This window comes from Glycine soja, chromosome 7 (assembly GCF_004193775.1).
Source record: "Glycine soja cultivar W05 chromosome 7, ASM419377v2, whole genome shotgun sequence".
Classification (NCBI taxonomy): Eukaryota; Viridiplantae; Streptophyta; class Magnoliopsida; order Fabales; family Fabaceae; genus Glycine; species Glycine soja.
In genome coordinates, this window is record NC_041008.1 from 15,333,822 (window position 1) to 15,473,300 (window position 139,479).

The window sequence follows — 139,479 nt, forward strand, 5'->3', positions numbered from 1 at the left end:
ACTCATATTTGCAAAGCAGACCCTGAACCAACCTGGTTCAGAACAATGGCAAGAAGAGCCTGGAGAGATATTTAGCTTCAGTTCATGCAGAATAGCATTCCAAAGCTCCAATTCACCACCTAGTTCCCTTGATCCTTTGGCCTTATAATTCCCCAAAAGTGGACTTAGATTCATCCAGCAAAACAACCCTGCATTCCCCTTCAAGCACTCGATCCCCGCACTTCTCAACCCTTCAATGATCATTTGGTACCTCTTCCTCAGCCTCTCCCTGTTGGTCCTGATATAGTTCTCGGTGAACTTCTTATCCGACAACATAGAAGCCAACAAGTGCTGTGTCTGAGAAGATATTAAGGTGAAACTCGACATTCTCCTCGCTGTGGTCACAACCTTGTCGTTGTATGAGTAAATGGTGCCAACTCTGAAGCCAGGAAGGCCAAGGTCTTTGGACAGGCTATAAACAATGTGAACTCTTTCCGCGTCTTTGTATTGGCGAGCCTCGAGGATTTCTGCCACGCTTGTGAACTCGGAGGAAGAGAAAACCGAGCCTGAGTAGATTTCGTCTGAGACCAGATGGATGTTCTTGCGAGTCACGAAGTCAAGAATCTCCTCAAGAACCGAACGTGGAATTGTTACACCTAATGGGTTTGAAGGGTTTGTGATTAGAACTCCCCTCACTTTGGAGTTCATGGCTTCTGCGTCTTTGTATGCGGCCTCTAAGGCTTCGGGAGTAATCTGGAAGTTGTTTGAGCTGTCACAGTGGATGGGAACTATGTTTACCCCAGTTCTCCACCTTAAATCTCTATCAAATCTGTAAAAATAAACACAATCCAAATTGTAAGTTTTTAGTATAACTTATCATCGTATACATACCAATGAATGTCATTTTATTTTTACTATAAAGTAAATGAAGATGACACTTTCTCTCTCACACTTTTTATGATTTATTAAAAATCAATTTTAATAGATTTCATTTCTCATTTAATATATATAAGAAGTGAGAATTATTAGATGAGAAACAACAAAATCTAAAAAAAATGGTGATTTCCGATAAATTACAATCAATATTGAAAGTGTCAGTTAGTATTTCTAATTAAATGAAAGAGCTTGTTGTTAATTACTTACCCAGGATAGTAAGGGGTTGGAACGAGTAAAGCATCTCCTGGGTTAGCGAGGATGAAGGTTAAGAGTTCGTTGGCTGCAGTTGCACCTGCAGTGAGGACAAGTCTTTGAGGGTCAAATTTTGCTCTCCCACCTCTCACTTGTTCCATGAAGCTTGCCATTGCTGTTCTGAAGGTTTTAAGCCCATGATAGTCTTGAAACAAAGCATTCTCTCTGAACCCAGGAGCTCCTTTTCCCCATGTGGAAGCCTCTGAATGCTCTTCCAAGTACTTTTCAAGCAAATCAAATGAAACCTGCGTCCACCACAAATTAAAGGATCAATCAATTAATCAGTTAATAATTCTAAAGTGTGGATATATGTTTTTCTTGTGTTGACTTCTAAGTTCTAATTCTATATGTATATGTACACAGTACACTTACTTGATTTTCTGCCAACCCCATTTGTATAACTCCTGAGGGATTGGTTAATTCATCATAGGGGTTCTCATCATAGGCTTTCCACCCAGCAAAATAAGGAGAATCTTCCCCATGAGTTTCAGAAACTGCAACTTTTGAAAGCTCCACACAAGGTTGCTCCATCTCAATACCCATAGCTAGCTAGCTTCCTTGCAAAAGAGTTAATTACTCAATTACAGAAAGCAGAAAGCTGCTGTGAGTATAAGAGAGAGAACTATGATGAGAGCGTTGAATGAAACGTTTGTGTAAACGCCCTCTATATATAGGCTTTGAACATTAAGACTGAAAAAAATAAATATCAAAAAATAAAAGGGTTCTATGTTCAAGTTGGCTGGCTATGAAAAAAATTATAAATTATTGATTCTCAAATGTAAGCAAATCGGAGCTTCACCTTTTAGACTTTTACAATATAGTTTATCTGTTGCGACTTGTGACAACTGTTACGGATCCACACAGAAAATATACGGTGGTTGTTTGGAGGGGGATTTTTTGCCATTATAGTTCTCCTTTGCTTAAAGATGTTGCCACATATATATCGATTTAATGGAGCAGATAGATTATAATACTTTGATTGGGTGGGTTATTTAATTAATATGGTTTCATTTTTGTTTATTAAATTAAAAAGTGGTTGAGTTTCTTGAAAACTAGCTTCTACTATTCTCAACCTATGACTAATCAAATCCCCCCCTTGCCAAACAAACTCCAAAAATTCCTTTCCAGAAACCAAATAATACATTAAGATCTGAATAGGTTTTAACACACTAGAACTTGGGGAAGTTTTGGGAGTAGTTATGTTTTGATGACCTGACAAAGATACCAAGTAACCCAAAAGGTCGATTAAGATTCTGATTTTGCAAGTAGCTGGGACAAAGGAGAAGCTCTTGGGGTGATCTTCTGACCCCACACTTGCATCAATAACAAACAACAGAATTTAATGACTTTTGTAAGTTTAAAGTAAACATGTTCCTATCTTTCCATTCAAAGGTTTGACATTTAAGTGCATATTAATTAGTAACCTAATTATGTAATCAACACCCTGCTTAAGAGTTATAGCATTATTTAAGTTGCAATGTTGCATTGACCATTTAGACAATTTTTTATTGATCAGGAAAACATTTTATTGTAATCATTTTTTTTTCTTTTTCATTTTCATTCCTATTATAAAATGTCATATGGCTGGAGAAAGATGAAAGACAGATAATAAAAAATAATTTACTCCTAATCCTAAAACAATTATCGTCATAAGTGTCCTAAGTTATTTTATACAGATAAAAAAATAAAAAAAATAAAAAAAATAATTTTATAAAATTAATCTTATATTATCATTAATTTATTTATAATTTTTTTATTGAATTTTATTGATTTTATTGTTCACCTTTAACATTATAACAAATATATAAGTGAAAATAATAATTAATATTATATTAAAAAGTTAAAATCATAATTATTATGGGATAATTTTTTTCTTATAAAATAATTATAATAAGATGGATGAAGTATATAATGAGTAAAAGTGTAAGAATAGATAGTGCGAAAGTATTACGATTATTCTTTATTTATAATTATAACAATAACTGATAGCATTGCACCTTATCTTGATAAATTAGTCATTCACTTGTTATTTCTCAATTAAATTTATATGCATGGATACCAGATTTAGTTAATGGATCGAGCGGAGAAATTGTATCTCGTGCAAGTGAATACGAACTATAATGAATAAACAACAAAAGAAAATAAAAAATCAGACTAAGGGTGAAGGATTTGAAAACTTGGTGTCTGAGTTGTGCGTGTGCGTCTAACTCCTCTAAATGTCTCGTACTTTTCTCTATTGATCGAATTATCCACATAAAATGATAATCTGGTGAAAAATTGTGAAATTAATTAGAACCTAAAACATAAATTATCTTTGTATCGTTTAATGATGAAATGGACTATTAGTTAAAAATTAAAATACTCTTCTAAGAAATGCTATTAGTTAAGTATCCATGTAAAATAAAATTTATATTGGTTTTGTATATAAATTAATATTTTTTAAAATACTTTAAGTATGCTAAAATTTATTTTTGTTTTTCAACTTTTAAAATATTGAATTTAATTCAAATGCATTGACAATCATTTAACTATAAATTATCATTTATATATATATATAAAGGGTGTTGACTTTTATAACAATAATTTTAAAAATATATTTATTTATTTTAATTAGTTGGTAATATAAAAATATGTATAACGCATAAAAATTAAACCCTAAAATCTTAGCTATAGATGTTGGAAGTAGGCATGGCACCAACACGGGGCGGAGAGTAATTTTGTCCTGTACCCGTTCCCCGGCTCTCCGCGGGGACTTGCAACTCCGTTTTACATTAAAAAATATAAAAAATTATAAAAAAAATACAATTTTTTTGTTTTATCTCAATTTTTTAACAATAATAAATTTAAGGTTTAATTCTAAGTTTAAAACATGACTAAAAATACCAAAATAAATAAATAAAACAGAGAAAGAACATACAACAGAGGAAGAACAATTCGAAGTTACGAAACCTAAAAATTCACGGTGCGACTCGAAGAAGAAAAAGGTGCAACGAAGGCTTCCACGAGTTTACGACTGAAACGAACAGTGAAGAAGGAACGGTGAAACGAATAGTGAAGGAACGAAGAAGTAAAGAGGGTGAAGACAGTGTGAAACGATGAAACGAATGGTGAAGAAGTGAAGAAGGAACAAAGGTGAAACAGTGAAGAAGAAACAAAAGTGAAGAAGGAAGTCAAGGAACGAAGTCTGAATGTTTGATGCAACGTTTTAGGATTTGAGTAATGTTTGTGTCTTTGTGACTTCTGAGATATTATTTATATATAATAATTTTATTTTATATTTTTTTTACTAGTAAAATACTATATTAACCCTTATATTTATGTTATACATATTATAAGTTATAAAAATATATAAGTAAAATTCTATATACCCGGGGATACGGGGACCCTGCGGGGCGGGGAGCAAAGTCTCCGTCCCCGAATTAGTTACAGGGTGTTTTTCATCCCCATCCCTGTTCCCGCGGAAAATTTTTCCCCGACCGCAGGCCTCCGAATGAGACAGTCCCCGCAAGGATCCCTGAGTTGCGGGGAGAATTGCCATGCCTAGTTGGAAGGATTCTTTGATCGGTACAAAATCAAAATGAAGACCAAAATTTTGGAAAACATGCCCACTTAATTATTTTTTCATGTATGTAATTCCTTCTGACTATAAGAAAAAAAATAATATATTTGATATATATTAAGAAAATTAGTTAATTTCATTAAATTGTGTCATTTTTAATTAAAAATATTTTTTTGAACTATCTTTCATTGAAACTTGATATCAAATCTAAAAAAATATTTAATTTTATTAAATAAAGAATATTTTAATGATATATAATCTCATTAAATAAGACTTCATTAGTTTAAAGTTGTTTATAGTTGAGATCATAAAATAAGATAATTTTATTGTTTATATTTGAGACCCAAAAAATACATTATATGTAAGTTTTGATCAAATCCAATATGCTAATGATTGAAATACCAAATTAGAAAAACAGACTGCACATAATTGTAATTAATTTGAATCTAAGACTAGTTATTAGTCGACCGAAAAGCTTAATTAGGAACTTGGTATACGAACACCAACCCACGTATAGACCATACATATATATCTCGCTTGGATATGATTGTATCATATTTTTCATGAGATAATATTTATTTGGAGAAGTAATTTTGCGATGTATATATGCATGCGTAACAGCGTTAAGGAGTTTGGAATTTAAGATACTTGTCGGGGATTGTGTTGGTGTCGATTTCAACTAACTCGATCGATCACTTTGAATTGTTAAGCATGGATGGATATATGCATACATAACACATACATAGAAATTAAAAGAAGGATGATGTGGAAAATAATAAGAATAGCAATGATGAGGAGAATAATAATGTGGCAAAAAAATAAAAGCTAATTAGGAATTGTGTGTGTATAACAATAACAAGGACGGGGGGTTCCAAATGATGAATATCCATGTGCTAGAGAAGATCAGCTCTAGATCTGCAGTTAATATGGTGAATCTTAATGCATAATAGAGAACGTGACATATGACGACTGTGCGGCGACTTCGGCCTGTAGGGTTGAGACAAGTATCAAACAAAGGTCTCACCAGATATGGAACCCTTTTTTTATATATTAATTAATGGAGTCGTAGTTGTGGACTTCTTACTAGCTACACACCCTTTTTCTACCCTGATAAATTCCAACATGATTGGCTGGATAGCATCCAAATTGATCTCCTTGTTCAATAAAAATAATACTCATGCTCCATAAGTCTTCGGTTTGGAAAAATCTCCCTGCTGTATCTGCATCTGCAGATGACAAAATTAAAGCATTATCTCTAGCTACTAGAGCAGAAAGAATAAGGGCTACCTATATAGCTAAGCTCGTGTCTTTTACTTAATATAATTGCACTTTGAATATATATATATATATAGAGAGAGAGAGAGGTTGATGGTTAAGAGAGAAAAAAATGCAGTAGGTTTCATCTTTTCTACTGATAAAATTAACATTTTGAATATATAAAAGTAAGATTTTAAATATAAACTATTGAATGAAAAAAATGTAATTAAAATGAAAGATTCTTGATAAAAAGATGGTCGATCAAACATATTTTTTTAAAAAAATCATCAATAAATTAAATCAATGAATATTTTATACCTATAAATAAAAAAAATTAAGTAAATATCATAATATAGAAGTGTTAGAGTTGGTGTCCCGAATTCTTGATCTAGCATGAAAGTTCATTGTGCAACCCACTTGATAAAGAAATAATTTGAGAGAAAATTTGGGGTCAATTGTAGTGCGGGAGAGGTATCAACCTTTATTATCAACTCATGGACTAGGGTTACTTATATACATAAATATATTGTGTTTCGGGGAGTTTGCATCATTAGATGCATTTCTTATTTTCTCTTGCACCATTCTTTGATATGGTGAATTAATTCCCAGGTCCTTCCTCATAACTTTTTGTAATTTGATTTTTTTACATAAATCTTGGTGTATTCTTTTTTTAAATTATTATTAGCAATTATTTTCTAACAATAGGTAAGTTATTCCCTTCTTATGTGTACATAAAAATGTATCTATCTGATATTCACCAAATGTATCTAATGATAAAACTACTTTTATATAAGAATTTAACTCCTCTTATTGTCTCTTTCACGATATATGCAGCAAAGAAAAAAGAAGTCTAACTCACATAAATGTTATAAGTTGCTGCTTTCTCTCTATACATATACTACATACTAGTATATATTTTAAAATGTACGTCTTACTTTCTTACTTTTATGTTACTTTCGTAGGACCCAAACTTGCGTTTCCATCGGGGCTAATTGACTATGAATTATATATTCAGTAAAATTAATGTGTGTTAGGTGGAACAAAAAGGAGGCATATTTTTATAGAGTACGTAAATGTTGGGAATGAAGCTCTTAATTGCCTAGAAAGTGTTAGTAATAGTATGAATTGGAGTCCAACGGAGTCCCAGCATGAAAGGAAGCAGCCATGAAATAATCTGCAGGCGTTGTGAAAATGACTAATGGTCCATTGTCTACGAGGAAGTTTACAATGACACTGCTAATAAATTAGTTGATTTGGACCTCCCTCCGACACGAAATTTGTTTTCTAAACCAGGGAATCTAGTAATTAATCTACTAATACGTGAGATAGGGGATATGTGTATGCTCTTCAAATTGTTAACAGCTAGCTAAGTGTGTCCACTCAAAGTGATCGAAACTAGTGAAGGGCCAAGACAATTGTCACTTGATCACGACTTTGTAAAATAAATCACTTGAATAACAATATATAATCAAAACAAAATAAATCTAAAATATATAGAATCATGGATATTGGTTACTTCAGTTTGCATGTTATTTATTTTTCTGCATAGTTTTTTTATAAGTTGACTACTCCAGCTAATAACACTGTCCAAATAAAAAGGCAAAGATAATAAGGGTAAACAATCACAACTTACAGAATTTTTTAACACATTCTAAGGGATAATTACACCAATATATATGAAAAAAGTACGAGATATGCACTGTTTTTGCACAAAACCAAGACTGTGTTTTCACTAAATCCAAAAGGCATTTCAAAAACATAGGCGATTATTGTTTGTCGGTAAAATCATAAAAAAATAAAGAATATAGACGAATAATTTTAAATTCTATTGTAAGTCTTCTTAATATTTTATAAAAAAACAGTAAATGAAAACTAAATATATTTAATTAATGCATTCTTTTGGTACAGTTTTTAATTAATTAATAAATAAATCCTATTAACTATATATGTATGGTTTAAAATCATAAAATACTTTTAATACTTTCTACATTAAGAATTTTTATAGTAACATATATTGTAAGAAGATAGAATTATTCTATAACAATTACAAATTTAATTGTATTTGGTTAACCATTAAAACGTGGGTTGACCTTGATTATTTGTGTCCTTGAATACTGTAATTATCTTTGAATTAGGGCTAACCATCACATTATCCATTTGGAGAAAAAATTAGTCCAAAGCCCTTGAAAAACGTAAGGAGATCAGTTGACAATGTTAAATTAAAAGAGGATAACTCTTGCATAGGGGTTGGAAATAAACCAAGATAAAATGGAATTTGCAATAGTTTTGTATCCCAATTAGAGGGGCATGAATCTTCTCAGAAGATATATGACCAATGATGACATGCCACGTGGTAGTTTTGTTCTAGTCATGCTAGGATTATGTCAAGAGATGTATATAATATTAAGTAGGTCGGATTAGACTAGGCATATTAATATTTGAAGATTCTGTTTCCCCCTCATCCTTCTACTTTTCCAATTTCTTTCATTTTTATATCCTTGTAATATTCCAGAAATATATATATATATATATATATATATATTGGAAGTGTCGTAGTCTCACTTTTATATCCATTATATATGCTTAACTTACATGCATGACCGATTCCTACCGTGTTCGTACACACGTTTCTGTTAACAAATACAAATCGGAAATACCCTTCATCAGAAAGTCCAAGTAGGGTTTCCAATCTGCACAAGCATGCCAGCCAATTGTCTCTGACTATGCATGCAATAATTTTGAATAGGTTTATCACAACACAAACACCCAAACACACTCACGCACACAAAGTGACAAAATTCGTTGTTAATGTCTTAATGCTTACTGTAATTGAAAAGCCAAAAAATGTACGTGGCCCAACAGTGTCCACATGCTATAACTCTTTGGTGCTTAATGATACATGTTCCAAGCTAGGTTTTTAAGATCACCACCTTAGTGCAATAAAATGATCAAAGTTTGTTTCTAGCTCCACTTGCCTTTGTATTCAGATCTTCGTAACTATGCGCTTGTCTATTTTCTTTTTTTTTTTATATATGTCGCTATAGCCTACAAAAGTTGCCTTTTTGTGTGGAAATTTCTAGGTCTCAATCATGTGTTCCTCTTCTTCACCCCCTCCCTCGATCCCAGCAAATAATTGCACACAAATGGCGTAACTTTATCCCTACTATACTGATAACGGGATCTGTGACCAACGCACATGTACGATAGATTAAAAAATGGTTATTGCATTCCCTATGTTGCATGTGTGAACCTGAAAACTCCTCAAAGGCTATGAATATGATGGACATAATAAGTTGTTTTATCCACCAATATCAGAAAACACATATGATAAAATCTATCACGCCTTTAATATTCTCTATATATGTATTCTCGCAATTGTACTTAGAACTTTTAAATTTGTTTACTATTCTTTCTTTCAATTGGTTTGTTTTCATGTTATATATTCCTCTTCTTCCTTTAAAATAACATAAGTCCAGCTCCATGCCAACCAGGCAATCTCGATCACAAACTTAGCAATAAGCGTTCCACAGTCATAATTCTACATTGGAACTCATCAAAGAATTAGTTACTTCATTACCATCATGTTACAGTAGTATGGTGTGCATAGATTTTGCTTTTTAAAATTGAAGGTTGAAATCCACTTGCAGTTATTGAGATATGAATATTAAAGAAGTCAATTGATTATATATATATATATATATATATATATATATAATCAATGATATATGACCCAATGAGTATTTTTAATTGACAATATACATTGAATTTATGAAAGATGATTTGATTTCAATTTTCATAAAATATATTCTTAAAAAGAGATAAATTAAATAACTTTAATTATGACTAAATTCCGAATAATGATTAGTTTTATAATTAATATGAAGGATTGAAGTTTGTAAAAATACTCAGTAGAGAATCAATTACAATAATTACAAAAAAGATTTAAATATATCTTTGGTCCGTAAGTTCATTTTTTTTTAATTTTTAGTCTACATAAGTTGATGTTTTTTTAACTTTAATTTCTATAAGTTTTATTGTAAATTTTTAGTGTGCATAAATTTGTGTTTTTTCAATTTTAATTTTTTTTATATTTTAATTTTTTTATAATCTTCGTAAATTTACACGCTTACACTTACGTGAATCAAAATTTTAAAAAATATAAATTTATAAGAACTAAAAATAAATAAAATATCATACAATGACAACAGTTGCAAAAGTGTCAACTTACAACTAAAATTAAAAAAAATAATTAAAAAAGATTAAAAATATATTTAAGATTATAAATAATAATAATAATAATAATAATAATATATGAATTGTTATGCAGTCAATACACCTAAATGACATTCTTCTTTTTTTTTTATCTCATTTCTTTTTATCATATCATAATTACTCGTTATAAATACTCTTTTTTTGGTATTGTATGAAAATAAAACAACAACTACAACCTAACAAAGGAAGTTCCTACTACATCACCATTAAAAGAAACTAAAAGAAAGCTTGTACACGAGTCCAAAATCACTAGACAGTCATTAGAGGAAGCTCCTCTCTTGGCCAGACCATCAGCACAATTATTCGCCTCCCTATAGGTATGCTAAAAGGTAATCACCCACGGTAAGTACAATTACTCTTCTCTCCCTTTTTCTTTATAGACGTAAATTAACTTTTAGTGTTCATAAATCATTTTTTGTCGATGATATGGGACATCACTAATGAAACATGCACCACGCCGCTGTATTATAACTTTATCAATTCCTTTCGTACCTTTTAAATAGGTTTATACAACAAGTAGAATTGTTAGTTCTATATTCCTGTTGTACGTACTCCCAATTTTGGAGAGTTTAATTAATTAGAGTAACTTTTAAGTAATTTATTCGGATTAGAAATGAAATGGAGAGGAAAGAAATAGAAATGATCCCATGTTACATGTATAGTAATAATGAAGGTGTGTGTTTTGTAAATGAGGTTTGAACAAAATTTACTGTTATTTTTTTAAGCTCCTATTTTTTTCTCTTTCTTAAAAATTAATTAATCATTAATTCAATCAATTTTTTTTTTGTTTTTGGTACAACTCATTTTTTATACAATTCAATCAAATAGTTCGTCTCTTAATATAAAAATTCTCATTAAATTTAATTAGTCCACAAAAATGTTGTTATTAGTTTTAAAAGGACTTCGTTTTACAATTGATTTTAAATCTAAAAATATGTCTGAATCCAACTAGAGAACAACCGTTGTTAAATGTCAGCAAATAAAGTTTGCATAACTTTTATACATTATGATATATTTTGTTGTTATTGTTTTTCATATATTTAACCTCGTCATCATATAACTAAACAGTTTTAGTTTAAGGGACTAAAACGAGTCTATTCTCAAAGGCTTTTCCTTTGGTGAGAGTTCTGTGTTCAGGGGGGCATTTGTGAGCATTGGGACGTGCACCAAACCATTGAAGTCACATGGACTTAGTCTCCGCATCATGCTTGAGCGTCATGAACTTTGAGTCTGTGAGTGACAACAATTGTTTTAGGAGGGGGGCAACATTGGAATTTTAAACATAAAATCATTATAGTATTGGGAGGGCATTATGGTAACTATATTATTTGGTAGAGTGTTGTGCTTGAGTTAGGGTTTTATCCGACACTACAATGATAGATGAAGCTCTATTGCATTTTCCGGCTTGTTTATCATCTGCGATCGCCGTAAGCGTAGAAGCTCCGTTCAGACGCGTTGAAGCGTAGAAGTAGTGTGCTTTCTCCAGGGGGCTTTTGCAGTCGCGTAAGTTGCTTTTTTCATTTATTGGTTTAGTTTGTTGAAGTATTTTGTACAATGAATTAGATGTTGGTATGGCATTATTCGAAGCGGATATCTTAGAGTTTCCTTTTTTTCGACTGAAATGTTACTCCTTCAGAATGATTGATGCACTTGGTAATAATATTTTGTTTTGGGTTTAGGGTTTGAACTAGTTTTGAAGGGTTTGTAGATGGAGTGATTTGTTCCTCAATTGGTTTAAGTTTTGTGTTGTTTTGTAATGTTAGAATTAAAACAAAATAAAGTAATGTAGAAACGTTTACAGGCTTTCCAGGAGGAAAAAAATGAATTGGTAATAAGAAAATGAGAATATGAATTTTTTTTTCAAAGCCTTATCCAATCGAATCCCTAATTTTAGTCATGACAAATTTTGGAGTACTAATATTTCCTTGCCTTTTTTATATTATTTAGCTGCAAATTTTACACTTTTTCTTGTATGTTGTTAATGCTAGCTGATGCACATAAACATTCACATCATGTGGTCATCTTCATATAAAATAACCAAGTATTTAAATTTAGTGGTGTTAAATGACATTTTTTAAAAAAAAATAGAAGCAGACACTCATGCATTTTTGTATTCTTCTACTTACATTTGTACTGTACCAAATTTTGTTGATGATCTTTTCACATGGAGTTTCCAAGATATAACATCTAGTAAGGATTTATTATGGTTAGAATGAAGACAATCCATGGGTCCATTGATTTCATAATCAACATATTATATTTTAACCTGTCTATATTATGTGTATTATGTCAACTGACCTTACATGTAGGAGGAATTTGATGAATTTTTTGTATTCTAGTTTCACTTTATCTGTTTTAGTTTAGAGTCTAGGATCTATGACCAAAGTTGACTACTTGGGAAGTGTAAGCTCGGTCTCTTGTTTTCGAGTTGGTGTACAGAGCCTGTTGGGTGTATTAGTTCTTAGAAGGTTCTCCGCTTCTGTGGATTTTTATTGGATTTGATCTGTTTTGGATAGGCTTCTTGGTTTACTGTACATGTTTAGTTGTAAAATATGTTTTATTAAATAAATAAAAATTGCAATTGTATGTGTTTGTTTTTTATTTAATAGTGTTAAAACCTCAATGCAAAATTAAATGTGTTTTTTTACTGTATCATTCATTTAATCCTATTGTTACAGGTTACTAAATGAAGAATTCTAGCTCTTCCGAGTCTAGCAATGTGACAGTGTCAATGAAAATGAATCACATATTGTGTTTATGCATGTGGCGTTTCATGCAAGCTTCATACATCAAAGAACCTCGGAAGGAAGTTTCTTAGTTGTGACTGATATGATGGGAGCACTAAGTTCTGCCGGTATTTTGCGTGGTGTGAATTGGGTGATGATGTTGATGACATGGACATATTGATAGCAATAGTTGGATCGCAATTGGCTTACATTATGGAATTACAAGATAGAAATGTGGAATTGAATGATGAATTAAATGAAGCAAGTAAGATGCTTGAAATGGTGAATGAATTGTTGGCGGTAGTGAGTAATCGAGTTGAAGATAATGTGGCTGAATGCAAGAAAATCAAGTTACTTGTGTTGTTCAAGGCGTGTATCTTGGTTGCAAAGAGTCCTTTATTTATTTTAAAGTTTTTATTATGGTGTTATGTCTTGTAATTCAGATTCGGGTTGATGTAGTTATTATGTTTGTGTATGAATGTTGTTATTTGTTGTTTTTGAGTTTGACTTGTTGTATATACATTTCTCTGTTGTTGTCAAAATTAAATTATACATTGTAGATTGGTAACAAGAAAAAAAGAAAATGCACGGAAAGAAAATTGTACAATGGTTTTTTACCGTATTGTTAGTCGTAAAATTTGTGTTTATTTTCGTTAACAAACATAATCCGATAAGTATATTTAAGAAATTAAACAATTCCTCCTTTAGAGACCTTTTATTCTCTTGATAGGCCTTTCCCCATGGACCTATGTGTTAAACTTCTATTAGTATCAAAGATCAATCACGAGAATAAATTATAAACAAAAGAGTGATAAGTTTCAATAATATTGACTATAATGATAATTCTAATATTATTTTGATAATAGTTCTAATAGAAATTTCGATGATAATTTTGATAGTAATTTCAATAATAATAAGAAATAAGGATTGTAATAGTAAAAGTTTTGAGAAGAAATGAGATTTAAAAAAGTAAGGTTAGAAATTGAAAAAAGTAAAAGGATGTAGAGGAAAATAAAATCTAGAATTGAAATGTTGGTTGAAAATATTATCCTAACTTGTCAATCCGTAAATATCGTGTGAACTTATGAGCTTCGCGTGAACTTAAGAGGATATAAGGGTGTTACATGCTCCAACTCTTATTGCAATGGTACAAACTAGTACTTAACGATAATTTCTAACTACTCATAACTTCCTAAATAACTTTCAGTCGTCATCTTCATCGTTGATGACTTTTTATCTTCAATCTTCATCCTAGATAACTTATATCTTCAATCTCCATCGTTGATATCTTTTAGTGTCTTGATGTTTTTTAAATCTTCATCCTTGGCCAACATGTTATATTTGAAGCAAAAATTGTACACCTTCAAGATGTCAACATGGAGATCATTGGAGGATCACTTGAATGATTTCAATAAGATCATTCTTGATCTAGAGAATATTGAAATCAAGATTGATGTTGAAGATCAGGCATTGCTTCTACTCAGGTCACTACTAAGTGAATTTGATAATCTTTCAGACACATTCATCTATGGCAAAGATACATTGTCATTGGAGGAGGTCCAAGTTGCTTTTTCTATGAAGGAATTAAAGAAAATGTGTAAAGGAAGAAGAGATCAAGTGGGTAAAGGATTGTACATAGAGGGCATGTCACAAAAAAGGCATTCTAAGATCAAGAAAGGATCAAGATCTAAGTCAAGAGATGGAAACAAGAGAATGTGTTTCATTTGTGGGAGTGAGGATCATATCAAGAAAGAGTGCCCTGAATACAAAAAGAAAAAGAAGAGTAGGGAACAAAAGAATCAAAGTGGTGATGCAGATGTGGTTTCAGAAGGCTATGAAAGTGTTGAAGTTATGTGTGTTTCAGTAGAAAAGACTCATCATGAATGGGTTCTTGACTTTGGATGTTCATTCCACATATGTCCTAATAAGGACTGGTTTGTCTCTTACACTAAAAACCATGGAGGACAAGTGTTGTTGGGGAATAATAAAGCATGTAAGGTGGTTAGAATTAGTTCCATAAAAATGAAACTTGTATATAGGGTAACTAGGATATCTTGCAAGGGGTAAGACATGTACTTGAATTGAAGAAAAATTTGACTTTTCTTAGAATGCTTGATGCAAAAGACTACGAGTATAAGGTAGGAGGTGGAGTTTTGAAAGTCAAAATGGGTTCCATGGTGATTATGAAGGGAAACTTGGTACATAGGTTGTATTTGCTCCAAGGAAATACTCTAGTGGGTATAGTTGCTACAGTTTCTGAAGAAAATCAATCCCAAGCAAGCCTTTGGCACAAAAGGCTTGGCCATATTAGCGAAGGAGGTTTAAGGGAGTTGAGCAAGCAGAAGCTATTGTAAAAGACAACATTAAAGCATTGGAGGTTTGTTAACACTACATCTTTGGGAAAGCAAAAAGGCTGAAATTTGCTATTGTTATTCATCATACAAAAGGTACCCTTGATTACATTCATAGTGACTTGTGGGGGTCATCAAGAGTTCCTTCACATAGTGGAGCAAAGGACCTCTTATCTTTCATTGATGATTTCTCTATAAAGGTATGAAGTGAAAAAAATACCAAGAAGGGGGGTTGAATTGGTTTTTGAAAAGCTTTTAATTACTTTTGAAAAAGAAGAAAGAGACTTCTAGTGAATTTTTAAATAGAACAATTTTAGCTTAAAGGCAATCTTGAACTTAGATTAGAAATGCAAATTAATTAAGATGAAAAAAAAATAGTTCTTGAAAAAACAATTCTTTTATGGACCAACGCGTTTATTTCAAAGATCAGATTAAAATGAGAACACTTTTTGTCAAAAACCAATTTGTTTATGTTAGTTAAGATGTACAATAACAATTTAAGTGTTTTTTAGTTAAAACCTAATTTCAAATCTATGCCAAAGCAAACTAAAAGAGATAGGGGAAAATAATGCTCACATAATTTTATATTACTTCACCCAAACCTTTGAGATACATCTAGTCCTCAACCTTCATGAAGAGATTTCCACTAACATAACTAGTTCACAACTTGACTAGCAACCATTGGATTTCATAATCTTGCCAGTTCCCCATTAGACATCAAACCTAACCTCTCTTAGGCAACCTACACCATTAGATTTCACTCTTACTAGATACTTTTGGGTTTTACAAAAATAGGGTCTGCAATTTTTCTGCTCAAAGAACATATATTTCTCCTCACAAGAGGGATTTCACTCAGGAATGTGGTTCCATATTTCTAACTAAGGTTATTATAAGTTATAGAGCTCAATACAAAAGTGGGTAACTCTCATAAAGAGGGTTGAAGCTATAACATGAATTTCTCACACATAGATTTTGTTCAAGATATTGATGAGATAAAGGGCTTCAACTTGGTTCTTCATAGCCTTTGAAAGTGCCTTAAAAAGATGTCAAACATACCATTGAAGAGGGTTCCACACAATTGTCATACTTCTGGAACAAGCAATATCACTTTCAAACTGTAATGATGTGACAACTGTCAAAACCATTATGAGGAACCATTCTGAAGAATCTTTCTGATGGGTATTATGAGGAACCATCATAATAGCCATTCTGATGTTTAATTAGAATGAACCAATGCTTGATAAATTCCTTTGATGAAGTTCAGATTGATGTTCCATTCTGATGTAGTGTGACTTCATCACTTTTAACACTTCTTCATAACTTTAAGCAATCTAAACTTGATTACTTCAAAAAGGCTGAGTAGAAATACAGTTGCTAGTGTGTTAGTGTTTTGTCCATGGTCAAGTTGATTGGTTTTCTTCAATCATTCTTCCCATCAGTGCTTCTTATGGACAACTTTATCATTCAACAGTCTTGCATATTTTTATGCAAACATTTGTTCCCTTCTGATGTGCCTTCAATGATTGTGGCGACATATGGAAAAGGAAGAACTATGAGATTTCAGTCTTCTCATGTTGTTTAAATAATTCATTCTGAGTCTTTCGGAACTATTCTGATGTTCAGGAACTCAATGTCTTGGTCTTCATTATTCTGATGTTGACTTTGCACAAATTCATTTTCAACCATGATGCTCTTCATGTAGCCTTAAATGATCTTTCTATGTAAGGCCTTGTTGTTTAGTATTTTGCAAAGAAAAAAGTACTCAAAGTGAAACAGACTTCATTATTATAGTGGGATTCTTGAATTCTACTAAGTTCTCAACTCTAATAATAGTTCACTAAACGTTTCTGAGCATCATTTTGAGTACCTTAGAATGAAATACCATCTCTTCTTCTCAAAGTAATAAACACTTAAGCAGAATGTTAGTCATCACTTAACTCCATTATTCTTTCAATTTGCATTGTTAATGGTTTATCATAATTAAAACCAGGGATGTGGATTCCAACAAGGTATGAGTTTATATTCGTAAGAGCAAGGATGAGTCATTTGCAAAATTTAAGGAATGGAAGAGTCTAATATAAACCCAAATTGGTAGAAAAATCAAGAGACTTAGAACTCATAATGGGTTGAAATTTTGATCTGAAGAGTTTGATAAATTTTGCAAGGAAAATGGGATTACTAGGCACAAGACAGTTAGAGGAATTCCTCAACAAAATGGGCTTACTGAAATGATGAATAGGATAATCATGGAGAGAGTTAGGTTCTTGTTTTCTAATGCTAACTATGCATAACATTTTTGGGTTGAAACAATAATGACAATTGCTTATTTGATCAATAAAAACCCCTTTATTGCTATTGGGATGAAGACAATTGAGGAAATGTGGTCTGTTCATCCTCCAAGCATGGAAAATCTGAGACTATTTGGGTGTGTGGTCTATGCTCATGTAAATCACGGAAAGCCTTAACCAAAGGCTCTAAAATGCATGTTTTTGGGATACCCTCAAAGTGTAAAATGGTTCAAATTGTGTTGCATGGAAAAGGGGCAACCCAAGGTACTGATAAGTAGGGATGTTGTGTTTAGGGAATAAAAAATGCATTACTCCAATGAGGACTCAAGTCATCAACATCAAAAGTTGGTAGGTGATTGATGTGCCATCATTTTCTTCTATTTTCTAAACCCTTTTTGCACCATTTTAATTATTGATTGGTCTTAATTGTCAATTAATTAGGCAGTTTTATTATTTGGGCCCATTCAGCCAATTTGATGTTTTTAATCTAATTTCAGGAATTAATGAAGCATTGGGCTTGAATCTAGCATTGGGCTTGAATCTAGAATTGGGCTTGGACTTGAAGAGGGCAGACTAATTTATTCTATAAAATTAGATCTTATCTTATCTAGATATTATTTAGATTTGATCTCATCTAGATATTATTTCATCTAGATCTTATCTTATCTTATCTTATCTAGATTTGATTTGATTTTACTTATGGGCTTGGATTTAAAACATATTTGTAAGCTTTGGGGCTGAAAAAAAACTATATAACAGCACCAAGGTTCTAGTTTAGGGAGCCCCCTCTCTCCCTCGCGGGAGACTCTCTCTCTCTCCTCTCTCTCTTCTATTTCTTCGTTTTTAGTTTTAGTCTCTCTTCTCTTTCTCTTTTATTTTCGTTTTTTTTCAATTCCAGTTCAGACTTTTAGTTTTATCAATAAAATTTCATTCTCTATTTGATTAATGGAAGGCTAAGTCCGCAGCGTTTTTTTCCCTTGAGGATCAAGCACAGTTCTCTTTGAGGTTCTATTATTACTGTTAAATTCTGTTTAGTTTTTCCTCTTCACTAATTACTGTGAATTTGTTGCTTTTAATTCATGCATGCTTAGTGCTTGATTAATTGTCTCTGCGCTTAATTTACGTTCATGCTTAATGATCGTTTATGAGTAATTGGTGTATGTGATGCTTAATCACATAATGAATGCCTTATGTTGAATTTCGCTTAGTAATTTAATTTAGGATTGGATTAAGTGGTTAAACTGATAAAGGATAAACTCTCGTAACCTAGGATAAGAGACTTGCTTGTGAATCAAGGGGAAGCAACGTGTTTTAATTCTGATATTTTCTAATTCACATATATTCGCTGTTTAATTTACAAAAGCAAACAACCCCCCCCCCCCCATCGTTACTGTTACTGTTACTGCTAGTATATTATGAACATTTGGCTTGTCACTGCTCGTTGGGAAACGACCTAGGATCACTTCCTAGTTACTACATTTTAATGTTTATTTGATTCGGGTACGGCCTCGATCAGTGATGAAAGGGTTCAGTTGAAGGTGGAGCCTTTGCAAAAATTCACAGTCTAAGAGACTAGTACAAAATTTGAAATTGATCAATAAAAGCATATTGAAGATCTTACTTGGGATCAACGAGACTGTCTCTTGGCTCGAGATAGAGACCAAAGAACCATTAAAGCACCAAATAGATTTGGATATGCTAATATGGTTGCCTTTTCTCTTATTGCAACATAGGAACTTGAAGGAGACCAGTTTGAAAGCTATGATGAAGTTGTAAATAACAAAAAATCTCAAAATTGGATTGCAACCATGAATGATGAATTGAGTTCTTTATATAAGAATGTATATTCAAGCTTAAGGAAGGAATTCCAGGGGTGGAACAAGCTAGATTCAAAGAAAGATTGATGCCAAGAGGTTTCACACGGCATGAGAGAATCGACTACAATTAAGGTTTTGTCAAAAAAGGTGAAGAAGGCAATGTTTTCTTGCTAAAAAGGTCCCTTTATGGCCTTAAGCAATCACCTCTTCAGTGGTACAAAAGGTTTGGTACTTTCATTTTAAAAAATTGCTTTAAAAGGCATGAGTATGATGGTTGTGTTTACTTGGAGAAAACTGAGTGTGATGCTATTGTCTACTTACTCCTCTATGTAGATGATATGCTACTTGCTTGCAACAACAAGGAAGAAATTAAAAGGTAAAGGTGATGCTTGAGAGTGAATTCGAAATGAAGGATACAAGGGTTGCTAGTAAGATTCTAGGCATGTAGATCTTAAGGGACAAGTCCAAAGGAACCTTATTCATCACTCAGAAAAACTATATAGCTAAGATTTTGAAAAGGTTCAACATGGATATGTTTTAGGCAATGTTGACTCCTATGAATTAGCATTTTAAGCTCTCCTATCAGGATTCACCAAAGACTGAAGACGAGGTTTCTTGTATGAAAAAAGTTACATATACAAATGCAATAGGAAGCCTCATGTATGAAATGGTTTGTACTCGCCCATATTTGGGATATGCCATGAGTAAGGGTGGAAATAGGCAGGATTTCCCATCAGGGGCCTATGACTTGGCTTGTTTAAGGCCTGACTTAGGTCATCTCATTTAACAAAATAAGACTAAGCTCAAACTTTTTAAAAAGCCTATTTAGTTAAATAGGTTAGATCACAGGCCTTAAAAAAGCCTATTAAGTCTGACAGTCCAACCCATTTAGTAATAATATTTATAATAAAAATATTATTATCAATATGATAGATTTATATTATAATTATTTCATTTAAATTACAAAATTATTGTAGTAGTTTGATGATTTGAATAATTTTAATTAATGTTTGAAATAGGTTAATTCGTATAAGCATACATGGAAAACAAGAATATGAACTCTTCTCTTTTGGTGAGAGTTAAAAGACTTTGGTAGCATGTCACATATAATATTTGTAGGTAAATTTTGCCTATATCTTGTGGTTTAAATTTGTCTTATTGTTTTGATGAAAATCTTTGGTTTTGTTTAAAAAATAATATTTTCTCCACTTATTAATATGAAACATGCCTTCTCTTTTGGTTAAAAGACTTTGGTTTTGTTTTAATGAGTTAACGGGCCTAATAGACTTATACAAAGGCCATGCTAAGGCCTAAAATAGGCTCGTGAAGGGTAATAGGCTTAAGCTTGGACTATAAAAATATAAAACAACCTAAATCAGACTTAGGTAGGGTCTGGTCCATCCCAGCCCAACCCATTTTCATCCCTAGTCATGAGTTTGGTCAACGGTACATGGGAAAACCAGGAAAACTACTTTGGGAAGTTGTGAAGTGGATTTTCATATAATTGAAAGGAATATCTAAAATTGGCTTATTGTATTTAAGGCATGGAGGCAATTCAAGTGTCTGGGTTTGTTGATTCAAATTGTGGTAGTTGTTTGGACACTAGAAGGTCTTTAACATGATATGTTTTTAAGTTTTATGTTAACATTGTGAGCTGAAAGTGTAATCTCAAACATGTGGTATCCTTATCCACTACAAAAGCTAAATTTATTGTTGTTATCGAAGCAATTAAGGAGGCAATATGGATGAAAGGAATGACCATGAGTTTGAGAGGAAAGCATATACCCTAAGGTGTTTTCTAACAATCAAAGTGGTATACACTTAGCCAGAAATCAAGTGTACCATAAAAGAAAAAAACATATAGATGATATAAGCTCAATTTCGTGAGGGAAATTATGACAAAAAGGGAGATAAATTTGAAGATTAGCACTAAAGACAATCCAACTGACATAACCAAAGCACTACCAATGCCTAAGTTCAAACATTATTTGAAAATTCTGGAGGTTGTGGAAGATAATTAAAGTCAATCCAAGGTGAAGAAATTTTTAATAGTCGGCTTAGGACTTTATGTCTTAGGGTGTTAGCTTAGTGAAGTTTCTGTTATATCCTTATAACCTAATGTAACTAAATTAGTTGGCATATTAGATAAGTTATTAAAGCTCTATAAAGCTTGTATTTGTTCTAATTGAATTTCTTGTGGTTTCCATAATCATTTTTGTTTTGTTTTGCAGAGATCTAATTCTATAATAGTTACAATATTTGTATTTTAACTTTTACATCAATAATTGTTTTTTATCCATTCCTTGTTAATTATTAGCATTGGAGTTTAGACTTCGACTATTTAACAATCAAGGTAAATATTAAGACCTTAGTCCATGAGCGTTTTCCTGACCTAAACCCGTGAAAATCAAACCTAGGTTCAACTACCTTAATGGGATGAGATCAAAATTGATAGCTTAACAAACATCTGAGGATAAAATAAATGGATTTTTCTACAATTGCTTAATAATGGGGCAGGTGTTAGTAACAAGATACTTGTGTACCCATAGGAAACTGTAATAATTGGTTCAGTATAACATTAGTTATCATGACTACTAGCATCCCTTAGCCGTTGAGCGTACCATTGTTTCTCCCAAAACAAAGAAAGGAAAAGAAAAAAAAATTGTGCACGGCAGGATTTTAATAGTATCCCATAAAAATAAGCCCCGCTTAAGTAACAAAAAAAGCTCCTCTAGATAGCTTTTTTAAATGTTATTTAAATTTTATTTTTCTACTTGTTAAATAGGATATTTACTTATATTTTTAAGAGCTTTTATATAGGAAGACTATTTAGCACAGGATACCTCAATGCTGAGGAGAATTACAGGTACACAACCCACTTAAGAGGCGTTTAAGACTTGAAGTGCATGGGAAAATGAGTTTGTTTGTAAGTAAATTTTAAAATAGTTTTATATACATTTTTAAAATTAAGAAAAAAAATTTGTAAATTTAATTTTTTAATTTAGAAAATACTTCGTTGTTTCTATCGCCACCACCCCTACATCATCACTCTATTAGTATTATTGTCGTCACCACCACTACCTTTACCATTATTGTTGTCGTCAATATAATTATTATTATTATTATCATCATTAATATTGTATATCTTTATTATTGTTATTGTGATATTTGTTTGTGTTATTTTTTTAAAAATATATAATTTTGTTGTACAAATTTATATTTTTTCAAAAGTTTTTAATATTCTTATTACTATTTTTTAGCATGTTAATTCTTTTTTGCTTTTAATTATTTTTATGTGTCAATAGATTTTTATATTAATTAAAACTAGTTTTATACAAATGAAAAACCACCTCCTTGAAGGGGGCCTAAGTTTTTATACATCTTCAACTTACAGTCATAAATAAAAGTTTGATTAGTCAAGATTTTTAAACTTTTTAGATATTCGACTTTTAATTCCTAAAAGAAATTTGAACCCAATTATTTTATTTATTTAATGGGTTTCAGGAAATAAAAATCAAAATTTTAAAAGGCTTAAGGACCTTAAGCCATCAAAATTTTGTTCAAAACTAAAAATCAAATTTTAAAAAATTTTAAAAATTAAAAACATAATTAATCCTAAATTTTTACATTTCTTAAATTAATTTTTGAAATATATGAAATGATTTTCATAAATTTAATTTATTTTCAGGATGCTTTCAATATATTTTGGATATTAAATTTAAAAATTCTTCAATTATAACTAAAAATATTATTTGAAAATTATTTTTCAGAATGTACTTAATTTATTCTAGAGATTAATTTCTGGAAAACCTCTAAATTCCTAAAAGTATTTTTCAAACATGCATTAATTTTCGAAACGTATGGTTATACATTCCAGAACATGATAAGTTCTTATAATATTCGTTGTTTGATTGTTGGTCAAAATAATATAATATAAGAATTACTTCATGTTCTTATATTATTCATTTTTTTATGCACACTAGATAATTCTTACGTAATATATATGATATTGTTTTTTTTTTTAAAGGAGATCAAATATTACCCGGATATGACACACACTTTATTTTCTAAATCATAAAAGGTAACTAAAAAATTGATGACACAATCAAATATTACATCATAAATTATAATATTATTAACATAAGATGTCTCAAATAGTATATATAATTTTTAGAATAAAAAAAATTATTTCCTGAAAGTAAGAGTGCTGAAAATTTGGTACTAAAAAATAAAAAATCAAATTTAGTTTTTAATAATATAATAAATTAGTCATATAAATAATTTAATGATAAATTTATCCTTAAATTTTATAATTTAATTATCAAATTTATCATAAAAATATAACTTATTATCATATTAGTCCTTAAATATTATAATTTATTATTTACTTTTTATAATTTATGGACTAAATTTATACTTTTAATCTTTTAAGGATCAATTTATCATCACATTACACTTTTGGGGAAAATTTAACTATTTACAATATAATTTTTATAAACTTTTCACAATATAATATCTACCAATTCTTTGAAACATTTTCTAAATGTTAGTTTTCTTAAATATTTTATAAAAAAATATAAAAACATGAAGATTTTTTTTAAAAAAAAATCAATTTTAGATATAATTATTATAAATAAAAATGTTTTTTTAAGTGTATAATATAATTAAATACTCAAAACTCAAATTCAAAATTATAACGTGAATTCATTCAATTTTGATATAATTTTTTTAATACATATTTCCTGAGTTCAACTATAGCTTTGGGCACGCATTTTTAAGGGATAGCTATTCTCACCTCTCAATTACTATTCTCGCCTCCTTGTTGTCATTGTATTTTATATTCTTAAAATATCCTTACACAACCAAATCATATTTTTATTTATTATTTTTTTAGTCACCACTAATCACAATATAAATATGATTCTGTTTACTACTATACAATAAAATTATAATTATATTTCTATTGTGTAATATACAACTAAAAAATGATTGTCATACAACGTTAAATGAAATCAAATTTGCATTGTGATATTTTAAAATTATTTTATTTTTAGTATATTAGTTTAAATTTTTTGTTTTTAAAGTTATTTTTTTTAATGAAAATAATTGTTAAATGTTTTATATTTTAATAAATATAAACCGTTAATGCATATGAATCGATCCAATGCATTATTGATTATTTTTATAGCAAACCTGAACCGTTTCTTTTTCTTTTCCAACCAGGACAACTATTTTAATTATGACATGACGTGTTTACATATAAAAAATATTTTATGAACACAAATAATTAGAAATAAGATTTTATAGATAAAAGTTAGATATATAAATACTATAATAATAATTTAATATCATAATTTACTCATAATTAATTAGTGTATTTATTAATTCTTTAATTAGTTATTAAAAAATATAAAAATATATGAAAAAACTAATTTTCATTTTCAACGGAAAAAAGTTATTAGATTTTTTTAATTAGTACATCACACTTTTCAATAAATAATAAATAAATATCTAACAGCATCATATCTTATCTGTGAACCACTTTTGCCTTCCAAATAAAATATCTTATCTCTAAACCATTAAGATGACCTAATTGTGAGAATTTGCAGTAAGATGCATGAAATCCTAAATTCAATTCTCAATGCAAACATATACATAAAAAAAAAAAAAAAAACACATCTTATCTCTTTTTTTGTCAAAAAAATCTTATCTCTATTTACCCAAAAAAATAAAATAAAAAGTATAATATAATTAAATTTCACTTAATGATAAAAATATATCAGTATTTATGAAAGCATAATTGCTTAATATAAATAAAATCAACGACAAAAAGGTGGAAAGCAGTGACATTGCTAAACCTTAAACCCTAATTTTGCAATCAGAGAGTGAAGAGAAGAGAAGAGGTTGATGGGTCGGCGAAAGAACAACAGCAACAACAATCAGTGCTCCTCAAGCAAGGAAGACGCTGACATGAATAGCAACCACCTTCGGTTTGAAGAAGCTGACGAGGCTGTCGACGAGAGTTCCAACCTCGACCAATCCATGTGCGACATCGAAGAATCCGATGATAAAACCAGCGCCGACTATTACTTCGATTCCTACTCTCATTTTGGTATGTTCCCAATTACATAAAGTTTTTACTTTTTCATCCGGGTATCTTTCTGTCACACTTTGTGTTGCTGTTTTGTTCTTAAATAAACTCATTTACTTTTTCTGTTTGTGTTTGTGCCTGTAGGAATTCACGAAGTAAGTGTGCTCAACTGAGATGCAGCATGGTGTTTCGTTTCAAGTTTTTTTTTTCCTTCGATTTGCTACTTGTCTAAGCAATTCTGTGAATAACAATAAAAAAACAAATTTCAAATATTCAATTTTTTTTCACACTTAATAGAAAGGTACTATGTCATAACTTGTTTCTATGTTGCAGGAAATGTTGAAGGACAGTGTGAGAACCAAGACATATCAAAATGTTATTTATCAGAACAAATTTTTATTCAAGAATAAAGTAGTTCTTGATGTTGGTGCTGGGACTGGGATTTTATCACTATTTTGTGCCAAAGCAGGGGCAGAACACGTCTATGCGGTAAGTATCTGACTTTCCTTTTAGCCTGTTATTGTTTTCAATCACAATAATATCTGGGGTTATAAATTGTTATTGAATTTTTTTAAAATTTGTGAACTCAGGTTGAGTGCTCCCATATGGCTGACATGGCGAAGGAGATTGTTGAAGCTAACGGTTACTCTAATGGTGATGCCATTTAATATGTTGCATCTAATTTATTTTCAGTATATGTGGTTTAGTTGCAGAAGCTATTCATCATAATTAATGTAATGTTGTTTTTGTTTCTACAGTTGTAACAGTTTTGAAGGGGAAGATTGAAGAAATTGAACTTCCAGTTGCTAAAGTTGATATAATTATTTCAGAATGGATGGGATATTTCTTGTTGTTTGAGAATATGTTAAATTCTGTGCTCTATGCTCGTGACAAATGGCTTGTAAGTTGTGTGATCCTTGCTCTGGTAGATATTTAGTTTACTAGTTTATACTTGATTATACTAGATTGGTGTGCTCATTATTTTTGAAACTTTCTCCTTTTTGCCTAGGTGGATGGTGGAGTTGTGCTACCAGACAAAGCATCCCTACATCTCACTGCTATTGAAGATGCTGACTATAAAGAAGATAAAATTGAGTGTGAGCTATTGTCCTTCTTGTAAATGGGAGTATACGAGTCTATTATACATGCAATTAACTAGACATCCAAACTGGTGCTTATTTGCTACTCTAACCGGCATGCAACTTGATAATTTTTTTCCTTGTATTCTTTTTTGCATTTGAAAAAAATTAAAGAATTGATGCCAATTGCTGCTATGGGATGGTGTTGACTAAGCTTGGAATTTCTAACTCTATATGAAAAAAAGAAATGACATTCAGTTTATTGAGTGTATTTACTTATACTGCATTTTCATTTTTTATATCAGTTTGGAACAATGTATATGGATTTGACATGAGCTGCATCAAGAAGCAAGCCATAATGGAGCCTCTTGTTGACACAGTTGACCAGAATCAGATTGCTACAAACTGCCAGCTACTCAAGGTGGGTTGATAAATCTCTGATTTTTCGTATATATGTTGTACCATGCACTGGATATTTCTTATCTTAACAGTAAATTCTTCATTCTGATTTGGCCGAAGAATTTCTTGTTTTGCTTGGAAGATATGCACTGATTGGTTCATCTTTGTTTAGACAATGGATATCTCAAAGATGGCTCCTGGAGATGCTTCATTTGCAGCACCTTTTAAGCTTGTAGCTGAACGCGACGACTATATTCACGCTCTTGTTGCATATTTTGATGTATCATTTACAAAGTGTCATAAATTGATGGGATTCTCTACAGGTTAATTCCTTTCTACTTCCTAAGTTCTCTTTATTTGAGCCTTTGGTTTTGTGTATTACATGTTTTAGAGATGCAAGTAAAGTTCCTCTTGCTGTGAAGTTATCTGTTAAATTGGCAAAAATATATTTTATTCACTAAATGCTACTTCCTGATAAAATTAAATCTATTAACTTCTTGAAATAGAGAAAGGGGAGAATAAAATTAGAAAGGATGAAGAATAAGTTGGCTCAATGGTGTTTTAGAATTTGCATGTAGAAGTTTCATCAAACTTCAACATTTGTTCTGAACTAAACTGAATAGAATTGACGTTTGGCTTGAAACTATGCTGGATTTATTTTCTCCAAAAAATGGTTGCCAAAACTTGTGTGGAAGTGTTCTTCCACGAATTTTATTGTTTTTCATGACACGATGTCTTTGTTGTATACTTGTCAGGGAGGGAAATCCATTTGAGTGGGGTTGTGCCATGTTTGTTAAACCACTCACCTTGAACATTTTTGCAGGGCCAAGATCACGAGCTACACATTGGAAACAAACAGTCCTATACCTAGAAGATGTCTTGACCGTTTGTGAGGGGGAGGCAATTGTGGGGAGCATGACTGTTGCTCCAAATAAAAAAAATCCTCGGGATGTTGATATAATGCTCAAGTATTCATTGAATGGAAGGCGATGCAATGTTTCAAGGGTTCAGTACTACAAGATGCGTTGAACCTGGTTTTTATTGGCTCTTGTTTTCCTATTGTTCTCCAATTTGTAAGATTGACATTTGCTGCTTCTATTTTAAGATAGAGGTTGCCTTTTGATGGATGTAACTTGTTTGCTATTTTATTTGAATTCTTTCTCATCATTGCTCAATTATGTTATCGATGTAATGATAAAATTTGAAATCTATTTATTGTTTACAATTTTTTTTGTTTCCCTCTTACCCCGAGGATGACATTGATATGTCACCAAGAAATACATGCATGCAGCCTTGCTTGGGAAGTATCTGAATCTGCTGTACTGATAAGTGTCCATTGTACTAAATGAAAACTGCAACACACTTTGGTGTAATCCTAATACCACGTGATTACTAGCAAATTGCAATCATTATACGAGCCGAGTCCCCTAGCCTTTTTAAAAAAGGCTTAGAAATATATTCTTCACTGCTAAGCATTACTATGTTTATGATAATTTGATAATATCAATGTCTCAATCATGACTATCAGGATGCATTTGCTTCTTAAATTATGAGATGGGTAATGCTGTGTGTTCATAATGTTATTCTGACATCCTTCAACATAAACTATTAAATGAAAATGTACTATTTAATCTCAGAAATAAGTAAAGCATTTTTAGAATAATTAAGTAGATTATTGGGATAGCATTAGATTTTGAGTAATATTTTAAAGATGAAATTGTTTATTCAAAATATGTTGCTATCCAATAATCAAATCTATTGTTTTAGTTTTTAAATCTTTTGAAGTTACTATTTTGATAAACAAATACAAGGACCTGCATAAAAAGTATTATTTGAATGAGTAAAATCAAGGCAAGCTTCCGGAATATATAGTTTGTTATTTACAAACCTTTTTTATTAATTATTAATTTATTTGACTAATTTATAAACTTGTTTAGCTAAAATAAAAACGTATAAAAATTTATTTTACAAACTTATTTATTTAGACGCTGTTAAAATAGTCTTTTGAACATATCACTTCCAACTTATTTTCATTTTTACCCTTTGTAAATAATTGTCAATTATTGTATCCTTTAATACTGATTTATTTCAATTATTACATATAATTTTTAGTTTATAATAAAAAACTATGTTTGGACAAATATTAATAATTCAATAGTTAATTAAAAATACATTTTCTCCTACAAAATAAAAAATTACATAAAATAATATAAACATTAACATAAACATGTTTTTACGTTTATCATCAAATTTAATAGCTAATTTTTAAATACATTTAATTCAATACGCTTTTGAACTTTTACTTAGTTTTTTAGTTTTAAACTAATTTGTTATTTTTGCTAAATATTACCACCGAGGACATAATACATTTCCAAAACTTGTCTAAAAGATATCCATGATTAAATCTCAAAAAAGTGTAGCCTCTATCCACTGAAAAGGTTAGCGAGTATACATCCACCCTCACATCATCAGACATCAATTGACTCACCAAAATACATTAGATAGCAAATCCTGGACTGGGAAACGAATCATCCAAGTGGTGAATGTGAAGTTCTCATTTGATTCCCTTCTAAATTTCTGTCCATCTTTGGTGTAGTACCATGGCATACCAATAACCCAATGTGGTGGAAATGTTGTGCAATTGTTCAACTATCAAGAGATACATTATCAGCACTAAAGTTCTGTCTTCCCTCCTTTTTTTGAATTGGTTATCTTCTTTCCCCTCCACCACTGGCGTATATGATTAGAAACTTTGTTTGCATGTTTCTTCAGTGTCATGCTTGTGTCCTCAATTCCCTTTTTTATCACTTGTTTCCAATCTCTTTTTTCACTTTCTTTCGCTCTCAAAACTTTTCCCTACATTATCCAGTTTTCTCTAACCGTCAGTTTCCATCAAGACATTTCAATCAATATAAATGAAAGGGACAGTTAGTACCAATTTGGATGGGAAGCTCGCCTCCTCATTGTCATCCTCATCTTCATCATCGCCATCTTCATCACCAAAATTCTTCATGTTCATTAAATCATCCCTTGAGTACATTTTCATGCCGGGTGCTCCTGGCATGCCCTGAACCAGAATTAAATACAGTATGATCATCATGTATAACCAGAAGCATAAAAGTAAGTGTTTAAAAGACATGCACTGTCAGTATAGAAGTTTTTACACTGTCAACTAATAAAAAGTACTATAAAACAAGAAGGAAAGCAAAAAGTAAAATACCTCCATAGATTTAAGTAGCTTTTCCATTTCAGCCTCCTTGGAAGACTTTGCAACGAATGGTTCACCAGGAGCCCTGTCCTGCAACATACAAATAGATCCCCTCATGATGAAATTAACAAGATCTTTCAATAAGAACTCAAGTACATAATGGTAAGTGAATACAAAATTAGATACCATCATTGCAGAAACAACATTCTAGTTTCTAAACTACATAATCCAAAGAAGGGAAAAGTAAAATCAGTGAAGTACATTGAATTTGCATCCAGAAATACATGGTTGTGGTATTGATAGATCAATCAATGTTTAGAATTTTATAAAATAGAAGTACATGAATATTGTAAATAGTATTTTAATCCTAATGTGCTCGCAACACATGTATCAGGATCAGAATATAAGAGAAATAAATGATCAGAAATTAAAGGGAAGAGAAATGTAGAGAGACGCAACATTCCTGGTCAAAGACCGTTTTTGGACTATATACAAGTCTAATGTATACCTGTACTGAAAATAGGTAATTGGTAACAAGCACTGGCTCAGGAATCAACACTAACACTTGTTGATGCTAAAAAATATTTCATGATTGTATAAGTGCCTGTCGTGGTATTAGAAAAAATAAATTTCCAAATAAAAAAAAAGAAATTTATAAAAGTAAACTACGATTGTTTTTGTTACCTAGGCCACCATTGGTAACATTGCACATACTCAACTTTCTTGTTTTTCATTTTGTTTTCTTTTTCCATGATTGACAATAAATCCCACAAACTCAAGTTGAATACTTCACAAAATTCATGAATTATGAGACAAATCATGAGAACCATCACACCAACGATGATCACAAAACTTATTCCATAAACAACAAAAATCACAAACTTGATACCAAAGAAATAGAAGATTGATTATTTATGACAATCAATATCGATGCATTGATCATAGTTCACAAGAAAGCTGTATGCTAAACATATTAATTAAATAGAAGCATCAATTTCAAACTATAGTTACCTTAGGGACAGGAGGTGGCTTGGTACTGCATGCATTAGTAAGGTCTTTGCAGAGATAATTGCGCAATGAATCAATATCAGGCTTGGAACTATATAAATATTCAGCAACATCGGTATCAGAATATCCTATGACCTGCAAATTCCACATTACCAGTTTGGCAACAGCAAATATCCCAGCATAAAGATATATAATGTACCACCTTTAAATGTGGATATTTGAATTTGAAATATACAACAAATACATAACCAGCACAGAAAGCTCAATTCAGATGATGATCAGCGCAACAACATCAACATAGTGTTCTTAATTGATTGAGAATGGGCATTAAGTGAAACTTGTTCCTCTTTTCTACTCTCTCACATTAAGTAGTCATTGCAATTTTGTCAGCATTATGTTTCCCTGCTTTGCTTATTTAGTTCAGGAAGGCTCTAACAAGTTTTTCTTGCAGTTGCACTGGAACTTTCTTAAGCTGCTAAACTTTTTTGTATTATATTATGATAGCAAGGTGTGATATTGAGGCTGAAATTTCGAATGCACAGTTCACAAATTGGAAGTCAATAGGCTGAAATTTCTTGTTCACATTCCCTTTGCTTTTGCCCTTTGGTAATTTGGATATACAAGTAACTTCAAATGAATCTGCATAAGTGAAGAAGGCAATTTTGCATTCTATGAAAAAGATTTTTTTTTTAAATATTTTGTGAAAGGTTAAATTTTGTTGTTGTTGTGGTGCGGTAGGGAAGAAAAATTTATAGAATCTTGCAAACTAAATCATTAGCCATTAATCGATTTAGTGGCAGTAGGACTCCAACTCTTAACTGTTCCGGGCATAAAGATTTATAGGATCCCACCATGAAATGTGAATATTTGAAATATACAACAAATACATAACCAACCCAGAAAAGTACAATTCAGATGATGAACAGTGCAACAACATCAACATAGTGTTCTCAATCGATTTAGAATAGACATTAGATGAAACTTGTTCCATTTTTTTTCTACTCTCACATTATTTAGTCATTTTCAGAACCAAACGAGAAGATGTAACTAACTAATGACAAACAAAAGCACTGAGAGAAAATGTAATTTGAATTCAAAATATACACATACCTCCTGACAGGCTCGTTCAATTGTCTTGCATTCAGAATTGCATTGTCCTTCAGAGTCTTGTTCCACCAGCTGATAAGTAAGAAAGGAAGTTGGAAAAGCAACATCCAAGTATTACTACAAAGACAATATAACCAACATCCAAAGAAAGCACGTGCAAAGGTGCGAAAATAGCATAACAATGTGAAACTGAAAACAAAAATTCCACGAGCCATTCATCAAACAAGTTGAGTCCTCTAACCTCTAACCTATCTTCTTTCTCCACAATATCTATGCGCAATATCCAATCCGCTTCAGCCTTTTTTAGATTACAAACATTCTCCGCTATCTCAATGATTTGGTACTCCGAGATCTAACACACATAAAAATCATTCAATATAATATATACCACCAAAGCAGCACAAGGAAGCAATTAACAAAAAGAAAAGAAAATAACCTTTTTGGGAGCGATCTCAGCTTGCTTGTTTTGAACCTGCTGATACAATTCTTTAGCAAGTTTCTCACACACTTGACACTTGATGTATTGAATGTCCTCCTTTCTAGCCACCCCCACTGGTTTCTTTGAACAGTGTGAGAAGGGCATCCATGCTGCAACCACCATAGATACAACTACAACCCACAACACCCCCTTCATCTTCTCAACACACACACGCTGTTCCGCACGAAAGATCAATTTTTTCACACAATTTGGTGGGTACGTGAGGTTAGTAACGCCAAATAAATAAACCCTTGTTATATACCCTTAAAATAAAGCTAAATTCTTGGTTTTGTTACATTCTTAAAAAACACATTTTTACTTTTTTAGCTCATGTGATTGGTCCAGTAAGCAAAAAAATGCTAGGTCCCACATTCTCCACCAATAAGATCCAAGATAACACGTAGTACTCTCTTAATTTTAAGATTCAGATTTCATTTTTCCTGTAAAAAAAAATTCATTTTTCTCTATGGTACGTTTGATAAGAGAGAGCTTTTAGTTTAATGTGAATATTAAGTTCAGAATCTTATCGCGTCTCTATTTTTTAAAAATAACATATAAATGATGTTTTTTGAAATATTTTATGACTAATTTTTCACGAAATTCTTTTTATTAAAGGTGAGGATGTTACTTTTCTAGATTAATTTTCCTTTTAGTATAATAAAAAATATTATGTTACTTTTATTAATAAAAATATCATTTAAATTTTAATTCCAAAAAGAAATTTATTTAAATATTCTCATCCACACAAAACGTATTTTCTATAAAATGCCCCCCTATATTATAGTCCACGCTGGAGTCAATTCAAAGCAAAACTAGACCTAGAAACCGGTTCGAACCGGGCCCAAATCATACTAAAACCCTTCTCTCATAAACCCTAAAAATCAGACTTGGTTCCGTTGAACACCGATTAAGCATTTTCTATAATTCTGCTCTTAATGGAGATCACTGGTTTGTTCCCTCTCGTGAGTGAGAACTACTCCCTCAAGTTGAAACGTTCAATGCAAGACCTTTTGGCTGAGATCCCCAAAGAATTCCCAAATTTTACTCCTTTCGTCGATGCGTTTTACGAATTGATGCAAGCGAAGGTTGATCCACCCTTCGAGGTGACATGGGTCTACGCTGCAATTAACTTTCGTGGTCGTAACTCGGAGAAAAAAGGCGATGCCTTGGATAGAATATTGGCCGCAAAAGACTTGTTTCAGTTGCTATCTGCATGTTCAGCTTCTGTTCGTGCTTCAAAGAGCATCGCTTTGATGGCTCCTGTTGTTTTCGCGGTGAACGGAGTGATTCAGGAGCTGTTTGGGAGGGAATTGAGATTGAAGAGAGAGAAGAAAGCAATGAGGGAGGTGAAGTCTTTGGTGGATGTAGTTCTTGGGTATATAAGCATTTGCTGTGATAATAATAAGGTTTATGAGGAAGAACCTGATTCTGTGAATTTGATTTTTCCTTTTACTGATTTGGCTCGTGTTTGGGTGGACATGAATGATGATGAAGGGTTTAAATCTTTGTTGCCTCTTGTGAGCGGTGATGTCTGTGGCTGGATTCGTTCTAGAGATTTTCATGGGGGTTACTTGGGTGGTGCTGTCATCATGGAAGCGTTTTTCATGAAACTTTGCCTTTCTTTTCATTTGGCAACGTCAAAGGATGAATTGGAAATGAATCTCAAGAGTTGGGCTGTTGGCTCAATATCTAGCTTTCAAAACATATACTTTTTGGGTCAGTAAGGTTTTTGTTTTGGTTTTGATTTTGATTTTATATTTCAGTTTCCTACTACTTTCCTTATCCGTGTCAGTGTGACTTTAACTGTGCAAGTTTCTTGCCATTAGGCATAGACTTATAGTAGCTCATGAAATTGAGTGTGGCAATAAAGTTATAGCTCTGCACTATAATGTCCACTCTGAAATGCTTGAACTTCTATGGACCAAGTTTACTTATATCTCTGTGTGGTACATTTTTGTACATAAATTTGTTTTTAACCTTTTCACTGTGGAACTTAGCTGGCTCATGGAAGAATTTCAATTAGAAGAATTTGATCATTTAATTTAACTTTTCTCTTACTTGGATTCCCATTTTTCTAGTTCCTAGTTTAATGTGGATTTGTCTTTTGTGCAACCAGAGATCCTTATGAGGACCATTTTAGAGACAGCTTTGCCTCTGATCTCAATACTGGTTAGTATTTCATCCTTGTACATATTTGCCATAAGTTTATCGTTTCTTTCATATCTGCAATAAGTAATCACAGCAGACACCTGTTCCCATTTTCATTGCACATAAGTCCAACACCATAATTTTATGAACTAGGGCTATCACTTGTACAATCCAATCCAGCTCTTTGTTTACTCTTGCCCTTGTTTATTTCCTGAGTCCATATATCTGAATGTTGAGATTCTAAGTAGTGCTTCCTTCTATTGCTGTCTGTGCAGAAACCTGAAGGTGAAATTCTATCAAGGAAAATTCTATTTGATGCTGTACTATTGGTGGACTACCCTTTTCTCTATCTAAATGCCAAGTACATAAAAAACCTTATCTTGACCAGATTGATTGTTACTCTCAAGGCTGTGGAGTATTTTAGGTATGATACTACAATGAATTAATTATTGTATTATGCATATATAGTTCTCTCATTGTGCTTGCATAGCATAATTTCTAATTCTGGCTTAATGTAGGGGGCTTGGTGATCAGAATAGAGCTATCTCTTATATTAAGGCATTTTCTGCTTCTCGATTGCCATTGCAAATCATTAAATGGGTTACAAGCCAGAATGGTTTGGAGGAAAAAACTGGCAGAGCAAATGGATCCTCCCCCAGAGCTCTTATAAGTAAGTTGATCTGGCTCTTATATTTTGGATTGGAGAATATTGTGCTCAATGCATTATACACCTGACATATTTGATCAATTCCTTGTGTTTAATATACTTAATAGATTGGCTGCTGAGCCTTGAGAATCGAGGGATCAGAGTTTTTGAAGATGATATTTTAAAAAGCCATGCTACATCAGGTCATGATATTTCCCAATCTGAGCACCCAGCTGGTAACTTGGAGGGCAAGGTAGCAGATGATGACCTTTTTTATGTGGATAATATCGGGGAAGAGGGAAATACAGGTGACAATGATAAGCAAAACAAATTGGTTAGTGATGCGTTTGTAGCTGCTGCCCAAACTATGAAGTTATCCGATGATGGAGCTCGAAAACGAAAAGGAAAACACAGTGAAAAGAAAATTAAATTTGTCAAATATGACCTCCATCAAAACTCTGAGCCAGTCAAAGCAAGGACTTCAGCCGCAGATGATAGTTCAAGTGGTGAGAGTGAAGTTGAGGATCCTGTTTCAGATACAGATGCATAAAGCGAGAATAACGAACTGTTTTCTGTGTAATGATGTTATTTAAACCTACTACAACTAGATGCCACAGTCCCATGTTATTATGTAGTGCATTGGAGGGATCCTTTACATGATGAAAGGTCTCAAGAGGTGGTGAGAAGTTGCTTGCTGCCTCATCAGTTTTGTAAGCATTATGTCCCCTGGTTTGCGAATTCAATTCAGCCTGGCTCCAACAAGTTTGTAGTGCAGTCACATTGCAGTTGCAACGGCACTTTCTTAAGATGTTGAGTATTTTATTTGTATTATATGATGTTAGTAAATTGTGATATACTAAAGGCTGAAATTTCTTATCCACAATCCACAAATTGGACGTGGACAGGTCTTTTCCTTTTCTTCCCTTCTCTCTGGTTCACTTTTTTTATGCTTTTGACTTTCGACAGTTTGGATATCAGGATATGCTAGTAACTCCGAATGAATCTGCATAAAGGAAGATAAATTTATAGAATCTTAGATTCTATTCAAATATTTAACCAACTCTTGATTGAACTGTTTTCAGCATAGTTAAATATGTAAGTGTCGCTTAATTTAATTTATTAGAAATTGCAACATTTTTATAACTAAACTGGTTTTTCTTTTTATTTGCCAATTAGATAGATGCACGGTAAATATGTAACTGTCTTATAATTTAATTTGTTAGAAAGGTTTGGAGAAGAATTTTCTTTCGATGAACTGAATTGTCATGCTTAATTTAGTAAGTTATCCTATGGTCTCCACCTTCTAACAATATTTGTACTAAAAATAAAAATAAAATCCTATTTTCTATCACAACCCAACACTTACTATTGCTTTGTTAGCCCATTGAAATGAATAGTCTTGACATTGAAGAGTTTAGTAACAGAAGATAAGTTGGTTAGGTCAGAACAAATGTTAGGCGTTGAAAATTCAAGAGATGAGAAGGAAATTGATGTGGTAACTCTTCATCCCGTGCTTTAAAAGCAATTTTGTCTAAAGCATATATAAAAAAAACTTCCATTATTAGAAGAATTCAAACCTTAATTTATCGTATTATGAAATATTATTCTATTTTTTTATCCATAAGAATCAAAGATAAATATAAAATACACACTTTACTAGCGCAAAGAACAAAAATAAAATAAGAGAGAAACAAAATGGAAGTTGCGTGTCTCAAAGTGAGAAATAGAAGAGATTTATAACTGGGAAGGATGTGTAAAAAATCAGGGAGTCTCTGGGTTATTAATTGCTCGTCACCATAAATAAAACTTGAAGTTCATATGGAAAGTACATATACAGCTCAGTGATTTCCTTCCTTCCTTTATGACTGACTACAAATGAATGAACACATACAAATATACCTATATTTATGTATTCCCACGGATTCTATCTACAACCCGCCATCTCCTCTCATACAACAAAAAACTAAGAAAAATCCATAGAAGACGAAAGGCTGCTTTAAGTTACATATGTAAATGGCCCTTCCCTTTATCAAACTCACAGCAAAACACGTGTCTTTATAGGCTTGAGCTTCAATCCCATGCTCTCTGGAGAAAGAAGCTCAGGAGAGATGCAAGATGGACTAAGCGGGCTTCTTGGGCTGTCACTGAAATGGCATGGCCTATACAAGCCATATCCCATTAAAAAGTACTCCATAGGGACCAGCATTGCATGTGGCTGTTCCTCTGTAACCATTGATCCGCAACCCTGAACTTCAACCAATGCAGTGTATCTCCTATCAAGTTTTGAAGTCATATGAAGAGCCTCCGAATGGAAAGGAGAACTGTCCCCGACAAAAATAAGCGTACGACATTTTAATCTCTTCAATCCTTCCGTTATGTCAGGTCTCCTACAAGTTCGCAAGTGCACGTAAATATGATAACTCAGTTAAGTATAGGCGTGTGCGTGTTTTGATAAACTTTTCCACAAGCATTTATAGGAGAAGCAAATAAATATGGTGAAGCAAGTGACAACTATGTAGCAGCTCTTACTCATTGATAGCCTGAAGAAACCGAAAGACATTGATGCCCTTTCTCTCATCTAGTAGCTGGAAACAAAACAAGAGAAAGAACCAGCAAAGTGAGGTAAATGCAGAAGATATAAGAACAAAGGGTAAGGAAATCAAATTCATATTTCAGCTATTAGGCAGCAGCACAAGGGGAGGAAATAAATTAGCTTAGCACTAACTTTTCTGCAAGCTTGAACTATCTCTGATTCTGGAAATTCAGCATTACCACGAACTTCCTGTTACCAGGAAAACTCGTAAATACTGAGTAAACTAGGAAATACAAGAGAGGTAAGATCCTTGCATTACAATACCTTGCTGAAGTACCGCTGGAGCAAACACTCTTTCAACAAGCCACACACACCATAGAAGTATAGCAAATTTGACATCACCTAAAATTAGAAGCAGTCTTAGTTTAGTAAAGCTATCAAACTAGAGAACTCATGAATGCATATTGTCTGCAGGCATTTGAAAGGAACCTTGTTATAAAACCATTCAGTCCAAGAAGGAGATTTGCATAAGGGAGATACAAGTATTAAACCAAGAACACGCTCCCTATATTTCGTCTGCATCAAAATTACATAAAATAAGATTGATTTCATATCAAAATTTATTACCCATAACTAAGTTTTTAAATAAAAAAAAAAAGACTACTAAGAATTGGTTAAACAGGCTCCTCCCCCCTCTCTTCAAAGTCAAATCAGGTACATACTGCAAATAGCGAAAGGATATAAGCACCAGACGATACTCCCATACACATCACTGCACCAAGCCTGAACAAGAAAATAGTTCATGCAATCAGTAAATATATCACATATATTAGATTTTCCCACATTATATGCAATATTCTCTTGGTCCCTTTTAATTTCAGGCATAACTATGAAAAGAACCACAAAAGATAGATCACTTTCTATGTTGGATCTGTTCTCAAATACATGGAACAATTTCAAAAAATGAAAGCTAACAATACAAAAAAAGAGAGAAATTGTATTGTAGTTACCGAAAATAATTGAGAACCTCAATTATTTGATCTGCTAAGTCTTCAGCAGAAGGGACTGGATCATCAGAACAAATTGCAGCAGCTCCCAACTACAAGAACTCTTGTGGAATTTCCAGATAAACTATGTAAATAAAAATATTCAGTTTTAAATGCAATAAAAAGTGCATTCAAGTAGATAAACTTACAAACCTCATGCCCAGGAGGACTGATATGATAGATGCAGAAGTTGTGAAGAAGCAAAGAAGTTGCCTCTGGACAGAAAAATAATCCTTGGAAACATGACATATCTGCCTCAATACATAGAAACAAAATAATGCCTCAGGTTTTCATATTAAGTTAAGAGGATAGAATCAAACATACACATACAATCATTAACATGTCCAGAAAAAACTAAGCAATAAATTTTAGAACAGCAGGGAAAAATTATGATTCTTAACATTTTAAACAGAAGTAATTGGCAGCAAGGAAAATGAAATGACTCCACTTACAATTTAGCGCTATATCTGGATAAGTGATCAGAGCTGGTTTTTCTTGATCCCCACAGACTATTACAGATACAGAACCACAGCCAGTTTGAATATGATGTTCCTGAAATAATATTCTTATATAAGCTTATGAGAAAAATAAAGGGGGGAAAAAAGAAAGTGGGGGCAAAGAAGCACAAAAATTGAAGCAAACTTTTGGAGTGAAAAAAGAACATCCCTCTAAAGCAAGGATATCCTTTATTTTGTATGTACTCCATCCGAGTAACGAACAGAAAAAATGTCCAAATTATTTAATTCCTAGCATTGCTGCCCATGTGCCCTTACCCGTTTTTTGGATGACCCCAACTAACAAGCAATAGGCCAATAGCATATTAACAAGAGTTTGAAAAAAGATAGATGAAATAAGTACTGCCAGATTCCAATCATTGTATGTTCAATACAAAACAAGGTAAAGCTAGTGAAATGAGGACATTATCTTAAAATGTTTTATAAAAAAACGACTTTACCTAATCCAATAAATAACCGATACATATATAAATTATAAAGCATCAGCCAAAATTGGTTCAAGTTCAATAATGATCAAAAGGCTAAGAAAGGCATAGCTATGATTCTTATAGACTGTAATGCACTTAGAAAGAACCGATAAGACAGAAAACCAAAGCAAAAAAGATCCAATTCATTCAAAGCGATGAACATCATACAGGAGGTTAAAGAAAAAAACCCTGACCCCACCTAAAAAAACAAAAAGAAGAATAAAATTAAAAGGAAAACAACAAACTGTGTGTAAGAAAATAATAACAAAGTTTCCCATATCATCTAAATCGCACCAAATACGGCAAATGCAGAGGTGAAATCCATTTCTTCCAAAAATCACTAAATTAATCCATATTTGCACACGTCTTAAAAGTACCGAGCTGTAAGATTAGACAATACTACTCAGTAGTATAGGAAGCCTGATATTAAAATAAAATATAAAAAAACTGAAATTAAAAACCAAGGACCAAATGAAAAAAATTCAAGAGGATCAAATATAGAAATAGCTCAATGTAATAAAAGGACAATCACAATTCACAAAACTATGAGGCATGTATAATATATGGAATGGGAAGATCAGCCACCACCTGACATATTAAAATCTCCATAATCCCAATGGATTGGGGTTGTAAAACATACACCTTTCAAAGGAAGAACACAATGAAATGAAAATAGGAGAAGAAAACAAAACATCCCCTTGATGAATTGATAAACTAAAATAACCCCAATTGTGTAAAAGTGCTAAGGGTGCTTCAGGAAAAAGTTTCCACAGCAAAAAGAACCCATTTGGAGAAAGTTTGGAACTTGAAAGAGAAAGGAAGAAAAGAAGAAACCTTTCCGCCGAGAAAGATCATCTCCATGTCCACTGAAACGGATTCAGCCATGGGTGGTGTTGGCTGCAGCTCTGCCCTGTATTCTTCTACTACTTTCCTCTCTTCTTCTTCTTCTTCTTTTTTGATATTGGTTTATGTCATCAATGGGTTATGTGATGCAAAACATATATAGAAAGAGAGAGAAAGAGAGCAAAGAAGCAAAGCGGTTGTTCGTTTGTTTCTCTCTCTATGTGGCTTTTGCGTTGAAACATAACATTAACCTACGGTTAACCACCACCGACGCATCTCTGTGACTCATGTCAATTTTTAACCGTCACTTCATACTTCGTCCTATATAAAAAATAAAAAATAAAGAAAAGTTATCCTTTCAGCTAGCAACAACAATGTCCTCCTGTGAGAAAAAAACAACAGTAATGGCATAATTTAAACTATAAAAAAATAATGTCATAGTTGAATTATGGGTATTTTTTTAGTCGGACATAACGATATCCTTTAACCCACCAGATCAAATCTTGTTTGTGTTTTTCATTATCATTGATCCAAATTTTTTTACACATAATAAAATTAAATATAATTTTTTTTCTAAATATATTATGTTAAAAATCAGGATGCAAACATATCTTTATGATTTTTTTAACAGTACTAACATTTTTCTACACAAGTTTTTTAGTTTATTTCTTAAATCAATGTCTTATAATCAGTTATTAATATTTTCTTTAATTATTAACCCCTTATTAAGCAATTTGTGTATATATTTAACAAAGTTTCACCTCAAAAGATCCTTGAAAAATCATTTTTCCTTTCAATCTTGATTGTAGCGTCATTAAGAGTATAATTGGGAATTAATAAATACTTTGCAACACACAAGATTTTATTTAAAAAAAAAAGATTTGTAGAGATCAAAACTTGAGGAATTAAGGATTAATCTAATCGAATTACTAATGGAGATTGTTTCATTTTCTTATCTTCTCTCTCCCTCGCTGGCTTCCTCTATTCTTGTACATGTATCACTAAATCCCTAAATTCTATAAATGTTATTACATTACATTAAAATCTGATATAAGGAAATTTGCTCCTCTTAATGATTCTACTTTTGGGTGAATTAAATCCAAAAAGTAATTTAATTATTTATATATTTATTTTATTTTTTATCTTACTTTTAGAGCTTTTATCAAAATACAAAATTCGACCAAGTTATTGTTGAACCTTTTTTTATTAGTATCAAAAGTTATGGTTGTACATAAATTATAGGTTTAAATAGATAAACATAAAATACTGCTGTGTAAAAAGTAGTTGCTTATTGCTGATCCAATCATGGCATGTTTTATCTTTTGTCGGTGCCATTTGTCTTCATTCAGGTAAATTCTTTGCTTTTTTTGTTTTTGTTTTTTGAAGGACAGGTAAATTCTTTGTTAACCTGCATACCATTCTACAAATGCTATAATAACTCACTTGAGTGCAATCCAGATTCTTGTCATTTTACTCAGCTGCTTTCTAATACTGAGACAATTCTTAAAGTCATATGAGATCAAGTTATAACTTTCACACTTTTACACATAATATAATACAAACTATCATTTATAAAAATGCATCCCGTATGTAACTTCACACTAACTTTTAATCGAATGATATAAAAGAACCTCTAATGCTGTTTGTTAGATACGGTACATTCAGCGACTAGTGCTTACGCAAATGTTTCAAGTTTTCAACATAGTTATAACGAACATCCAGATTAAAGAAATAAAAAAAAAATCTTATTAATAGAATATTTGCTATATTAAAAACATAAACATTATTTGATAGGAGCTCAATTTTCATGCATGGTTATTTTTAAAATGTTAACTAATCAGAATTTATCCTAAGTTTGACATTTAAAGTAAGAACCTTAATATAAAAACTCATATTTAAGGCAAATATTTTTAATACTATCCACACCTTATAATTAAATTCATTTAATAATTATTTTTGACATTTACTATTTCTTAACCTATTTGTAATAAAAGGTATGTTGTTAACTTTCCCCATTTTATAATAGAAGTGTAGAGCATGAGGAAAAGGGTGGGGAGACTTTTGGTCTGAGTTGGAGGCTAATGGTTGGATGTTCGAAACATACATAAACGACACTTGTTCAATTCCATTCAACAACCAAGTATTCACGCAATTCAAGAATTGAATTCGTTAATATTTTTTCTTCTCTTTTATCTGAATGGCGAAGCAGAGGCAAGAAGACGGGAAGAAGGGCGTGGTCGATCTCATGCCTCTTTTCGCCAAGGAACTCCTCGCCGGTGGCGTCGCCGGCGGCTTTGCCAAGACCGTCGTCGCTCCTCTCGAACGTGTCAAGATTCTCTTTCAGGTGCCTCAAGATTCTTACTTTACTTCATACTCCTTTTATTCCTTTTCCTCTTTTGGTGGTAGAGGATGAAGTGAGAGATAAGTTGTGAGTTCGAATCACCAGCTAACATTTGTCTATAAAAAAAAAAAAATGAAATCTTATTTTCTTTCATATTCAAAATTTTCTTTATTGCAGACGCGAAGGACGGAGTTTCAGAGCACAGGGTTGATTGGATCAGCTGTTAGAATTGCGAAAACGGAAGGCCTTTTGGGTTTCTACAGGTTTTTCTGACTTAAGTTGAAACTGTGATCATGATGACCATCATTATAAGTTGCAATTGAATTAACCATCTTTCTTGATGAGTTGCAGAGGAAATGGAGCAAGTGTTGCAAGGATTATTCCTTACGCAGCTATTCATTATATGTCCTATGAGGAATACCGCAGATGGATTATACAAACTTTTCCTCATGTTTGGAAAGGCCCTACCCTTGACCTTGTGGCAGGCTCACTCTCTGGAGGCACAGCTGTACTTTTCACTTATCCACTTGACTTGACTCGAACCAAGTTAGCTTATCAGGTAAGATGAACACCCAATATGCTTATGGACACCTAGTGAGAGAGATAAAAGTGAAAAAAAAAAATGTTTTATAGGTAATGTGATTTGAGAAATGAAAGGTGTTTGTTAAGTGTATACAAAACATGAGTGTCCATGTATGATCACTCATCAAGTAAAGTGTCTTATCATCACTTTACTGGGGTCTGGGGGGTGTTAGGAACTGGAAGGAAAGGTTTTACCTTGCGCATTCATTTATACCAATTATTTGCATTTGAAACTACAGATTGTTAGTCCAAAAAAGTTGAATGCTTCGGGGATGGTTAATAATGAACAAGTTTACAGAGGGATCCTTGATTGTCTTGCAAAGACTTATAAAGAGGGTGGCATCAGGGGTCTCTATCGTGGAGTGGGTATGACTTCAAACCACCTTATATCGTTTGTATCATACTATATCACTCTTGCATTGGTAATGCAAAACTCTTCATTTTGTTCATGGCAACAGCTCCAACTCTTGTTGGAATATTCCCATATGCGGGTTTGAAATTCTACTTCTATGAGGAAATGAAGCGCCATGTCCCTGAGGAGTACAATAAAAGCATCATGGCCAAACTCACGTGTGGATCTGTGGCAGGGTTATTGGGTCAGACCATTACATATCCTCTTGAAGTGGTTAGGAGGCAAATGCAGGTAAATTTACTTCATCCGATCATCCAGATAATGATTGGTAGATATCAAATTAACTACCATTGTACAAAGTTGACAACCGTCTGGCCAGGTTCAAAAACTCCTGCCATCGGATAATGCGGAATTGAAGGGGACTCTTAAATCTGTTGTTTTTATTGCCCAAAAGCAAGGCTGGAAGCAACTGTTTTCAGGGCTGAGCATCAATTACATAAAGGTGAGAAAAAATCATAGCTTATTAATGTAACCGACACTAAAATCATTCTGTGTAGCTAAGTGTTGATTTTTGTAATTCAGGTTGTTCCATCTGTTGCCATCGGCTTTACAGTTTATGATAGTATGAAATCATACCTGAGAGTTCCATCAAGAGATGAAGCTGCAGTTGAAAATTGAAATGGTAACCAACAAAGGAATAAGATGGACATCCTCGCCGGAATAATATAAAATGATCCCCTTCCCATTTCAGCCTGCTAACACCCCCTAGACTTCAAACTGGCTTCTTAGTCTCTGTCGATTTGACTGTTATTTATACATAATGGTAGTGCATTCTTTCAAGTTGTACAGCGAGATGGAGCTTATATTCCATCTTCAAATAGGATACTACATATACTTCTGTACACCTTACCAAGGAATGACCCCTTTAGATTCGGGTCTCATTCATTTCATCATTTGAGGAAACATCATGTCTGTTGTTTAGATAGGACAAACCATGTACTTATAAATAAAAGATAAATTGACCATTTTGAATGTGCAAGTAGAGAATCATTTAGAAATGTTGATATTAAATATCCCTTCACTGCATTTGGTTTATTCTAAGCACTCGCCAGATTTCTATTACCTTGCAGTTTTCGTGGGCTATTGTTGTTCTCAATTTAATACGCAATGATAAATAAGACATCTACAAATTACTTAGGGCACAAAATGTCTTGTATATACTTCAGGATTCAACATCACAATATACTCGTGTTTGTGTGGGAAGGAAAGGTTGATCTTGCAAGTGTTACTATTTAAATAATGGGGACAAAAAAGAAAACTCTCCATATTCCATCTATAGGATGTAGATGGTATCTAAATTGTAGGCTACCAGAAGCACATTCGTAAGAATGCATTATAGTATATTCCAGGAGCCAACATAAAAAAATATGCAGCATCCCAATTATTGTTAGATGGAAATTTAGCACACTATCAGCCGCACAACCTTTACTAACAAACATATACAACAGAGAGAAAGACACTACACAGGTCAATTCATAGATGGAACAAAAATTTCTTTGATCTGCCCGACTATGGATTTGAACTTTACATTTTTGGCAGCAAATAAGAAACAATCTAGCAGTACAGCATCAATCAATAGTATGTACAGTTGAGTACTTTTACCAACACTACCAATAATCTCCACAGGAGCATTTTCCATCTTTGAAATGATGGAATCGCTTGTTATCCCTAACAATTAGCTCCCTTCCAACAATATTTGACATAATTTTGATTGCATTGTGGCAGTCCCCACAGATACGTAGGTTCTTGATGATTCTAAGTGTAGTCCTTGGTGGTGTACTGATGAGACCATAAGCAATTGCCAAACGTTCGCTATGATATTGCAAGGCCTTCTCTTTTTCCTCCTCATCAATGTCATGGAGGACATATCTTGTATCCGGCACATAACCTGCTTCCCTCATCTGCCCACTCAAACCTCCCAATTTCTCATGATCCTCTTCTTTATATGGTATAGAATACCGATACTCAGTCGCCCTATTCTTCTCCTCTAGCATGTTAACATCAGACTGCTTCTTTCTTGGAGGTGTTGGAAGTTTATCAGCAACGGCTTTTGAAGGATCAAAACGCGTTAACAACTCCTCCGCACAATCTTCAAGATCTAAATCTCCATGAATTCGTGCAAATTTTCGAAGAGACTCCCAAGCCTCAACTCCAAACTCAATTGGTATATTCTCAATGAACTCCTCAGCTTCCTTCAATTGACCAGCATTCCCCATAATGTTAATAACCTCCAAGTAATGCTCCATGCTAGGAACAATTCCATACTCCTTCATGGACTCAAAGTGTAAAAACCCTTCTTCCACAGCTTCTGCCTGTGCACATGCAGCCAAAACCAATTCAAAAGTTTCCCCATCAGGTGGCACCCCTGCTTGCTTCATCTGCTGGAAAACCAATAAACCATCACACCCTAAACCATTACTCGTGTACCCACCAATCATCAAATGCCATGTAGCCATGTTTCTGTCCAGCATTTGATCAAACACTCGGCGTGCATTCTTCACACTGCCACATTTGCAGTACATCCCAATCAATCTGTTGCTCAATTCAACGTCCCCACGAAAGGCCGATCTTCTCAGAATTTCATGGACCCTTTTCCCCGATTCAAGCGACCTCGTATGCTCACACAAATTCAAGAGCGCGAGATAAACGCGATAATCAGCCACAGCACCTTGACCCATGAGTTCCAATACTTGATCGAGGTTACCCTCTTCACAGAGGGCCACCAAGTCCACATTCAAGGGGTTTTGGTTTTGATGGTCGAGCTTCAATTTCTGTTCATTGGGATGTTTCTCCTTACGCAAAGGAGTGATTTTGTGAGTGGAACGACTGCCGGTGTTGCCGTTTCGACGCCTGCTAGCGTCGGGAACCGTGTAGGTACAGAAAGGAACGAAGGAAGAGGAATTGGTGAAGACTGCGCGTGGAATGGAAGCCATTGATGCGCGGAGTTTGAGCTCCATGCTTTCTGCTCTGCTAGTGTTCCAGCAGGTATCGCTAACAAAATATCTGGTTTATGGCTTCCGACACCATCAATCGTGAAAAAAATTATCAAAATTACTTCATTTTTTTTTTTGGACAAAATTCAAGATAAACTTGTCATGTTCTTTTAATTCAAATTACGTTTTTAACCATTTCATATTACAAGTGATCAAAACTTTAAACGATTGTGTATATATGTATACGTATTATACTTAGAATGTTTATAAAATGAATTATATATATAGTTCTCCAAAAATTGTCACGATTCAGTTTTTTTAATTTTAAAGATTTATATGATTTTTTTAAGAAAACTAATGTCATTTGTACTTTTAAATCTTAACCATTAATAATAAAATTTAATCATTAATATTTATTTCATATAAAATTTTATATTATATTTCGATTAGTGGTAAATAATGAATTGAAAGACATTCTTTATTTTTTCATTCCATTTTTTTTTAATTGAATATTCAATTCACAATTCCAGATGAAACAGAAGAAGGATTTTATTTTTTAATTCCTATCAAAATTTATGTAATAGCAAAACAATTTTAGATATAAAATATTAGTTATTTTATATAATATATATGGATATTTTATATATATATATATATATATATATATATATATATATATATATATATATATATATATATATATAACTAATTTACATAAAACATTTGATCACATATAGGTGGGTTTCTTCTATCTGTAAACCAATTATTTTTGTGTTTTAGATTCAATTGAATTGAAAAATCAGGTAACAAAATGAAAAGAAATAAAAATGTGAATTCATTAATTAGATATTTTATAATGAATGAAACATAGACTCCAATCAATTGTTTGGAAAAAAATGAAACAAAATATTATCAAATCTCAATTCTTATATCATTCTTATTTTAAAAACATTTTATATATTATTTATTTAATTTTCTTAGTTTATACCTACAAAGGTAAGTTTGACACAATTATACGCTTCTCTCGTTTATATATTTCCACGTCAATGGTGGATGATGAGAAATTCAGGTGAAGTGTGAAGCACACATTCGATTGATGGCTTAAATGTTTGAATATTTATATTTTTTTTAGAACTAATTGAGTTAATTGGGCCGTTTAAATAAAAATGAAAAGAAGGTAATTTTAATTAAAAAGAATTTTTGAAATTGAAATAGAGCAAAAATGTGAAATACTAAAAAAAAAAACACAACAAATGTACACATTCTCTTACCATAACAACCTATGGAATCGGTACTCGTTATGATGATAAACAATCATTGTTCATTACTTGTACAGTACAGATAAAACAACTACCAGATTTAATGGGTACAACAACAATATAGGAAGAGAAATTCCCTCAATACAAACAAACATATTTCATTTCATCCTCCAGCATTTTTTTTATTACCTACAACTGTTTGGTTGCCTTTTGCATAGAGTTCAGCTGTTAAGTTATGCTACTCTAATTGTAATGCAAGAGCTTGCCTTGCCACCCTCATCCCTTTATGCTGCTACTCGCACCATAACCCATCATCTAGCAGGTCATCAGGGCACTCGATATGCAGAATTTGTGTAGTGCCAGTTATTTTTTATTTGCTATATGAAAAGATGCACGAATTCTCCTCCCTTTGTGCTCATGGCACCTTTTTCTTCCTTTAACTGGATGTCTTGTACAAGTGGAGCCATCATTTAATATGATTCCACATATATTGGTGTTTGTGATACTCTCATCAACAAGTGTTTGTGGAGGGTCTTCCACATCATTGCTGACATTATTTTGGTATTTGTATCCATTGTCCTTTGTTTGAATAGATGCTGCACGAATTCTCCTCCCTTTGTGCTCATGGCACCTTTTCCTTCCTTTAACTGGTTGTCTTGTACAGGTGGAGCCATCACTTAAGAGGATTCCACATATATAATCTGTGTTTGTGAGACTTTCATCAACCACTGTTTGAGGAGGGTCTTCTAAATCATGGCTCTCTGACATGGGTGCCCCTATTATTGCTTTGGCAGTGGACACATTTGTTCTCATTCCTTTGTGTTCAGGACACCTCATTCGTTTTTCAGCTGGTGGCCTTGTACAAATTGAACCATCACCCAGCGCCACTCCACAAATTTTACCATTCTCTTGTTCCTGAATGGCACCAGTGATATCTTGAACTAACCTAGGACGAGATCTGTTAAAGCTGAATAGTCGAGATAGGAGATTGTTATAGCTGCTGCCATTGTCTGCTTCATCTAACTTGATTGATTTAATTTGGATGCCCACTTGCTTCTGAGTGAAAGGCAGAAGAGCTCTGGCAATATCTGAAAGTGTTCTAGTGCCTGAAGCAATTTGATGGAGCTTTTGAAGAATATCATCAGGCCTCCGGACACAATTACTTCTTGTGTTCCATGCATAATCAAATGTACTGAGCAGCTCAGTTTCTGTTCGCAGGGCATCTTCCTTGTTTTGCATCTGTTGAACACAAAAGTATTGTTTGCTCATGAAAAATTTGCATTTCTTATTCAGTAAGATGCATATGTGCATTCCTTCAATCTTGTGAGCAAAATTTCACAAAATGCAACAATCCACATCAAGTGTATCATTTTGTTAACAGTATTTTCTAGAGGTTAAATTAATTTTTTAGTATTTTAATTTGTTTTTTAGATTCAATTTGATCTTCTAATTTTTAAAATCAATTCAATTTGATTTTACTGTCTAAATAACAAGATCAATAACAAGATCAAATTGAACTGATTTTAAAAATTAGAGGATTAAATTAAACCTAAAAAAAATCAAAGTAAACCTAAATAATAAATTAAAGGAGAAAAAAAAACTAATTTAACATTTTTTCAAATAATAATTCTCATCACTTCATTCACCAGAGGTACCGAGCATAGACATAACTAGGATTTCTCAAATAGATCCTATTTTACCAATTTAGCTTTGGCCCTTCATGCAGATAAAATTATGCCAGTAGACAAAAAAATTACAAATGATGAGCACTATACATGTGTAATTTGAAAAGACTTACAGGAGCCCATCTATAAAGGATTGAGAATCCTTGTGAAAAGACTTGCTGAAACAAGTGGAGAGAAGAATCCTCCAAGTGGTCCCCATTTCCGCCATAACGCCGGAGTCGTTCTCTCACATTTTCAGTTTGTCCGAGGTAAACAACCACTATGCGGTGACGGTGAGGGACAAGCTTGTAAATTTTACGCTCTGACACTGATGCCGCAGCAGCTATTCCAAGCTCATAGACTCCTGGACCCGATTGTTGTGGGAGGTTATGAATCCTGTACTTTGAACACCCTTCCTTTCCTTTCGAATGGTCTTCCCAATCACGAGGGCCAATCAGAATCTGAAACCAAAACCAGTTTTTTCAAAGCTCCATTCACATAATTAATTAACTAAGACACATACAATACCTTCCAATGGGAGAAGCTAGAATCATGTTTTGTGCGGTTGCATTGCTCCCTCTTGAACCTGCTCATGCCCAACGCCATGTTGAACAGATGCCCGTTGATAACAATAACATAACGCTCTCTGTGTTGAGAACCATTTAAAGCTTCCAAGTCCAATATTCACACCATCGTCATTTACCAAAATGCCCTTCTTCCCATTCCAACTTTATTTCAAACCCATTAATTATTATTATCATGACAAATGTTAACTAATGTTTTCAAGATATTAGTTAATAAACTAAAAATAAATTTTTTTTATTGGAATGAATAAAATTATTTTATTTTTTTTATGTTTTCTTATGATTTTCATACTAGATATTTTTTTTTATTTCAGTTTCTTTGTTATTATTTTCATCATGATGAGAATATTAAATAGTTTAAAAGAAAATTTGACTAATAATTAATTTTTCACTGTTATAATATATTAAAAGTATTAGAATAAATGAATTAAAATTTCACAATACTAATTAACAAATTGACTTTTTTTATTAGAATAAATTTTAAATATATGTGATTATGAAAACTATAATTCATTCTTTTCAAAATTCTACCTTTTTATCATAAGATCATTTTTATGTATAAAATAAAATAATTACCGTTTATTTAAAGAAATAAAACTATACATGTTTATTAGTAATGGAGGGTGTGCTTCAGCAACAAACAAAAAATAGTAATGGAGGGTGTAACGGACCTTTTGACTTGAATTCTATTTTTACTTAAAATAATTAGATTTAACCTTAAGGAGTACTTAAAAGGAATTTTCTTTTGGGTTCACTAAAAAGAGAAATTTAATTTTAAGAAACATCAAAGGTTTTAAGAAAGATAATATAAGATTTAGTTGAAAAGGATCATTAGATTATTTTAGTGCATGAAAATACTCTTTAATCTTTTGGAAAATAATATTGCTGTTTTTTTAGTGGCACGGAATATAGGATTCTAAAAATATTAGAACTATCATTAATATTAAATATTTAGACCTCGCAATCGGACTTAATTTTTTTTTCAGAGTTGTAAAAATAAATTGAATAATTTTTATTCTTTCAAGCTTCCGGAGCTTATCTTTATTTTGATCAAAGGACAAATGTTTTCTTTAATTTTTTTCATTATATTCCATTGTTCCCGTCGACTAATTAATAAATTAAACCCAATTTTTAATGTAAAGATCATGAATAAATGTTCATTTTGAATGTAGTGAAATCGGAAACAAAATGTTTGTTTTAATTTTATTTTGTTATTATGATATTAGTATGAAGTAATCCTTTTGAAAGTTATAATTAATTTTCATTTGTTGAGAATTATAAACAATAGATATTTTTATTCTAATATGATTTATTACATATTTTAAATCAGAATTCAAATTCTCAAACACTTAGTTAGGAAAGATAAACAACTATCACTCATCTTAATAATTTTTGGCCATTTTAATCCTTGATATTATATATGTACTAACATTTTTAACCGTTCTCTTTATTAAAATTTTACTTTAGTCCTCAATTTAAAAATAAAAAGTAAAACTCACAGCCTAAATTGCATTTTCTAAAGTATGATACTTTAGTCCTCAATTTAAATAGAAATAGCACTAATTTAAAAATTAAAACTTTTATTTTTATAGTCATTTGATCTTTTTCACTTTCTTACGTTTAATTTTTAAAATAATAATTAATATTTAAAATATACTGTAAAATTTTATTTACTTTTATTATGATTGATTTTTTTTTTACTTTTTTTAGAAATTTAAATTCAATTTAGAATTTTAAAACAAGACTCAAGTCTAGTCGATTTATATGGATGTTTACAAGCTAAATCTACTGAAAAAAAGCTCATATTTAATTTGTGATAAAAATTTAAAATTAAAATCCTATGTTTCACTGAGTGAGTTTAGGTTGGGTGAGTTGACCCACTCATTTTGCGATACATAACGAAATTTGATTGAGATTTGGAGAAGGTTGAGTGAGAGGTGGAGAAAGATGAACGAAGGTATAGAAATAGATACAATATTTTCTAAAAACTTAAAGAAAGAAGTATATATTTTTGGGTAAATAGTCATTTTGGTCCCTAAAGTGTAACTCGCTGTCAATTTGGTCCCTGAATCGAGATAAATTGCAAAATAGTCTCTGAAAGTGCAATCTGTTAGTCACGTTAGTCCCTGCCGTGAATGAAGTAGTTAACGTCGTCAGTTTTCACTGATGTGGCACGTTTAGTACCACACAGACATGCCACGTAATGAGGGACCAAAGTGACATTAAACATTTATTTATTTAAATAATGTTTTTTTAATTAAAAAACAATCAAAAGTCACGTTTTAGGTTTTTTTATCAAAAACTTTTCAACTCTCTCAGTAAACAACAAAAACACTCCCACTCTCTCACCTTTTCAACTGTCAGGGACCACAACCCATTTCAACTCTTTGGAGAAGACAAAACCACCATCAACCCTCAACCATCAACCTTCTTCTTCCTCGACTATCATCATCCATCGTCGTTGATCACTTCTCGTCATCGTTTGTCCTCGGCTTCCATCGTTGATCGTTCGAAAACGAGGTTTAAGGTATGTTTCGCCTTCTCTGTTTCTGAAAATTTCCATAATCTTCATTGTTTTTTCTTCTCCATTTTCATCGTTGAGCTTCATTGTTGATTGTTTTTTCTTCCATTTTGATTTTTCTTCTACAGTTTCATAGTTCTAGGGTTTACAGAAATACCCATTTCAAATATAGATGCAAGTTAATCTTTTAGCACTTCATTGTTGTTAGTTTCGTATTGCATTGATATTGGAACTTTATTAGTTAGTTTGATTCTATTTATGTTTCAGATAGGTTTTTAGGGTTACAAATTAGGAAAAATTTGGGGCTTTTATCATTTGGAGCCTTTCATTGTTGTTATTTATGTTTCACTGATATGTTCATTAGAAATATGAATAGTTGCATGCATTGCCTTGAAGAAAAGTGTTGTTCTCTGTTTCAGTTAAGCTTGTATTACTTGGTTTAATTTTCTTCTTCTACTGAGACAGTGGGTTATATGAAGCTGAATATTAGATTTAAAAGTTATTATGGAATTGTTAATGCTTGTGATTTTGACTTATAGTTACTGCATATATGTGTTTATGTTATTGTAGAATGGTTGATATTGAAGTTCAAACTCAATCACAAGTGATACAAGCTGATAGTGAGGGTGAGGCTGATCCTACTTATTCACCTTCATATTTAAGTGGGGATGACGATATATACTTGGATGATGAGACTCTAGCATCGTTTATGTCTAAAAAAAAAAAGCAAAGGCAAGTGTGCAACCTCCAAGTGATGAAGGTAATGAGCAGTCAGACAAAGATTCGTGGCACTCAGAGGAGTTGAAGAGCCCAATTAGTACAGATGATGAGGATGATGAGAAGGCTGTTTTCCCAATTTTTAATCCAAATTCAACCTTTGGTCAAGTTCACCTAGAGTTGGGGATGGAATTTGAAAACCTTGACTTGTTTAAGGATGCGCTTAGAGACTACACAATTCACCTAGGAAGGGAATTTGTTTGGAAGAAGAATGATCGTGAAAGGGTTAGAGCGAAGTGTAAGGAACAAGAGTGTAAGTGGGAGATTTTTTGTTCTTGGAACAAAGGTGAAAAATGTTTCCAAGTCAAAACTTTCAATAGTGAACACTCATGCGCTAGAGTTTTCAAAAACAAAACAGCAAAGAAAAAGTGGATCTCTAAGAAGCTTGAGGCAAAGATTAGGCAGCAGCCAACAATCACATATATACAAGACTTTGATTACTTAAAGGAGGAATTTGGAGTGCAAATTAACGACACCAAGCTATTTAGGTCATTAAAAGAAGCAAGACAGTTGGTGGAAGGTGATGTTAACCAACAATACGCAAAGATTTGGGACTATGCTCATGAGTTACTTAGGAGTAACCCGGGGTCAACAACTAAGATTGATTGTATTCCTATTCCCAATGCTCCACCTCAGTTTCAACGTTTCTATGTATGTCTAGAAGCTTGTAAGTTAGGTTTCAAGGCTGGGTGTAGACCATTCATTGGTCTAGATGGTTGTTTTTTAAAGGGTTATTATGGGGGACAACTACTAGCTGCAGTTGGACAAGATGCAAACAACCATAACTACTGTATTGCTTATGCAATTGTGGATGCTGAGAATAAAGACAACTGGAGATGATTTCTCACACTACTGAGGCAAGATTTGGGAGATTGTAGGCAGCATGGGTGGAATTTTATGAGTGACATGCAGAAGGTACGTGTTTTAGTTTATTGTACTATTATGATTTTTTATATGTTCTTTGAAGGACCAAACTGACAGTAAGTGAAATCTTTCAGGGACTAATTGTTGTTGTTCATGAAGTATTCCCAAATGCACCTCATAGGTACTGTGCTATGCATTTGTGGAGGAATTTCATTAAGCAATACAAAGACTTGGAATTGAGGGGTGTAGTGTGGAAATGTGCAAGGGCAACCACACCTGCTCAATTCAATGCTGTGATGGAGAGGTTAAAGGTGAAAAATGAGAAGGCTTGGCGTTATTTAGGTAAGTGGCCTAAGGAGGCTTGGACCAAAGCATATTTTAGCACTGAGTGCAAGACCGATAACATTACCAACAATGTGTGTGAAGGATTTAATGCAAGCATCTTGAAGTATAGGGTGAAGCCCATTTTGTCATTGGCGGAGGAGATTATATGTTACATCATGAGGACAATGTCTAGTAACAAATTGAAGTTATTGAATAGACAAGGTCCACTATGCCCAATCCAACACTCTAGGTTGGACAAGTTGAAGATTGAAAGTAACAAATGGACACCACACTAAACGGGAGATGGGAAATATGAAGTACATTGCAACTGGAGGTCGCATGTAAAGGTTGACGTGGAGGCACAAACATGCACCTGTAGATTCTGGGAGCTTACATGTTAATATTATGCTAATATTCTTACTTTGGATGAATTAGGAATATTATATCACTTGTGTCTACTATCTTGGAATTATTCTATATACAATAATTATTTTTTGCCTACTGTCTTAGGAATATTATATCACTATATACAATAATTATATCACAATAATTTTATATACATAAACAATAATTATTTTGAAGCTCCAAATACTTAGTTTTCATAATCTCAATTATTTTGCTCCAAATAATTATTTTGCCTACTGGAGAACAACAAAAACAATGCATTGAGTGTTAAGTCTGCACAACTACCCTTAATGGTAGCCTTTCATTTTGTATACAGGAACTTGCCTACCCTTAATGCATTGCTTATTTTTACCTGTTCAGAGAATAGAACTTGTTTAATATTCTGTTTTTGACACATAAAAGATTCTGCCCTTCCCTTGTTTTTGACATTAGGTATGCCATGTGAACATGCCATTGCATGCATTGCACATCAGGTAAGAAAACCTGAGGATTTTTGTCATGGGTAGCTGACAATGGGATCATACAATGCCACATATGAGCATTTCATCAAACCAACACAAGGTGAGGAATATTGGGAACCAACTTCATATGATAGACCAACACCTGCACCAATTAAGAGGCGCCCAGGGAGACCTAAGAAACAGAGAAGGAAGGACACTACTGAGAACCCTTCACAAACTACAAAGTTAAAGAGATCATACCCAATCATAACTTGCTAGAGATGTGGTCATCAAGGTCACAACACAAATGGATGTTGCTATCCAGGTGTTTCACGCAGACCACCCAATTGGATTCCACCACCACCCGATGAGGATGTTACACCACTTATGGTTTCGTGTCCCATGCCAAGTAGTCAGCTTGTGATGATGACATTCATGCCAACTCCTAGACTTCCCCCAAGCAGACATGGTCAGAATCAAGGTTGAAGAAATTTGAAGACTAGTTATGAAGTTGTAATAGAGTAATTAGGATATGTTTTGAACCACTTATGCAATTATGCATATCTTTTGAAGACTAGTTATGAAGTTGTAATAGAGTAATTATGATATGTTTTGAACCACTTATGCAATTATGCATATCTTTTGAACAAATTATGAAGTTGTAATAGAGTAATTAGGATATGTTTTGAACCACTTATGCAATTATCCATATGTTTTGAACAATTTATGTATTGAAATATTCTGGTTAAATTTCTGGTAAAATTTTGGTTAAACTGCAGGGACTATATTTCCTGGTTAAGTTTCTGGTGAGGTTGGTAAAATTCTGGTTAAATTGCAGGAACTATTTTGATTTCACGTGTAACTTTCAGGGACTAAGTTGACAGTAAGTGACAACTTACAGGGACTAAAACAATATAAACGTATATCTTTCAGGGACTAAAATGACAGTTACACATTGATTTTCTGGAACCAATTATACAGTTATGCAGCATTGTTTTTTGACAGATTATGCCCTTATGCAGAACTGAATCTTATGCAATTTTGCAACAAAATGAACATACTAAGACAACAAAATAACATTCCTTAGATTAGCATTACATCAAATTGATTAAAAGCATTCAAGTAGATAACAACATGAACACACTAAGACTCAAATTACATCATTACACTTAATATATATATTCCTAGTACTTGTGAATACATACAAACACCACCATTGACAACAATTGGATTAAGAATATTCCATAGACAATTGTTCTAAACATCTTCATTTCAATCCCCATACAATCAAGCTTTGAGTTAACTTGAGCCTTCCACATTGTCTTATCTTCCTCTCTTCCAAATTGTCTTCTTTGTTCCATGGAAAATGTCCCAAGTGAATCATCAACTCCAAGTGCTTCAATCAATTGATTAACCCAAATAAAGTACCCACAATATCCAACTTCATCCTGAAAAGCCCCAAATAGAAACCCTAAATCAAAACCCCCAATGTGAAATCAAAACCCTAAATCAATAAATGTGAAATAGACATACCTTATTAATTGAACAAGTGAAAAACGCCCTTTCTCTGTTAATATTTGTTCCAGCAACACGCCTAACAGCCCTTCTACCACAACCACAAAAAAGAACAACTTGTGATGAAACTCTTGTTCGAGATGATGATGCATTGCTCCTCTGCGACATTGTTGATAGTAAGAGAGAACGAAATGGTGCGATTTTTGAGGTCTATTGAGATGATTAGAAGTGCAAATATGGAGGAGGAGGAGAAGAGGGCATAAGTTCTATTTAAGGGTTATGTTAAGGAAGAAGAAGAATAGGAGGAGGATATATGAGGGTTTTTTACTTTCGTTTTGGTCCCTCATTTCATTAAAATAAACGAAATTAGAAATTAAAAATCCATATAATCATGTCTGTGTGGCACTTAACGAGCCACATCAGCGATAACTGACGGCGTTAACTACTCCATTCACGGCAGAGACTAACGTGACTAATAGATTACACTTTCAAGGACTATTTTGCAATTTATCTCGATTCAGGGACCAAATTGACAGCGAGTTACACTTTCAGGAACCAAAACGACTATTTACCCTATATTTTTTTTCTTCTATTTTGAAAGATGAGTTAAAATAATTTTAAAGTTCATTTAAGAATCATTTTAACCCTTTGTATCAAAATAGATTTTGTATTCAAATTTAAGTTTGAAAATTTTAAGAAATATTGTTAGAATAATTTTAAAATAATAATAATAATAATAATAATAATAATAGCTTAATGTTCAGTATAATTTTTAAGATATTTAATTTAAAAAAACAATAAAGTTTTCCATATATTTTCTCAAATAAATATAGAATTTGGGCTATGTCTGATGGTGAAAAGCAAAGCAAAAATGTGGTGTCTCAGGAAAGTAGGAACTCGCAGCCACTTCTCCCTTTCTTCTGCGCTCCATCAGTCTCAGCCACGCTCCTTCTCTTGTATATTCAAATATCTCGCTACTTGTATCAAATGCTAAAAATCTCTCTCTTAATCTTTTATTTGTTTATATATTTTTGGGTTTATGCTTTGACTGTGATGGCAGATGTTGCAGACGGGGAGAGGTTTGACAGTTGCATCCACCCCACTGCCGTTGTTCATCCCAATGCCGTCATTGGCCAGGTAAGGTTTACTCTTTCTCTTGCTTGAACCAAAGTTTGATCCTTTTGCTCTTAATTGTTATTCCTTTCGAATTGGGTATCTCGGTTAGTTTTTATGTGAGAAAGTGAAAACATAGGTATCCATGTTGTGCCCTATTATTTGTTAGCCCCCGACTTTGTCCCTCCTTGTGGTAATGGTCCTATGCCTAAGTTTAGAGGTTCATTGACCAGTAATATTTGCGTTGACCAATGGTCTGCATATATATTTGTCAATTTCTTGCAATTTCAAGGATTGCAACAATCATGAGCACAATTTAAAACTTTGGTGTTGACCAAAAGAAAGTAAAGTAGCTTCTGTTTTGAAGCATGTAGAGCTTGGTGTCTGTTCTCTACACTTAATGTGTATTTCTAGTATGTATTACTCTAAGATGCAGTCTTCAGCTAAATATCAATTCAAATTGTCAAGTGGAGCTAATAATGTTCTACATTCATCAACCATATTTTCACTACTTAATGTCTCCTGCTTTTATGATTAGGGTGTTTCGATTGGTCCTTTTTGTTCTGTTAGCTCCTCTGCAAAGCTGGGGAATGGTTGTCAACTACATCCTGGAAGCCATGTTTTTGGAAGTACAGAGTTAGGGGACAATTGCATGTTGATGACGTGAGTTCTGAGTTCAGACTTAAGATCACTGTTTTCTCATAAGGTTCTGCTCTGCTGAATTGTATTTGTTTTGAAAAGTGGTGCTGTTGTTGGTGATGATTATCCTGGATGTACTGTCATTGGAAGCAATAACACGATAGGATATCATGCTGTGATTGGTGTCAAATGTCAAGACATGAAATACAAGGTATGCTTCACATTAACTGGTTGAGGTTTTTAATATTTTTAATATCATGGTTTTTGCATTGGCATTGCTAACTCTGTTGTCAACGTCAGTGTCATTAAATGGCAGCGTTATGGCCGCCATGACGGAATGATGTGGCGGTTTTTTTGCTAGTTGCCGTAGGCAATTTGTGAAGGGAGGCTCGCTATGGTCCACGTACACAGTTGTTCCATAGACTGATTAATGAATTAGGAATCATGCTGTCATTGTTTATTGTATTATAGGTATAAGTATTAACATTTCCTTTAGTCAGGAAGAAAAAATATTGGGGCAAAGAGAGGGTGTGTGTGTGTGTTAAAGTTAATTGATCAATCAACTTGACTATATTTTAAATATGTATTGCAGAAATATTGACAGTTAAGTAGGTTCTTTTCTTCCCTTAATTGACAGAGTGCATGTTAAGGAACTAATCATAGTAAAAGCTTAATGTTAAAAAAATATAATCTTTTAATTGTGCTAATCATGTAGCCAGAGGATGAATGTTACCTGGAAGTTGGACACAATAATGATATTAGGGAACATACTTCAATCCACCGATCTTCAAAATCAACCGATAGGACGGTAAGAAGTTGGCTTCAGTAACTTTTTTACAGAAAAAAAAACCTCAGAATTTTTAGACTCAAAAACATATATACCTTTTCATATTCTCACCATGATCATATGATCAGGTTATTGGTAATGCCAATTTTATAATGGGATCTTGTCATATTGCCCATGATTGCAAGATTGGTAACAACAATATTTTTGCGAACAATACTCTCCTAGCTGGGCATGTCGAAGTGGAAGTAAGTTCTAAAAAATTAAAGTCACTTTTCTTTTATGATAAATTCGGTTTTATTAATTTCTTATGTTTTAAGCATAGAATTAGAAAATTAATTAAAACTCTTCATATGTAGGACTACGTTCACACTGCAGGTGCGACTGTTGTTCATCAATTCTGTCATCTTGGCTCTTTCTCTTTTCTTGGTGGTGGTTCTGTGGTAGGTTTATCTTTTTATCTTCATGGTCTTGAATCAATCTGTTTGATAACAAGGGAAATGATTGTTATGCAATTGTGGAAACATGCAACTGTCAAAATCATAGGCAGTCAGCACTCAGCAGAAGTTTTCTAGTAGGTCGTACTAAACTTATAATGGATGTGAATGGTGAGGAGTATGTGAAGAATATGCAACCTATAAAAATCTGTCCAACACAATTAAGATCACTTCATATCCTTTAGATTTGGGCAAATTTGATAGGGACTTAAATTTCTGAGCGGGACCAACAGTATCAATTACTGTAAATAACAGTACTTATGTAATAGTGGATCTGTTCTCAACTTTGGCATCAGTAATCAATGTAAATTTATTTTTCATGAGATGATTTCAACAAAAAGTTTATTTAAAAATGGATTCTAGCACATAAGGGCTGCTATCTTTGGAATGTATTACATCAAATTGCCCTTATTGAAGAACTTGTTAAAACAAATACTTTTACAATGCCAAATTGATTTACATCTACTCAGGTGCGCAACTACATTGTCATGTTCTTACATAAATGAAGGTTTCACAAGATGTCCCAAAGTACATGATGGTAGCCGGAGAAAGAGCTGAGCTTCGTGGTCTAAATGTAGTGGGCCTTACTCGATGTGGATTCAGCATTGCAGAGGTTTATGCTCACAATTTTCAAATTTAGTTGTCCTCAATTATATTTCATCACAACTAAACAATTTGCTCGGGTAATGTTTCAGATCAAGAGCATGAGAACTGCTTATCGAAAGATATTCATGTGTGTTGATGCAAATGCTGGGTCTTTAGAAGAAAGGCTTGCAGAAGTGGTATTGTTTGTGTTCGTCTATTTCTTTGAGGTAGTTGGTGATTTATCTAGTGTCTTCCTTGGGGTGGATCTAATCTTATGGGAAACTTATTCTGCAGGAGCAGCATGAGGAATTGGTTCATGTTCCTGCTGTGCGTGCTATGTTGCAGTCTATTCGCAACTCATTTGCTGAAAATCGTCGTGGAATATGCAGGTTTAGACAATGGAATGCCTCTTGAAGCATGCTGAGGTTATGAGGTCAGTTAATATATATTTTCTGTGCTTGCCATGCTTACTAGATGCTAAAAGATGTATGTTTTTAACATCAATTTACAATTAAGAAACAGAAGTAAACCAGTACTTAATTTTAGTAAAATAATTATAAAAATTTGTAATTTTGCAGATGTCATGCAGTTCTTTTCTCTCCATCATGAAGCCTATGGGAGACCATTTAAAGTGTAGTTGGTTTACGATGGAGCAGTTCTTTTCCTTGTTATAATCTGTGTAAGAAGAGTTTGTTGTATTATTAAGCGATCGTAGGAAGCGAGAAATGGTCGTGAATCTCAAATTTTGTATAGGTACAGATTTGTATGCTGAACTCAGGAGTCAGGAATCTCTACCCTCTACTCATTCTCCACATAATAGACTAATCTTGCGTAAATTGTCACTTTTCTCTCCATCAAGTTAATATTTAGCCTGAAAAGCATAAAATTTCACAGTAGATGATTTCTCGGTAACTAATTTCTTGCATAGAGCTAAAACTGCAACAGAAAAAAGAAATAGAATTGCAAAGCAAGCTAAAATATCAACAATGGATTGTACCCACAAACTGAATGCAGGACTGACAACATTCTATACATCATTCCCACAACAAAAAAATCAAATTATGTATTTATCTATTTTATCGAGCAGTGGGAAATGTTCCATAACTGCAGGCTGATGGATGAAATCTCACACATCAAGTCTCAGTAGCATTTGAAAAGTACATCGATACTACATTAAATATGTGCTCTGATACTAACAGGTACACACCAGCAGCAAGAAAAAGGTATATCCTCAGATGGTGCATCTTTTGCGCCCTAAATGAGTTATGCATCAACCACCTGAAAACCTGAAATGGACAAAAAACTAATGAACCCTTTCCAACATAACAAAATGATGCACTTGACACCTTCACATGCAACCGAAATCAGGATGGAACCTGTCATAGATTTACAACAACAACAACAACAACGCCTTATCCCACTAGGTGGGGTCGGCTACATGGATCAACTTCCGCCATAATGTTCTATCAAGTGTCATAGATTTACTCATCATTTTTTCAAAACATGGATAGAACTGAGACAATTGGTAATCATAGCATGTGCAATGAAGGATCTTGCATGAAAAACAGAATATTGTAGGATGTTTCTAAGGAAATCGGAGCATGAAGGTCTCACTGAATCTGCACCCACCCTTAATGAACTTGGGCTGATGTTCAACAATCTATAAACATTTATTACAATGACAATGAAATTATGCTGTATCATACCTAACGCAACTTTTTTACACGTTTGGAGGGTCGTGCTGTCTCCTTTTTTGATTCCTCTGGAGTTTTTAAGTCAATAAATGGCTGAAACATTTGAGACATAGGTAAAGCATCATCAATTAAATCGAAGCACTAATCTAACCTATTATCACTTCATATTTGTATTTTAAGTAAAGGCATCTCTCCAAGGTTGAAACTACTGTTGCCAACTAATGATTCATCATTGAAACAGATTGTATTCCCCTAAATATATTTGCATTCCCAAAATCAAGAAGCTATAAGCCCTTGTCCTCTTTTGTCTCACAGAATTAAGGCTTCATATTTGTAATTTGTAAATTATATTCCGCTATATGTTTGATCCATTTTCATTACCAATACCATATGTTTCTGTTTGATGAAATAGAGACTAGTTACAAAAATTCGTAGAATGATCTAACTGGACTAGATTAAAATTATGAAGTAGCTTAAAAACTTCTTACTTGGCTTCTCTCAAGTGCGTTGGTACACTTTAGAAGAGATAACGCATAGTAAAACCACTGATTAGAATATTAAGGCAGTTTTAACAATGTTTATTTAATCATGTAGATGTATTTTGTTACAATCTTAACGATTTTTCAATCAACAGTTATCCCCTTGTTTCTAAAATAAGTACTTATAGAAGAAGAAAATAAGGTAAAATATAATTGAGCTTTTTCCATAAGTTAAAATAAACTCATGGTTTTGGATGAGAGGAGCTTCTGTAAAAGCCAGTGCATAAGTTAATTTTAACTTAATTTATTTTGCTTTCTTATTTTTAAGATAAGTTTATCCAAACAGTTTCTTGACACTTTTTTCTCCAAATGCACAGTCCTCACGTTCAATAATTCAATTTTACGTGTAGTCAGGTGAATTCTTTTTGCCAATGCTAAACAAACAGTCAGAATTCGGATTGTGTTTCTTCATTTGAGGTAAAGTAACTGACTACTAACTAGTCTAGGTAATCTGTACCAAGCATTATCCTACTAAAATGTTATGAAATTCTAAAGTTAATCACAGCAATAGTATGAAAGTAGAAGAAAAAAAAAATTGAATTTGAATTTACCTCTTCCCATTTAGTTTGAAGTTCCAAAAGCTCTTGACAGTATGCAAGGCATTCAGCATGGTATACCGCAGCTAAGTCTTTGATCAAGGCCTTCCTCTTGATGATACCAATCACTTCAACAAAAATTGAAAATTAGAATTATCAACTCACAATCCATAATCATAAAATCAACTCACAACCTATAATCACAAAATCAATCAATGCAATGCACTCCTTGAAGCCCTAAACTCAAAAATTCAAAGCGCGAGAAAATTGAATAAAGAAAAACAGAAATCGTAAGAAGATGTAACGTAACGATGAGAGGGATACTCACTCCGACTAGGATCAAACGGTAACGGAGGATCAGAAGGTGGTGGAACTTTCGGTTCTTCCGCCATAGCTTGCTGCTCATCAACTCAACCTGCTGCGCTAGCTTCATATAGAGTGGGCTAAATCTTTTCGGCTAATGGGCCTTCCCAAAACTTGGTGGCTTTTACTTCCTGCACCCCTAATATTTAGTGATTGGACAAAATTGTCCTCCATGGGTTATGACCAACTTAGGCCGTGCCTCACACCCAACGTGGTTAAAAAAAGAGAGCACATTATTCTACAATATAGTCCTCTTGCACTTGAATTATCTTCATAACTAAATTCATGAAAAGTGGTATATGAGTATTGAAAAATAAAGGATTCCTAGAAATATTTGAGTATAGTCCTTAGCCACTAAGCAAGCTTTGAACCCATCAACATTCCCTTTATTTTTTCATAAAGTAGCCATGGCCTAGTAGTACACTCTTGACATATCAAAGAATGTGCATGACAACATCCCAAAGACTATCAAAAGGGGCATTGAGAAATTGGCTTACCACACTCACAACAAAGGTGATGTCTGCCCTAATGACAGTGAGATAAGTGAGTCTACCAACAAGTCTGTGATATCTTCTCGGGTCTTTCAATGGCTCTCCCTAACCTAGAAGAAGCTTTACATTGGGGTCCATATGAGCATTATTGGGACAACAATCAAGCATACCAGTCCCATTAAGAATATCTAAAGCATATTTTCTCTAGGAAATGACCATGCAAAGGTGGATTGAGCAACCTTAATGCCTAGAACATATTTCGGCAAATACAGGTCTTTCATCTGAAACTAACTTTGAAGATGGGATTTTATCCAACATATACCAGCAAAGTCATTACCATTCATGACAATGTCATCAACATATATAGATCACCAAATAGATGCACAAGTCAAATGATGAGTGAAAGGAAAATACAAAGTGATAAGCCTCAAAACAAGTGATAACAAATCGAAATAAGGCAGAACTAAAGAGGTCAAACTAAGCATGGGGAGATTGCTTCAAGCCATACAAAGAACATCGAAGGCAACAAACAAGATGAAGGTCATTAGAAGTAGTAAAACAAGGAGGCTGATCCATGTAAACCTCTACCTACAACTCACCATGCAAGAATGCATTTTTAATATGTAGCTGGTGAAGCAGCTCATAGTTTAGTTAGGATAGAATTTCTTGCACCATTTCTTTGTTTTGTTATTGTCTCTTCCTATAGATGGACATAATATGCTCAAAAAAATTTCTTTCTTAAACTTGAAAATCTTGTTATTGTTAGTTTTGTATGTTTCAAAGGAATCATAATTTGATTTATTGATGTGTCAACAGTAATGATAGATGTTTGTACATTTTTTTTAAATGTAATTTTTCAATAAATTTTGAAACCAAAATTATTAGGATCCTATGCTTCATTCGTTTTGCTTGATTACTGTTTTGTTCTCTATATACTAATAAGAGGTGACTCGGAAGATGGATACTCTTGTAAACAAGTTCTCTATATACTAATAAGAGATGACTTTAGAAGATGACACTCTTGAAAAATAGTTCATTTTTACTGTTTTTTTTCCTCCAAACTTTTGTTGCCATGCATAACTAGGTGCAGGGCAAAAAAGGATTCTATGATTAACCAATCATTGTAAATTTCATTAGAAACAATATAACTATTTTTCTCCAACATATTTTTTTCCTACCTAGGTCAAAAACTCAGTGAGTCAGAAAATAATTTTTTGTGTGGTGTGTCATTGTCGTTGATCTAAAATTTTTTTATATATGATAAGAATCAAACATAAATTTTTTCATTAAATAGATCATTCTCCACATATGAACACAACAAAACCTTACATCATTATATCAATCCTATGAAAAATCAAGAATATCAAACATTTATTAGGTTCTTCTTACAACCATGTGAATGATAGTTTAGTCTGTTTTAGACAAAATCTAAGGTGCGCAATTAATTTTTTTTATAAAATAGTTTTGCCTTAATGAATTGATATGAAAAAATCGTGTGGTACTCACAGTTAAGATTTTTTATAACAGAAAAAAATTATAATACTTAAAAATATATAAATTTTGATGGATCATTTGAAGGCGGCATGTTGGTATAAATATTAATGTGCAACACTCATCAATTCTTAACTTTTTTTATTACAAAATCAATAGTAATATTTTAAAAAAAGTATTATATCAATATTATATTTTATCAAATTTTAGTTATTATATAATAAGTTTTTATCTCCTAACCTATTTAAATTATAAAAGTAATAGTAATTTTATTTTTGGGGGGTTTTTGGTATTTGGTATTTTTGGATAGGGGTGTTCATGGGTACGTGTTACTCATGAACCAAAATTGATCCAAACCGATCCAAACAGGTTGGATTGGGTCATTTATGTATTTGGGTCAAAATCGAACAGAACCAATCAAAATCGTTTATGTACAGTTTGGATAATGGATTTAAATTTATAAATCCGATTAAAACCAAACTGAACCGATCAAAATTTGTAGAGTTGTTTGGTTTGACTTTAAATATTACTAATATTGGAACTCTAAGTGTTGAAACTTCTTAAGGTATTACTTTCAAGTACATTGTTATTTGTTTCACCTTTTTTCATATTTATTTTTTTTCGTCATGTTTATAATATTAATGGATCATATTTTGTTCATTTGTTTCAGCAAATCTAGTTGCAACAAAGCTTACTGCAAAAATTAGCTTATAGGAAATAGTTGTGATTCAGACTATTATAGTAAACCTCATTGAATGATATTTTGTTTTAATTTGTATTAGTCTATTTTAGAATATTATGTTAATGGTATTAAATAAATTAATTTTATTACTTTTAGACATTTAATAATATTGTAGTAATTATATTGGATATTTGGATAAATCATGATATTAAATAGTAGTTCTAAGAAAAAAAGATAAAATTTAAATGAGTAACTCATTGGCTCGAAGTGAATCAAATCGTTCATGAATGCTTGATTGAGTTAGGTTTCAAAAAAAAAATGTAAAAATCAAACCTAACCAAACTCATCAAATTTGATTGAGTTGAATCTTAAATTTGACAAAAAACAATCTACAAACATCCCTATTTTTGGGGTTATTGCAATTGTTTAGTAAGTATGAATGGTGTTTCTCATAGTCTACATGAGACACAATTTATATGTAATTTTTGACAAAATTTCATACATTTTATTTGTATATTGGTCCTCTTTAATAAACTTGTTTTGCCATTATAATTTTTAATTTTTTCTAAAAGATTTCGAAGTTCTCTCAAATCTTTTAGATTTGTAAAATAAATTAAATATTTTAAATTCTAACTATATAAATCTGTAAAAATCTAAACTGTAAAATCTTAATGACAATTTAAAAAAATATTGAATAATACATAATATTTTTAATTAATTTTTAAAATTCACAAACATAACTTTTTAAAAATTTACAAAGTTTTATTTATATAAAAATAATCTTTTAAAATTTGAAAGATACTTCTCAAAAATTGGAAAACCTTACATTACACCTTAAAAGCTCCTTCAACCGAGGAAAAGAGTTTAATATAGGCATTAAAAGATACACGTCAAAAAGATGAAACAACCATTGAGAAACGCCATGGAGATAATTAAAGACGAATGAGTTTGGGCACTTCGACGTCATTTCGGATGATTCAGAATTTCAGATTTCAAATAATGGAAAATGCTTCAATGATTCAAAAAAGTCTATAAAACCATGTGAGAGAGTGGAAAGTCTACAAAGTTTTCAATGGAATGAAATTTCAAATTAGCAACAATTTTGTTTTTACTGCAATTAGCAACAATTTTGTTTTTACTGCAATTAGCAACAAACTTAATACAGTATAGCCACTAACTCTATCTACTAATAAGTAACTGAGAATAAATCAAACAGTCCAAATCCTAATGTAATAAAGCAGAAAATAATCTTTTTTTTTTTTATCTGTAACGATCCAACACAGACATGCATAAAAAATCCCCGTATGCAAAATATATAAAAATTATTCACATCTTATAAATAAAATGAACAATAATTAAATTTTATACTCTCACTTTTAAAAAATGCATGTATCCATACTCATAGCTTGCAAATTGTGTCCTTTTATACACATACCTGTATCATTTACCTGCATTTTAATTAACATGAAAAATTGATAAATAAATAATAGTAATTATAAAAATTGATATTAATTCAATTAACATCACATTCAAAGATATACGAGAGGACATATTATATGATATATGAGAATGAAAGGATTAATTCTGAATCGCATAATCAAACATTAACGATCAAGATTTATTGTTATGTGACCACTTAAAAAATCATGTGATTTGTTTATATTGAATCTCAACCCTTTTATGTATAATTATACCACTTAGATTTAATCATATCACTCTCATAAGATGTTTTATCTCTCTCATATATATATTCGTGTGCTAATTAGTTACAAAGAGATCAAATTAAACTATATTTAAAATAAATATATATGTTTTTATTAACATTGATATTTTGTTATAAATAGATCATTTCTATATTTGTGAAGTTACAAATCTTATGTAAGAGTTATTTTTAGTATATAATAATATCACTAAGGAATTTTAAGTGTAATTAAATTTTGATTGAAGATTAGTTTTATATTTGGTTCTTGCATAGATATCTTAAAATATTATTATGAGGTCTAATGTCTTAATTAGGATAATACCAAATAAAAAAATAATAGGTTTTCGTAATTACGATAATGTCTTAATTTTACCTTCAATCACTACAATAGGTTTTCGTAATGGAATAATTGCCATTTTAGATACTTAGGAACAAAGGATAGCTGCAAGTGCAATTCTTCTTACAATCATCTCATGGAGACCTTATCTAGACTTGCGTGAGATACAAGAATTCATTGTATGTCTACGTTTGAATGTTCATGCACGAAAAGACGTGCTCAAATCATATAGCAGAGTCAGCAGCGTTTGCTTAGGGGCTATAAATGGTGGTTGGCCAGATAAAGTAAAGTTTGGGTAGCATCAACTCGATCTGGCTATTGAAACATGAAAACCCGGTTTCACATACTATGTGCGGTTGGTATAAACTAATGAGTAATGATTGATCCTGTTTCATCCAGTTACAGTTACAGTTGTGTTGATCACAAATAAATAGTCAATAAAATATCAGTGAAGGATTCATCATGTCACAACACCATCCAACCAAAACCAAAACCAAAACCAAAATCGCCCACTGGTTGATTAACTCGATTTGCATTTTGGCTTCAATGCAACCTTTTATTTTTCTATGCCAGTGCCCCTGGTTTTTGTATCATATACTGGATCAACGAGTGTCCCATCCACAGTGGCTTTTAGACAGTTGAACCCAAAATAAAGCCACTTCAAGTTCAAAGTATTTGTGTACAACAACAATTACGTGGACCTTGGACTAGTCCAAACGTGGTGGAGAAGCATGATGAAGACTTGGTTTACAAGGAAAAATCTGATTCCCCATCTAAATGAAATAATTAAAAAATACACCGGATCACATGATAACTACGAAATGAACTTGGACTTGCCATTCTCAAGGTACTCTCTAACTAATTGTCTAATCATTTTAAGTCTATGCTTCATATAAACTTATCAAACTATATTATACCATCTAGTAGTTTGTTTAGTGTTAAAGCGGTTTTAAATCTTTTGTAGCCCTATATATACCCCATCCAGTAATGTATCTTCAGCAAACAAACACTTAGCACATAGATGGCTATTCCTGTGATAGATTTCAGCACTCTCAATGGAGACAAAAGGGGTGAAACCATGGCGCTTTTGGATGAAGCTTGTCAGAAATGGGGTTTCTTTCTGGTAAAGAGAATTAGATTTGCGTTAATTCCTCCTTTTAATCAATTGTTAGTTTAGTTGGCTTTGTTGTTTAATACATTACATGTGCAGATTGAGAACCATGAAATTGACAAAAACCTGATGGAAAAGGTGAAGGAGCTAATTAATATTCACTATGAGGAGAACCTGAAGGAAGGTTTCTACCAGTCCGAGATAGCAAAGACCTTGGAGAAAAAACAGAACACCTCTGATATAGATTGGGAAAGTGCCTTCTTCATTTGGCACCGTCCCACTTCCAACATTAAGAAAATCCCAAACATCTCACAGGAGCTTTGGTTAGTCAACTCAACCTGGGTGACTTCTAATGTAGAGAAATGCTGGCAATATATTTTCTGACTTTTTTAAACACACAGTTTACTATAGGTTAAAATTATTGAAAATCATAAAATTTTCGGAATCTTACTTTATTATTTAATAAATCTCATTTATAGTTTTATAATTTTTAATAAATTTTAACTAATAATAAAAATATATTAAAAAAATTGTGTTAGAAAATGTGTTTGATAACACTTTTTTTCCTCCTAATGAATAACACTAGATCTGCCCTATGAAGCACGGGCATTCCAGTCCTTTGTCGTGTTCAGTGTCCGACACGCGTCCGTGTCAGTGTTCGACACCGACACGACACCCGTATTACGTTCTATATTTTAGACATTATAGGTGTCCACGTGTCAATATCTATGTCGTGTCCAGTGTCCGTGTCGATGTCAGTGCTTTATAGTATCTGCTCCCTTCTTTGGAAACACACACAAACACTTTGTCTTAAAAATGCACAATCTGATACCAATTTTATATGTAAATGCAGCCAAACAATGGATCAGTATATTGACCAACTCGTTACGCTGGCAGAGAAGTTATCTGAGCTTATGAGTGAAAATCTTGGTTTGGAGAAAAACTACATTAAGGAGGCATTTTCTGGAACAAATGGACCTGCTATGGGAACAAAAGTGGCCAAGTACCCTCAATGTCCACACCCTGAACTGGTTAGAGGACTTAGAGAACACACAGATGCTGGTGGCATCATCCTATTGCTCCAAGATGACCAAGTGCCTGGCCTAGAATTCTTCAAAGATGGCAAGTGGGTGGAGATTCCACCCTCCAAGAACAATGCCATTTTTGTGAACACAGGTGACCAAGTAGAAGTGTTGAGCAATGGCTTTTATAAAAGTGTTGTGCACAGGGTCATGCCTGACAAAAACGGAAGTAGACTCTCCATAGCCAGCTTTTATAACCCAGTTGGTGAAGCCATTATTTCCCCTGCTAACAAACTCTTATATCCAAGTAATTATCGTTATGGAGACTATTTGGAGCTATATGGCAACACCAAGTTCGGTGAAAAGGGTCCCAGATTTGAATCTATCAAGAATATGACCAACGGGCACTGCAATCTTAAACCTTGAATAAAGATCAAACATATACCCTTCATTCTAGTTAATTTTACAAGTCATGTTTTTCGCGTTCTCCTTAAAAGTAGTCAAGAAAGAAATACGTAACATAAGTTTTTTTTTTTTTTTTTTATGGTTTTAATATCAATAATAACAAAGAAGAAAACACAAGTTTTTTCTTTATCTATATCCATCCCTTTCTTTCTGTACTTTTTATAAACTTTCAGTTATTCTACATACTAGTTTTTATGAACATAACACGTGTATTACTCTAATAAGCAATAAAAATCTGCCTCCTAATGTGATGCACTAACTAGGAGCAACTCAGATAAGACAAAAGTACATAACAAATAAACCGGTAATTATTTACCCAAATAAATTAATTATTTATACAAAGAATACAAGCCAAATATTATTTACACAAATAATATATTTCATTGCATTGCATGGTGAGTAACCGATTCTTCTAGCACAACTTTTTTTTAATATTTTTTTTATTTCCGTGTTAGTTGAGATTTCTTAACTAATGTTTTTTTTAGATACGTTGAAAGAACCCATTTTTCAACGTGGATTTCTTTTATTTTTTAAAACTTAGTTTTTATTTTTTTTAAATGTTTTAGAAATTTTTTTAATTGTTTTAATTTTTTTATTAATTTATATATAAATTTTATTATATAAGAATAAAATTTTAATTTTCATATGTTGTTAATTTTATTTTGTTTAAAATTATTTTTAAATCATTCTATTGTGTTGTGAATTCTACACAACATTCCACAAAGATTAATTTTATTTAATTTATTTTAAAGAAAACATTTGTAATTCATTTTTATCAAATAGTATTTTTTTTAAAAAATAATTAATCCTTAAATGAAATATTTAGAATAGGTGACATAATTTAAAAGCTTCTATTGAAGAAAATGAAAAAAATAAATAAAGAAAACTTAGATAAATAATTGAAGGATTAACCTGATTGAAGTACATAAAAAAGTAGTTAGAACAATTAGTTTGAACAATGACTGCACAAATTCATCACACATCAAAACAATAATCTCATTAGTAGTTCTTGGTTTGTGCAACAGGGCAATGATTTCATATCATTTGGAGAACGCTCAAAAGTTGCATTCAACTCAATCAAATCTTTGGTACTAAATTCTAAATAGATGAAAAATATTTTTTTCCACATCATCGTCACATTTGAGCTTTATACAGTCATATTCAACGCAACCATCACCTACGTAAATTGATTAACGGTAAAAAATTATTTTCCTTAAGGCATAAAGTGACATGTCCTCACTTATTGTGATGACTTTAGGATCACTAAGACATTCAAACATTATTTATTCATATGATGGAATTATGTCACCATCGCAATACATAAGAGCGGACACACTTTTCATGTTTTAAGCAATATGGTGAATATATATCAGACAAAGGTATTGAGTTGCATCTAACCCCTACTGCTATTTATATTAGGTGTAACTTGTTCTCCTGTAACTCATACAACAGTTGAGATCGCACCAACAATGTAAACGATTTAGATTGCGTCTTAATTTATTACTGTTGGTTTGCGTAATTTGAAAAAAAACAATGTTCAGTGAAATCATCTTGTAAAAAACCTTGTTCAGTCACATCGTCTCGAAACAAGCAATGAGGTCAAATCGTCAAGGAAAAAACAATGTGGGGTCAAATCGTCTCGAAAGAAACAATGTCTAGTCAATTCTTCTCTAAAAAATGTTGTGCTCATTCATTAAATGCAATGTTCAAACAATTAACAAGGAAAAACTAGCATTCATAGTACACACTAATTTAACTAAGGCAATTAATGTCGTCTATGTCCACCAGTTTCACATTTAGGAGGTTGTCTGTTTCTTACCAACTGTCGACATACTCATCCATGTTCTTGCAGTTGAAGTTGTTCATCAAGAACAATATGTTGCTCTTCATAGATGAAGTCATTAATATTTGGTTGATTGGTTGAAGAATTGCCAGCAATAGTTTTGTAAAAGGATGCAAACAAAGGTATGGACATGCTTTGCATGTACGCATAAGAAGATTCTGATGTTCGAAGATCTGTACCTATGAGATTGTCTTTAAAGTCTTCTCCGCTAGCATTGAAGAACTGTGGATTGTACCCATAATTTTGATGATGATGTTATTGTGGCGTGTATTCATATGATTAAGGAAGTGGTTGTAGTCCTTCATCATGCATGTTGGCAACAAGTGGTGAGCTTTGTGGTGGAGGATGTTGTTAAGTTTTCATCTTTGGATTTGAAGGAGATGTGGCAGCAATGTTTGAATGAGTTGCAAACCATGTTAGATAAACTTTTGAATTTGCTCATACCAGTTCATGTAATAACTCATATGTTCAAGATGTCTTTGAATAAGTTGTTCGATTAACACATTTTGGCATTTTTCCTTCCAAATTGCAATCCACTCATGATGCTCTTCTGCCCAATTTGTGTTAGTGTGTCTTTTCCTGTCAGTTTGATGGAATTTATCAAGATTATGAGGTGAATTTGATGTCTTGACAAAGTCCAAATTAGAGCATGATCTTGTCAATTTGCTACCATACTACCACTGGGAAACAACTTAAAGCGACACAAACACTTCATATTTTGAAATCCTTTTATGCATATTTTGGCAAAAATAACTCAAACCCTCTGTAAGGCATCTAATGGAATTGAAAAAGCAATATGCGTTAATAATTTATAAAATAATGTAATTGACATTTGAATAAATAAAATAAAAATACATGGTTCATCCTCCTCATTATGCATGTTATCGAATCTTGATCTATGGCCTATAACATTGTTGCGTGAGACTGTAGAAAATTGTAACCCTCTATCACTCCATCTAGTTAAATGTAATATGTTAATGTCTAATATTTCACCAAAATTGGTATTTGTTTGAGTGAACAAATTTTATTTACCTAGTTACAAGTGGATATGAGGTTGGCTCTCGACCTTTGGTTGAATGAATGACATGCAACACAATGTCTAAGACTGCAATAACATTGTACATCCTCCCATTTTTTAGATGATGTATAAATTGTCTTACACATTTCTATATACAAATGTGTTAAACATGTCGAACCCTAGTTGTATCATCCAGCTCGTTCAAGATCTGCTAACATAGCTAGATACATCAGGTGAACTCTATTTTTTGACTTGTCTGACATTAAGACTCCACCAATCAGTCCTAAAATGTATGCTCTACAATGAACTGTTAATTATTGTGGGAGAGTCAACATGTTTTCTTTTAATCATTTTAATTTTAGTGTTAATCTCACTAGTGCATTCTTTAGGGGAACAACACCTATATATTATGTGCACATTTGTTCTCAATCATAATATGTTGGGCTAGTAACTGGTTTTCCATCAACACGTAAACCCAGTTAAAGAGTAACATCTTCCAAAGTGATTGTGCACTCACCAACTGAAAGATAAAACATGTGTGATTCAGGTTTTCACATTTCAACCAAAGTAGTCATTAAAACATCGTCAATTTTAATTTGTCTAAGCTTTGCAACATCTAAAAACCCAGCTTGAACAAACAAAGATTAAATTTTGTGATTTGGAGAAGGCATATCTTGAGCATATGACTAGATTACATTATTCGTTACTTGCAGAAATCAAAATAATAATAACATGAATATTTGTAAGTTATAACATAATTAACATTGAAAAATACAAAATTTATTACATACTTTTCCATAATATGAAGGTGTTGTTTCCAAAGAAGAGGAACAGTTGTAGCTTCCATGGTTTAGGCTTTGCTACTAACGTCATGAAGAAGTTAAAGAGGGATATACGAGAACGAGAGAAAATGAGTCTATGTTTGTATATGATGACAAACATTTATTGTATTTATAGAAAAATTTAACAGCAACACAATTTATTCGGTGTGATCTTGGTCATTGATTTTATCGGTAGAATCTTGGTTATTCAACGTATGTTGCTCCAATTGGTGTTATCTAAGTCATTGATTTTGTCAATGAGATCTTGGTCATTCATCATGTGTTGCTCCAATCAGTGTTATCTAAGGGGTGTTACACCTTGTGGCCTCAATAATCTTAAGAGGGATAGGCTTAGAATGCAGAAGAAGCAACAACAATCAATTTAATAATGTTCTATAAACATGCAAGGCAAAATTGATTGCAATAACATAAATGAGATAAGGGAAGAGAGAATGCAAACACAGTTTTATACTGGTTCGGCCATAACCCGTGCCTACGTCCAGTACTCAAGCAACCCACTTGAGATTTCCACTATCTTTGTAAAATCCATTACAAAGTCTGAACCACACAGGGACAACCCATCCCTTGTGTTCAGGAATCCTTTACAACAAGAGACTCACAATCTCTTAACCAATCTCATTGAATAAGAAGAATGGAAGAAGAATTCTCTCTTCAAGAGAAGAATATTACAATGAAGATCATGTAAGAATCCTTATAGATTTTGCAAGTGTTTGATCAAGGATTTCTTGAGAGAGCATTTGACAATGAAGTTCTTTTGGAATCTCTCTCATTGTCTTTTGAGAGGATAAGACATTTTTGCCAAGCAAAACTCTCTGCCTAAAATTCGTGCCCAAGTCACCTATTTATAGGCCTTTGATGGCCATTCACAAATCTAATGAAAAGATGTGACTGTTGGCAGATTTTTTGAAAACTTTCCACTGGTAATCGATTATAATGTTTGTGTAATCGATTACACAGTTATAATTTGAAGGGTTATGACTTTTGAATTTGAATTTCCAAAGTTTCGTTGCTGGTAATCGATTACAGACATATGGTAATCGATTACATGTTGAAAATTCAAATTCAAAACATTTTTCAACAGCTATTTCTCAACCCTGTCTTCTGGTAATCGATTACACTTCCTGGTAATCGATTACCAGAGCCTTGAATGTCTTGAAAACACTTTGTTTTAAGGCAATGCTTGGTCTTTAATGAATCTTGAAACATGGCTTTGCTTGTTGAAGCACTCTTGAATTATTCTTGAAGCAAATGCTTATCATTTGAAGCAGCCTTGTTTGATTCTTCTTTGACATCATCAAAATCATGTATACATACATTCACAAGGGGTTCATTTTGTTGGTGGGATCTTGGTTGTTCAACATCCGTTGCTCCAATCAATGTTATCTAAGTCGTTCATTTTGTCGGTGGGATCTTAACTGTTCATCATGTGTTACTCCAATTGGTGTTATCTAAGCCATTCATTTTGTCAATGAGATCTTGGTCATTCTTTTTGAAGTGCATGTTACAAGTCATTAAACATTATAAATATAATTTGTTCACCTTAATCAAAAGCCTTACTACTACCCTAAACCTAAACCATGACTTCATTATTAGTCACTACGATTGTGTATTACAATGACGTCATCAAAATAACTAAATATGATTCAACGTTTGTAAGTGATTCACCAAAGATCGTTCAACTTGACATTAGAATGTCACTTGATGCCTTGAAACAAGCAATTATGAACAAGATTAGTCTACCAAATGGTAAAATGGTCATGGATACACATTTTTGATGTCCTGTATCACTTGTTGGTGATTGTTTTCAGTACAATGCATCCATACCGCAAGATGATGAGGACATAATTACTATGTTTTCTATATTCGGGAAACTCTCCAACCTCACATGCCTTGAATTATATCTTACCACCGCAGACACACCTACACAAACATGTGCACAACCACCACCAATTTCTGCAAGCTCTTTGAATTTGGGGGATTTGGATGAATACCTTGATTAAGCAATGAACCTTGAATCGAGTTTTGAAGAACCCCCTCCCTCACAAATTATTTGATTGCTATTTTATTATTTAATGATTTATAGTCATCATGTGTGTTGTTCATTGTTGTATTACTAAGTGTTTTCTTTGTAATAAAAATATTCATCATGTGTGTTGTTTATTGTTGTATTACTTTTTATAATAAAAATATTCTTCATGTGTGTTTTAAGGCCAAAAGTTTGAAGTATGGAATGAAATCTTGAAGTTTCAATGATTTTTTCTTGTTTTTGGCCACTTCATTAATGCATTTTAGGGTCGAATGAAGACTTGAAAGTTATCTTACTAGGTTAATTGACATGAAAACTACGGGATTGTAACATTATTTTAACCAAAATAACTAATACATATGACAATCTAGGTCCCAAAAGTTGCAATCATGGATTGATTTTTAGAAGTTTCAATGATTTTTTCTTGATTTTGGCCACGTCGTTAATGTATTTTAAGGTTGAATCGAGACCTGAAAGTTACCTTATTGGCTTCATTAACATGAAAAATATGGGAATGTAATATTATTTTAACCAAAATAATTGATGCACATAACAATCTAGGTACTAAAAGTTGCCTTCATGGATTGATTTTTTGAAGTTTTAGTGATTTTTTCCCTATTTTTGGTCATTCCATTAATGTGTTTTAAGGTCAAATCAAAACCCAAAAGTTGCCTTATTGGTTTCATTGACATGAAAAATATGGGAATGTAATATTATTTTAACCAAAATCACTGATACACATAACAATCTAGGTGTCAAAAGTTTCCCTCATGGATTGATTTTTTTATATAAATAAAAGTGTTTTTTCTTGTTATAAAAAATGCACATTTTTACTAGCCTAAACCCTAATTATGAAATCTAACCTAAAACATAACCCTTAACCTAACCCTAACCATAATTATGGATCCCGAATCCTAAGTCTACACCATAACACTAACCTTAAACCTAGGTCAAAGACACTTTTGATTTACGTCGGTGCGTTAGAGACATTTTTGTTTTATGTTAGTGTGTTAGGAAATCCAATGTTTTACATTACCGTGTTAGAGACACTTTTGTTTTACGTCGGTGGGTCACAAACACTTTTACTTTATGTTAGAAAATCCAATGCTTCAAACCCTAACCCTTAAGTCATAAATCTTGAACCCTGATCCTTGTATATAGAAGTCATATTCACCTTCATTTAACTCTTATGCACAACACTTTCTTTCTTTATTACTTTCTTCCAACTTTGCAAACATAATACACAACATGTCTTCCTCATTTGTCAATTGGTTAATGCAACTTGTTGATGACCAAGACGTCAAAAGTATGATTTTTGTTGTTTGTCAACATGAGGTTCTTACATGCATTGAATTGTATGCAAACATTAAGCTAAATACACTTCCCACCCCAAATCCTCAACCAATATCTCATGAACCTCAATATTATTCAAATCCCAAGTCCCATGTTTCACACACATCTAATGCACACATCTTCTTTTACTTAACTTCTTTCTGCACCATTTTCTACCAATTTGTTTTTATTCACAAACATTTGGTGTTATTGAGGATCAACCTCACCCACTATCATTTGTGATAACGATGGTTGTGCTTGAACATACAGGGCAACATACATCCTTGCAAGTAAGAAGTGGGAAATAAGAAAGCTTCATGAAGCTCATACATGTTCAAACTAAAGAATACACTGCCACACATACTGAAAACATGGTTGGCAAAGCAAAATGTCATTGAAAACTATTAGATTTCAACTTAAAACCAATTGGCACTAAGTGAAGTTGTCCAACAGATATATATAAGCTGCACCCCAAGATTTGTGGCAGACGATGTGAGACTTCCTAACATCCTCCCTCCACATATGTCTGTCAATACAGGCAAGTCTACTAGAATAGGCAAGAACTAAGATGGACTATATGCTTTGATAACATACTTGATTTCAACTTAAAATCAATTGATACTAAGTGAAGTTGTCCAACAGATATATAATCTTTAGTCAAATTTTATTTATCTTTATTTTAAATTAGTCAGAATTCATTTTTAAGTGAAAAAAAAAAAAGAGAATATCATCTTCATATATGCGGTGTCAAGTGGAGTTGAGTATACAAAAATACTTATTCCAAACTAGAAAAGCAAATTAAGCAAGCAAAACATCCGATCCGATGGGGGTAGGCAACAACATGAGTGCAGTGTTGAACTTCATAGCCCTGTTGGCCTCAATACCCATAATAAGTGCTGGTGTGTGGCTAGCCTCCAAACCAGACAACGAGTGCATCCACAACTTCCGCTGGCACGTCCTCGTACTTGGCCTCCTCGTACTCCTCATCTCTCTTGCAGGCTTTGTGGGTGCTTACTGGAACAAGCAGGGGCTCTTGGCCTTTTACCTTTGCTGCATGGCCATCCTCATTTCTCTTCTCCTTTTCCTTCTTGTCTTCTCTTTCGTCGTCACTAGACCCGATGGAACCTATCATGTCCCTGGAAGAGGCTTCAAGGAGTCCATGCTCGTTGGCTTCTCCCCCTGGCTCAGGAACCATGTCTTCACCGCTTCTTCTACCACTAGTTGGAACAAGATAACCACTTGTTTGGCTCATTCTTATGTCTGCATTAAACTCACCCAGGACTACGCTTCTGCTGATCACTTCTTCAACTCTAGTAATATCTCTCCTTTACAGGTCTCTCATTTAATTTGTTTATATACCTACCTTGTTATTTATAGGTTAAGCATGAGAGTTGTTGAACTCCGTAAATCGTTTTAATGATTCACACACATGTTGAAGTATACTTCAATTGTTTTGATCTTGAAAAATATTAAAAACTCACATTATATATAAATTAAGGATATGAATAGGCTTTGATTTCATGGGTTTTAAACTGCTTGATTGGAATTTCCATATGATTCTAAAAAAAGAATAAGATTTCTTAGGTTCGTTGAGGCTCAGTGAAACATGATATCCTTAATTCTAGTTACTCTAGCTAGGCTAGCATAATGGGAGTTAGGAAAGAAGAGTGAAGTGTGTGGGACCTAGTTTTCTATCTTTGCCCAACATATATGACATGGATCAATTTGCTTTTTAAATTAGAGGTTAGTAGGCATCCCTTCCTAATGCTGTGACCTAACTGCAGATAACAACGGTCCATCTAAATCTCACCACTTACAACTTTACTAAAAACCGTATCTTGAGTCAGCATGACTTGGGAATGCATAATCAGTATAAAACATTACATTCCATCCGCATGGACTAGGATTGAAAGGATGATTTTGCCCCTATAAAGATCTACATGCCAGCTGAAAAATCTACTCACTGATTTACTAAAGTAGAGAAATTAAGAAATTTTGCTTGTCTTTATTGCACGTGATAATAAAGTCATGTTATGGTTGCCAGCTTTTGGGCTGCATATCACGGGGTTGTTTTCTTTATGATAAAATATGTTCTAGGTTTACTCTTTTTTAAGTCAAAATTAGTCTTAATTGTTATACTTTAAAATTAATGATTTTAAAAATCATATATACGTTTTTATAACCGGTAGTTTTTGTCTCCATGAAATTGGAATACTAAAATGAGAGACGAACAGCTTGTTAAAAAGTAGGACCAAGATTAAAATCATCATTTTTAAAGTATAAGACTAAGATAAACGTTAATCATAATCTACGGGACACAAATCACATTTTATCCTTTTCTTTAACTTTCTTCTTTGTAATAGTTTTTTTCATCCATGGGAATAAAAGACGGTGTTAGAAAACTTACAATAACTCACACACCCTTGTTGAATCAACTAAGCTGGATTCCTTTAATCCCTTCTTTATGCTAATCAACTAGTCTTATATTACAGTCAGGATGTTGTAAACCTCCAACTTCTTGCGGATACAATTATGTGAATCCTATACTGTGGATAAATCCTGTGAATCCAATGGTAGACCCAGATTGCTACTTGTGGAGCAATGACCAGAGCCAGCTCTGCTACAACTGCAATGCATGCAAGGCAGGTCTACTAGGAAACCTCAGAGAAGAGTGGAGGAAAGCCAATATCATTTTGACGGTGGCAGTTGTTGTACTCATCTGGGTCTATCTCATTGCATGCAGTGCCTTCAAAAATGCTCAAACAGAAGACCTCTTCCGCCGTTACAAAAGGGGTTGGGTTTGATCCTCTTTCCTTCATTCAAGTTTTTCTTTTTTCTCTTTTAAAATTGATCTTTCATATTTTCTTATTCCTGTAAGAACATTTTTCACTAATGTGTATATTACTTATTGGTTTTCTCTGTGACATGAAAAGTTATCGGAAGTGATAAAGGAAGAAATCTTCCAACATCAAACTAGTCAGAATAGAATCCTGATTCTAGCTTTCCTCAGAGTATATAATAATTCTTATATGCCAAATTGTCCACGGCTTCTTGTATATATATTTTAAAATAATCTTGGTACTTAGATGCTGCCATGCTGGTATCCACAATCTTGACATCAATAGTCTTGAATTCAAACCTTCAATATACAACTGTCTTAAATACTTTAAGGAGAGTTCCCATAATAACTTTTACTTGACTGCTCCAGTGAAACGTATACTTGTGATCTCTACCTAAACAAAATTTTAAATGCCTGATCAAGCAAAAGGAAAAGGCAACTGCCACTACCGACCATAAAGAAACAAGTGCTTTTGAATTTTAATGTTTCACAGATCTCCAATGAACCGAAAGGTAGATCTTCCCAAAGTAGCAATTTTTTATGCATGATTGTAGAGTACAAGAAACAAAGAGCTAGGAATTCAGTTTGTGTGTTCAATGCTTGTGGTAACAATCACTAACACCAATAGATTAGTTATCTACTGCATATACTGATATGCCACGAGAGACAATAAAAATAATTTAATTGGAGATATTGTGTACATTCCCATGAAGGGCCTTGGTCACAAGAAACATTACTATAAAAAAGATTAAGATACAATATGATTATATGAACGGATTTCTCCCGTCAGATTCACTACTGATAAGTGATAAGTAAATACTATATTGGTACGAACTCTCATTTCATATTTCTCTCAAGCAGTAGAGAGCTTCCTAGAGTACACAATGTACATAGGATCTGAGCGTCCAGGATTAGGAGATATATCCACAGCCTACAGAAAAATGCAAACGGCATTAAGCCTTGAATTGACCTCAGCAATAACACTTCCATAGTAATTATATGAAACATTGCAGAGAGTTATCATAATTATTTTATGAGCCTAGTAGAGTTTAAAATTTCTGATTTATATATAGAGACGAGCAGTGGTGAAAGAAAGTACCCTTCAGCATTAGATGAAACATACTATAGTATGTTAATAAACCGATCCTAGAAATTAGAATTTAGAAAGTAGTTTAAGATTCATGCTACTTGAATCTTGTCCCCATAAAATGTGTCAGTCTACTACTAAATGGAAAATTTAATTATGACCGTGCAGATAGCTGAATGTCCTTCACGTAAGCATTGAAAAAAATATCAGTTATGGAATTACCTGAGGAGGTTCAAATCCTCCAGCATAATGGAAATATGACCCAACAATCATAACATGATCAGCATCCCCAGTTGATGTCCATATAGAAATGGCTTTTGTCCAGAAGCATCGGTTTGAAAAGCTAAAATCATCAATGAAGACATCATGAGTTGCATAGCACATACGAGTACAAGATCAATAAAAGATGAAACATCATCCAACAGAAAACAGGCATTGCTGTAAAGATTAAATGCTTGTTTATATGCAATATGAAATAAAGGAACAGTTGTGTGCATTCTGACAATTTGGCAATGAATTTTAGTGGTCGAGGGGTAACAGATCTTGGATATGATTCAAACATGAGCAGAACTGTTAAAAAGTTCATTGACTGTATAAACTGGCATCTCAAAAATAATTAAAAGTGTCACTTTTAAGAAAATTAATGGTGTAAAGTTATTAAGCACAATTGAAGTTGCATCTTCCTTAGTATGAAATTTCTTGCAGATTGCTTTTAAACTTTAATGCTAGGTTCATTGGTTTTAAACATTTAGGTTAGTATAAAATATATCGTTATATCCATGTCAGGCACTTTGGCTAGCTTGTTTAGCCTTCTTTTGCATCGTCTTTCCCCTTTTTCTAGATGCATTGGGGAATTTCTAAACATAATTCTTAATCTGAAATATTCATTCTAGATACCAGATGGTTAGAAGGGTCCAGAAAATTTCTGAGTACAGATTATTTAGCTGTGTTCAGATTATTAAATATCCAAGAAATTGTTTGATTTTATATGGAAGTGGTTTGTGGAAAATCTTCTTTCAATTATCAGATTTTACAAAACTGTTAATATGAAGTAATTCCGAAATGGTTGACAAGATTATCACCTCATTATGGCCAGTCCACCTGGTTTAAGTATCCTGCACATCTCCTTGAAAACATCAAGAGGCTTTGTAAGGTAATCAACACTCACCTGCAGGGCATATTCAATTTTTAAGCTTTAAATGGCTTATATATATATGCTAATCAAGAATTCAGACACAGTTTTAGCCCCAAAAGATTTTAAATGAGGAGAGGGAAGGATCCGGAGTAACTGCTGCAAAAATATGCATCATACATAGAAAATAGCATGCACCACTTGAAATATTTTCAAGCATCGAAGTTAAGATATATGGGAAAGTATTTTTACCACATTAGTGATGATGTCAAAAGAGTTATCCGCAAATGGGAGTTTTGTGTTCACATTTAAGTCTTGCACAGCATACTCTGTGAGAACCTACAACATCAACAATTTCTATTAGTAGGTCCACGCTTCTCTATCAAAATTAAAATGTTGAGAATCTTGAGATATAGCTGTCACTACTTTTTAGTTGAATTGAATTCAGTACTGGCTAAATTATTGAATACAGGCTGTAGGATCGCAAATGGATATGAAAAAAATATATCTAAAAGAGGCACCTTAAGAATACCAAATTCAGTTTCAGTCCCAAAATTAAAGGTCAATGATCATCACATAACTCAGAAAGAGTATTGTCTTACTGGGTTCCCCTTCAGCTCTTCTTCATTCATGCCTAATCCCACCACTAGTTCTTGCTTGTATCCTGATGGAAAATGGCTGACCTAATGCAAAGTGGAGAATTATGACAATATGTATATGCAATGCAACACCAAAGAGACTGACTTATAGTACTAAAACTCTTACCCAACTGCTACACATATCCAAAATGCTTACTCCAGGAGTGTTGCTAGGTGGGAAAACTTTGGAGTAATACTTAGTCAGAGCAGCAATTGCAGGATCATCAATGTGTGTCACAAATCGAGGAGCTTCATAGAACAAGGAATCCGGTGTCCTAAGGAGAAAAATTTATTGGCATTATACACAAAGGCTAACAAATAGAAAATAGAGAGGGTAGGAATCATTTGAAACAAAAGGCACAAGTCAAAAGACTCAACAAAAATTTGAACACCACAGCCAATGCATTAGTCATATTAAAAAGAAAACATTTACACACGTTATAGCCTTGCTTTGTAAACTAAAAAATGTCAATATTCTTTACACAAGCAAATATGAAACAAAATGCAGAAAGCAAATAGGGGAGAAATTTACTCATCGAAGCGCTGGAAATCCTCCTCCTTAAAGGGGAACTGGTCGGGCCATTCGACATTCTTCAGTATCTGTAAAATGGGAATGTGGCACAAAGAATTAGAGAAACAAATACAAATAAATTTGCACTCAATTTCAAAACACAAGACCTGAGCCGTGGAACACTAGACAAAATAACTCTTTTAAATTGGTTGAATTATTGTGCACATCAATACAATAGAATACCATGACATATTCATTATTCGGCTAGCCTATCAAGGCATCAGCAATGTGCATCCATAGAGCATGAAACATGAAAGAAAGATTATGGAATGATGACCTCATCCACAGAGGGACCAGCCGTTATCCTAGCCAAGGCAATGAAGGATTTGCTACCAGCCATAGACAAGAAGGAAACCCCAAGGCCCAATAGCATACGACGAGGACCCTTAACTCTCCAATTCCACTTCTTTAATACTGCTCTTGACAGAGTAGTGGAAGTGGCAGTGGCAGAAACATCACCCAACACTGGCAATGGCAACCTCGTGTGCAACCTTAGTCCAACAAAATTGGTCATCCTTTCACACTTCACTCAACAACACATGTCATCCTCATCCAAATGGAACTACCACTTCACTTCTCCGCTGCCTGGATTATCCTCAAACATCATTGACAAGTGATACATACCCACCTTACGTGGCTGCCTTCTAGCCCACTACCATAACTATAAAATTTTACTTTCAGATAAATAAATCATTTTGGACTACACAACTTCAGGAATGTCTCGCATCATAATTCACATCATATAAATTATAATACAAGAGAAGAGAAAGTTTATGCAATTTCCATTTTATTTGTTTTATTAACATTGACATTTTTTTTTACTAAAAACGTAAATGTATGAAAATTGTATATGCATAAATTTTGTTAAGCGATGGGTTTTTTTTTTTGTAGTTCAAGATATATTAGTAGTAATTTCAAATCAGCAAAAAGAAAAAAGTAGTGATTTCATTTATTATTTTACTTATAAATGTAGATGTAACAAAAAAAAAAAGGATTTCTCCTACGGGAACGGTAATATTCTATAGCCCAAATACCAACCTAAGAGCTCATTTGAACAAGAAAATTAGCATTAGTACAAAAATTTTATACAATTAAAAGTCATATATATATAATAAGATTACTAATATATAATATAATTTTTTGAAAAACAATATTATAAGTTGATCTTTTTTATATAAATAATATAAGTCTTTGATTTTAGCACTGCCCAACGCTAAACCCCTAGTTGTGACTCTCTCTTTTTTGTTTGTTTTTCTAGTGACTTTGGAACAGTGATGTATCAGTTTGGTGAATAATACCAATAAAAAAAAATTAAATTAACCTAACATGGCCAGACTTGACTTCAAGGCCCACATTGAGAAGCTTGCATGAAATTGCTAGAGATTTGACTAAATGGCCCAGTTCATGAACGTAGCCATAAAAAAAAAAAAAAAGCAAGCCTCTCTCGTGACATGGCACCGCACCGCAGAAGAATTTATTGTAGAAAAACAACAAAACAGTTCACACAAAGCTGTTAACATCTTCTAGAAAATAATAGAGAAATAAGAAACTATACATTATATTATAGCTTAAAAAACTTGAGACCAATTTAACATGAAAACAATATAGAATTATTGTTACAACAACTTGCGTTGTTCAACTTCTGTAGAATTGCTAAGAAACAACTCGCCATGCTAGCTAGTATTCAATACAAGGAACTTGAATTTATACCTAAACGTCACTACCTCTTATTAAAAAAATAGAGATCAAACACAACTTTTGCATGTTAACTTTTTAAAACAAAAAATTTGACAGCGTCAATAACTCTTGCTTTCGTTGTCATTGTGATAAAATTGTCTGATCTTTTGTTTCTAATGAATAGAGTTGTCTCTTTTCATGGGATGTCAATCCAAAACTAAGAGCTCAAAAGAGAAAACAAGTTTCAGAATTATGATACCACAAACGAAAACCAAAACGAGTTCCACCCGTTTTTAATTAACTAAAAGATAAATAGAAAAACAAGAGGGTTGAGAGAACTACCATCAAATATAACTAAACTAAATGTACTGTCTTTGTGGGTGATTAGGAAAGGCTGGCCTACCAAAGACGTAACATTTCATTTTGGGGGATTGTGGGCAATCAAGTAACAAGTTTAAATGCAAAAAATGTCACAAACTACATGAAACACAATACTACCAGTGTATAATATAATATTGCCTTCTAGCTAGCAGCAATTATTCTCAGGAAAAATAAAAAAATAAAAAGCTTGCAGCAACTATATTATATACAGTACGTACTTGCAAGCATAAATAAATATATAAATTGCAGATTATTTACTATAGAAAACACCAGCTGTTACGAAATCCTAAAGTCAAAGAGGGATTCAAAAAACTTAGTGAGCCATTGCTGATGTGCAAACTAATTTATATTGTAGTGCTCTAATGATTGGGAGTGTTTGTGAGAATGGCTATTTTTTTTTGTGTAAAATGAAGATAATGGATATCTTATAATAATTTATACATCATATTTAATCAACTAAATTAATTTTTTTTATAATATACATGTTATTACAGCATAAAAATTTGATAGTCTAATAACAATATACTGATTATCTTTAAATTAATTTTCATATTTTGTTAGTATTTGATGTTTTATTTACTTGTTTAATTACGATTAAGAGTCTAGAATAGTTGAATACAAATAAAGATATATATATATATATATATATATATATTGTCTTTAATTTAAATCACATTTAACGTTTCATATCATGTCAAATCAATATTAATTTTAAAACATTTAATCTTTGTTATCTCATTTTCCTTCCTTAATACATTAATTCATATAATTTCAACTTGTTATATTGTAATTAAACATAGTTTTATACATTATAACTTGACGATAAAGATTTATATCGGAGATCTATAATATTTCACATCGGTAAATAAAGACAAGTTAAAGATACAAGTGTAGAGGTATTAAATTTAATTGGTTTAAATCTTGTAGATGATACATTTCCTATGCTAATTGATACACAAAAAGAAGTAGAAGCAACCTAGGCAATAAAAAGACAAATAAAGAAAATTAAACAATACTATGAGATGAGAAAGCTTTTAAAAAAAAATGCATTTGTTTCCATTAATCATGTTGTATATGGTTTTGATGAGACCTTTTCCTTCTTTAATTCCATTTGCTTTTTACAATATTGTAACACGCAACTTGAGATAACCACCAATACCAAAAACTAAATAAGCAATTATTGTATTAAACAAAGTTGATAACGGCAAGCTATATGTCACTTTTAATTCTTCGTATATGGTTAACAAATTTGACAATTACTTTCCTATGAATTTTTCAAGGAAACTTTGCTGTTGAATTTTCTTTCTTTTTCACCTATTTATCTTTTGTCATAGACCAGCACGCCACACAGTTCAGTCAAGTTTCATGGGATGTTCAAATTCATTAATATTGTGTTAAATTGAATCAAGTTTATTAGGTTTTGTTTAAGTAGTCTAATTACGTAAAACAACTTAATTAAGTTGGACTGTTAATAAGCAAGAATTCATATTATACACTCTTACATACACATAAGGAGAGATTAAATTATATCATTATAAAATATAACTACTACACTAGTATTTTACAAATTTTTTCATTTGTTAAATAATTTTATCTCAAACATTGTCATTAGATTCAATAGATTGAAATTCCATTATTATACATCAAAATTGATACAATGTATACCGTTAAAATGTATAAAATAAGAACTCTTCAATTATATACCAATAATTATTTTGTTTTAGTAAAATTTAATACAAACAATCAAAATAATAATTATAATTTAATAATTTGATTGGTTATAATCATATTTTATATAAATCAAACTATTGATGGTATAATAGTTTGTATAATATATATCAATATATAATTTGATTTCTCATCTCTCTCTATATATATATATAGTTTGGTGTAATTTATTTTAAAAAAAGTAATTTCTCTTGAAAGTTAAAATAAAATGTTGTACTGATTTATAATAATAGAGAATAAAAATGATAAGAAAAAAGATGATATCAAATAAGATAAAATTCAAATAATAAAAAAAATGAGGAAATTCATTTCAAGTTGAAAAGTCTAAAAGCATACACCTTTAAGATCCAATCTGATGTCAAGTTATATATATATATATATATATATATATATATATATATATATATATATATATATATATATATATATATATTATTTGAATATTCAAAAAATTTATTCAAGTCAAGTGAAATTAATCAAATTTATGTCCAGAAATATTATGACCTCGCTCTCTGTTTCTCATTTCTTTGTTGATTCTACTAAATGATATTAATATCACTATCATTATTATTATTATTATTATTATTATTATTATTATTATTATTATACATTTTTGTGTCTTGTTCTCTCAACATAATAAGGAATAGGGGTGGTCACCGGCATAGGTCACCTCAAACCCGAATTGATCCAAACTAATCCGAATAATTTAGGTTGAGTCATTTATGTATTTGGATCAAAATCCAATTGAACCGAACAAAATTGTTCATGTACGAGTTGGATGATGGGATTAGATTTATAGATTTGATCAAAATCGAACCGAGTCAATCAAAATTTTTAGAGTTGTTTGATTTGATTTTAAATACTGCTAATACTAAGACTCAAGTGTTGAGATTACTAATGTTGAAATTTTTCAAGGCATCACTTTCAAGTACATTATTATTTATTTCACCTTTTTTCATTTTTTTTGCTGTCAAGTTTATAATATTAATAGATCATATTTTGTTCATTTGTTGCAACAAATGTGGTTGTAGCAAATCTGATTACAACAACACTTATTGTAAGAAATTAGTTTATATGGAATAGTTGTGATTCTTTAATTTGTATTAGTCCATTTTATAATATTATGTTGATGTATTAAATGAATCAATTTTAATACTTTCATACATTTAATAATATTGTATTAATTATATTGAATATTTGAATGAACCATGACATAAATAGTTTTAAAAAAAGAAAAAGATCAAATTTAAATGGATAACCGAATCAAACCGTTCATAAATGAGTTGGATTGAGTTTTAAAAAAAATTATAAAAATCAAATTAAACTGATCAAATTTGATTGAACTTGATCTTAAATTTAATAAAAAATTGATCTAAATCGACCTATAAATACCCTAGTAAGACAGTATTAGAATGATGCATTCCATAAGGAAGACTAAGACTTTTGCAAGGGTTTCATGTGAACTACAGTAATTTGTTTGTTGGAAAAGTAATATGCATTACATTTTCAAGGGAGTGGAGAATTGCCAAACACATCTTTGAGATATTTTTCTATTATTGAGGTTAGGATGTGTCCCACGAAGTTTAGTTTATGCATTCACTCGACATACCTTTTTGTCTTGTGTGAGAAAAAAATTAAAGTAGGATGCTACATTAAATTGATTAGATGCATAATCATAAACATTTACTTCACAAAAAAAAATAGTCATGAACATTTGTAAGTAGTTGCAAAGTACCAAACACAAAAACGTAGATCCCAAGCGCACAAAACACAAGGACATTCCCACTTTGAGATTAATTATACTGGTGATACGTAATAGTTGTCATTAATTTTAAAAAAATTGATATAAAAAATTGATTGTAAATTATTTTATTAAATAACTTATTTTTTACATATATATATGTGATAACATCTTACACATTCCATCAATTCTATGAATTATATTATTTTTATAGATAATAATCAAATTTTTCGAAAGAGAGATTTTGATAAATAAATTTTTCAACAGAAATTAATTATTAACAAAATTAATAAATATTTTATAATAAAAATAACATGAGTCCAAAAAAACCCATGACCATATCATGATGCAAAATTACTTAATAATTTTTCTCTCGTTAGAGTCATAGCATGTTGGTGAAGAAATCTTTTTTTTACAAAGACACTTGACATCTACGATTGAATCAATGGTTAAAAAAAAAAAATAAACAACATTTTTCAACTTTAGCTTTCGTAAAAAAATGTGATACTAAAATTACTTATTAAAAAACAATTGAGTTACAATAAAACGTATTCACATATACAATAAATTAATAACTATAATTCAAAATTTATTTCGGCTAAAATATGCCTTCCACTAAAAAAAATAAAAAAAAAATGGATCCACCATTGATAAGAGAGGGTCACTTAACTCCCAAACAAGTGGATCTAATGAGAGAGAAAATAAAAATAAAAAGTATGAATTATTGATATTAATAAAGGTGTCCAAGGAAAAAAGAAAATGAATGCAAAATACTAATGAGGAATTATTGGTATAGAAAAAGGTTTGGTACTTAGCTGGCACATAGCAATGAAGGAATCCTCTCTGAGTATAAATAAAGAGTGAGGAGCGCCATATTCCTTCCCCTCTCTCTTCCTTGTTTGTGGGAACATTATGGAGCCCAGATTCGTAATCTCCGCATCGGAGGCCGAATCCCAATCAATCTCCAAACTCCTCCCTTCCCTCGTTTCCTCTTCTCAGTCCCTCGCCCGTCCTTCCATCTCCAACTTTCCCGTCGCCGCCGTCGGACTCGCCGCCTCCGGCCGCATCTTCGTGGGCGTGAACGTGGAGTTCCCCGGCCTCCCCTTCCACCACACCATCCACGCCGAACAGTTCCTCCTCACCAACATGGCCAACAACGCCGAGACCCGCCTCGACTCCTTCGCCGTCTCCGCCGCCCCCTGCGGCCATTGCCGCCAGTTCCTTCAAGAACTCCGCGACGCCCCCGACATCCAAATCCTCATCACCTCCCACAAAAACCCTCACTTCAGCCCTCTCTCCCACTTCCTCTCCCACCACTTCGGCCCCCACGACCTTCTCCCCAAAACCGTCCCTCTCCTCTTGGAGCCTCGTCACAACGCTCTCTCTCTTCCCCAAAACGATCATTTCAACGCTCTTGCGATTGCGGCGTTGGAGGCCGCCAATAACTCTCACGCGCCCTACAGCGCGTCCCCCTCCGGCGTCGCGCTTCTCGATTCCAAGGGGAATGTTTTTAAAGGCTCTTACATTGAGTCCGCTGCTTATAACCCCAGCTTGGGACCGCTTCAGGCCGCCATCGTCGCCTTCATCGCCGGCGGCGGTGGGGATTATGAAGAGATTGTTGCGGCGGTGTTGGTGGAGAAGGAAGGGGCGGTCATCAAACAGGATCACACTGCAAGGTTGCTGCTCCATTCCATAGCGCCACGCTGCCACTTCAACAATTTTCTTGCTTCTCAATCTCCTTCAACTTGAACATTGTTTTTTTTTCTCTCTACCCTAAATTAATAATATATATATATACTATTTGAGAGTGGATTTGGATGCACCCTTACCTGACCTCACCCTGTAATAATGTGATTGTCACGGATAGACATGGTGATGGTCTATAATAATCCCCTTCCTATTTATGCCTATGTGGTTCTAATATTTTAAGACAAGCTTTTTCTTTTTGTATATTGTTACATCTAATGAAGAATATTGTCCTGTCTCTCTCGCACTTCTGAAGGCTATTTTGTATTTTAGACTTCATACTTCAAACTAACAATGTCTTGAACAGATTAATCCTTTCAATGAGTGTGGGAAACCAAAGAACTCAAGGGTTGCCACAGGCCAATTGGTCAGGGTTCAAGCCTTCAATAAATTTATATTGAATAATGATTTCTTAAAATCCCATCAATGGATTTTAGTTTCCTTTCACATAAATTTTTTTTATATATATAATTTTATATTAATTTAAAATTATTTGTTATTTCATTCATACATATTAAAATATAAATTATTTAATTATCTTCTTATTGTTCTTTAATTTTGATAAAATTTAACATAAATAATCTTAACAATATATAAATATAATTTAACAGTTAAATCGATAAAAATTATATTTAGATTAAATTATAAAATAATATAATAATTAATATATATATATTTGCAACCCTTGCATTTTGAAGAGTTTTGGTACTCTTATTGGCATGGACCAATATATTGAAGACATTTCATTTAATGAAATCCTGAAATCATGTCAGGATTTGCTAAAAGAAAATTACAATTTAGTCATTTCTCTTTTAAATTAATTATAACTAAATTGTACATCATGCATCCAACAAAATACTTTTCTCGTTCTCTATATAGTCTATATTCTATAATATATGAAAACGCACTGCCGTCAACTTGTTATGGTCAATCAACAAAAGCATGCTCTCACACAGAATCATGGTCAGTTTGACAAGAATCGAATTTTAGAAGTTGAGCCCATTTGCTTGATCACTTTACCACAGCTTCTGCAGCTTTCTTGCACATCATTGGATCCTACAAGCTACAAGTTTACAACTACTCATTATTCTCTTGTTACAATCCTTGGTTTTCATTGCCCCCTGCCGAGAGTGGAAAGGTAGACTTGGTACCAAAAGTTCAGGGTATAACAGGAAGTTCCACCTTGTCAAAGGAAAAGAAACTGACCCTTCCCTCTGTGACCAGGCAGATTTTCAAAGGGATGCCACCACATTGTTTCTCAAGGGCTTCAATCTCTGCTCTAGATGGTGGATTTTGAACCCTAACAGGAGATACATGATATAACTGATTTAATACATTTCCATAACCAGATAGCAAAAAGAAGGGAGAAAAAAGGAAATTAGAGCCAAGGAAATTTTTGCATAGATATTAATTATTAAGGACCAAATAATCAGTGGGGTTCTTTTTCAGTTCAATTTTTAAAAATAAATAACCATACTCTGTGCCTAAGTGGTCCTAATCTAATAGATAAATACCTACAACAACTAGTTGCTCATTCACACTTGCTCCCCCAGGAATTAGAACTATTCCTCCAAGTCCCAAATGGCTATCACCTTCTCATGGATATATTGAAGCACATTTAACTAACAACAGATATCTTTAGATATAAAATTTCATTTTCATATTACCATTACCTTTAAATCCTATCAGAGAACAGACAGGTACAACGCCTTTATCAATTCTAAGTATTCTACTTTGAGAAATAACATAGCCACATTGCCTCCCACCTGCACCTTAGAAGATCCCACCCCAACCACACACATGTCACACAATGAAGTAGCATGTCTGCCACCATGAATTCCTATGATACAATAGAGTGAGTGCAAAAAGTTAAGGCATGATATGCTTGAATTACTCTTAGTGGTGTTGCCGATTACTCCATTGGATAACAATATAAAGATCACTAGCCAATTAAATTTCTGAATCTAAATTAATCTTACTGATGCAATGAGAGATGCAGTATTTACCTAGATAAGTACAGTAGAAAACTTGGATCACCGGGAGAAGACTTTCTAAACCTGCTGTTTGGAAGATAAACATCAAAGTCTGGCCTCAAATCATTTACCTGCAACTCTCCAAATAACTTATGGCATGTGCTAACTAGTGCCTGTACCGCATTGGCTAGAAAACTAAAAGGAGAAATGTTTTTATTGGAATGCACAAAATTGCATTGTTCATGACTTTTTTTACGCTCTCCTATGATTTCTACATAAATACTTTCTCCTTTTAGTTTCTTAACCAATGTCCTAAGAGCACTGGTTAGCAAGACCCATAACTTATTGATGGAAAGCTCTGATTTAGAATCAGTGTCTTCTAGTTGTTTGCTTTCTTCTGTGACTTCAACAGCAGCAGCTTTATGGGAACTTTTAATACTCTTCAAACTCCAAGCAACACCATGCCGGCCAATAATGTAGCCAAGAGACTTGAGGTGCCTGTAAACCTCAAACAGCTCCCAACAACATCCACTCTTCCCGCTAGCAACCTTTTCATACATTTCTGTTAAAGATAAGCTTCTACCATCATTATCTACGATATCTAAGGCTCCTAGTTCCATAAGATACCTGCCAAATCAGCCTTTACATAAGCTCAAGTTATTATGAAATTTCAATATAATCTTTTTTTTTTCTCATGCAAACAAGTGTATTGCCTAGTTACATAGTTTCTTATTACAGAAAGCTAAGGCTTTAAGAATTGCGCGACTCTTCTCTACTTCTGAATGTCACATCTAAACAAAGGGGTATATATATATAAAGATGGCATGTCACCTACAAAGTCTCTTCAATTGAAGAATAAATCTTGCCACTGCGAACAATTCCAGTTGTTATCCACATTTTGCCATTCTTCTCAATGACTTCTCCCATTCCCATTTCTTCATTCCAACAGCCTTTGGATTTCACGTTCCTGGTAAATGAAATGCAAAATGTTCACTTTGAAAATCTAACTTTAGCATGGGAAACACAGATATCTTCATCGGTGAGTACTAATTTACAATGTAAATATGCTTGACCTGAACTGCAACTTGGGCATAGAACCAGATGAAGAGCCAAGCTCCTCTTCATCACTTGCATTTTGCAAATAGATCTCACCATCACTATCTTCACTTGAAGAACAACCCCTTGTCTTGCCTTCCATTGATCAAGGCTGTAATTTAAAATATCAACCAATTGACAGCGGGGACCAAAATCAAAAAACAGTTATCAGGATTGTTGGCAGCAACGTTGTTAAACTTGAAATTTTATAGAATTAGGAGGGGGGGGGGGGGGGGGGGGGGTGAAAACTCATAACTCGGGAAATATAAAAAGATCCTACATTCCTACCTAAAATGCAAAAATTATACTTATATATAGTAATATGCATTAAAAAAACAGCATAGATAAAGAAGATAACCTCTTAGTCACATCATTAAACAAACTTAAATTGAAAAATCATAATCATAATAAGGAATAAGATCCAGATAGACAAATACAATACATAACAATCCAACAGACCTGTGAGAACAAACCGATTGAAGAGAACAAAGAACAAACCACTAACACACAAAAGAGCTGCAAGACAAATGAACAATGAAAATCATAGATGAGAGAAGATAAACAAATGAACAGAATAGAGAAACCTTGGGAATAAGGAGGAGTGCAGTTCAGTACGCAAAACAGAGGCGCAATCGGCGACGGCGGCGTACAGCAGCAGCGGTGGTGCAGCGTGAACGTCCGGCGGTTGCAAACGGGTCAGAAGCAATGTGCGAAGGAGGAGAAAGAGAGAACTGAGAAGTGTCTTACGAAAGGGAAGAAATACTTTAAGGGCTTTTGAAACTGGGTCAAAGCCTCAAAGGGACGACGACGGCGGCCTGCCGCAATGCCTTCGACGGCTCCGGTGGGGACCTGCGATGTTCGACGCGGTCTAGAGCGGCGTTCGACGGGGCCTGGTGGTCCTGCGACTCTGCGACGGCGGTGCGACCTCACTGGGTTTTACACATTCATGAACAAAATAGTCATTTACACTGTGCCCAATTTGACAAAGTGGCACCAAGAAGTAACAAGGCAAGTTTTGCAATTTTGAACGTACAACCTTCTGGTCCTTCTGGTTAATTTCAATTTAATATCTTTCTCTAAATGATTTACGTTCAAATTTCTTGTGCCAAAAAAAAAATTTAGACATTAGTTTAGACCTTAAATAATATATAGTTTGAAGAACTCGTCCAAAGGAAAAAAAAATCTTGATCTGGTAACTACACTAATTATTTTTATACCTCTTTTATTTTTGGGCCAACGATGATATTGCACTTCAAGTAGATAAATTAGAATGGACAGGTTGAGTTTATCCTCTTTTGTCGGGATAATTGATATATATTACTAAAATTACAGACTAATGGGATTAATGTGATCGCAATTACAATTATATTAAATTTAAAATGACACAACAATAAACTGGATATATCTCGCCGCTAGAGAAAATAAAAAATCTTTCTAATACAAGAAGACCTATATTACTAAAATAAATACAACAGATGCGTTTGTCTATACATAATAAACTTAATATTACTAATAACCTCTATTATAGAAAATTGATAATTTTCAATACACTTATGACCCCAAAAAGCTTTATATTGGAACTGAAATCCCAATCGTAAATTGTTTTTTCAAATCTTAGTGATGATATGCAAACACTTTTATATCAATTATTATTTTTTATTTTTTTCTTATCGTATCATATCATCATTTATCATCATACACTTTTTTCTCTTTTCCTCTGCAGTATTGAATAGAATTTGGTGTCCACCAAACTTTTCCCTTATCTGCTAAGTAGATTGAGTCATCGACCCCAAGTGCAAAAAAAAAAAAAGGCTATAAAGGAAGAAACGAAATTAATAAATTTTTATCTAGATATGAATGAGGTTGTCAATCAAAGCAGCTTTTTTCTTATCCCACTCATCCAAGCAACTCATGTGTGTCATAAGCCTTGTTGGCTTATTCGACTAGACTATATGTGCTTTGCATGCAAATTGAATAGTGGGGTGGTAGTTGGAACGGACTGAATTATCATTTGAAACCATTTGTGCAAGTTGCTATATATCGGCAGAGTATGATACCAAACTTGCTCGAGTCTTGACTATTTGCAAGCTTGCGTTTCTTTAACCATCTAAACTCCAAGTAAATATGTGAAAATTGCAATGGAAATTGGCAAGGAAATGTTTCAATTAGTACGCAACTGTTACTTTTGAGCTATATGCAGCCAATCATTGACTTAGCTGGGTCAAGGCAATTAAGTGAATGCCCGCAATAAAGGCAAATAATATTCTCAATTGACCACTCTCAAAACATGTGACAAGAAACTAACATTATTGGCTTCAAAGAAATGACAAGAAAGAGAATGCAATTTGGATGAAAAATATATTGGATAATTAGGAATCAATAATCAAGTAGGGAAATCACAAGAAATATAAACATCTTAATTGATTCTAATTAAATTTGCTTCTAAGGCAAAGTAAAAGAAGAGGAACCAGGTTGTCTAAGAGGGACTTTGACAACATCTCTAAAACCTTTTACAACCCCTACATCTTCATCCATGGTAAACAGATCCTCCGTTTCCCTCATGATAGCATGGACCAACACAACCACTAAGGCAACACACATACCAACTATCACATTGTAGGTTACATTTGTAAGTACAAGCAAACCAATGGTGATCAACAACAAAGAGATAACCACCAATCGCTCATCCATCTCAAACCTCAAAATCACCAAAGGGGTATCTCGTAGGAAATATAAGTACAGCCATGCAATCATCATAACAACTAATATGATCAAAGAAATGGGGTGTCCTAGTAAGCTAAGGAAAAGCACAAGCAGTATGATAATCACGTAGTTTGCTCGAAAATGTTTGGCATTTGTGTTGATTCTTTGGATTGCACCGAAGAAGGAAGATGGAAGTTTGAGATGACAAGTTTGGAGCATTTCACTCCATGGTCTTGTTGTGCCTAGACCGTCTTCAATGCGCTCTTTGGCCTGTGAAACGAAAACTGAGTTTGAATTTGATGAAGCCTCTTCTGAGATTGTTCCATATGTGGTCATTTTTTTTTTCTGTATATTGAGAGAAAGGTGGAGAAGGAATGAGAGTGAAGGCAATTTGGCGGATCTTAGGAAAGGAAATGATTGCTGTTTGAACTAATGAATCAAACTGCAACATAACAAACCCACACATGTTTTGTGGATCTCTTCTTCGCCTTTCTAGGACAAGCTCTCACAAAACATGATACACTCAACACTATTTTTTCTTTTTTGTAAATGGAAATTCATTAAACAAAAACTAAAATTAAACTAAATTCAATAAGAAATTCCAAGAACCAACAAGGCTTTGTTGGTCCGAATGATCCTTAACTCCGTCCCCTTAAGGTTTAAGATTTGAGCCTTGTGGATGAAAAAAAAATAATTAGAAGAAGAGACCCACTAAAACCAACTAGGATTTGTCATATTGAATAACCCGTCATAAATATTTTAAATTATGATATAATATTTTTTTATTTTAAGAAAATTAATTTAGAAATAAAAATGAAAGAGTAAATTAAAAGGAAAAAGTGGTTAAAAATATCATGTTTAATCAAATTCAGTATAAAATGTTTTTGTGTGTTAGATTATTGAAATTCAACATTAATAAAAAAAAATATTGAGAAGAATAAGTTAAACAAAACTTACTCATTTTTTGAAGATTGGTTGTTCACCCACATGGTCGTCGATTGTGAAGGCTGCTAGTTTCCTAGATCGTCCCTTTAAGTATCGTGTAGGCAATGACGAAATTTCTGTGTTCTACGATAATTGGCTGGGTGATGGTCCAATTTGTGATTGCATGGACTACGTGCATATTAGTGATACGCAGCTTCTCATCCGAGATGTTTTGGTTAACGGCCAATGGAGTTGGGGGAAGTTTTATTCTATTATTCCTGACGAAGTCAAGAATAAAATGACGAGCTTGGTTATGGATGATAATAGCTATGATATAATCATATGGGGGCAATTAAAATCAGGAATTTTCACTGCCAAATCTGCCTATGAGTGGTGGATTCATGAGCCTGCCAATCATAGTAATTTTCCAGGGGACTGGAACTGGGTCTGGAAGCTTCAAACACCTGAAAATATTAAACACTTCACTTGGCTGATTCTGCAAAACAGCCTCCCTACTAACTTTTTCCGTACTAAGCGTCATATCTCTTTTGATCCCTTTTGTTGCAGGTGTGGGCTAGAAGACGAGAGTATTATTCATTTGCTTAGAGATTGCAGTGAGGCGAGAGAAATTTGGAGTCACATAAATATGTATGCTGATACTGATTTCTTTGCAATGAATGGAGATACATGGTTCGTAACTCAGCTCAAGTGACACGGTGTTAATTTTGCTTGTGTTTGTTGGTTCATTTGGAAAGCAGGGAACGTTGAAGTGTTTGAAGATCAGGTGTGGTCTGCTTGGTATACTCTAGCACTTCTTCAAGGTTCAACAAAGGTCAACAATACTCCTTCTCACCGTCTGGTTGCTTGGACACCACCTGTAGCAGATTTTGTTAAGGTTAATGTTGATGGTAGCTCCTAGGGAAATCCGAGAATGTCTGGCATTGGTGGGATTCTACGGGACTCTAATGGTAAATGGCTTACGGGTTTTAGTAGTTGTGGCGGTATCACTACCAATATGACAGCAGAACTATTGGCGATCCTGCATGGCTTGCGTGTTGCTTGGAATTCTGGCTTCAAACGGGTCATTTGCGAAACTGACTTATGACTTGGAATCTGATCCAAGAAACTCTCTCTGGCACCCTCAAGCTTCTATCCTCAATCAGCTAATGAATGGCCAAGAATGAAAAAGAACAAACAATTCTGCTCGGAATTCTTCTAATACGAAAAAAAAAATATAAAAATAGTAAATATACAGAGTACATATATCCTTTACATCATAAGTTTCTCTGGAGTACAGCCTTCTTTGGGGTTTCCCTTTGTGAGACAACTTATAATACAAAAGCGAGAACATAAGTACTACTATGGTTACACAGATTCTGCTGGTCTATCCTTGGCAACTGAAGAAGGTTCAGCAAGCAGATCGCCAATGCTCACAGGTGGACCGATGCTGCATCGAGCTGTGTTATGTATCTCGATGGCATCCTTTATTTTTTGAAACTGAAATTTTCAAATGAACCATTAGCTGATTGTGAAATTACAAGATTTGGCTCCCAGCATTCTATATAATTAAGTTCAATCCATTATTGTAAGCTTATTTTTTATATCCATCATCGTATATTTGCTTTGCTATTAGGCATTTCACTTTCCCAGCAAGTTTGTAGGCAAGTCTTGTCCTTAGTGAGAAACATAGATAAGTGAACATGTGTTTCTATGCACTTGATTATCCCCTATACTAAATTCAATCTAGCCCAAGGGTCTTTATGCAAATGATGCAGGATGCTAAAAGAGAAAATGCCTAAGCATCATCAATATTAAAAATCATTATGCATCAGTTTTATGCAATATTGCATTTCTTTCCTCTAAGTTATATAGTATATAATAATGCTTGGCAAGGCGAGAAGATAAGAGTGTTTTCAGTTTATAAAATATTTTTTATTTCCATTTCATAAATAATTACAGAAAAGTAAATCTTGTTTTTACTTTGTTTCTTGTTTTCAAATATTTACACAGGAAATAGCTAGTGAAAATAATAAGGATTCTATTTTCATTGTTTCCTGTATAAATCTTTGAAAACAGGAAATGAAGTAAATATAAGATAGCATTTTTGCAATTATTTATTTACCAACACACAAAATAGCAACAAAATATTTTTAAAACCAAACTGGCCCTAAGTTTCAGTATAGACATTCTTGGACAGTGCCAATCAGCAACTGCTGCATATTCGCTTACAGTAAAGCCAGAAATGCTAACATAACCAGAAATAAATAGAAAAAATTACCTTGGCAAGTGAACATGAAAATGATTCAAGCTGCCCCTCAGTCCCACGATAAAAGTGGAAGTAAGGAAGTACTTTAACATTCAGTCTTTTACACATTGGCTTATTCTCATCAAAATTTACTTTGAGGAAAACAATTTCAGGGTGTTCTTCAGCTGTTCTGCATAGCTGCCAAATCCACATCAAGACTCAGGACATCTGTGATATAATTTCAGCAGCATGCAAACAAAATTGTAAAATAATTTTACAAATATGACCTAACTTAAATTTGTTCGGGCTGTAAAGATGATAAAACAGAACACAAACACACAAACTACTACTGGAGTGCTTCTTTATTTATGGATATCGAGGTAGGCTCCCAACTAACAGTCAATTACTCCCTTTGCTCCTATTTATAAGACCCAAGTTTGAATTGGTGCTTGTTCATTTTTATAAGACTCAATCTATAACATTTCTTGCATTAATTATTTTTAGACTAGAAATACCCCTCATTAAAAGATGAGAGAGAATGTATGGACAAACAATTAGAAGAGACAGAAGTATTAATGACAAGGATAGTTTTGGAAAAATTTATAAATTTAAGACAAATTTATTATCATCAACTAAATTAACTACTTTTCTTAATCCTATTGAATTAGGTAATTGGGTCTTATATATAGGAATAGAGGGAGTACTTTTTTATTTTTAGAGGAAAAATACAGGCAGTAGAACAGAAGAAAATGGGAGAAAGGTGTCTCTCAATTTACAGAACTTAACCCAAGTCACAGGGCCAAAATTTATCTAAAAAGTCCCCCCCACCTCTCCCCCTCTCTCACTCTCCCTCTCTATAACTAATTTCTCTCCAGCTCTACTCTTTGTCTCTCTCTTCTAAATCAGTAACTAACTCCCCTCCTCTTCCTACACCAAGTGTCCCTTTTTCTTCATAGGACATACTCTCCAAATCTTAGGCCCAAGACTCATTTGATCTAACAATGGGCCCATTTTCTCACTTTGGTCCCTATTAAAAAAGAACTTTTTTATTCAGGTATAATTAATTTTTCCCTCTCCCCTTCATTGTTGTTTACAGTAAGCACCAAAGCGGATCAAGGATTCTTCAACAAGAATTAGACAACCAAGATCCTCATATAGTAGTAGCCTCTAATCAAGAGTAACAATTGGGAGATGAAAGAGGGGGACAGGCCATAGACTTCTAAAGCAAGTCAATCAATGGCCATGAAAGCATTTATTCAGTAAGTGTCCAATGCAATAGAAACTTCAAAGGTTTTATTTGTCAGAGACAGAAAAAAAAATAATATAGACTTGCAAATTAGTATCACTCCTTGAACCAAGACATAACATGTTGCCCATGTTAACCCCATATGACATATAACCCAGCCATTTGCATAACTGTTATTAATCCTTTTTTGGGAGTTTTTTTTTAAAAAAGGAAAATGCTCTAAAAATGTGGCCACAGGCAATATCTGATTCAAATTGAGAAATATGTTTTGAAGATATGGGTGCAGACAGTATCTCAAACACAGCCTCTTTCAAATCAGTGTGACCTCAAGATCCTATTCTAATTCATTTAAGAGTACCAGGACCAGCATGGAATAGAATGGAATGCCAAGCATCCAGATCAGTACATTCATAACAATGGAGACCAAAGTCACTATCCTCTAATTAAGACACCAGCCAACATTCAGTATAGTTTTTAGATGACCATGAATATTAGATCAGTGATGATTTTAGGACTTATTTAATTTTGAACATGTAATCAACAACGTACAATTGAGACCGACCATATGTTTTTGTGACAAATAAAAAATCCTCTGAAAAGTATAATAGTGAAAGGGTGAAATTCAAGAAGTAAGGGGAACCTTGGGGAATAATGCTCGGCAAGAAGCACACCAAGTTCCATAAAATTCAACAATAACTAGTCTATCCCCAGCTTGACTCATAGCACTCAGAAATTCTTGCGTGGAGTGAATGTCAATCATATTTGGTGCATTCTTTTCCCACCATTTTGGCTGACCTGTTTCAGCAACAGTTGCAGATACCTGAAGTGAAGTGAGTAAAATCAAACAAAAGCTGTGAGAAAAACACATTATACTTTAGTAACCCATAGAATTGACTATTAATCAAGAAATATGGTAAAAAAAAACAAAGTGTAGTCATTTTTTTACTATAGGCAAGAGTTCCTTCTGCACTATTTTTGAAAATAATTAACTTATTCACATATATACTCTTGATCAATAAAAACCAAAGGTAAAAAACAACCTAGCATTGATTTGTGTGAGTAAATGAATCATTCCAAATATTTATAAGCCCTCTCAGATGGTCTAGAGAGAACATTTGAATAGCATCAAACGGACCAAACTCAAAGTTGCAATGGAAAGAGATAATTCCAATACAAATAGCATTAGCACTATTCATTATATTTTAATTCGTTCAGAGATAAAATTAGAATCAATGCCAAGAAGAAGCTACTTCTAAAGATAAGGTTAGGGGTAGTCACAGAGTCTTAATAAATATCACTTAATTGCATGTGCAAGCTCAATAAAATAGCAACTAAGGGTATGTTTGGGTAAGCTTCTCTAGAAGCTCTTATAGGAAAAGAAAAAAATGAAATGAGCTTCTCCATAAACTAAAGAGAGCTCTCCATTAGCTAATTTGTAGATGTCCTCTCATCTTTTAGAGAAGCTATATGACAAAACTTCTAAAAATTAGCTAATGGATAGCTCATTTTAGCTTATGGAAAAGCTCATCTCATCTTTTTCTTCGTATTTTCTTCTCTTAGAAGTGCTCCTAAAAAAGTTTACCCAAACAGGCCCTAATGCAGTTTAGATCATCTAAGTACACAATTCATTGGTGATCACCACAAACTAAAAGCATCACGTTAATAGAAGGGGAATACTAAAACAGCATACAACAGAGCTGGGAGCCTTCTTTCTCGACCTGTTACTATTCTGTACAAAAAGGGAATGCTACATAGCACTGATCCGTTTTTCATTCATGTGAGAATGCATAGTACTAAGCCCCAAATATTGAATTACAGACACGTGATTCCAATTCTTATAGCCTGGCAACAAATATCTGGTTTGTTATTGCTTCTAGCTAGTCCTCACATTCTATTCACAAGGAATGATGGATGATGACCAAGAGATGAAAAATTCTACTCCAACAATAAAAAAGAACTGAAAATTTGGTTAATATTGTCATTCATTTCATGATCGTGAATTTTAGCATCCAACCCAAGCATGTTTCGAAAATGGGCCATAAGGCAACAAAGATAGCAAGTATCTTTACAGTTGGCTATCCCTAGAAACCAGCAAGCAATAACAATGTCAACAGTATACCATAGTAGCATGAAAAAAAAAATGTGCAAGAGCTAAGCCGTTTTGGTATCAGCAAACTATGACGAAAAGTAACAGAGTAAGTAATCAAATTACTCTTTAATCGTGTGGTCAGGGATTGAAACCCTAGACCTGTGTTTGGAAGATATTAGCTTCTTAAATGAACTTGAGTACCTAATGAAATTACTTTTTGAAAGAGTTGTGCGGTAATTTCCAACCTATAATCAGAAACCAGAGCAACACAATAACATATCTTGCTATACTTCTATGGTTGACTAGAAAAGAAACAAGGAATGGAAGCGTAAACAAGTTAGTTAATTGAGAATGCATTAGAATAAGGAGGGAGAGAGAAGTGACCTTGAAAGAAAGCAAATGCTTTCTGGGGGGGAAAGCAAGAGTAGCTGGTGGCGCTGGCCTAGAAGAAGAATAGGCGAGAGGAGAGAATAGGATCTTAGCAGAGAGCGGTGAGGGGGTGAAGAAAGAGGAAGAGGAGAACCGAAAGGGCTGAAACTGTAATCGAATAACATCAACATGTGCCATTTACACAGCAAGGAGTAATAGCGCTACAAATACAAGCAAGGTAGAATTAGACACATGAGGATGTGTTGGTGTCTGAATGAGTGAGATAGATATAGATTGTGTTGAGCAAAGAGAAGAGAAGCAGATAGATAAATGAATCGTGCGAACCAAATGAAATGGAATGGCGTTCCCCAAACTATAATTGATATTTTTCCTTTTGCTTTTGGGCTCCCCTTACCCCTCCTAGGACCTTACCCACCCCCAATCCAATAGCTCCTCTTTTTTTTTTATACCCATTAATCATTTCGTATTCAAAAATATTCCTAATCCACTTTCTCACACTTTTTTTTAACATATTTCTCTCTTATTAGTTGAAATTAAGATTTGCTAAAAAAAACACACAAAATTTGATTATTTAATGGATCTCATTCATTTTTAAAAAATTATTAATAAAAATGTTAAAAGAGTGTACGGCTAACATTCCTTTTTTAAAATTTTGTATTTATTCAAATAAAAAATTACTTCTGTCTTATTTTTAATTTAACTAAATTTGTTAATAAATTTGAATTACTAATAATTAAGAACTTGTAAAAAATATTAAAAAAGTATATTGTAAGCGTTTAATCTAATGGTTTGATACTCTCTTTTTATTTCTACACTTGGGAAGTCCTTATTGGAGGTTTTTTTTTCACATGAGAGATGTGAAAAGAGAACAGGTGACAAATTCAAACTCTAATTCCATGATCACACTTTAGTTTTAAAGTGTAAATTTGGATAAAATATATTATATAAAAATTCCATCTAAGTGAAGACTCTCATAACTTTTAATATTATTAATTTCATATATATAAATTTAATAAAACACCAAAATTTAATTTTAATATTAAGAAAAACAATATATTTAGATTGAATTTAATATTTTTAAATAATATAAAATATTTTTACATGAATTTTATTTCTGTCTACTCTCTTTTTTATTCATCTAAATAAGTTGGGAAAAAAATCCACTTTCTTTTATTTTTCATTTTATTTTCCTCTCATTTCTTTACTTCTTATTTCGCTACTTATCTAAACTGATTTCATCGTAGTGATATGTAGAAGTGAAAGAATATTATGTATAAAAAAAAATATAAAAATAGTGAAAGAATACTGGGCAAATAGTATTATTTCAGGAATTGATATTTATGTGGAAGCATTTGACATGTAACAACAGCATCTTTAATAGGTAAAATTTAAGTAAATTATTTTGAATCCTTTATCATATGTTAATTCGTCACTACAATGTTATAAAATAGTTAAACAACTCATATTTTACAACCGTTATTTATATAAGGAACCAAGGCTTAATTTTTTAAAAAAACAATATGACATGTAAATCATCTTCAATGACAAAAATAAATAAATAATTATGTTTAAAAATAAGCAATTCATTAAACAACCAGCATTAACGATACTCTATGTAGTCCGGAAAATAAAAAATATTACTATTGAACCAAAGACTAACACCCTCCAAGTATAGAGTGGGTATACAAGTGAGACGCCAGAAATAATGATGTGTTTGATAGAAAGGGAAAAAATAATTTTGGAAAGGAATTTGTACTTTTTTTGTGGGATCATATTTTTTCTATTTTACTTTAATTCAAAAATTTGTTTTTTATTTTCATCCTCTAAATCAATCACATCCAAAAATATTTTCCATCTAAACTAGAAGTATATTATTAGTGGTATGCCGGAAGAGGAACAAACAACTCAGGGAAATGCCAAAGTTAATAAGGGAATCTATATATGGAAGAATCACATATTGTGAGAGACGAGTTGCCTTGCTTTTGGTATTTGGGAGACAAGGAGACACTAACACATAAGTTATCATTGCTAAAAAATGAAAGGCAGAATCATGTGGCAAACTCTGTCAGCAAAAGAGTAGAGAGTAAGAGATGATGGTGTTGATTAATCTTATAGAACCCAACATCAGCTAAAAGGAAAATATCGCATGTGGATCCCGGTCAACACTCAACAACCATTCATAGAAGTACCTAATATAGTAATATACTTGTGCTATTTGCGTGCTTTCTTTCTTAACAGACACACAGGTGGAATAATGCCTATTCCTACGAGGCCTGCCCAATAACAGAAGCTGAAAACATGAAACTTATGCGAGCAGTATCCAATTGAAATTGAATAATAAAGCTCATATGGAAAACAATAGCAAATGTGTCAGTGAAATTATGAACTAAGTAAGGATATGAAAAACTACAGTAATTCAAACTAAAATTAATTTAAGCCAAGGAAATTACACGTTATACACCTATTCCTTCTACTGCATCTCATCATGTTCATATTCAGAGCATCTCTCCTAAAACTAGAAATTTCACTACCATCTCATGCAGCTTGCTTGACCATCTATCTACCAGAGTTTTATTTAGGAATTGGGACAAAGTTCCATAGGTGCTTTTGGTGCTGTTTTTCAATCAGAAATGAAGTTTCATCTCAACAATTCGCGTAATAAAAGTTTGCATTAAAAGATCATCAAGGATTACTGAAATAGAACTCCTGTTTTAATAATAAAAAATAAAATACACCAAAAATCCCTACATAACAACAACTACATCTCCTTTTATTATTCATGCAGGAGGCAGAAGAACAGAATCCGGAAACGAGTCAGAGCCATTATTAGGCGCACCCTTGATGTCAAGAATGGAAGTAACCAAATTATAAATCTGAACATTCTCAAAGGAGGGTATCTTCTTCCCTCTTGCAAACCTAGGACCATGTCCAATAAATATAGTCCTCATTGAGAAAAAGGCGTTGTCATAACCATGTGCACCGCCACATTCCTTCTTACCAGTTCTGTTCTGCTCAACCTTAAAACCCTCATCCGCCAAACCAATTATGGGCGGAATCCGATCACTGTCCGAGTAATGAAGCCTCTCAGGCAAATCCTCCTTCAAATAAACCTTCAATTTGGCCCCATTCTCAACTTTTCCCGAATTCAACCCTTCATTCATCTTAGCAACAACATGTGCCGGATCAACAGAAGGAGGAGGACGAATAGAGAGTATTGGAGTAAAATACTGGACCCAATCTCGTGGAATCTGGATCCAAGGCGCCAAATCATCCAAAAAGACAAGCTTTGTATCGCAGGTACCAACCATGCCATGGTCACCAACCATGATAATATGAACATCCTGAAAAACCCCTCTTTGTTCCAAACCCTGAATGAGGCTCCCTATAATGGCATCAATTCTGGCAACGGATTGAGTGATTTCAGAATCATCAGGACCAACCCGGTGACCCTGATGGTCAGGGTCCTCAAAATAGAGAGTAATAAAAGAAGGAATTTGATGAGAGGGTAAATCGAAATAGTTGAGAACAGTGTCTACTCTGTCCTGAAAGGGGACAGATCCGTTGTAGGGTTGACAAAAGGCTGTAGGGCAAGTCCAGGGGCCTTTGTGAACCTCGGAGCCAGGCCAGAAGTAGGTGGCGGCGGAGAGGTTGTTGAGGAGGACGGTCTCCCAGAGGGGTTGGGCGAGCCACCACTTGGGCTCGTGGCTTTGCATGGTGAATTGTTGGCCGGTGAGGGGGTCGAAGAAGACGTTGTTGACGATGCCGTGGTGGGGAGGGTAGAGGCCGGTGACGATGGAGTAGTGGTTGGGGAAGGTGAGGGTGGGGAAGACAGGGATGAGGCCGCTCTCGGCCTCGGTGCCGTCTTGGATCAGACGGCGGATGTTCGGAGTGGGGGCCTTGAACTGGTACCCGAAACGGAAGCCGTCGGAGGAAATGAGGATCACCACGGGGTGGTGGAGCTTGGCGGTTTCTGAGGAGGAGAAGTAGACGGCGAGGAGGAACATGGAAGCGATCAAGAGGAGAATGCAATAAGTGAATGTGGAAGAAGAACGCTTGCTGCGGGATAGGAGGAGAGCTGATTCTTCTTCTTCTCCCATCAATCTGCCCTTTCTTCTTCTTCTTCTTCTTCTTCTTCTTCTTCTTCTACTACTCTACTCAGATCTCAATCACAAGAAACCCTAACTTTTATATCTTCTTCCTCACCACCTCAGCAACAAAAACAAATAACACAAATAATAACGATTTATATTTTTTAATTAATAACAAACTGTTTTTAACTTCAAGTCAGAAGAAGGTTGCATGCGTCATCAAACTGATTTGATGCAGTTGTGGTCTTCTGGATGGATTTAATTTGTTTGTGGGTTTAGAAATTTGTTTTGACTTAATTATGTGATTTGTTGTTATTTTGACTTAATTGTATTATAGTTATATGGATTTTTTAATATTTTTTTGGTTTTCACATTATTTTTTGTGATAATATCATATCATTTATTGCTTAAAATTCTACTTTAATGTAAGAAATTTAAATATTAGAATTTTTTATATAAAAAATTATTCTTAATAATGAAGAAATGTAATTTATTACATTACTATGCTCCAAGACAAAAGAATCCATAAAAAATCGTTTTTTAACCCAACAACTTATTAATTGTGTTCCCTAAATACAGTTGTACACATAATTATGTTTTGTCATATAACATTGTTTGAAAGCGTCGATTTGAGATTTCATTGGTGTCCTTTGGATGAAAATGGTGCATTAGCATAACTCTTTGATCCTTTGGATGCATTAGCATTTTAACTAGTGAGTGCTACAGTTATTTCGATTCTCGAATACTTATTTAATTGTTATTATAGAGGAGTCCAAAAATAATTAGATTTTAAATCCGTATATATTAAATTATATATTTATATTCAACATTTATAATATATATATATATATATACATATATATTATTAAAATTTATTTTCAAAAATTTTTTAGAGAATTTTTTTTCAAACTACATCAAATCGAGGAAGTTAATCAAATATAATTATATTAAAATTGAGGAAGATAACTAAACATAATTTCAATGGAGGAATTGTTGTCTTGAAAATGATTAAGCATAATGAAATTTATTTTTATTTTTATTTTCTAATTAATAATAATTTTATAATATCTATATGAAATGTATAAATTAAAAATTCTAATATGTAAATTTACTAATATTTAAATTTAAGTATTAATTTTTGTTATTATGAATATTATGTTTATATTTTCTTGAATTTTGTGTGTTGATAATTACAATCTTTAAATGTTTTAATGCAAAAATTAAAATTTTATTTTTAAAAGATATTTTAATCATGTTGAAAATATTAATTTTAATTATGTGATATAATCACGTAGTTTTTGAATCAGTTTTTGAATATTGTACGTCTATCAATGCAAGAACTGTAATTTTTATATCTTCTTCCTAGCCACTTCAGCCTGCTTATAACAAGAAACTGCTAGATAAAAATGTAATATTTTTTTGCTAATCTTGCTTTAAATTAAAAATAAAAATTATTTATTATAAAATCATAAAAAGTACAAAACAAATTTTAGTGCATAAATTATATGTGTAATAAATAAAACTCATGAATAATTTAATTAATCAGTAAATTGAATTATTTTATAATTTTGTGCATGAATCTAATTTTAAAAAATATTTTTAATTTGTGTATAAATTATGTGATAAATAATAATAATATCATTAATTAAATTTTCTAGATGTTAAATATGATTAAATAAAATTAATTTTTGTTTTTTTTTACAGAAAATAAATGGATGTTGCACGTGTAAATTATTAATAAATATATGCATATTTTTGTCATAAATGAAATTTTACTCTACTATTAATTAAATAATTATTAGTTTTAAAATTAATCGTAAGAAAATAAAAGTAAATAATTATTTTTAAATATAATTTTAATTTTTAAAATAATACTTAATTATTTTTTAAAATTTCTTTATTTGGGGGTATATTTTTTTAATCCCTAGAATTTAAAATGTTTTTTTGTCCTTCAATTTTGATAAATTATTTTTTTAAATATCTGGCATAATAAATTGACACTTTATGAAGATTTGTAACATTTTTGTGATAGGTTTTTTTAGTACTATGTCAAATTTAAAATGCAAATTTTAGTAACTAAAAAATTAAAAAAATAATAAGTTAACCTAAAAATTGTCACAAAATATCAATTTATTATGTGAGTGACTAAAAATAATTTGTCAAAATTCAAGAACTAAAATAAACAATTTTAAATTTTAGGGACTAAAAAAAGCATGCGCTTCAAATTTAAGGACTAAAATAGCAATTAAGTCTTAAATTAATATTATATTAACTTTTATTTTATTATTTTTCTCTATTTCTTTTTTATTTTTAAATTAATACTATATTATTTCTTATTTTATTATATTTTTTGTATTTATATTTAATAAAAAAAATTCAGTACATGTAAAAAAAATAATTATTTTAAAAATTAATAATCTTTTAGACAATGTCAAATCATATTAAATTATATCAAAGACTACTCTAAATTCAAAGTTTTGATGTGATGCTTCTAAAAGATTCAAGGGAAGGTCACATAATTAAATCAAATCAACACTCATTATAAAATTAAAATTTTGATTTTAAAGCTTTTAAAACTTCAAATGAAGTTTACAAACACACATATATTAAAATATTAATTTTAACTTTAATAATACATTATTACTTATCTTATTAATGTTGTCTAGATTTGAAAGTGCTCAAAATATTTTAATATGACTGACTCAAAATGTTAAAGTGAAAACAAAATTAAATAAACGATTATTTCAAAGTTAAAGTTTTGATTATGGAACTCTCAATGATTTAGGTAACAAAGAGAAATGAGTTAAATTATAAAAAAAAGTTTAATTACTGATTTCATCCTTATAATTTTTAAACTTAACATTTTTAGTCCTATAGTTGATAAATAGATTTTTTATTGCCTGGAGTTTATTTTTTAATTTTTCAAAAATTTTTGCTGTTAAAATTCGTTGACACCATTAAATAATGTTCGTCACATTGACCACCGGTCCCGATATGCTTTTAGGTTTTTTTTTTACCCATTTTCTCCTTAACCAATTGCGAATCACTCATAATATGAGACGCCATTGCTGGAAGTGTGATTTGCTTCAACCAAGCATGATGAAGGAGTTTTATTTGGCCTAAGCCATGCATTGTTGCACCATGAAGACAGTTCATTAGATAGTATGAGGAGTCCATCAAGGTTGATTTATTGTGGATGTGGAAAGAGATTAAGGTTGTTTACTTAACAAACTTAAAGGAATTTTGGACGTAGATTCTTCACATGTCCAAATTACAGGGTATTTTCTTTTCAATTTTAACTTTATTTAATGTATAGGGTTCTATTTTGGATTTTTGTAATTAGTATGAGCTGTGTTTTACAAGAGAGTTAGAGTTGTGGTTATTTCCGATGAATGGCTGAGGTAAGGTCTTCCGATGGATGGTTGAGGTAAGGTCTGAAACATGAACAAGTTACCGTGGACTTGAAGAAAAACTAGTATGGGAGCAGTTTCATATGAGAAGTTGGGAAAGTAAAAGAGTAAGGAAAATGCGAAATTAATAAGAGGAAGAGAGAATAAAAGGTAAGTTACTTAGTTTGCCGACTTACAATTTATTAACGGTAAGTCATTAATAAAATTTAACGCAAGTTTTGTGATATAGAGTCATTAACATCTTTAAAAATAAAAGTCATTCATCAATGAATTTAACAGTAAGTTTTGTGAAATTATTTTCATTTTATTTATTTTTAAAAATCATAAAAAAATTATTTTTCTTAAAAAAATCATCTTATTTATTTTGTGGCAAAAATGATGGAATATCACATTTTAAAAAAATATTATTCAAAGTAACAATGCAGGAGGTAAAATCTAAATTATTACGAAATGAAAATAATTTATGTATGCATAAATTATTAATTTACATATTTTAAATTTAGTATATCAATTTTTTTTAAAAGTAAATAATTATTTTAAAACAAAATTTTAAAATTAATATTACGTTATTAGTTTTCTCTAGATTTTTAATAATAATAATAATAATAATAGATGAGATGTAAAATATATACAAAATAATATATAAAATTATTAATATATGATCAATTGTTGAAAAAAATACAAATGCTAAAATAATACTTAATAATTGTTTTAAAATATTAACAATATTAAATATGATAAGATTCAATCAACCCTGTTGTTAATTATAACTTTCAATCGATGGCCGATATTAATTTGAAGTGAAGTTAACATAATGAACGATTATTATATGGCTTTTGATCAATGGGGGATTGTTATCCATCCTTATAGTTACAAGCCACATTCAATTTAATTCCATCCAAGTGTTTTTTATTTATTATTATTAACAACCGGATGAGTTAGGTGTAATTAAACATGAATGTACTAGTATATCACGAATAAATGATTCCTTTTATCATCCTACCATAATGTGGATATTTGATGATGATTCAAATATATATATTTTTTTATCCATTATATCTTATTAATAGTTTCCCCTATTTACTCATTTTATCAGTCACAAATTCTATCGAAAAATTTAATTGATCATCTTTAATGATTTTTTTTAATCACATTTTTTGATCACATATCTTAAAAAAAACAAGATTTGACTTAAGAAATCGAGTTCTTTTTTAGTCAATAACTTATTAGTATATTTTATAAAATAATCATAATAAATTTCTCTAATCATAATAAACCATTACAGACCTTTAATATAAAAACAAACAAGAGCTTTAATATAAAATAATCTTTTGAATTATTTTAGAATAATTATTTAAAAAATTAAGAAATTCAACATTGGGATGAGTATATAAAACATTTTACCTACTGTGGGTATATAAAAGAGAAAGAATGACTGAAATTAAATTACGTAACCTAACCCAGTGAAGCGCAGTGGCAGTGAAGCGGAGGTGGCGGAGAAGGGAGGCAGAGAGGTTTTGGCAATTTCTCTGTTCTACTGGTAAGCGAAAATGAATTATTCAGTGCGACGAGTGTTGCCAATGTCAAGGATTGTTCTTCGGTCCTACGCCACTGTCACTGCGAAACCCAACGATATTCCATTTCAGCCCAAACTTGCTAACTCCGTTAACCTCATCGGTCACGTCCAGTCCCCGATTCAGTTCCATGTCTCTCCCAACGATGGCTACGTCTGGGCCTCCACCGTTATCACGCGTCAAGACTCCTCTGACCTCTCTTTCTCGTTCGTATCTCTTTCTCTCTTCTTCTTCATCGCTAACCCCAATCTCATCTTATTTTATGTTATTGTTATGTTAGGATTCCGGTTATATTTGAGGGTGATCTCGCTCATACTGCCAAATTTCATCTCAATCTAAATGATTGCATCCACATTGCTGGAAAACTCACCACTGATTCACCCCAATTGGAACACCTCCACCCCCAATCTAATATTCAGGTACCTACCTCTCTTTATCTTCACTTTCACTTGTTTACTACTACATTGCATTCCAATCTCTCTTCTTTAGTTTAAAAAATTAATTCATTAATAGGTTATGGTACAAACCCTCAATTTTGTTCAACGATATCCTCAACCCAACACCACCACATCAATTGATTTGAAACCTCAACCTCAACCAGAACACTCAATACGTAAGTACACTAGTTAATTATATCAATATCAATTTTAATTTGTCTCTTCTATTTTCTAGTTTAGTATTTGGGTTGTTTCAACATTCCAAAATTTTGCAATTTGTTTTTATTTTTTTTACAGCCAGTGCAAAGAAAAACCCGGATTCTTCTTCACCGAGTCCCTGGAGAGACCTTCTAGATAATCCCATGCAGTGGCGTGATTTCCGTGAAAGCAAACGCAATGGATTGGTAGTGACTGCCTCATGACTTATCTTTCTCTTTTTGACTAATTTATCTGGGGATCCATCCTTTTACACCTCTGTTTACTTAGTACAGGTAAAACCAAAGCACCCTGATTTCAAACGCAAGGATGGCTATTCTCTCTGGCTTGGCAAGGATGAAAAGTGGGTTTTGCCTAAATTGGAAGAACTTCAATTTGATGTTCCAACTGCTATATCCAAAAAAGGTCTGTCTCTGTCTGTATAAATCATAAAGGCCTCATCCATCATAGATAGTCAGTCATATTTGAGATGCATGATAGAGTTGGTGCAAACAGATTCTCAGTCTGATTTGGGGTTTATATCTAATTAAAAAAAACAAATTTATATTTTTGATTTTTTAGCCTGGAGATGCTCTCAATTTGTCATGTTTGTTTTTCCTGTGCCACTTAAGATTATTCCTTATGTCCTACTTCCATTTATGCATCGTATTTTGTTTTAAAGTACACATGTCTCAGGTGATGGTGGTGAGTCCTGGAATGATTTGGTGCAAAACTATGCTAACTGGTGGGATAATAGATTAAATAAGGTAATCCCATTTTCTGTTTTGTCCTTGTGTTCTTAAATCTTTACAAGTTTATATTACTTTATTAGAATTTTTTGTATTGAGTTACTAGTTCATTTTTATTATCAGAGGAATGCAAAAGCTCCCGATTTCAAGCACAAAGAAACCGGTAAAGGGTTGTGGCTTGATTCTTCATCAGAGTGGGTGTTAGAAAAATTGCCGCCACCTCTGAAGCCTAAACAAAGTGTAGATACTGAAAGGACACTGGTTTCATAAGCAATGGACAGTGAAGCAGAAAATGGAGTCATTCTCTGTGTTACACTTCCATGTAATTAACTTATGCCTTCCCAAGTTCTGTTTTTGTGATATTTTTTTTTTATAAAACTAAGCATTTCAACCATTCGGCTACTAAGCATTTGACTTGCAGTCTTTACCTAGGCGGATATAGATATATTAGCTAGCTGCTTCTGATGTGAAAATGCATTTATCATCAGACAGAATTTCTGCTACTTCTGTACATCCTTATTCCGCATATGAGGGGAAGTGTTTTTGCTCAATTGATGGTGGATTTCATGTTCCTAATATGAAAGTGCATTTTGGAATTTGTTTTTTTCACGAGCATGTTTATTTTCTATGTGAGCCATATGTGCAACGTGCAAGTCTTGGCTCAGTTAGAAAATGGCAAAGCTTGCTGTTGAACGATTGTTAATTCAAAACAAAATTCGTATAAAGTCAGAGGTTCATACCAGTATACGTATATGTGGTGGTACTAGGAACTTGGGAAGCACCCCAAATATTGATTTGTACGTGTCATTTGCCTAGTTAATTCTGCGTCATTTGAACAACACGGTAAATTTCCAGATTTATTTCGAAGTTGAAGGTATATAAAAATTTACTCACTAAGTGACTTTGTTTTTCTCCATCAAAATAGGGTTATGTACCAGACAGCTAGCTGCTTTTGATGTGCTAGTGCGATTACAATCAGGCATTCCTTCCTGCTACTTGTGTGCGTTTTTATTCCACTTATCAGAGAAAGGATTCCTTCCAAAAATTTATTGTGGATTTCATGTTTCAAAATTCATGGCTTCCTTGGTGATGCTCATAAGAAATGTGGGGAATTTGTTGCATTTAATTAATTCTTTGCCATTCGATTGTTCGAGACGCGCTGTACCGCAGGAGTACCCAAATCAAATGTCTTTTGAGTGCATTTGATTTGTTGTATGACTATATATAATAAATAAATACTTATTTCGTAAAAATAAAATAAAGAAATACTTATTTTATGTTTGGGGTAGTTTGTTTCTTGGATTTTTTTTCTTTAATATTGGAAATATTTTTTCTCTTCCGATAATAATTATAATTTACTACCTCATAATAAATCTATGAGAATAAATTTTTCCAATCATATATTCCTAAGAATAAATAAATAATCAGTTAAATAAATGCCCCCTTGATTTTTAAACTAATCTTGACACAAGACAAAGACAAATCTAAAGATGGAGCTCTTGATATTTGATAAAAATATAAAAATGTTACCAAGAAATACTTTATGTTAACCGGATCGAGTTCCACTAGAAAGGGCTAGTTTTGTAAAATGTGGTGAATTACAATTCAAGTTTTTGTTAGGGTGATGTTTACATAGTCTTCAACTGTGCCTTGAATATAGTTGTCTGACTTGTCTCCATAAAAGAAAATGTGGGAAATAACTTTGATTATTTGTACATAATCATTTAAGTTAAAACAATATGATTTGGGTGAATTTTAATTTCTATTTTTAGGGAAATCCGAATTGAACCAACGTGAAATTTGAGTTGGCTGAGTCTGGTTAAAATATATTTATATTTCGAAAAGCATCAAACCAGCAAATTGTTAGAAAAAGAAGTTATCTGTTTTGATTAGAAGTGCAGAATTTTGAATGTTCATATTCAAATTTACTTTTCAAGATGGAGTTGGCATATCCATGCTTCCTTCTATTTGTTGATAGTTTATTCAGATGAAAATAATTACCATTCAGAACTGAAAAGGGAATCTTATAAAAAGCGAGACTAATTCCATCACGTGGAAAACGGAAGAAACAGAGAAAGTGTGTTTGTAGGAGGTGGGAGATCAAAAGAATCACAGAAATTATTACTTTGAATAGGAATCAATGAATAAAGAGGAATGGGTACCAAAACACTCTTTTCAATATTGTTTTGAAGATTCTTTATAAATGGTTTATGCCTTTTGCTTGTTTTAGATCTGTCTTCTTTTTTTAATCATCAAGCGTGAGCATGATGTAATAACAAGAGTGTGGTAAAAGAGTGGATTGGTGTGAATAAATAAAGCATCGGAGTTTGATTAATTTGGTAAGGGAATTACTAAAAACAATAGGAAGAAGAGTCAGAAAATATCTATTCTTTCTTGAGACTTGAGTGGCAGATTACTCTCTATGGCTTGTGGAGAACTCTTCCAGCCAGTAAAGCAGCTTCCATCACAACATGTATAACTTCAATAACATCATCCACATCGCACGTGTTTCCTTTGAATGTAGGAGCCTTTGAGTTCTTAAAGTTATTCATACAATTTATGAATGTTTGGCTGCACTCTTGGCTTAGGTAGTCATCTGCATAACCCCACCATCAATCAATAGTTAACATGGTTACCATAAGTACCCCCATTCAGCTCTGTTTAGATCCACCCACAACCTTGTTCAAAAAATAAAATAGTAGTTCAATAAACTTTTGAGTAAATTACATTGGTCAGTCCCATGTGGTTTACTTTTATTATATTGGACACTCCTGTTTTTTTTTAACCCTACAAAAAACATCCCAATTGTTGGTTTTCCATTTTACTGACCACTTTGATGCTTTAGACATGAGAAAGTTTGAGACGGTCACATGAGAAACACAGTTTTTAGTAAATTTTCTCTGCCTAAAATGTTTTTAGTGAACACTCTATCTTGTTTTCTTTGGTCTTATCTCTCTTCTTTCCCAAAAACGGGAAGGACATTTAAAATTGTGTTTAACCCACTCTCTCCTTTAAGAAAAAGAGAAGCTAAAAAAGAAACTAGATTAAACACTACCTTACTACCTAAATTCCAGTGTCTCTCAATTTTCAGCCTCTCCAACCATACGATTTTCTAAGCCACGTGCTTGCAACAGAAAAAGTGCACTGACTGATTCAATATTTGTTTCAATGGTCTATTACCATTAAAGCTAATTTAGTGGAAACTTCAGTTATGTGTTTTATACGAAGACTGTACAAAATAAATAACAATCCTATCAAGATAAAGACAGTAGTACAAAAAAAAAAAAACGAATTGAAGATCTAGGACCTGTTTATCAAAACAATTCAATTCCGAACCATGCTACCCACAAATCAATTTCTCATCCAAAAAAAGTTTTCATATTGTAAGATGTATAGAACTCACTGTTTTTGGCTGACACACATTGATCATGCTTCATACAACAAGCGTCAAGGCCATCACAAGGTCTTTCTCCAGGGCATCCACTATACAAAAGTCCACAGTACTTGCCATATCTCAATAATGGAGGCACTGTCATTAATTAGCCCCCATGCCGTAGTATACAAATTGAACCTTAATCCAATCAGCTAAATCTTCAAAAAAAAAAGAAAAATAACACATACTAATAGAATTAGACATGTACCTGAGCAGAAACTTGACTCACATTGTCTACTGCACTCTTTGCCCTGCAGAAATATATGAAAAGTACAAATTATATATATATATATATATATATATATATATATATATTATATGTTACTTAAAAGTGGATAATTTAATTAAGCAAGAAGATTACCACAGAGACAGCGACTCCAGTGGTTTCAGCTCCTATGTTGAGGGCACGGACAGGAGTGGATAACAAGTTAAAGGCAAAAGTACAACAAAAGAAGAGAACATACTTGAATGAGGGGGCTGGAACCATGTTTTTTTTTGTAGGACAAGGAGATGAATTAATCTTAAGTTTGTGAAACTTGGTTTTGCTTAAAGGCTTTGATTTATAGGTAGGGACAAGGAGTGAGTGAGTGGTGTTGGATTGGATTCAGAACTAAGTTTTCAACACATGGCAGGCACAGCTCAGAGAAAGAGTGGAGGGTTGGTGGTTTGTTTTTTAGTGTCTCGTGACTGTATTATTGTCATTAATTTAATTTATTCTTTCCTAGCACTTTTTATATATGCCACATTACAAACTTTAATGCATTGCAACTATACAATTTTTACAACCAATACGCTGAAAGTCTTACTAATATTGTTTTAAAATTTATCATTATATTGTAAAGAAAAGAAAAGGCAGCAACAATGTCAAAACACGTCAAATTTAAATTCTCAATAATTACTAAGGAAACAAACCCTTATCCGGTGGAGGTTAGGTTACGCTCATTCTCTATCTCAACTCGTGAACTAATTCGTTGGTACTTGCTACCTATTTGTCCATTGAAGGCCAAATACCTATTAGTCATAATGAATTTGTATATTAGGTATTTACCAGCATTTTAATACTTTGAATAAATTACTCTCATATCTTTTGGACCGTTCGACTAAGTGTTCCATAGGTCATAGGAGCCGACTTCCACAACAACAACTTACGTATTTACACCCTAAAGGTTCAATGTTTGGTGTGTTGTGAATTGTTCAGTCAGGAGTATCCCATAAGGCAAAACTCCCACAATGATGATAATCCACATAACTCTAGTCATCTTTATTACATTGGTCACAAATCCGCTTTGAAAACCATTTGACTTTATTGATCGAGTGTGCCCTGATTCTCAAGATGTTCCTGTCAGATCTAGAGCTATCAAATATGTGTCCCTTGAAACCGTTAGAATGCGGCATCAAGACCAAGCAATGCACCATGTCTTTGACATGTACGAGACGTACAACAAAGCATTTGTACCTGATACGAAACCGACAAGATCGCAGGTATACAAGTGCATGACCAATGAGAGCCAATCCTAAGAGAAGAAGAATGTCGAAGGATATCTTGTATGGATCAGGTTCATGATTAGGAAAAATGTTGACAAGGGCATTGAGCTTTTGAGTGCTACATTCTCTCTCTTTGTCTCCTTCAGTGTGACCATCTTTTAAATTATGTTTTAGTTAATTCAAGAAAAGAAAATTCTACCTGATTTTATGGAAACCTATGATCTAAGTACCACACGGAATTGAAGTCAATTCTCGGACAAAAAATCACGTTTTATATGAGATGAACAAGTGATACTATAACGCTCTTGATTGTCGACTTCTCTATAACTTATACTTTACTAAATTTCATACAGTGACACTTCACTAAACTCTTAGTTGGTTAAAATTCTCCATCAATCAAAATCTTTTGTAAATAACCCTTTTCAAGACTTCAACAATCATCCATAACAACTTCTTCCAAGATCAATAGTTGTTCCTACAAAATAATATGAAACCATTTAGCATGTGTGAAATTCTAAAGTTATAAACTACCAAAAAATAGATATATTTTATTTGTATAAGTAATACTAATTAATTTTTTTAAGTTATTATCAACTATGTAGTATCATATTTACATAACCTTTGGATTTCTCTCATATTCTAGTGTGATTCATCCAACATGTTAAAAAATCATTTCAAACAATAATTTAAATCAACGAGTATTACATTCTAATGAGAAAAAGTGAGAAAATAATTTTGTTCCTTATAATCTTGAACGAATAAACAAACACATGCTAAGAGTGATGTATAAGTAGCAAAGTGGGATAATGTTTTTAATTTTTCATTCAAAATATTTCTAGGATGGTATTCATAATCAGTTTGTGCCTTTTCTAATTTTCCTCTTTCTAAATCTATAGTCTGTATTAAATGTTTTTTTAAAAAGGATTTTCACACGATAACTACTTTTTTTTGCTGCAGTAAATCACAAGATAACTATTGTATACTATAATTTAGTGCGTGCTTTTTTTTTTAAGGTCTAATTTAGTGCGTGCTTCAAATTTGTTATTTATAAAAATAACTTATTATCAATATTTGATTACAAAACTTTAAAAACATTAACTATTGAAAATCAAGGAAATCAAGGCGTGCACTTAATGAGGCCATGACCATTTTTGTTAAGACAACTTTTGCCAAAAATAAATTGCTTTCATATACAGATAATGTGTCCTACATTATTAAAAAAATATTTTTTAGGTCGATTCTTTAACACATTTCATGGCAATTTAAAAATTGTCTTTGAGGTCGTTGTCGTAAAAAATAAACACTTTTTACGGTGATTTTTCAATCATAATATATTTGTTTTTACATCAGTTCTACAAAAAATCATTTTAAATAGTTTTATTTTTTGTTTAAAAAATATAAAAAATGTCAATATTTTAAGACAATTTCTTAAAACATCGTCTTAAAATTTTAATATTGTAAGATGGTTTTCACTGAAAATCAATGTTAATTTTTTAAATATTTATTTTGTTTTACATCAAACTAAACTTGCAATTTTGATCATCCAAACCCAAATAGGTTGTAATAAAATATTACTAAATTGTTTTTACTCTAATAATGATCAATAAATTACTAATTTGAGATTGGTACGAAGAAAACATAACACTATAAGCAAATAAAGTTATATTTAGTCAATAAGCTATCCTTAAATATAAAAAGAACAACGCAAAAAAAAATTTAAAAAAATAAGAAACTATTATGATCTCGGATCACACATGTCTATAATTTTGATTAATTTCCCTGACAATTAATTAGATTTTCAATCATTAAGAAAGAATTAATAAAATTCAATTTCATAATTTAGTCGGGGACCATGATGATATGAGGTCATACAATAATTTCTCTGAAGCTAGCTCGAAGATGATGAAGTTGTTAAATCGGAGGTTGGCATAACTAGCACTGACATAAGCATTAAGCAAGTCATTTTGAGCATACAAGAAATCAGCCTTGAGACCAGATTTTCTCATTGCTTTCAGGATTTTGTTCTTGTGTGCGTATCTCGTCACCACAACCTGCTGGCTGTTACAATCCACTTCCACCTTCTCTATCCCTACACGTAGATTCATAGCTAATGTCAAATATTAATTAATATATTAATATATTCAACTACAAAGTAGTACTAAATACGAATTATTTTATATGGCATATATGGTTTGCCATGCAATGCACATATCTACAACAAACCAACCTTTCAATTTTGCGAGGCATTTCCTTAGTCTTTTCTCATGTATCACAACCATTTCCACTTTTAACTCAAATATTGTTTAGGACTATAAGAAGAAACCTGTAAGTAATTCTTTCTACCATATCTGATGGGACTATAAGAAGAAACCTGTAAGTAATTCTTTCTACCATATCCGATGTGCACAATCTACCAATTAGTTGGGCATTCTCATCATTAATTTATTGTATGTCCTAGAAAATTTCCAAACATGCATGCAAGATACAAGTTACCTAAAAATATCTAAGGATATGATGGGTACATGTATAAACTTATAAATAGAATAAGATGTAAAGCTTTTGAAGTTTGAATCCACTGCCCATCATGATATTAATTAATGGCTGCTTGTTTGTTAATTATATTGTTGGTGGTTGCCTAAAGATATCGAATTATCCATGCATGTGTCCCACATGTGAATAGGGATCGAGCTTAATTTGGTCAGGAAATGTGGAAAGACTATAATAATAATAATAATAAAATAGATATCTTTAAAATATATAAATTATAAATTTAATTATTATTTTAGTCCTTGAATTTGGAGGGATGTTTTTTTAGTCCTGAAAATTAAAATTATTTTATTTTTAAATTATTGAAGATTGTTTTAAATTATTGTAAAGAAGATTGTTTTAAATTATTGACATTTTATTTTTAAATATTGAAAAATTCAATTTAAAAATAAGGTAATTTAAGATGTTTGAGAGAATTTTTTATAATTAATTACAGGAATAATGATTGAAATGCATATCCAAAAGAAAGAAGAGGAAACATATTAAAAATGTCTCATTAAGAAAATAAGGAGAACAAGAGTCTCACTCTCGAGATCGTGTATTTTAATTTACAATGTAAGAGTAATATAAGAGTAAGTTGTTATGATTAGTTTTGTTTTAGTTTGCATTTTTTTTTTCACTTTTAAACAAGGGCCCCACATATTGTTCTGAGACTAACTTTGTTTATTTGAGTAGAAATAAAATGGAAGAAAAAAAAAGAAAGAGATAACTAATTAGATAAAAATACTCAATTTCCTTTGTTTGAGAGAAAAAAAATAAGGAGGAAAGTTATTTCCTAGGAGCCAATAAAAAGTAAAAACACTCTCCCTCCCCATCTCCGAATTGGAATGAAAAAAATAATCTCTTTTCTGTGATTTTTTAAAAATCATAATATTTTTTAAAAAACAATAAATAATTTTATTTTAAAAAATTGTTATATTAAAATTATTATTTTTAATTACTATAAAAATAATTTTTTGTATAATTTATTTATTTATTTCTACTTCTCTACTCATCCAAACAAGTAGAGAAAAATACTTTAATCTTTTTTATTTCTATCAATCCAGGCAATAAATCTCTTTTACTCATTTCTTCTCTGTTTTTATCATATTTTTTCTTCTTATTTAATTCCTGTCTTTTTCATTTGTAATTCAAACAAAGCATACGTATCCATTTTATCCATTTAATTTACGTGTGAGTATTAATGATACGTATTTAGTACCAATCAGTTTATACGTTATTACGATTAGTTAAATAATATCTTAGTTAGTGTTGGTTTTTTTTTTTTTTTGAGACGCACTGTTGGTGGTTATACTTGCATAATAAGACCTTTTTTTTTATCAGTACGTATATATAATATATACTAGCATAATAAGACTTGATCAGAATCCAAAATAATTTTTCCTTTTCTATTTTTTTTCAAAGTTCAAACTGCATGTAGAACATCTCATTATGATCCTGGGTTCAAGGCAATAGAAAAATCCGAAAGAGAAGGAGGGCGAAATGGTTAGAAAGAGTTTGTATATAAATCAATTTAAACCATTAAATTATCAAGCTCACACTCAAAGAATACATTATTTTTTTTACACTTTCCACTCTCTGCACCATAGTATACATTATATTTCTTGAGCCTTCCGAATATCATGACAACTATATATGAGATAATGAGAACGATCTTAACCCATTTTCCCACAAAAAATGCAATCCAGTTGTCTTGGCAGTTTGCCTCTGAAGACTATTGTTGTTACCCATTCGAATGCATGCACCCAAAATACACATTAATAAACAAATTAAGCAAAAGACACAAAAAGAATCCATTTTAAAAAGAATTAATATTTTTTTTTTTCAGAAAGAATTAATATTTGATTATGTGGTAAGAAAAAATTGGCTATTGGACCCCATTAATTGAATCATGCTGACAGCTACTTTTTACACCATCTATTTTTGTTATTAACAACACCTCCTATTTTTGCTGTAATTTTTTATATTTAAGTATCCCTTTAAGATTAATGAAAAGGAAAATGATTCGTAGATACTCCTTAGATGTCTACACCTCTAGAGAGATAAGAAAAAAGAAAAATAAATAATTAATTTGATGGGTGACATAATGTGATGAAAAAAATAAAAAGAATGTATTGATGGGATATTTATAATTTGTAAATGTCCACATATTATCACCCTAACCAAATCTTTGACACCTCATTTTTTTTAACACCACACCTTCATCAGTCATCACCCTTTCGGCTTTTTCAACATCACCCTTGTTCCCTTTAACCTTTTGTTCCCACCACGTACGCCACCATTTGCATTAACAAAACAAGAAATAGAAATCTCTTTATATATTTGCAAGGTTTCATTGACCCATGTTGATGAGGGTAAGGAATAAGGACATTGAAAAAAATTAGTTTATTATTAAATAAAGTTTGTAATATTTAGTAAGACATAATAAAAGTGATTGTTAGCTTGCATGCAAATTAATAAACCATTAACTCAAAATAATTACTATCATTAGAAGTTCATTATGATTAGTCTCTTGGTATGTCATAAGACAACTATATGTATAATACAAAGTTATAAATGAAATTAGATTTGAATGAATTCATAAATTAATTTTATGCCAAGTGAGATGATATTCTCTCGGTTTTTGTGCAAAATCTTAAATTCAAGATTTTTATTTTTTTAATTAATTCTCCTTAACTTATCAATCTTTAAGAATCGTGATGTTGTTCATTTCCATTTCTCACTTCAATCATATTTTTTTTATTTTTTTTTACAAAAAATTCCTTTAATTTTGGTTTTTTAAGATGTTAAATTATGATCCATGAAAAAAGATTCTCGTCATTCAACATAAAAGAAATAATTAAAATTTTGTATTCCTCCAATGAGAATAGAAGAGGTGGATGCACATGCCGATCAAGAAAACCATTAGGAGAAGAAGACTTTTGAAAAACTGTAAAGAATGGAAACTTAAGGTATATAACCATAAAGAGTTGAAATAGTGGTGGGTTAATGATTGTTGGCTAAGTGCGTAGAGGATTCTTTGTTTGCAAAGCTGACTAAAAATATGGTGAATATGGTGAGGCAAAGAAGTATATTATTGGTATTGAAAAATCATAATGAAATGGAGTCGTTGGTGAAGTGGAAACAAAACGCAATGGAGTCACTAGTGATAGAAAAAGAGGAGTTTAAGAGTGAAAAGGGTGTTTTTGAGAGAGGTGTTTCTAAGAGAGAGAGAGAGAGAGAGAGATTACAATGAGTAATTTTGCTAGTAAATTTGGATTGAGCACTATTGAGAAATTTGAAGTGATAAATATTTGAAAGACTTTTACAATGAATCATAAATAATCATAGGAAATATAGTGAATTTGATATTATATTTTAATTCAAAATTTTAATATTTAAATTTATAGATTTTATTTTTATTTATATAATATTTAACTTTTTTATTTTTATTCAATATGAGATTTTATTTCAAATTTATAGTCGAACAGTTGTCGTGTTTTTCAACCAATGATGCATGACAAATTAAGTATATGAATTATGTTTTTATATGCAACTAGTAACGTGTATTACAAGAAAGTTTACAATTATGGCCAATCATTTGTGATGCTAGCAGAATGTTGCTATGGCTTTGGCCAGTCATCATGATTCATGATTGTAATTGAAAGCAGTTATAGATCGAGCAGCATATATGATTGAGCAATATATGATGGTACTATACATATAAGTGATGCTTGCATATGGATTGCATATCCATGGAGAAAAATGATGAGAATAATATATGACTTTCGTACGTATTAATGCTAGCAATTTTTTTTTGTTATTATTAAATGGTGACCACTGTATCAAATTTAATTAGTTTAACTTCTTTACCAATTACTCCAATTCATCAATATGGCTGTCTTCCAATTTAATTAGTTTAATTCGAATCGATTTATCAAATTAAAAAAAGTTTAATTTGTTAGGTGATCAAGGATATATAACCCATGAATATCCACTAATAGACTTGGTGGGAAATCATATTATCATAACAGTAGACTTTTTTTTTATTCGTAATATTAATAATATTAATGTAAAATATCTATTAATTTTATTGATGATTAATATTTGACCAATCATTTTTAATAAGATTTATTTTTTTATTCATATTTTTTTCATTAACTATATTTAAATCCAAAATCTTAATTTGAAAAATTGAATCCAATATTACTAAATCAGTAATTTATTGATTAATAGTTGAATTTGATATCATCTATATGCATCTTAAGTTAACCTTACAAGATGACAAATTTTATAACTGTACCGTTTTTCACTTTTATATTGATGATCATTAAACTGTTTCTTAACTGCAACCCTTAACTTATCTAAAGGTGTACATCTTCACACAATACTAATTAGTAATTATAGTGATGCTCGCCACGGGTAATACAGATTAGTGAAGTGGGACGCGGGCAAGTCAAAGTGACATTAATTCACTATCAATAATTAACTAAGTATGGCATGACAAGTGGAGAAACACAAAAGGATAGACCCCATGCATATCCAGAGATGCTTCTACGTTTGATCAATTTATACATTGATGTTGTTTCTGAAAGTATAATCTCACTATCTTTTTAATTAGGAGAAAATATTTTATGGACTCGGACCACTACACATCCATATTTACAAGCTATTTTTATGTAATACATAGTTGGATTATTAAAATTTGTTGGAAATATGGTGACCGGGACCATATAACAATTTCCCATCTTCTAGAGCTTTCTGACAGTAAAAGTTCTAAATCTATCTTAATACATGCAGTAGTGAAGGCCATATATGGTGCTCGAGAACAAACTTAGCTAGCTAGAAAGTAGTGTTCATATTGTTGCGGCAAGGGTTCTGTTAGGAGAGGTTCCAGGCTTTGCCACCTTTCATGTTGAGTTTCTTGAGCCTCCCAAAGAACATGACCAAGATAAGGATGAACTTGCCTTTGCTACTCCACCTACCCGAGAATCCAACCCATGAATCTTTGCACATGGCATCGGCTTTCATTTGCCTAGCGCAGCTGTATCCCGTTGAGAACCCTACGTTCCCATAAGCACTGCATGGAGTGCATGCACATTTTTTTTCACAATGTCAATTTACTAATTAATTAATATATATAGTTTTTATTAATTACTCGAGAAAATAGAGTTCCTTGCCTGATGACTTCTAAGGTGATGTTAAACACATTAAAGTTGAGGGGATCCTCTTTTAAGCTCTTACCCTCAGTGATGCAAATCAGAATAATGAAAATGACCAAGTAAGAGAGTTGAGATAATACAAGACACTCCACTACGCTTTTTTTGTTTCTCTTGACATCATTTTCGTGCTCTCTTACTGGTATAAATGTAGTGTATGGTGGGAGGTACCTGTTTGATCGATAAATCAAATTAAAGATATCAACACTACTAAAAAAATAGCATTTTACGAAAGGGATTCTATGACGGTTCTTTAGGAACCGTTTTAAAAAGTGGTGCGGTGATATTTTTATAAATAATATATCTCCATCGATCGAATTATTAGGTGAGCATATGTTTAATTAACAGGTGCCTTTTTCATATATATATGATTATCATTTATCAAGCAAGTGTTGTGGATCTGTTAAGGAATTGAATAACATTTTTTCCACCACACAGAATTAAGAATTTCAAGATAATTTATGAAATTCCAATTACCTCACACACAATTTTAATATGTGTGCGTGGTCAATCATATCTCATAATTCCTTTTCCGAGTAATCAAATCAAATCATCAATAGATATATTCCAGTTCGTATGCCACATGTCAGTGGGAGGATAGAATATATGCGAACACTCACCTTTTGAAATTTACGAGTCATAGCAAGAACCATTAGAAAATATATACAAAGAGAATAAATAAATTATACAGAGATATTTATTCCTAAATATTCTGAATATAATTAAGAAAATAACTATATTCGCTAACAAGATTTGAACGCTACATTTAACATACACACTTTATAAAAAAAAGTAACGTAACTAGGAGAGAGTACATTTAGCAAACAACTGAGAAAGAAAAGCACGCAGCTGTTATAAAAATGTGTTTTAAACTTAATTTTCTTTACCAAACATTCTACAAATTTTATGGAAAAAAGAATATATATATATATATATATATATATATATATATATAATTTTCCTGATTTTTCTTTCTTTAAAAAAAGTGCCAGTGAAAGTGTAAAAATAATAGTATATACAAAAACAAGTAATTTATTTTTACTTTAAAAGTTGCACAACATTTTTCATGATATATTTTTGTTGTTGTTTATAACATCCCTTATTTTATTTTTTATTTTTTTATAAAAGCATTATAAAAATAAATAAATGAAAATAATAGGAATTTGATTTTCACATAGTGTAAAATCTTATACATCGTTGACTAATTGAAAATCAACTTAAATGTGATTTTCAAAATAACTTTTACAAAAATTTAATACTTTTAATTATACAATATTAATACATAAATAAAAATAATGTAAAACCATTTTATGCTTCCAATTAACTTCTAATAGTAGAATGTTATATAAAGGGTAAAGATTATTTACGTGGTCGCAATTGCCAATAGGCATAGCTCGGTGGAATGTTACTGCCAATGATCACGAAATTTTGTTGCATGTCCAATTATAATGCAATGTGATTGATGTCAATTATAGGAAATGCTACATGCATTTGGAAAATTAGAAGTGGGCTATAGTGAGGATAAAATTATTAAACTAAACAATCAACTATCACAAAACAGGAAAGAATATTAAGAAAAATAAATAAAGAAAGCACGAGTGGAAGAAAAATTTATTTGGAGTTGACATCTGCCCTTAGTTTGAAATCTGGACAGTTTTAATATGTATTATAAAAAAATAATTATATACGACAATTCGTATACAATATTTTAATAATAAAATAATGAAACTCTTCCAATTCTATTACATTAGATTTTAGATTTTATTAGCATGCGGGAAATAGTGCTTTGCAAACACTTGTTGTAACTAACAAGGAACACCATTATACTTTTTTTTTTGGGTAGTTAAAACCAACCACGAATAATCTTTGCCTCTAAAATGTAATAATATTATTCAAATTAATTTTAGCTGCTAGTGCAAATACCATTTCCTTGAAAATGTGAATATAGTATAATTTTATATTAAAAATAATATCAATTGAATAGCAGCTTTTTTCATGCATGAGAATGTAAGAGTGTTAAAATCAATTTATGTAAAAGAAAGAGTATTATTTTTTATTCACACTTTCATAATTTTTTTTATAATGTTATTTCTTTATATTTATCGTATTAATTTTTATTATTTTACTCTTTTTTTCACTTCTTATTTCTCCACTTATTGTAAAAATTACTGTTAAGTTATGAGGTGAGAATAGCATTATCCTATTTGAAATGAATATTCTTAATGGAATATGATGCATGTCACAGACACTATTGTACTAGTTGATACCTAGAGAAAAAAATGAAGAAAGAAAAATTTAAGTATGATAAAAATCAAACATCATAGAATTATATATATATATATATATAGAAACAGTAGCTATTAGTTAAGTATTCGTCATGTTGAACTTGAACACATAATTATCCATTCTTGGTTATTAACTGATATGAATTATCTTATCTAGTATGCATCGCTACCTTAGATGATCCTGAGATAGAAAGAGATTAGTGACTTACATCATAACAACGAAGAGTACTAATATGGCTGAAGAGATGGATGAGAGATCAAAAACAGATTCACCAGCGTGTCTCGCATTTGTTACTTGAAATAAAGACGCCACCACTTTCTCATACACATTCAAACCCTCCATGATTTTGGTGTTCCACTCCAAAGAGCAAAGCATCACAAATTGTATAAGATTGAAACCCAAGACAGTAACAACCAGGAGGCAACAATGAAGAGCAGAGAGCATATGATCATAACCCACGTCTTTGAAATTCTTCAGCAAGTACGAGAATTCCTCTTTTTTTGTAACCTTTTTCAAAACCATTATCAGAAGCCTCAAACATGGTGGATAAAGGGTGTTACCTAGAAGGATGTGTGGGAGGACAAGGAGAAGAAGTCCCGAATTCTTCTTGAAAACCATCATGTTCTCGTTGGTGGGGACAAAACCACAACTAGCAAACGTGGAAACTATGGTAAACAAAGAAAACGTTACAATCTTAATGCCTTTGTTTTTCAGTACTTGTCTTGCACTCGGTACCAAAGTTATGTACAAAGACACGAAACTAAAGCCAACAAATTGAACCACCACTAGGTAACCTAAAACTACAAAAGTCAGATAACTAAGACAGTTATACTTAAGTCTATCACTGTCGTCGTTAATATTACTATCATCACTCGGTTTGTGGTAATTTTCTGATTTTGAGTCAGGAATAGAAACTAAACCAAGTTCTATTTGATTGGTGCTGATAACTGATCTGTTTTGGAATTTGTAGGTAGCAAATAGAAGGTCGAGCATGGAAGTGAAAACTTCCCCGCCGAGAAACATGAGAAGGGTGAGGAGAATGAGTTGGGAATTGGAGAAAAGCTCCATTTCAAGGGCAACCATGCTAGAAACAGTGGAAGCAGAAACAGAGGTGTAAAAGAGGTTCAAGTCATTTGGTATAACGGGGGTCCTTGGCTTTGAGACCTTGAGACCCAAGTAACCTACCAGAGAAAGGATCACGAAATAACCAAGTTGAATAAAGAAAGGGTGGAAATGCTGGAAGGGTAGAAAAAGAACCAAGAATCTAAAAAAACGATCTTGTTTTCGAATTTTCATCATTAATCTGTCATAAACATGCACACTCTCCACGCCTCCACCAAATAGATATATAGTTTCACACAATTAAAATTAGAGTTGAGAAAATATCATCTCACAGAAATATAAGTGAAAAAATATTACAATTTCTTACTGAGAGAATAATTTTAGCCTATCTTAAAATAGAAGAATTACTCAGAGAACACATATTTTCTTTCTCTCGAATTTTTTTATGCATATTTTTTCTCTCTCGAATTGGATGTTACTTAAAACTGATGAAGAAGGGTTCTATTTATAGCCAACAATTTGAGTTTAACCATTAAATGTCATTTAGTCAAAAAAAATAAAAATCATTGAATGTCAATACAAAACTTCTACCATCCAACCAATTCACCGGCCTAGCACACTGCACACGCAAAAGTAGAATTTAATTACCATTCGTGCCTTTTGACTTTTATCTCTAACAATTTCTTCCCATAAAAAATAAAGTTAGCACTAGATACAATAGTTTTATAATGTGTTAAATTTGAGAGAAAAAAATTTATATTTTTTAAAAAAAGAATAAAATGATTTTATCGTCAGTAAAATAAAATGATTTTAATTAAATTTACTCAATGAATCCGAGTCAAACCAAATCATTATTAATTATTGATCGAGTTTGTTCAGTATAAGTTTAATCACAAAATTACACAAAACTAACCTAGCTAACTCAACTTGTAGCATTATAGTCAGTTTAAATTGTATTTCACTAAACCCTTCACTCAAACGAATCTGTAAATTAACATCTAAATGATAAGGGTGTAAATAAAAAATAATACTCATTGGTTTTATACAAATTAATGTGGTTGTTAATTATAATTTGATCAATATTTATTGACTTCTTCTAACAATCTAACCTGTCATGTTCTCACATTATACTCCACCAGAGTATGGAATCTCCTACCTTCCCGTGACGCATGGACATATTCAAAGTAACCAATCTGTTATGTTCAGTGTCAAAGTAAATATTGTTAAGCTTGCACCTTGCTCTGGAACAGGATGTTCATGCTTGTCGTTTGATTTGAATAAAAGAACTTGTTATAGTTTCAAATGGATTTTGGTGAGTTAAACTTTTCAAAGGGAATAATACTAATATATTCTTGTTTCTTTTTTATGACACTTTTTACAACAAAGAGATATAAGGAAAAGAAAAGAAAAATACGTACGTGATAAAATGGATAATATGCATGATTGAGAGTGATAAAATAAATAAACTACAAATTTTAAGTGAAAATAAAATTATTCTTCCAAATTAAAACACCGGTTGACTAGGAAAATGAAGTCAAATGATGGATTGGTGAAACTGATGAAGTGATCCATTCCCCAACGTGATAGTAATCAAACAAGCAATTTGTGCAGTGTCCCCTCACTAACTTGTTGCATCTTCCACTTTGAATATGTTGATGTGGGCATCCTCCTACCACAAACAAATACACCTCTATTAATAATTGTGCATGCTATGTAATTTTCCATAAGATTGTGATCTTTGTGTGACGAAATGTCACCTGCCATTTTATCTTTAAAGGCACAAATTTCAATTTATTTTTTGTATAAAATATTTGTTTTTATCAAAGATATAAAAATATTTTAAATCATAATTAGAGATGAATTCCTAAATCATTAAATACATTTTTGAGTTTAACTCAATAAAATGTTATTGAATATATTCAGACCCTAATTTAAAATATGTACGTTATTCAAAGTCTTTTTCCAATTAACTGTTTTTATCAACGATTATGTATTATTAAATCAGACAAATAAGATTAAAAGAAATTAACTTATTCATATGATATTTTTTTTATATTTTTAATAACTAAAGAATATAGAAAAGAAGAGAGAAATGTTGAGGGGTTAGTATATTCTCATGTTCACATTTTCTTTTTTCTTTTATTCCCGCTCCGATCTATCCCAAATAGGATAGAAATTAAGATTTTTCAAATGTAGAAAAAGATGTGAGATTATTCTCATGTTCCTTTAAACAGATTTTTTCATTCAATAAAACTAAATTTTGAGACTTTAATTAAGTCTTACTAATCACTTAATGATAAATGTGAGATTTGATCACAGAGATAGAAAATAAAACAAAATAATATTATAAAAAACATAAAGATGAATAATACAACTTTAAGAATAATAGGCCTCCTCATTAATAATGCTGCATTCATTTGCTTCAAGGACATGTCGTGTTTGGTAGGGAATAACATCTAGCAGCGACCACGAAAAGTTAATGATCAGGTCTAAATTTTATAAAAATATTTTTCCTTTTTCTTGAATCAAACTTCTCGGTTTTATTAGTTTAGAGCTCTTAATTTATTTATGATACCAATATATTCATTTATACGTGGATTAATTTATATTGACGCTTTATAACACTTGTACATTTCCCAAAGATTTATTCACGTATAAATCCGCTAGAAATTTGATATTTTAACTGCGCTTTGGAGGATTAGTGTGTCATTCTATATTTTTTTTCAATTAAATATTTTTAACATGTTTTTCCTTTTGAAAGATATATTTTACACAACACCTTAAAATCTATCTAGAAAAAATTTCTCTCGAGTGTCTCAAACTACTTACCATCCTTCTTATTTTTATCTATTTATATATATATATATATATATATATATATATATATATATATATATATATATATATATATATTCATTTCAATTCAATCGATAAATTCAGTAAATTATTCATTGAAAAAAAATAAAGGATCTTAATGTTAAAAGAAAAGCAGTTATAAAAAAATTGAAAAAATTAAAAAGAAATTTATAATTTCAGAGACAAATATTCATTTCAAACAAAACAACTTATAATAGTAAAAGGAGGGTAGAATTCGAAAGAAAAAAATACAAATATTAAAAAAAGAAGAAATATTCGATTAATTCGTAAATCAAATATTAATATATAACTTTTTCTTGAATTAATAATTTTCTTAAAAATAAATTCATTTATAATAATGAAGCAAATACAAAAAGAATTTATGAAACAAATCAAAATATAATTCACTTTATTTCAATTTTACACAAATATTTTCATACTAGAAATCTGAATTCGCATCATTCTTGTGATATCTTCTTTTTGTCACAAGCATGTGTATTTTTTAATTTATTACACACCCAAATTATTAGCATAAACATATATAAGTCAAGATCCATTTTTCAATATCATGGAATTTTTTCCCAAAAAATGAAATAAAAGATTCTTATATTTATATATATATATATATATATATATATATATATATATATATATATATATATATATATATATATATATATAATATATATAGTCTTCTTAATCATTGGTCAATTTCAATATCTACTCTCTTTTATCTTCATTTCTAAACTAGCGAAGGCATTGTCCTTTCAACTTGAAGGCATGAATATTTTAAAATTTTACAATATAACTTAGATTTGTTTATACACACACAAGTACCGTGGTCTTATGTGGAGATCGAAGTTTAGTAAATTTGAAATGATTTTTTTTTCAACACTCCGAAAATTTCTAAATCTAAACAAAGTCATGCTACTTAACCCAATTTCACCCTAGGCATAATTTTAAAAATCGGTTTGAACTAACCAATTCGACCGGAAACAGGTGGTATAACAATTTGAGTTGTTATTTGAATCAAATATGTCATTGATCCGTGTAATTATGTGAATGAACCGATGGACTGATCGGGATGAACCGATTAACCCATATTTTTTAAAAATGCAAGTTTCAATAAAAAAAAAAATACAACAAGAATTCAATTTTTTGTAATATATAATTTAAGACCAAAAAATTATTTAATGACTTTTTTGGTACAGATGAAGGACTGACCCATCAGCCCCTCAGCCTCCAATTCAAAAATCAGAAATGGGATTTATTACTTGTAACTTGTAAGAGACATAGTGTTTGTTGCTTTTTAATCAGTTGTCAATAGACTGACTTTATTAAATGTAGATACGGTTGTTTTCCTTCTCTAAATAGAGAGGGAAGTACATAACCTGTCTCTCACGCCCAAACGGATCTTGTCTGTCTTGGATTACGTCTCTAAATCACTCAGAGAATGAAAAAAAATTATTTTTGGAGACTATGTGTTGGACTAGACCAATATCAATTCTACCTCTTTCACTCCTAGTAGGGTCTACATATGTTGCAGCACTTCATATATCTTATATAAGTGTCTTGTGTGTGAACAGTAGTGAGAGAGATAGAATTGATACTAGTCAATATTCAACACTTTTTGTTATATTTCATGTCATTTTTTCCTTGAAATCTAAGATTTTTCTGCATTTTCAGGACTCGATAATTGTCGCAGTCGAGATCAGCTAAATAAAATTTGGTGCATCCTTCACTATTTTCAAAGGATAAGTTTTCATATGCCTAAGGGCATACTGTCTCATTTGAGAGAAGAGTACTTCCTTTAAAAAATGATTAATTCCATTCACATTTCTTATCCAGATGTTAAATTTTGGAGGGATTCTGCTATACCTCATGTGAATTTAAGGAAATTTATTTTCAATTGTCCATCAGCAGAACTAATTTCTTTCAGTTTTTTAAAGTGATTCATTTGGTTTGTAATAGTTAATGCTTTTGCATTTTATTAGGTTCACACTTTGGGGCTCTTAGAAGATCAAAGAACTGAAGCAGTTGAAGTATATTTTGCAAGTAAAAATCTTGGGGGAGATAGATGCTTTTGGTATGGGACTTCACAAGTACAATACCTTTTTATTTCCACCTATAACCTTTTATATATACTTAGCTTTTGGCAAAGGTTGTATCTTATTTATCATCTATTATCTGAAATCATCAAGGCAAATGGGGTAATGATGGAAAAACATGGGCTGGGGCAGCGTATAATCCGATGCTCTATAAAATGGCTAGTCACATATGTGTCACCATTCCAATATACAATTCTTTGCCTAATTACTCTTAGACTTAATTTATGTGTACTATATCTTTCGAAATATATCAAGAGATCTCTTTTTCCTATGTTTTTATGATTTTCATTTATTTGATCTTTTTTGTTGCTTCTGATTCAGTTATTCAACAGCCCCTCTATTTCGAAAAGGTTTACGTATCCTCTTGGTATACACTATCATCATCATCTTGATTGTCAAAGCATGGGTGACCCAGATAGGATTGCTTAATCGGTTTAGATCATGCAATCTCTCAGGTCTATGTCATCAGATCCAACTATTATTTCTTTCATTTTTTTCATACTTGCTGATGCGCTCTAACCTTGGAAATTACGGACTCCAACAAAATACTATATTACTGGGGGAGACTACGGAATCTAAGGTGAACATCACAAATTGTATAAGATTGAAACCCAAGACAGTAGCAACAAGGAAGCAACAACGAATAAAAGAGAACAAATGTTCATAGCCCGTGTTTATGGAATTCTTAAGCAAGTACGAGAATTCCTCTTTTTTCAAAACCATTATCACAAGCCTCAAACATGGTGGATAAACGGTGTTACCTAGAAAGACGTGGGGGAGGAGAAGGAGGAGAAGCCCGAATTCTTCTTGAAAACTATCTTGTTCTCATTGGTGGGGACAAAACCCACTACAACATATCTCACTTTTACTAATATTTTTTATCTAACACTTAATAAAAAATATTGTTAAAAGCTTTTGATCACATTCAAAAAATATTGTCAAATTATAAATGTCACAAAAGCTTTAACAACATGGGCTATACGAAACATTTGATAAATGTTGCAAAAATATATTAATAATATTTATTCATAATTTTGCAATATTTATTTTAATGCTGTTAAAAGTTTTTAATAACACTTAATAATTTTTATTAAGTGTTAGATTAAAAAAAATTACTAAAGATCACATGTATAATAATGACCACAACTAGCAAACGTGGAAACTACGGTAAACAAAGAAAATGTTGCAATCTTGATGCCTTTGTTTTTCAGTACTTGTCTTGCACTCGGTACCAAAGTCATATACAAAGACACCAAACTAAAGCCAACAAATTGAACCATCACAAGGTAACCTAAAACTACATATGTCAAATAACTAAGACAGTTATACTTGAATCTATCGCATGATGCAACGTTAAAATTGTTACTTTAACTTGGTTTGTGATTTTCTGACTCAATGTGAGGATTAATATTAACTAAACCAAGCTCTATTTGATTGGCATGAATATTTGTGGGTGAAAAGGGATTGATGCTAACTTTGTTTTTGAATTTATACCTTAGCAAATAGAATGTCAAGCATGGAAGTGAAAACTTCCCCGCCAAGAAACATGAGAAGGGTGAGGGGAATTAGTTGAAAATTGGAGAAAACCTCCATTTCGAGGGCTACCATGCTAGAAGCTGTGGAAGCAGAAACGGAGGTGTAAAATAGATCCAAGACATTGGGCCTAACGGGGTCCTGGGCTTTGAAACCTTGAGACCCAAGTAACCAAGCAGAGAAAGGATCATGAAATAACGATTATGGTAGTTATTATTTCATCAATATTTCTTGACTTCTTCCAACCAGTCATGTTCTCACATTATAGAATACTCCACCTGGTATAAATCTACCTTCGCGTGGTGTAGGCATCCAAACTCATTTAACTACTGGCTCGTGTAAGAAGACTATTTCACCCAAATCCATATATTTGCCTTGATACCTTAGCTACTCTTAAGATATTATTGAATACATGCATAACATGTTAACATTTGAGATGCGATTTGTCACATTTAAAATAAATATAGGTTGTTATGGCTTCCACGTTAAAAGTTTTTTTAACAAGATTGAAGTGGTTTCGCTTTGCAACATGTTCAAACACACATTCTGAAAGGTAAAGTATTTGATTCAACTGCTTTTTTCAAATGTTCTTGCCAACGTATGTGTGATATCATTAAATTACACAAATAAAAATGAGAGAAATTCTATTTATATAATATATTAATATATATTTTAAGAACTAAAGGATATGTATATAAAAAAAAAAAAAACTGAGTGATGAAGAGGTTGTGAGGTTCAAGTCTTCTCGAAAGAGAAAGACACCATCAAAAGTCCAATCTTCGATTACCACCAAGAAGGTAACCTTTATTTAAAATCCCTTTCCTCTTCGTTTAAACCAGAAATGTTTTTTCCAACTTAATTAAACCAGTTTGCGTTTGATAAGATTTATTCTCTTTTGTTTGGGACTAAGCCTTACTTTCATAGCAAATTACAAAAGAATTAGAGTCTAAACATTAGACTGCATTTGTACCCAAATACAAAAGAAGCATTAGAGTATAGTGTAGTCTAAAGAAACAAATTAAAAAAAAAATGCGTTAGAATACAACATTAGACAGCATCTACCTCAATCTCTTCACTAAATTTATGTGCTTTTACACTTTCACCTAGTGATTTTCTAAAGGGAGAAGTTGGGCTAAAGAATATAGATAAAGGTTTTGGTTGATCAAGTAGGCAGCACTTCTATACCATTGTCACATGAACCCTTTAGCACATTCCAGTCAATTTATTTCACAAAATCAACCATATACTTTTACACAAAGTATTTGATGCACCGCTCATATCAGGTATTGTTATGTTCAGAATTTTACATAATACTAACATGTTTTTGCACAAATATTATTAATTGAACCACGGTGGTAACAAGTTGACAGCATAACAGAAATTTGAATGAAGACAGGCAAACATGGAGAGGTTTGATAGGTCTAGAGTACTTAAAAGCAAGCAAGCCTTTGCGAATTAAGGAAAAAAAAAACATGGTTTGTAGCCTCATAATATCAAGGTCTAACTTGACGAATTATTACAAAAGACTCTCCATACTCTCTCACATGAACTTCCTGTACGGCCGACCATTATCTT

General features: G+C 32.2%; 22 protein-coding genes, 1 long non-coding RNA gene and 2 pseudogenes across 29 annotated transcripts in view; 10 read left to right on the forward strand and 15 right to left on the reverse strand.

The window, feature by feature from the left end:
• Positions 1-1,799, reverse strand: part of LOC114419044 (1-aminocyclopropane-1-carboxylate synthase 7-like) — a 2,020-nt gene extending 221 nt beyond the window's left edge. Inside the window, exons 1-3 of the mRNA XM_028384630.1 lie at positions 1,540-1,799; positions 1,123-1,412; positions 1-808 (exon numbers count right to left, since the gene is read on the reverse strand). The exon at positions 1-808 is cut by the window's left edge and continues 221 nt beyond it. Coding sequence (XP_028240431.1) covers positions 1-808; positions 1,123-1,412; positions 1,540-1,710 — 1,269 coding nt within the window. The 5' untranslated portion in view covers positions 1,711-1,799. The remainder of the gene's footprint in view (positions 809-1,122; positions 1,413-1,539) is intronic.
• Positions 1,800-10,430: 8,631 nt separating this feature from the next.
• On the forward strand, positions 10,431-13,486 carry LOC114417826. 2 transcript variants are annotated; one of them, XR_003667941.1, is made up of 3 exons: positions 10,431-10,597; positions 11,393-11,758; positions 12,934-13,486. It is a non-coding gene; the product is annotated as an uncharacterized LOC114417826 (long non-coding RNA). The 2 variants fall into 2 exon arrangements; XR_003667940.1 differs by lacking the exon at positions 10,431-10,597 and having other exon boundaries at positions 11,026-11,758.
• Positions 13,487-25,258: 11,772 nt separating this feature from the next.
• LOC114418896 (probable protein arginine N-methyltransferase 1) lies at positions 25,259-28,310 on the forward strand. Its single transcript, XM_028384439.1, has 9 exons — positions 25,259-25,549; positions 25,673-25,683; positions 25,862-26,017; positions 26,119-26,182; positions 26,287-26,429; positions 26,538-26,625; positions 26,913-27,028; positions 27,179-27,329; positions 27,830-28,310. The coding sequence occupies exons 1-9, from the start codon at positions 25,345-25,347 to the stop codon at positions 28,033-28,035; spliced, it is 1,140 nt and encodes a 379-aa protein (XP_028240240.1). The 5' UTR covers positions 25,259-25,344; the 3' UTR covers positions 28,036-28,310.
• A 1,035-nt stretch (positions 28,311-29,345) lies between these two features.
• LOC114418897 lies at positions 29,346-33,049 on the reverse strand. The gene is made up of 7 exons (XM_028384440.1): positions 32,766-33,049; positions 32,571-32,681; positions 32,333-32,401; positions 31,226-31,357; positions 30,227-30,304; positions 29,942-30,073; positions 29,346-29,862 (listed from the first exon to the last, which is right to left on the reverse strand). The coding sequence occupies exons 1-7, from the start codon at positions 32,961-32,963 to the stop codon at positions 29,680-29,682; spliced, it is 903 nt and encodes a 300-aa protein (XP_028240241.1). The 5' UTR covers positions 32,964-33,049; the 3' UTR covers positions 29,346-29,679.
• A 602-nt stretch (positions 33,050-33,651) lies between these two features.
• On the forward strand, positions 33,652-36,526 carry LOC114418898. The gene is made up of 5 exons (XM_028384441.1): positions 33,652-34,523; positions 34,924-34,976; positions 35,231-35,379; positions 35,474-35,625; positions 35,730-36,526. Exons 1-5 carry the CDS (start codon positions 33,743-33,745, stop codon positions 36,149-36,151), a joined length of 1,557 nt encoding a protein of 518 aa, XP_028240242.1. The 5' UTR covers positions 33,652-33,742; the 3' UTR covers positions 36,152-36,526.
• An 827-nt stretch (positions 36,527-37,353) lies between these two features.
• LOC114418899 (protein NDL1-like) lies at positions 37,354-41,269 on the reverse strand. The gene is made up of 10 exons (XM_028384442.1): positions 40,997-41,269; positions 39,633-39,732; positions 39,334-39,431; positions 39,145-39,233; positions 38,857-38,917; positions 38,624-38,710; positions 38,459-38,536; positions 38,327-38,383; positions 38,131-38,186; positions 37,354-37,988 (listed from the first exon to the last, which is right to left on the reverse strand). The coding sequence occupies exons 1-10, from the start codon at positions 41,045-41,047 to the stop codon at positions 37,637-37,639; spliced, it is 1,029 nt and encodes a 342-aa protein (XP_028240243.1). The 5' UTR covers positions 41,048-41,269; the 3' UTR covers positions 37,354-37,636.
• A 1,760-nt stretch (positions 41,270-43,029) lies between these two features.
• On the forward strand, positions 43,030-45,305 carry LOC114418901 (mitochondrial carrier protein CoAc2). The gene is made up of 7 exons (XM_028384445.1): positions 43,030-43,349; positions 43,524-43,609; positions 43,698-43,905; positions 44,168-44,294; positions 44,387-44,571; positions 44,660-44,782; positions 44,863-45,305. Exons 1-7 carry the CDS (start codon positions 43,203-43,205, stop codon positions 44,956-44,958), a joined length of 972 nt encoding a protein of 323 aa, XP_028240246.1. The 5' UTR covers positions 43,030-43,202; the 3' UTR covers positions 44,959-45,305.
• Positions 45,306-45,659: 354 nt separating this feature from the next.
• On the reverse strand, positions 45,660-47,380 carry LOC114418900 (pentatricopeptide repeat-containing protein At2g15690, mitochondrial-like). Its single transcript, XM_028384443.1, has one exon. The coding sequence runs from the start codon at positions 47,295-47,297 to the stop codon at positions 45,948-45,950; it is 1,350 nt and encodes a 449-aa protein (XP_028240244.1). The 5' UTR covers positions 47,298-47,380; the 3' UTR covers positions 45,660-45,947.
• Positions 47,381-48,574: 1,194 nt separating this feature from the next.
• On the reverse strand, positions 48,575-50,843 carry LOC114418902 (protein EFFECTOR OF TRANSCRIPTION 2-like). The gene is made up of 3 exons (XM_028384446.1): positions 50,725-50,843; positions 50,331-50,657; positions 48,575-49,771 (listed from the first exon to the last, which is right to left on the reverse strand). Exons 1-3 carry the CDS (start codon positions 50,800-50,802, stop codon positions 48,896-48,898), a joined length of 1,281 nt encoding a protein of 426 aa, XP_028240247.1. The 5' UTR covers positions 50,803-50,843; the 3' UTR covers positions 48,575-48,895.
• A 3,029-nt stretch (positions 50,844-53,872) lies between these two features.
• LOC114420407 lies at positions 53,873-54,918 on the forward strand. Its single transcript, XM_028386312.1, has 2 exons — positions 53,873-53,927; positions 54,029-54,918. The coding sequence occupies exons 1-2, from the start codon at positions 53,873-53,875 to the stop codon at positions 54,916-54,918; spliced, it is 945 nt and encodes a 314-aa protein (XP_028242113.1).
• Positions 54,919-58,459: 3,541 nt separating this feature from the next.
• LOC114418903 (probable acyl-[acyl-carrier-protein]--UDP-N-acetylglucosamine O-acyltransferase, mitochondrial) lies at positions 58,460-62,098 on the forward strand. Of its 3 annotated transcripts, none has more exons than XM_028384447.1 (11): positions 58,460-58,582; positions 58,687-58,763; positions 59,278-59,402; positions 59,481-59,589; positions 60,094-60,186; positions 60,294-60,410; positions 60,522-60,605; positions 61,168-61,272; positions 61,355-61,471; positions 61,539-61,677; positions 61,823-62,098. In XM_028384447.1, the coding sequence occupies exons 1-10, from the start codon at positions 58,477-58,479 to the stop codon at positions 61,656-61,658; spliced, it is 1,053 nt and encodes a 350-aa protein (XP_028240248.1). In that variant the 5' UTR covers positions 58,460-58,476; the 3' UTR covers positions 61,659-61,677; positions 61,823-62,098. The 3 variants fall into 3 exon arrangements, with proteins under 3 accessions (XP_028240248.1, XP_028240249.1, XP_028240250.1); XM_028384448.1 differs by having other exon boundaries at positions 61,355-61,441; XM_028384449.1 differs by having other exon boundaries at positions 61,355-61,441; positions 61,545-61,677.
• An 83-nt stretch (positions 62,099-62,181) lies between these two features.
• Positions 62,182-64,478, reverse strand: LOC114418904 (annotated as a pseudogene).
• A 5,535-nt stretch (positions 64,479-70,013) lies between these two features.
• Positions 70,014-71,810, forward strand: LOC114418905 (1-aminocyclopropane-1-carboxylate oxidase 1-like). The gene is made up of 3 exons (XM_028384450.1): positions 70,014-70,202; positions 70,290-70,513; positions 71,044-71,810. Exons 1-3 carry the CDS (start codon positions 70,101-70,103, stop codon positions 71,636-71,638), a joined length of 921 nt encoding a protein of 306 aa, XP_028240251.1. The 5' UTR covers positions 70,014-70,100; the 3' UTR covers positions 71,639-71,810.
• A 7,674-nt stretch (positions 71,811-79,484) lies between these two features.
• On the forward strand, positions 79,485-81,775 carry LOC114418907 (tetraspanin-2-like). The gene is made up of 2 exons (XM_028384453.1): positions 79,485-80,071; positions 81,231-81,775. Exons 1-2 carry the CDS (start codon positions 79,562-79,564, stop codon positions 81,540-81,542), a joined length of 822 nt encoding a protein of 273 aa, XP_028240254.1. The 5' UTR covers positions 79,485-79,561; the 3' UTR covers positions 81,543-81,775.
• Positions 81,776-82,183: 408 nt separating this feature from the next.
• On the reverse strand, positions 82,184-85,674 carry LOC114418906. The gene is made up of 8 exons (XM_028384451.1): positions 85,283-85,674; positions 84,967-85,034; positions 84,562-84,709; positions 84,399-84,479; positions 84,049-84,135; positions 83,747-83,832; positions 82,887-83,007; positions 82,184-82,508 (listed from the first exon to the last, which is right to left on the reverse strand). The coding sequence occupies exons 1-8, from the start codon at positions 85,517-85,519 to the stop codon at positions 82,431-82,433; spliced, it is 906 nt and encodes a 301-aa protein (XP_028240252.1). The 5' UTR covers positions 85,520-85,674; the 3' UTR covers positions 82,184-82,430.
• Positions 85,675-91,365: 5,691 nt separating this feature from the next.
• On the forward strand, positions 91,366-92,525 carry LOC114418908 (cytidine deaminase 1-like). The gene has a single exon (XM_028384454.1). It carries the CDS (start codon positions 91,445-91,447, stop codon positions 92,279-92,281), a length of 837 nt encoding a protein of 278 aa, XP_028240255.1. The 5' UTR covers positions 91,366-91,444; the 3' UTR covers positions 92,282-92,525.
• A 485-nt stretch (positions 92,526-93,010) lies between these two features.
• On the reverse strand, positions 93,011-96,473 carry LOC114418909. 3 transcript variants are annotated; one of them, XM_028384456.1, is made up of 6 exons: positions 95,962-96,469; positions 95,806-95,862; positions 95,325-95,458; positions 95,087-95,218; positions 94,285-94,878; positions 93,011-93,578 (listed from the first exon to the last, which is right to left on the reverse strand). In XM_028384456.1, the coding sequence occupies exons 3-6, from the start codon at positions 95,447-95,449 to the stop codon at positions 93,437-93,439; spliced, it is 993 nt and encodes a 330-aa protein (XP_028240257.1). In that variant the 5' UTR covers positions 95,450-95,458; positions 95,806-95,862; positions 95,962-96,469; the 3' UTR covers positions 93,011-93,436. The 3 variants fall into 3 exon arrangements, 2 of the variants coding, with proteins under 2 accessions (XP_028240257.1, XP_028240256.1); XR_003668129.1 differs by lacking the exon at positions 95,806-95,862 and adding an exon at positions 93,952-94,118 and having other exon boundaries at positions 93,472-93,578; positions 95,931-96,473; XM_028384455.1 differs by lacking the exon at positions 95,806-95,862 and having other exon boundaries at positions 95,931-96,468.
• Positions 96,474-97,734: 1,261 nt separating this feature from the next.
• LOC114418911 (PRA1 family protein F2-like) lies at positions 97,735-100,027 on the reverse strand. The gene is made up of 2 exons (XM_028384458.1): positions 99,007-100,027; positions 97,735-98,394 (listed from the first exon to the last, which is right to left on the reverse strand). Exon 2 carries the CDS (start codon positions 98,383-98,385, stop codon positions 97,789-97,791), a length of 597 nt encoding a protein of 198 aa, XP_028240259.1. The 5' UTR covers positions 98,386-98,394; positions 99,007-100,027; the 3' UTR covers positions 97,735-97,788.
• Positions 100,028-100,171: 144 nt separating this feature from the next.
• LOC114418910 (thioredoxin-like 2, chloroplastic) lies at positions 100,172-105,286 on the reverse strand. The gene is made up of 4 exons (XM_028384457.1): positions 104,938-105,286; positions 103,105-103,284; positions 101,252-101,416; positions 100,172-100,470 (listed from the first exon to the last, which is right to left on the reverse strand). The coding sequence occupies exons 1-4, from the start codon at positions 105,118-105,120 to the stop codon at positions 100,339-100,341; spliced, it is 660 nt and encodes a 219-aa protein (XP_028240258.1). The 5' UTR covers positions 105,121-105,286; the 3' UTR covers positions 100,172-100,338.
• Positions 105,287-107,448: 2,162 nt separating this feature from the next.
• LOC114418912 (ectonucleotide pyrophosphatase/phosphodiesterase family member 3-like) lies at positions 107,449-109,165 on the reverse strand. Its single transcript, XM_028384459.1, has one exon. It carries the CDS (start codon positions 109,038-109,040, stop codon positions 107,721-107,723), a length of 1,320 nt encoding a protein of 439 aa, XP_028240260.1. The 5' UTR covers positions 109,041-109,165; the 3' UTR covers positions 107,449-107,720.
• Positions 109,166-113,872: 4,707 nt separating this feature from the next.
• LOC114418914 (protein OSB3, chloroplastic/mitochondrial) lies at positions 113,873-116,005 on the forward strand. 2 transcript variants are annotated; one of them, XM_028384461.1, is made up of 7 exons: positions 113,873-114,221; positions 114,296-114,434; positions 114,529-114,628; positions 114,750-114,856; positions 114,944-115,073; positions 115,330-115,414; positions 115,520-116,005. In XM_028384461.1, exons 1-6 carry the CDS (start codon positions 113,992-113,994, stop codon positions 115,407-115,409), a joined length of 786 nt encoding a protein of 261 aa, XP_028240262.1. In that variant the 5' UTR covers positions 113,873-113,991; the 3' UTR covers positions 115,410-115,414; positions 115,520-116,005. The 2 variants fall into 2 exon arrangements, with proteins under 2 accessions (XP_028240262.1, XP_028240261.1); XM_028384460.1 differs by having other exon boundaries at positions 113,874-114,221; positions 115,344-115,414.
• A 1,548-nt stretch (positions 116,006-117,553) lies between these two features.
• LOC114418915 (phospholipase A2-alpha-like) lies at positions 117,554-119,412 on the reverse strand. The gene is made up of 4 exons (XM_028384462.1): positions 119,191-119,412; positions 119,038-119,080; positions 118,800-118,925; positions 117,554-117,992 (listed from the first exon to the last, which is right to left on the reverse strand). Exons 1-4 carry the CDS (start codon positions 119,314-119,316, stop codon positions 117,817-117,819), a joined length of 471 nt encoding a protein of 156 aa, XP_028240263.1. The 5' UTR covers positions 119,317-119,412; the 3' UTR covers positions 117,554-117,816.
• Positions 119,413-127,358: 7,946 nt separating this feature from the next.
• Positions 127,359-131,785, reverse strand: LOC114417712 (sodium transporter HKT1-like). The gene is made up of 3 exons (XM_028382796.1): positions 130,554-131,785; positions 128,021-128,230; positions 127,359-127,920 (listed from the first exon to the last, which is right to left on the reverse strand). Exons 1-3 carry the CDS (start codon positions 131,642-131,644, stop codon positions 127,722-127,724), a joined length of 1,500 nt encoding a protein of 499 aa, XP_028238597.1. The 5' UTR covers positions 131,645-131,785; the 3' UTR covers positions 127,359-127,721.
• A 5,628-nt stretch (positions 131,786-137,413) lies between these two features.
• LOC114420409 lies at positions 137,414-138,098 on the reverse strand (annotated as a pseudogene).
• A 1,008-nt stretch (positions 138,099-139,106) lies between these two features.
• The window catches only part of LOC114418916, a 1,123-nt gene continuing 750 nt past the window's right edge, over positions 139,107-139,479 (reverse strand). The window contains exon 2 of the mRNA XM_028384464.1: positions 139,107-139,479. This exon is cut by the window's right edge and continues 13 nt beyond it. Coding sequence (XP_028240265.1) covers positions 139,445-139,479 — 35 coding nt within the window. The 3' untranslated portion in view covers positions 139,107-139,444.

What these genes read in the sequence shown, in the direction of transcription:
- LOC114418911 (XM_028384458.1), bottom strand. Translation starts at nt 98,385, where the DNA reads ATGACCACATATGGAACAATCTCAGAAGAGGCTTCATCAAATTCAAAC.
- LOC114418910 (XM_028384457.1), bottom strand. Translation starts at nt 105,120, where the DNA reads ATGGCACATGTTGATGTTATTCGATTACAGTTTCAGCCCTTTCGGTTC. An exon ending in AGCATTTGCTTTCTTTCAAG is followed by an intron (nt 103,285 to 104,937) that starts GTCACTTCTCTC and finishes ACTTCACTTCAG; the next exon opens with GTATCTGCAACTGTTGCTGA. An exon ending in TTTCATGTTCACTTGCCAAG is followed by an intron (nt 100,471 to 101,251) that starts GTAATTTTTTCT and finishes TGAAAATTTCAG; the next exon opens with TTTCAAAAAATAAAGGATGC.
- LOC114418899 (XM_028384442.1), bottom strand. Translation starts at nt 41,047, where the DNA reads ATGGCTGAATCCGTTTCAGTGGACATGGAGATGATCTTTCTCGGCGGA. An exon ending in GAGGTTCTCAATTATTTTCG is followed by an intron (nt 38,918 to 39,144) that starts GTAACTACAATA and finishes TTTCTTGTTCAG; the next exon opens with GCTTGGTGCAGTGATGTGTA. An exon ending in TCCAGCGGTACTTCAGCAAG is followed by an intron (nt 38,384 to 38,458) that starts GTATTGTAATGC and finishes TCCTGGTAACAG; the next exon opens with GAAGTTCGTGGTAATGCTGA.
- LOC114418907 (XM_028384453.1), top strand. Translation starts at nt 79,562, where the DNA reads ATGGGGGTAGGCAACAACATGAGTGCAGTGTTGAACTTCATAGCCCTG. An exon ending in GTAATATCTCTCCTTTACAG is followed by an intron (nt 80,072 to 81,230) that starts GTCTCTCATTTA and finishes CTTATATTACAG; the next exon opens with TCAGGATGTTGTAAACCTCC.
- LOC114418898 (XM_028384441.1), top strand. Translation starts at nt 33,743, where the DNA reads ATGGAGATCACTGGTTTGTTCCCTCTCGTGAGTGAGAACTACTCCCTC. An exon ending in TCAAAACATATACTTTTTGG is followed by an intron (nt 34,524 to 34,923) that starts GTCAGTAAGGTT and finishes TTGTGCAACCAG; the next exon opens with AGATCCTTATGAGGACCATT. An exon ending in AAGGCTGTGGAGTATTTTAG is followed by an intron (nt 35,380 to 35,473) that starts GTATGATACTAC and finishes GGCTTAATGTAG; the next exon opens with GGGGCTTGGTGATCAGAATA.
- LOC114418900 (XM_028384443.1), bottom strand. Translation starts at nt 47,297, where the DNA reads ATGGAGCTCAAACTCCGCGCATCAATGGCTTCCATTCCACGCGCAGTC.
- LOC114418914 (XM_028384460.1), top strand. Translation starts at nt 113,992, where the DNA reads ATGAATTATTCAGTGCGACGAGTGTTGCCAATGTCAAGGATTGTTCTT. An exon ending in TCAACCAGAACACTCAATAC is followed by an intron (nt 114,629 to 114,749) that starts GTAAGTACACTA and finishes TTTTTTTTACAG; the next exon opens with CCAGTGCAAAGAAAAACCCG. An exon ending in GGGATAATAGATTAAATAAG is followed by an intron (nt 115,415 to 115,519) that starts GTAATCCCATTT and finishes TTTTATTATCAG; the next exon opens with AGGAATGCAAAAGCTCCCGA.
- LOC114418905 (XM_028384450.1), top strand. Translation starts at nt 70,101, where the DNA reads ATGGCTATTCCTGTGATAGATTTCAGCACTCTCAATGGAGACAAAAGG. An exon ending in AGAAATGGGGTTTCTTTCTG is followed by an intron (nt 70,203 to 70,289) that starts GTAAAGAGAATT and finishes TTACATGTGCAG; the next exon opens with ATTGAGAACCATGAAATTGA. An exon ending in AACATCTCACAGGAGCTTTG is followed by an intron (nt 70,514 to 71,043) that starts GTTAGTCAACTC and finishes ATGTAAATGCAG; the next exon opens with CCAAACAATGGATCAGTATA.
- LOC114418901 (XM_028384445.1), top strand. Translation starts at nt 43,203, where the DNA reads ATGGCGAAGCAGAGGCAAGAAGACGGGAAGAAGGGCGTGGTCGATCTC. An exon ending in GTGTCAAGATTCTCTTTCAG is followed by an intron (nt 43,350 to 43,523) that starts GTGCCTCAAGAT and finishes TCTTTATTGCAG; the next exon opens with ACGCGAAGGACGGAGTTTCA. An exon ending in GGCCTTTTGGGTTTCTACAG is followed by an intron (nt 43,610 to 43,697) that starts GTTTTTCTGACT and finishes GATGAGTTGCAG; the next exon opens with AGGAAATGGAGCAAGTGTTG.
- LOC114418896 (XM_028384439.1), top strand. Translation starts at nt 25,345, where the DNA reads ATGGGTCGGCGAAAGAACAACAGCAACAACAATCAGTGCTCCTCAAGC. An exon ending in ATGCTCGTGACAAATGGCTT is followed by an intron (nt 26,430 to 26,537) that starts GTAAGTTGTGTG and finishes CTTTTTGCCTAG; the next exon opens with GTGGATGGTGGAGTTGTGCT. An exon ending in CAAACTGCCAGCTACTCAAG is followed by an intron (nt 27,029 to 27,178) that starts GTGGGTTGATAA and finishes ATCTTTGTTTAG; the next exon opens with ACAATGGATATCTCAAAGAT.
- LOC114418908 (XM_028384454.1), top strand. Translation starts at nt 91,445, where the DNA reads ATGGAGCCCAGATTCGTAATCTCCGCATCGGAGGCCGAATCCCAATCA.
- LOC114418902 (XM_028384446.1), bottom strand. Translation starts at nt 50,802, where the DNA reads ATGGCGTTGGGCATGAGCAGGTTCAAGAGGGAGCAATGCAACCGCACA. An exon ending in CTAGCTTCTCCCATTGGAAG is followed by an intron (nt 50,658 to 50,724) that starts GTATTGTATGTG and finishes TTTTGGTTTCAG; the next exon opens with ATTCTGATTGGCCCTCGTGA. An exon ending in TCCTTTATAGATGGGCTCCT is followed by an intron (nt 49,772 to 50,330) that starts GTAAGTCTTTTC and finishes TGTGTTCAACAG; the next exon opens with ATGCAAAACAAGGAAGATGC.
- LOC114418906 (XM_028384451.1), bottom strand. Translation starts at nt 85,519, where the DNA reads ATGACCAATTTTGTTGGACTAAGGTTGCACACGAGGTTGCCATTGCCA. An exon ending in CTGGTCCCTCTGTGGATGAG is followed by an intron (nt 85,035 to 85,282) that starts GTCATCATTCCA and finishes CCCATTTTACAG; the next exon opens with ATACTGAAGAATGTCGAATG. An exon ending in AAGAGCTGAAGGGGAACCCA is followed by an intron (nt 84,136 to 84,398) that starts GTAAGACAATAC and finishes TTGATGTTGTAG; the next exon opens with GTTCTCACAGAGTATGCTGT.
- LOC114418915 (XM_028384462.1), bottom strand. Translation starts at nt 119,316, where the DNA reads ATGGTTCCAGCCCCCTCATTCAAGTATGTTCTCTTCTTTTGTTGTACT. An exon ending in CTGGAGTCGCTGTCTCTGTG is followed by an intron (nt 119,081 to 119,190) that starts GTAATCTTCTTG and finishes ATATTTCTGCAG; the next exon opens with GGCAAAGAGTGCAGTAGACA. An exon ending in ATGTGTGTCAGCCAAAAACA is followed by an intron (nt 117,993 to 118,799) that starts GTGAGTTCTATA and finishes GGGGTTATGCAG; the next exon opens with ATGACTACCTAAGCCAAGAG.
- LOC114418903 (XM_028384447.1), top strand. Translation starts at nt 58,477, where the DNA reads ATGGTGAAAAGCAAAGCAAAAATGTGGTGTCTCAGGAAAGTAGGAACT. An exon ending in TCAGCCACGCTCCTTCTCTT is followed by an intron (nt 58,583 to 58,686) that starts GTATATTCAAAT and finishes CTGTGATGGCAG; the next exon opens with ATGTTGCAGACGGGGAGAGG. An exon ending in GTCAAGACATGAAATACAAG is followed by an intron (nt 59,590 to 60,093) that starts GTATGCTTCACA and finishes CTAATCATGTAG; the next exon opens with CCAGAGGATGAATGTTACCT.
- LOC114418897 (XM_028384440.1), bottom strand. Translation starts at nt 32,963, where the DNA reads ATGAAGGGGGTGTTGTGGGTTGTAGTTGTATCTATGGTGGTTGCAGCA. An exon ending in AGAAAGAAGATAGGTTAGAG is followed by an intron (nt 32,402 to 32,570) that starts GTTAGAGGACTC and finishes CTTACTTATCAG; the next exon opens with CTGGTGGAACAAGACTCTGA. An exon ending in TTGAACGAGCCTGTCAGGAG is followed by an intron (nt 31,358 to 32,332) that starts GTATGTGTATAT and finishes TGGAATTTGCAG; the next exon opens with GTCATAGGATATTCTGATAC.
- LOC114420407 (XM_028386312.1), top strand. Translation starts at nt 53,873, where the DNA reads ATGGTTGATATTGAAGTTCAAACTCAATCACAAGTGATACAAGCTGAT. An exon ending in GATACAAGCTGATAGTGAGG is followed by an intron (nt 53,928 to 54,028) that starts GTGAGGCTGATC and finishes AAAAAAAAAAAG; the next exon opens with CAAAGGCAAGTGTGCAACCT.
- LOC114417712 (XM_028382796.1), bottom strand. Translation starts at nt 131,644, where the DNA reads ATGATGAAAATTCGAAAACAAGATCGTTTTTTTAGATTCTTGGTTCTT. An exon ending in GTACTCTTCGTTGTTATGAT is followed by an intron (nt 128,231 to 130,553) that starts GTAAGTCACTAA and finishes TCGATCAAACAG; the next exon opens with GTACCTCCCACCATACACTA. An exon ending in ATCACCTTAGAAGTCATCAG is followed by an intron (nt 127,921 to 128,020) that starts GCAAGGAACTCT and finishes CACTCCATGCAG; the next exon opens with TGCTTATGGGAACGTAGGGT.
- LOC114418909 (XM_028384456.1), bottom strand. Translation starts at nt 95,449, where the DNA reads ATGGAAGGCAAGACAAGGGGTTGTTCTTCAAGTGAAGATAGTGATGGT. An exon ending in ATGCCCAAGTTGCAGTTCAG is followed by an intron (nt 95,219 to 95,324) that starts GTCAAGCATATT and finishes TTCATTTACCAG; the next exon opens with GAACGTGAAATCCAAAGGCT. An exon ending in TCTTCAATTGAAGAGACTTT is followed by an intron (nt 94,879 to 95,086) that starts GTAGGTGACATG and finishes CTGATTTGGCAG; the next exon opens with GTATCTTATGGAACTAGGAG.
- LOC114418912 (XM_028384459.1), bottom strand. Translation starts at nt 109,040, where the DNA reads ATGGGAGAAGAAGAAGAATCAGCTCTCCTCCTATCCCGCAGCAAGCGT.